Raw genomic sequence first — 135,981 nt, 5'->3', positions numbered from 1 at the left:
CAAATGCCAAAGTATAAGAAGGATGGTACAGACATAAAAAATGCTGCAGTCAGTTGAGTGTGGATAAATTTAGACGACTTGGAAATTGTTGAAACGTGTTTGCAGAGGTGACGCTGCATCTTTGCTGCTTTGTTGTTTCCTTTTGGCAAACCTCAGTTATTTATCTTTTATTAGAGACTGGTCTTAAATCTTAATTCCAAACTGCTGGTTTATTTTTCATCCTTTAGTCCAGAACTGAAATGTATTTCGTTTACTGTTGTTCAGGAACAAAAAAAAGCTGAAAATCTTCATTTTTTTTTAGAGCTAAAACCAGCAAATGTTTTTTTATATATATACTGCAATGAAGCACTGAAAAAATATGATGTAATAATAATTAAACTAAGTCTTAAATTTAACTTGCAGAAACTCTTATTTTGTAACAATGGCTACACAGCTCTGCTCCTATCAAATTCCAGACCAGCTGAAGATGTAAAATCTAATAAACTCGGCTAACGTTAAAAAAAAAAGTCTTTGTGTTACTGTGACGTGTTTAGTCACGACATCTCTGCTCCGAACAGTCAAAGCTGCAATCTGTCCAATAAATAAAAAAATAAATAAAAACACCACGCAGGTCCGTATCTTCCAGCCTCCAAATGGGAATCACATGTTAAAGCTGCAGTCTGAACAGCATGACTGCATCTCTCATCGCTCAGTCTCAGTCAGCAAATCTGTTAGACTCATACATTAACTGCAATAATTCATCGGCTGTTGCAGTTTTCTGGTGATCAGTATCTTCATGTGTTTTCATGCCCTCAAAAAACAGCAGTTATACCCATGAGACGCATGATACTTTAATTCAAAGTGGAGGAATTCTTATCACAACACACTAGTACATTAAATGAACATAGTTTAACATATTTCCCATGCTTTTCCACATTCGCTCTGCTATTCCCAAACTTCTCATCAGCAGGAAATGACAGAAATTCATCCGCTTCACAGACCTGCAGAGGAGCCCTGTGTGAGAATTAACTTTGTTTCCTTTAACGGAGTTCGAGCTGCTTAAGAAAGAGCTGTGAAATACTCGGAAGCTAATCGCCTGTAGTAAACACACAAACAGCGAGCGAACTGTTCTCTGCTCCATTTGCAAACAGATCTGGCTCCCATATGGTCCGACTGCCGCTGTTCTCATGGAAAACTGCACCTACGACCTCAAAAATATTTTCAAGCTTTCATTGCCAGCCAGACAGAAGGCAAAAAAGCTGGAATATAACACGTTACACTCTCAGTTTTCATATTTGAAAAACGTGGTTCAAGTACAAAGTGAACAGGCTGGAGGGAAAGAAACAGCCACATCCACCTGGGAAAGGTTGTTGGAAATGGCATGTTAAACACTGGAAAGCAGCATTGTTTTACATTTTTACAAATCTAAAAGTAATTAGACTTGTGATTCCAGATGTGTGACGTGTGCACAGGCTAATGGCAAATAAAGCTCAGAGATTTTCTTTGCATTTCAAATCTGCTCCACTCGACATCATTTATGAGTTTCTGCTTCTTTCTCTTTTTTTTTTTTCACCCAACAAACAAGTGAGTGCTGTTCTGCCAGCTATATTTAAACTCCACTAACCGGTCCAACCCTTCATACACCCACTTCCAACCGTCCAACTCCCATCGCCCTCTCCTCATCACCCACCCACCCCACCCCACCCCACCCCCTCCCCTCTGCTGCCACAACTCCAGTCCAACTTTCCTTCTTACTACAGACCCTCTTTGATTTATTTATGATCATGAAGTCACAGTTTCCTCACACTGATGGATGTTTTACCTCATGAGCGTTTACCCTGCACTAACTCCTACAGTAATAATCCAAGTAACAAGCAACAAAATGATGTTAAAAAAAAAAATAAAAGCCACAATGAGAGCAGATTAATCCCCTAAGTAAAATCCATAATGCTCTTTTTAAATATTTTTTTGCTTCGCTGACATTTCAGTGCTTCACATCGTGTGGGAAGGTCTGAGAGACTGGAAATGTTTCGCATGTTTACGACTTGTGAGCGCTCAGGTTTATCTCGAGAGAATCGTAGGTTGGTCATGATGTGAAGGGTTAAAATATACTGTACACTGACAGTACGGCTCGAAAACCCATTACATTTGGATCTGTTACTTTCGACTTGAGCTTTTGGAAAAATCTCAGATTCCCAGTTGTAACTAACTCCGATACGTCATGAGCATAGACTGAACCGTTGCTGCTGATATTCTGCTCTTTCACTCTCCAGATGTTACCTGTCAATCACAGTTTTGGCTCTTGTGGCTGCACTCTTTGTCTGTCGTTCTCTTATTGCTGCTCGCCTCATTTGTCATTTCTCATTACTGGCTCTGGCAACAGATGGACATGACTTCCTGAGGACATACCTTAAATCAGTGGCGTGCCGCCACGACAGGGGGGCAGCATTTTGTTGGACATTAGCACATGTGTGTGCATTGACGATAATCCTGAGATCTTTGACGGGTCGCTAGCTATACCTAGCAACAAGTCTGCTTGTAGAGCTGCCACTGACTAAGCTTCAACTGCTCTGAGATCAGTTCTTGTTACACGCATGCAGAGATGTGTGTGGGAACTAAACTTAAACAGTCTTTTCTTGCCAAGTGTTAATGGGTAGCAGGAGCAAGTAAACCAGCTTATTCCTGTGATTTATCATCTCAAATCGCTATAAATTGGAATTTGCAACTGCTACTGTCATGAAAAGGATTTAATCCGGCCCATTCTTCTCACTGGTGTATTAAACAGCTGGTTTGGTGGTTTGGGAGGTGGGAAATTGAGTCACTGGAGGTCAGCAGTGTTAAATTCTTCTAACACACCCTGAAATAATAATAATAATAATTAATTAATGGTTTTTAGATAATAAATGGTTCGCTATTTATAGCACAAGTTAATATATTGATGAAGTCATGACATTTTATATTCAAATGGTCAAAGGTCAACTTCACTGTGACATCATAATGTTCTGCAAAAACACTTCAGGCCATCAGTCAATGCTGCAACTGAGGAACAAAAGGGGAGGTTGTGACCATAATTCCTGTGTGTCTGTGATACTTAACATGTCAGAAATCAAAAATGTTAATAGCAGTTCCATGATGGGGACAGCACACATTTTGAAACAGTCTTTCCTAGAAGACATTCATAGTGTTGCACTTTTCTGTCTGAAAAGTGACAAATAGTTGCGTGACGAATGAAAAAAGAAAGAGGGAGAAGTTTAAACCCAGCGTACTTTCTCACCTCCGCGCAGCCGACCAATCAGTGTATGATGAAGTCAAGTCACTGAGGCCAAACACCAGAAACGGAGGAGTTGGCACCAGGTTTTTTTTTATTATAATGTGTATAAATGGCTGCAAATGGAAAAGCTTTCATAAATTGAATAGCAAAAGTGACATTTATTCCTATATAAATGTCATATATTATTCATCACGAGCAGCAGCAGACATGTATGAGTGGTTTATTTATGTTTCACACGGAGTAATGAAAAGCAAACAGGAAAAAAAACGGTTGATTTTACAGCCGTTAAGACGTTTGACGGTGTTGAAAGCAGCAGCAGGGCGGACCTGCGTTCATCACTGACTCCTTCATGCAGTTTGTTCAGTTTTGAGTTGAGCCAGCCGTTAGAAGATAAGGCCCCCGCCCCTTCCCTCCACCCCGCCTCCCCCTCCACATCTTCCTTTCTGAAATCAAAACGAATTGCTAGACACATACGCAGCTCCGGCCTCGTGCTCTCTGAGGTTATCTGCCTGTGATACGCCGCTCTGCCGTCTGTGGGGGTTTCTTTGGGAGGGTAGACTTGGCTTTGCTCAAAAGCAGTTTCTGTGTCCGTCCTGTAAGCAAACAATGGGGTATTGTTGCACCAGATATACTTCAGATAGTCTCAGGCCGCAGTCAAAATAGAGAGAGGACTTCTTTTTGTAGTCGGTGAGGGAAAATATTTGAGTCTGAGGCCAGATAAGGACCTCGTGCCTTGTTTTTATGCCTGTGGTTCTCCTACTAAGAGTATAAGAAGCAGATGGTTTACTCAGATGTGGTTTCTTGTTTTGTCCATATCCTTTTTCAGGAGGTGTATTTGATAGAGTTCATTACTTGTGGTTCAACCCCAGAAGCTTCCATAAGCACAAACAAAAGCCCGGTTTCACAACACCTGTCCGTGAAAGCGGCGTTAATGTTTTCATCTCTCATCTCCCTTTTTTTTTTCCGCCGCGCCCGCTTTGTGATGAACAAACACCGTTGTTTGTTCAGCTTTCCTGCAGCTTTGACGCAGCAACACACCAGCCCTCTGTCCCAGCTGACCGTCCCGTCCCTCCAACCTCCTGATCAGGCTCCTCAGCTGCCAGGAGGAAGAAGAGGAGAAACCCGGCTGAGTTTATTTTGATGAGCATTCCTCCTCAGACGGCCCCGAGTCCTCAACTTGAACCACATGCAGAACGACTTCAGAGAGAGAACAACTGCTGCGGCGCCATTGGTGGAGGCCTCAAGACACACACAAGACCCCAGCAGAGTGTTGAAACGTTCATCCTGTGGGGCTCAACTAAAGGGACTTTAAATCATGAGATGAGCTAATGACTTACAGATCACATCTTAATGTTCTTACTGGAGTTTGAAGCTTTCGTCCTGACAGCAATTTCAACAATAATTGAATAACTTCAGTCATTTATCGTGGTGGACTGCCAACCATTTGCTGGCACAAATTTTCTGTTTTATATAATTCAGTTTAGTTTTTGAACTGACGTCTGGTCAAAACCAGCAATTGTGAATGGTGCATTTTTAATTTTTTTGTTTCAGGAAGTGATTCACTTCAGTTCATTCGCCCAAAACATTTGCTCTTTTGAACGAATCCTTTGCAAACAACACAAAACTGAACTAAAGGTTGTTTTCTCAACTTCAACATCTGAGCAGGCTTAAGATGCTCAGTTTTCCCCGAATACGGTGAAACACCAAGCCTGCGTTTTCAAGGTTTGTCAACTCTTCATATTGTTCTGGGAAAAGCTCAGTTTTTGCTACTCTGAGAAATATTTCATTGAGTTTGTAAAACAGAGGATTTACTGCTTTTTAAAGCTGCGTCAGTGGACAAATCGCTGGCTTTACTGTTTTGTTTTCGGAGTTTAGTGGACTGAGAGTAACTCTTTCACAGCTCCGTTAATACCGCTCCATAAAAAGGGGGCACTTCTTCAGGCTGTTGTATTTGGCCTGCAGCACCAACTGTTGGGTTTCAGACTCAACCCCTTCCCGAGAGCCGTTACCTACTGAGGGCCTCCACTGTTTGACGTGGAATGTATAAATCCACCCTGTTACGTAAGAGATCCTGCTTTTATGCTGCTCAGGGTACAGCTCCTCAAAACTCTCTGCTTCCTCTGTATTGGTTGGATCCCCTTACTGACTCAGGAAGTTGTTTCCTGCTGTCAAGTCTTGGCTTCCCTTCTCTGACTCTTTGAAACGTCTTCAGCACTTCCCCTATGAAGGCCTGCCCGAGTAACAAAGAAGAACAAATGGAAAATATCCTGAGAGAAATCTCTCTGTCGCCATCCATGTTTCCACGTGGGCTCAACATGGCACTTACACCACTGTGGTGCAGGATTCCCATCCCAGTGGGGATAACCATGCTAAAAATATATCCACACATGGTGTTGAAATCCAGAATGGATTAGAAAACAGATTGCATTAGTTGTACAAACATTTAGAGTGCGGCTTCTCCGGAGACACTTGAGCCAGCGAGTTACATCTTCTCTGGCTTTACTGAAGATTTAAAGACAATCAGTGATTTAAACAGACTCTTAAATTGTGTCCCAATCCGGGGGGTTTCGAAGGTGTGGTCGTCGTAGACCGCGAAGGCTGAACCGAAGTGAGACAGTCTGGTCTACAGAACACATGTCGTTACATAACTTTTTTCACAAAAATCTTGAGGCTTTAAGACCCGTGGTTTCAACAGTTGTACCGTTAGCTGAAACCCAATACTGACACTTAGAAGTGTAATCCTCGGGTTCTCCGCTGGTGTTGTTTGCTTTCATTACCAGCGGAGCAATGAATCTTGTGATAGGTTGGGCCGCATTTGACGGACAGCCTAGTCACACCACTGTGATGCAATCGGTCTTCAAACCCAGCCTCAGAATGATGTGGCCCCTGATTTGGGACACACCGTTAGTCTTGCTAGCTACCCTGGCAGCGTTGCTCCAGGTACGGGGATTTTGATGCTAATCAGGTAATCAACTCACCGTGAAATATCAAAAATGTTGTGCGCATGGCGTGCAACTTTCTGGAAAACTGTGGTATAGATTTTAATCTGCCAATAAGGTTGTTTTGATCCCAAAAATGTGCAATTTATAGTAAAAAAAAAAAAAGGAAACCTAGTGTCTGTCACCAGCCGTTCATTGTTTACACTCAGTAAGACAGCAGCCATGTTTCCACCTCTCTCAGGTCAATGTGAATTAGATTCTCCATTCCCAGATGTCTTTGTTTGATGAGGGGGCGAGTGAGTGGGTGAGCGGGCGGGTGGGTAGCTGCGAGCCGAGACTTATGTAAGGGCCATGTGCCGACCATGACTCTCAGCCAACATAATGAACTCCCTCCTCCAGGCATCGGTCCTGACTCGCAGCCGCTCTTTAATGAAAACAAGGCTATGTGAATTACGAGGGTTAAACGATGAAGACAGAAGACACGGCTGGTGAGACTACCAGAGCTCTGTTTTCCCTGTTTCCCACAGGAGCCAGAGATTTATTAATAGTAACCTACTGTACATATTTGATTCTCCACGGATTTACTGTCTCACGAGGAGGATGAGGCTCCTTTTCTGAACACAAACCTCAGTGTTTGTCTTGGATTATTTTCCCTTTTTCCTGTTCTTCAGGTCCCTGGTTAAACAGTCTCTTGCCTTTTGTTGTATATTTTCTTAACAAGGAGCGCAATGTATTTATGAAATTCTGAAGTTTACCATTCCTATTTCATGTCAAAACATTTTCAAAGCAAATTAGTTTTAGACGTTCTGTAGCCCTGTAACCTTGTGTGACCCCACTTGGTAATGGAAAATGTCACTGTCAACGACTAACAGTATTGGCTGGACCTAGGTATTAATTCATGTTCACTGAATAAACAGAGGGGTGACAGATTAAAGGAAAAAACAACATAAAGTGTCTAAGTAAGGTGTTGGGCCACCATGTGCCGCAAGAGCAGCTTCAGTGCTCCTCGGCATTGTTTCTAGTCTCTGAGCTCTGAAGATATTCCCTCATTTGGTGTTTTGGTGATGGCGGTGGCGAGCGCTGTCTAACGCTGTCTAAGTCTGGACTGTTGGTCAGACAAAACAAGCAATTTAACATGAATCGATCATGTATTCGTGAAGTTTTATGGTATTTTTAACATGTCGCGCTGATGATTTATGCGCCTGTGTGTTTAAAGGCCGGTGTGCTGCAGTAATTGCTTAAATGTTGTGTATCTTGTCTGGCTGAGGTGGAAAACCACACACACCTTCAGGAGTCACCTCTCTCTTAGAGTTGGAGGGTGTGTGATTCTTCTGGTCACTGATGCTCGGCTAACTGCTTGATGGTTAGTAAACCATAGTGTACGACTGTCTGCTCGTTAAACTGCGGTGTCTCTCGTTTTCTGTTCCTACATGTGTTAAATACAAAAGATGCAATGCAGAGGTGTGGAGTTGTTCTAAGGCTCCTTACAGCTGACGGCTAAGTAACAAAGGAAAATCAGGAATTATTATTATATTGTAATGTAACTACTTTTTCAATGAGAAATGAGTAGTTAATTACAGTTTTCAAGTAACTTACCCAGCACTGGTAAAGGCCCATCTAAAATCATGCGTTACAGTTTAGTTTAGGCTATAAATGCTGTTGTCCTTAAAAAATCGACAATTAAATTGATCTAAAAATAATACACAGATAAATCTATAATAAAAAAAATCATCAGCACAAATTTATTCAGCTTTTTAGATGTAAATCTTCATCAGATGAATCTCTTTTTGTCTTGTGGAAACACTGACGGGTAGATTATTCTGACTTCTGCCATCCTGCAGAATCACTCTGCTGACATCATGACATCAGCCTCTGACTGTGACAGTAAACAGCTGTGAGCCCGGCCGAGCATCTGTATACGAGGTCGCCCTGACGCTGAGAAATCACAAGGACTTTTGACTCTTGCGCCTGTAGTTAAGCGTAAAAACAACACTTTACAACATGCCTGCACAGGATGGTGCAATCAGCCGTCTCACCTACAGACTGCGAGGAGATGATCCCATGTCTCGCTGCAGGAACGCCACATGGGATAACTATGATTCACGCTTTGTCACGAGTGTGATTACCTCAGGGGTGTTTTATTCTCTCAATAAAAATCACATCCTGAGGGATTGTGAAGGCGGCTCTGTCCCAGATAAAACTGAGAGTGAAGTCTTTATGATAAATTAATGTTGTCCAGATTTGAACATAGTGTGAACCTGATAAAAGATGTTTCCAGTTTTCATTTCCATGTGCAATTGAGCAACATTTAAGGTCTATTACAAAATTACAGTAGCAAAAATCCCAGATGACATGCAGTGTCAGAAAATTTAATAACGATATTTATGCGGAACCCATTAGCCGATGCAGAGTATACTGTATATTAAACTTAGTGAAGAAAGTTAACATGTGCCCTTCTGAATGTCATTAACAAGGTCACTTTAGTCGTATGCAGATAAAAATAAAAGATGAGACAATCCTAAGTTTTATATAATGCTTATCCAACCCAGCAATTATAGAGCACTTTATTATATACAATGAAAATCAATCATAAGTGACACAAGTAAAACAAAGTGTCAATAATATAAATATAATTACAAATAATGATCCACAACAAACAGACTTCAAGTTCAACATCATGTTCTCTTGGCATGTCCCAAACTCATACAGACTTATTCTGTACAATGTGTACAACATACTTGTCATTGAAACTATGAGAAAGCGAAAGGTTTTGCATTTATTGTTTTGCATTTTGTTGATGTTTCACCACTGACAACAGCAATTTATTTATTTAATTTTTCCCAGCTGTGAGCAGCGCCCGGATTTCCCTAATGCATTGTACTGTGGAAGAGTGACAGCACGCTCATCTGTGCAGTCCAGCATACTAAATACTATATATACTATATTGCCAAATTTAAACTGTTGAAATTAAAAGATTTTTTCTTCACAAACCAATAATAAATGACGGTTGAACAGTGATTAATGCGGCTCGCGGCTGAGGACAAGGTGCGTTGCTTGTAAGGTGTTGACATACTGAACGTGTCTTCTGAACAAAGTAGAAGATAAAGATAAACAGAACGAAAGAGACTAAACCTATGGAGCGTTTCTTATCCTCTTCCATGTTGATGAGTGAAATGAGTGTTTCAGTCTTATCTGGAAAAGTTAAGGAGACGACACACTGATAATTCTGCCACGGAGAAACGGGCTGAGCTGGAAAGACAGCAGCAGATGTTAATAGTGACTCGTCCTGTAAGTAGAATAGCGAAGAATTAGATCACTGGTGTAACACACAGGCTGGACGAGCACATTTTCACCCCAACACTATCATTAGTGTGAAGATGGAGTCAGAGCTGCCTGCTCCACTTTGAACTCATGTCAGTTTTAAAGGTCGTAGAAAATAACAGTCTCTGTGAATGTTTTTCTTTCTGTCTTATTTTGATGATCACTTGAGATTCAAATCTTGAATCAACACTTTAATCGGCTGCTTTGTATGATCGTTTGTCTTGTGTTTCACAGTTTTCTTAGTCTGTTTATGTCATCTATAAAAGAAAAGGATGTGATCTTATTTTAGGTATGGACTAATAATCCACAATAAAACGGGAGATGGCCCATCTCGCATTCATTTTAATAAAATAATATCCTTAGTAATTATTGTTATATACAACTGGGAAGTGATGAAAAATGTGACTTTATTATAAATAATGCAAGGCCTCATTGCCCCTAAGGTTTTTCCATAATAATTTCATGTTCCTGATTTCAAATTTGTGTCTCGTTTTAATGTATTAAGGAGGTTTGTACCATTTGCAAGTCTCATCTAAACATTTGCTGATTATAATCCGGTTCATGTCTGACGGGGCTCAGTCGCGTCTCAGGTGGATATTTTACCAGACTTTAATCTTGTAGTCATATCTGAGCTCATGAGATGATGTTTAGTTTCTTATTTTTGAGCAGAAATAAAATGTAACTCGCCAACTTTTGTAGAAGTTTCAAAAAGCAGATGTTTATTGTATAGTTTCAAAAGTTTAAAAATTTGGTGCTGACTTCCATGATGAGGGAGGGATCATGACTCATTAATGATATATCGACAATCACAAGCCTGTTTCTGTGACATTCAGGTCACCATGAGGTCGCTGACACATAAATATTTGCTCATGAATGACTTCACTATCTCCTACACTGCCTGGAAATAAAGGGTCGTGACCTGTGATATTTTTACCCTGACCGGTCACATAGTATCTGTCGTGGACTCTCAGCCACTCACTGTTATCATGGTGTTTCTCTATTTCAGGCTCTTATAAATATATATATATATAAATCCTGTTATCCCACACATAGCAGGCAGAAAACCACCTCCTCTCAGCAGTCTGACACTTATCTATCAGATGATTCAGGGTTTTCACACACAAACACTTCGCTCAGTAACTGGAGGATGTTTGTTTACTGCCAAAATAAACTCCTCCTGTGTGATTCAACAACAAAAGATTTGCTTCTCTCTCATTATTAGTCAAGAGAATATTATGTAACATGATGAATGGAAAGACCAGAAGTTTATCTAAAGGTCCCCTTCCTAACATAAATCTATTTTTATAAGATTATTAATTATAATGGTAGTTTTTTTTTTTTATAAAATCACTGACACTTATAAAAAATATATTGCACCTATTAGTCTTTGTCACTTTCACCTCAAGTCTGATTTCCTTTCTCTTATTTTAAACAAGTTTTGGACATTTTCAGTAAGTTGTGATGCATATGATCTGAGATTCACATTGTTTGCTTCACTGGGATTAAATCAGTAACAAAGAACAGAGGATACATTTAGTGAAATAAAAGAAAATACTCGTCTACCTGGTGTCATGTACAGAAACATTTACAGTACTCAGGGTGAACTTTGGAACGTTCAGATAGGATTTACTTTTCTTATCAATAAATACGACCTGGACGATCTGCAGCAGCCAATCAGCTCTGACAGCAGCGGTTTTATGTAGCAGACAGGACCTTTTCCACTGAATCACACAGAACTGTATATTATGTTTGTCCATCATAAACTGACATCTTGTTATCAGCAGAATCACCATATGCCGTGTTGTCAGACGGGGATAATATTCAATCATTCATCGTCCTCTCTTTGTGAAGGACAAGTGCCTCTTCTCTCTGGTTTGAAATGGTTGTCCAAAAAGTTATTAAAGAAGTCAATAGTTTGATTGTGGTGATAATGTAATCTGCTTTTATTGCTGTGTTTATGTGTAACTAGAAGGTCTGACGCCTACAGCTTTGTTTTAACCCCTTTCTCCTGTTTCCACCTGATTTTACAAACCTCTATTTTATGCTTAATAACTTCTCATCTAATCATCACAGAACCAGAGTCCATGGCTTAAAGACAAGACATTTGTACCATTAAATGTATGAACATCGATTACTTGATTCATTAATGTCAATGAACACATAGGACATTGAATACACAATTTGCTTTGAAAAAAATTACACTTTTTTGTTTGTTTTAAAGTGAACCTACTAAAATATGAATTATAAAACTCTTCAATTTTAAATTTTTTGGTTCCCAAACTTCTTGGCCACAAGTGTACAAAATTTCAGGTTGATATTTAAAAGTACTAATGTTTCACATGGCAATTAATCAGTGGGATTCTTTTGTGTGTCTGAAACCTGTCCAAAATGGCTGAAATCTGCTTTCCAATATTTCAAGAAATATTTTTTTTCTTATAATTAATAATAATCTAATTTTTTTTTTCTCTCCTGGAGCTAATGACAAACATATTTCACATATTTCTTAGGTTTAAAACACCAACCATGATCTGGGACATTCCCAGGTTTCATGTAGCTGGGGACCTTTGTTGCATGTCGTTTCTCTCTTGCTATACATATACTGAGATACTGAGTGGGCTCTCAGGACACATAAGGTCAATCAAACTTCCAAGAGATTCAAAATGACAACAAGAAACTAAATGACAACAAAGAGACAAAAAAAAAGAAAGATTTAGAATTATGCTAAATGACTATATGGATGCAAAATGCACAACACAAAGCTGGCGCTCATATATTAAATCCCACCTCCTCACCCCCATAAAATCTTGCTTTTTGAGGTAATTTCCTCCAAGTGTGTTGGATTACGTTTTCACAATAAACAAACCACACCACAGTCCTGCTGAACAGAGAACAGAGTCTTGCATTTTGAGGCGTTTTTTGTTTTTGAGTGGTTGTTAGGTGTCAGAGGAATTTGAACAGGATAACTCTCAGTCGGCAAAATGAACCAAACTAAAGGAGAAAAGCCTGTGGAGTGGAAATAAACAGCTAAACATGCTTCTAGACACCCAAAAAGCCTGAGATTACACATCCGATAGACTGTACAAAACATTGCTGCAAATATGGCTGCATTAAATAATAAATGGTGAATATATGTTTATTAGTCATAACCTGCTGTCTGTATCACAGGTGAGATTTTTGTATGGATTTGTGCGGGTGTTTTATTATTTGGCAGGCAAGAGAAAATCACCCAGAAAGCTTTGCAGTCGCTTAAGTCAAGCTTTCAGTGAGAGTACCGCCATAATTATGGGTCTAATCAAAATCCAAAGATAGCATCAAAGGGAACTCTGTGGTGTGTGTGTGTGTGTGTGTGTGTGTGTGTGTGTGTGTGTGTGTGTGTGTGTGTGTGTGTGTGGAGGATATGACCGCATTATCAGGCCAGTATTTACAGTTTCTACCATGTGAAATTCAACATGCTCGGTCAGTATGTTTCCTTTGCCTCAAAATCACCATAACAGTCCGTGTTTATCTGATTAAAGTGAGTCCTGTAAATATTCCACTAATTTCAGTTGCAGTTAAAATTGCGTAATAAGATTCACTGGAGAGAAAAGCGTTTTTAGGGTGTGTGCGTTATAGTGTGTGTGTGTGTGTGTGTGCGTGTGTGTGGGGAGAATCTTATCTTTGTCGTCATGCTTGAACAGGAGACTCCCAAAGCATTGTGCCCTCCTCAAGTCAGGCAACATGTTCTGTAATGAGAGTGAATAAGACTTATGAACATAAACAGAGTCAGATTAAGCTGAAAGCAAAGACGCAAAAGTGGGAACCGTCAGATTTCAGAAAAGAAGATTGGTACCACTCTCATATTTGTATGTTAGGTATGGAGCTAGAGCTACCAGGTGATCAGCTTAGCTTAGCATAAATTGAAAGCTAAGGGGATACAACTAGCCTGACTCTATCCCAGTTTTAAAAAATCAGCCTACCAGTTCCTCTAAAGCTCACTTATTAACACATTTTATCTTGTTTGTTTAACCTGTTCACTAACAGGCATGTAAAAATGATCACTTTGATGTTTTGAAGGTGTTATTGACTGTTAGCTTGGGTAATCTTAGCTTAGCAAAAAGTCACCGAGATGTTTTCAACCAAGCAGCAAATATTAGCTTAATTAGCTAGCTAACTAACTAGCTAGCTAGTGACAGTTATCCTTTCAGGCAAGAAAATGATGAACTTGCTTTTTTCCATCACTGTCTAAAACCAAGGACTTATGCAATTGTTTGAAAAATAACTGATGATTTCAAGTAGTAGTTGCCACCATTATTGTTGTAACGGAATGCTAGACAAACATAGCAACAGTAACCAAAGGGGAGGGACTTCTGTACCACCGGTTGCCTGGCAACTCACTATGACAAGACTCAATATCAGTATGGTCAAGAGACCGTGTCGTAATTCCACAGTATAAACAAGTTGTTGTTTGTTTTTTTAATAATTTAATTTCACGATTAACTGAACTGATCTTTCGAATCCAAACAAACAGTGCAAGCTAATTTGAGCAGAAAAAGCCGTTTTTACACACAGTACACTGTGTTTAGTTGAAAAATTTCCAGTATTAACAACATTCAGGCTGTCAGCAAGGATCTTAGTGAGTGTGCAGCACAAAATAAAACATATATAATTTAGTGCATAGTTCCTGTTTTTAAAAAATCTTTTTTTGGCGCCTCCCAGTGGTAACATAAAAAACAGCAGATGAAAGGGTTGAAAAATATTCAACAGGATAAATTTTTACTTAAAAGTCATGACATTTTTAAATTAACATTTTTCCTATAGGGGCTTTATTTTTTACTGTCTTTACTGACTGTTTTTATCTTAATCAACCCTTTATCTCAATTACCCTACCAATACAATAGTTATTGCTATGATCTCATAAAATATTCCTCTAAGCCGTTTTGTGATCCTTCCCTCCAGTTGTGTTTGGGGGTGGGTCCTGCTGGTGGGACTGGCCTCATGACGTGACTCTGTTGACAGTAGTAAAGGCTCCACACACACACACACACACTCCCACAGACATCAGCTATACCGCCTCACACACTCTCGCACTCCCCGCCGAGCTGTCAGTGAACCACCGCCGCTCCACGCTTCTCTATCTGCGCGTCCTCTGCGCACCGCGGTGCCACCTTCTGCTCTGCTCTGCGCACATCTCACCCGCTCCGGAGCTGCGACCAGGGCTGAAGCTGAACTTTTGTTTTGAAACAAGGAAATAGCAATATGGCTTCTAAATCGATGGAGTTTCTGAAGCTGTCGGAGGAACAGATCAAAGTGCTGGAGGACAGTTTCAAAGGCTGCAAGTATCCGGACGGGACGACGCTCATGTTGGTCGCTGCGGAGTGCGGACTGTCAGAGGAGGACACACTAGTGAGTGGAAACCTCATATTTTAATTCTCCCTCCCTCCCTCTCCCTCCCTCCCACTCTCTAAAGATTGTGTGTGATCAGGAATTGGGTGATAATGTGAGGAATGAAGTTTTCCTGATGTGTGCAGGTCCTGGTTGTTGTTTATTTGCCCTGAACAAACAGGATATTCAGAGTTTCTAGAAATAATGAAATAATTTAATTGAACATCCTAGTCTAATGTAGATCACTAGCTATAATATATGGAGAGTGATGCTCAAAAGTAGGATTATTTAATGATAAATTGTGATTTAAGCATGTGAGTGATAATTTTATATTTGTTCAAGATTCTCTGAGGTATTTCCTAAATAGCCCAATAGAGACTTATAGTTTTCCCATGATATTTGTACAATATCAGTTATTTCCATAAGAGCAGTGAGGCTCCAGTCTGTCCGCAGGGACACGTTTCCTATAGAAAAATGTATTGATTGGTTTTCCCAGTGCTGGAAGATGTTTTTAGTAATAAGACATGATAGCACAATGTAACAAAACACCCAGTAAAAGTCCAGTGTTCAAACTTATTGCATATGTAAGTATTCCAATTACACTTTACTATGATGATTAAAGGCAGGGTAACCAACCAGTGTAATTTTTCTTGCATTTCCATTTTGTGGCTGATCCGGTTGATAATAACAGTAAATATTATACATGCATGGGGAGTTTGATCTTAAGCAATACATAATATTTTGTGTCTTTACAGTGGAGCATAAATATTGCCCAAAACACTTGAGAAAAGTACCTAAAAACTGCACTTAACTACAGCAGCTTAGTAAATGTACTTAGTTACTTTACTTCTGTGCAGTTTTCACAGGTTTTACTTCAGTTTCCAGCCATGACTTTAAAAGAACACAAGAGCTAGACTCAGAAAACTTCACTTTATGCTGTCACAGCTTAGTGTAAAGAGAGTTAACAAGTCATGAGGGTTATCGGTGTCACTATTGGTGTCTCTGTCAGGTGACTTCTGAGGAAAGAACCTGAGACTGAACACGAGTATTTGTCTGCAGGAAAAAGGATTTTCTAAAAGCAAAAAAAGGACTTTTAATCTGAAATGTCAAACCTGGAGCCGCCCCACTGACAGTGAATGGAGCAGGTTTGTGGACAGTGACAGGAGCTCAGGGTAATTCTGGTCAGTGTTTCTGTCACAGTGTGATGAAATAATCCTCATATGAGTGCAAACAAACTCTGATCACAAGGCAGCGCCTCATTGATCGTCAGTGGAGCAGCTCCAGGTTTTTTTTTTCTTGATGAAGTCACATCAGAGTCAGGTTTCCTTCTGCTGCTTTTTCAGCTCTGAAAACGACTCTTGTTCATTCTAACAAACAGTGATTCATCTGTTCAGGGTGACTTCAAGTTTAAAGAAGTCATATGTTTGGATGTGGGAAACTCATATGCAACACAAATTTTTATTTAGCCTGTAGTTCAAACGATTAGTTGATATGATACAATAAAAAATATATATAAACTCAGGTTTTAGAAATTGTATTGAACAATCGATTGAATGAGAAAATAAAAAACAGATTAATGAGCAATGAAAATAAATAGTTGCAGCATTTTATGTGACAGATATTGATACGGAAACAGATATAAAAATCATGCTAAACAGCCAAACTCTGAAGTTTGAGTGTGAAAGTTCATTCTTGACCTTGGGAACAGGATTTTAACAAAATAACCTTAACTCAACTAAAGTCGACTGATCAACCACGTCTTCATCAGCGGACAAAGTTATTTAGCATAAAGTTTTATTGTGAGTTTTGACCTGGCATTTGTCCCTGGTATTTATACAGTACAGTAACTTTTATCAAACTGTAGACAGACATTCAATGTCTGACATTAAGAAATATTAGAAAACAAATAATAAATAATATGAACAAACACTCAGTATTTTGTTTTTCAGGAACAGACAAGGTGTCTCATACACCCAAAAAGAAATCCCATCACACAAGACACCAGTTCAGGATGTAAATATCAATGAAAACAAATAAACATACTAAGAATGTCCATATTCTATTAGGCAGTGCTATCTACCAGCTTATTGCGATTTTTCTCAGTGGTGATGACCTGACAGAAAATAGCCAGACTAAGCGGAAGAAGATATAAGGATGTTGTTACAGTCAGTGATTGAATTAGAAAAACTGTCACTGTCAATTATAAAAAAAAAAGCATCACATTATAACTTAGTTATTCAGTCTCTACCACCCCCCTCTCCCACATGTCAGCACTCCCACCATCCGTCTAGCTGAGGAATGTCTTTGGCCTACTGTAAAGGCTGTGCAACTGTCACATCAGGAGCCAGATGTGAAGCTTCAGAGCACCGATAACAACAAGTGAAGTTATGCAGGCACCTCCAGTAGCATTCCTCTGATAGATAGGTCATTGTAAATGCACTCTAAAAATGAGTTTAAGTTTGCAAAAGCAAAGGATGGATGTCTTATTTTAGAATAAAAACAGTCAGATGTTATTCCTGTTTGCCTGTTGGATTTGCCAGGCAAACAACATGACTATGTTACGCACTATATACTTAGCTGTACACACTGGGAGGTAAAGGCCTACATGTAAATTCTGTCCTTTGAGGCGACGTAACATTGGGTTCATTTCATAGGCAAATTTCTGCTGGTCTTTGTGTTATTGAGCAGACAGACACGTTGAGGCTGGTGGAGAGAGACAGAGCTCTCACATGGCATGGAACATGTGTCCTTTTCATAATTAGCTCTCCCAGTACAAATATTTCACCAATCAATGACTTTGTGCGTCACACACATGTTTTGTGTCACTGGTTTTTCCACTTTGACTCCACAAACCGGTTCCTCTGGATTTCTCAGGGCACAAAAAAATCTGCAACACATTTCGTCCTGATTTGTAAACAGCTGCTTCAAGGAGTTTCTACTTATTTAGAAAGAAAAGTCACATGAATAATTATATAATACAAGAGTTATACAGTTATAGCATCTTCTACACTTGTGTTGCAATAGCACCACAGCAGCAGCAGCTTCAGTCAAGCAGTCACATAATTAATCTGCAACTATTTTGATAATTAAGTAAAGGTTTAAATCTGTTTTCAAGCAGTAGTGCCAAACATACAGTCGCTCCAACTTCTTAATTGTGAAAGATTTCTGGATTTTCTTCGTAAAATTGAATATCTTTGTGTTGACAAAACAAGATATTACATAATGCACCTTGAGCTGAAGGAAATTGCAAAAAGACGTTTCTTGATGCTTCATAGACCAAAGCAATTAATAGATTACTCAAGAAAATATTCTGAAAATTAATCGGTAAAAATAATCTGTTGCAATCCTGCTGTAGTTACATATGTTGGAAGAATATACATGAATCCTAAAAATATTCTTTAGGTTGGCCGACTTATACAGCTGCACTGATTTAAATCAGTTACGTTGGATGTATGTAAGGATGACGACTCCCGTGTAGGGACCTACATGAATTTATGCAGAAAAGGAGGTTATGGGTAACTATAGGTCGCAGAGGCTTGTGGATTCGCTGTCACACATAGATCCCAAATCTCAATGAATGCATTGTGCAGATGCGCATGTGAAACAAGCTTATTATTAAAGTTAGCCGACTAGTGGGTATCTTTATTCTGGTAGTTGTGTGCAGATTTACGGCCTGTGTTTTGTCCCGGCAACAAGCCTCCCAGCGACTGTCAGGATGTATCCCTCAGTGGAAATGCAAACAACAAGAAAAGATTGTAACTTTGAAGGATACCCACTTGATTTAGATAACTGCTACTAACTACTATTACTGCCAAGCAGCATCTTCAGCCTGTCATTACTATGACAGCAGAAGTGTTTTATTATTTAGCTCTGCCCACCGAGGTTTATATTCAGCTTTTTCTGCCTCAAGAGAGAAAATGTTTGTTTTTTTAAACTAAAACTGCAGCAACCGCTTCGCAGTTCCTCCTCTGGTGTTAGTGACTGTTACTATTCTTTTTGCACACAATGAATGGGAGGTGGGAGAAACCAGGGCCAACGTGACAGGGAAACCTGGTCCAGCCAGAGTGAGGTAAAGGTCTGGCCCCTCATCAAAGGACCTCACTTCATTCCCAGCTGATGTTTTTTTCAGGTTTTCTTTTTTCTCTCTGCCGCTCACCTCCGGTTTTTGAATTTGTTAACAAAGCTCTCATTGGAGAACGTTTAGCTGAAGAAACACACCCCTGCTACCACTCCCTGTTTCACATTAACAGCATTTACAATGTACTTCAGCTTCTGTGCAGCATGTTTAAGCTCCTTTCACACATTTTATTTGTTTTCATTGCAGCAGAGTCGGTGCTTAAAAAGGTAGAGTCAAGTTTGAAAGACCATGTTATGTAATGCAGTGTTAGTCAGTGGGAAAACATGACACAAGCACTATTGTATGGGTCAGCAGGATTATAAATCCTGACATTATTGTTCAGAAATGGCATGTGTGTAATGCTTTTACAAGACATTTAAAGATCTTTTGAACTTTGAGAGAGGGCCAGGAACAATACAAAGTACAAAACCATTCACTTCCATTCAAAACCTGGAAGAGAAAATGACATTTTTAAAGGCTAAACCTCTAAAGACCGGATCTTTAGTTGAGTTGACAATAGTACTTTTTCCCTAAAATTGATGTCCGTGTGAAATCCTGAAAAACAGAAAGCAGCATGAACAATGAAGTTCCGAGACTAGTTCTTAAACTGATTTAGTTTCAGCATTTTTTAAGAGCAAACCCAGACAACTCCAAATGGGAATCTCATATGTTGTAAGTACAGAATGTGGAAACCGTTCCTCCTGCCAGGCGCATGCCTCACACGTCCAGTCAGACTCGTGGGTCTTGAAGCTGGAGAGCCGAATCCCTCCCTTTCCACTTATCGCGATGATGTCAGCGTTGTTGTGGATCCCTTGGCAACGTGAACAGTAAAAACAGCGATGCGGCGAGTCACGGGTGTGTGTCATAGCACTCGGTGCAGTCGTCATCTGGTCAGAGTTTGAGTGTGGCAGTCATTAGCTGAGTGGTCGGAGTGCAGACAGGGAAATGGATCCAGAGAAACAGCATTTTCTGTTAACATTGGATGGAAACGTTCGTTTTCTGTGGTTGTCCTGACACAGCTTAACCTCAGGGTCACTGCTGTGTCTACATGAGTCAGCCACCACATTTACATGCACCAAGAAATGTGACTGTAATGTGATTATGAAGATAATGAGAGTCAGAAAGGAAAATAGCTGCAATTTGTTTCTCTCAGTGAATCACCGTACCCATATTTAGGGTGTCTGTACTGATGATTGTACTCTGGTGACAGAAATAACACAAAAAAGTTCAAACTTAGAACAGATGGGGATATCCATCTGCAACACAAACTTTAGAATTTAATCCCTACGAAAACTTTAATTCTGCATTAAGTTACTGTTTTCGATGACCAAACTTAAACCTCAGCCGTCCTGTAAATCTTTTTTGTCACATTCTGTCACGTGTGTTTGGGTCACACTCAGATAGTGTAATGTTACATGCTAAGCATTAGCGTGTTAACGTGTAGACACATTAGTGCCAATGCTGTTGACAACATTACATTTACTGTGCTGTGATGTAGCATGGTAAAATGCTAACGGTTAATGTCAGTGTATGTTAAATTGAATAGCTTTGAACATGGATGTTTACATGCTAATGTTAGCAAGCTAAAAAGTAAAATGTTAATTGCCAGATGTCAGCGAATTCAAAAGCTGTAACATATCAACATTAGCATGCTAAAAGGCTAAATGTATTTATCTATCTATCAAGCAGACGTCATGGCAGCTTTATACTCTAGAAGTGATATTATGAACAAGACTACACCAACATGTTCTGTGCAGTGACAACTCCAATTGACACCAGTCAAAATATGATGCATGCACTTTATCCCATGTTGTTTCTTGCTTGAATGCTCACAATAACCACAGCACATGTAAACAGCGCCGTTAGGTTTCCTATTTAAGAGTCATATAGAGAGAGCTAAGTTGCTACAGGCGGTTGTGCTAATCTATTGTCTACATGTAAATGTAGCCAGTGGCCTGGGGATGAGAAAAGTACAACAATGCATTTGGAGAACTCAGTATTTTGTTCAAATCATTCTTGACAATACCAGAACTCCACCTGTATAATTTCTCAGGAATATTCATTTCATGACTGCATTTTGTCAACCGGACCAGTTAGCTGATCGCTCTCGTGTTTCAGGCACTGCAGCAGTTTGTGCCAAATGTGCATATGTGCCTTGTTCCTGCACAAAAAAACAACTTTCACTTGATTTTAACCCCTCCCTCTGGTGTTTGTCCTTTTTTCTTTTTGTTTATTTGTTTCCTCCAGAAATGGTTCAAGCTACGTAACGCACAGTGGCGGCAGGCGGAGGGTCTTCCAGCTGAACTGGGCTCGGTGCTGGACTGAGACTTTGCGACCACCTCCTGGATGCCCGGAGCTCTGTGCTGACCTTGTTTTCCCTGAACGAGCAGACCTCCCCACCTCTTCCTCGTACACTTCCCTCTCTGTGTGTCCATCTCTCTTTTTGTATCTATGAAGCTATTTTAACTTACAGAATGTGAAGGTGTTTGTGTTGTTGTTGCCAATTATAACCGCCATGTTTACAGAAATAAACATATTGTTATTATAAGTTAAACTGACTCGAGTGTGCTTTGCTTTGAGGCTACTGTACATCTGGGATCCAAATACACTGAGGAAGCCGAGTTATACAATGGTGGGATGTTCAAAAAATGGTGGGGGCGGTGATTTGGGGGGTTGTGCTTTTGTTTTCATGCTTTGTTTACATGCATGTCCATCAGCAGGGAGCATGGCTGGACGCCAAGCTTTTCACAGGGCATGAAAGATGTAAGGAAGCGCTGGGATTACAATAGATGCTGCTGGAATCTGCTGCCGCTACCCAGGAACGTCCAGAGACAAATCTGGAACATGTCCAGCAGTAGAGGGAGTGGGGGTGGGAGGGTGGGGGGGCATGTGAGCTGACTGAACTGAACTGAGTGGCATCATGGGCTAAACAAATGGCAGGTGATGTCATTTCATTGTCCCTTTTTCCCTGTGACTGAGTTGTGTAAAAAGGATGTGATCTCACCAGCGAGTTAGAGAGCGTTCACTTCAAAGGATAAGGCCGGTAACAATTCTACATCTTTCTTTTTTCATCATCAACTTGTCCGCAGATCCACAAAAAGACTAATGAATTCTGCTAACAAGTATTGGGTGTGTGTTAAAACCCCAATATATCTTGTGTCACAGAGCTGCACTGTTGTCCAGAAACTATTAAAAACACAAATTACTCAGCCTTATTTAAAATGAAACAATAAAATGAAACATTTCTGACTCAGAGAGCGCCAACAGACAAACTAATGACAACAACAAAAATATTACCAGCCTTATCATTAAAAAAGAAAAAAGGAGAAAAGATCTAAACACTTTATGGCCTTAAACAGCTGTTTGTCATGCAGTTTTTTTTTATTATTTGGGTTGTTACCTCTGCCAGGGAGACTTTTTTTAATTGTCAACATCACACTTAGGAAGTTTATAAAGGAGGTTTCCAAAGGGCATTCTTGAATATTTTTTCTATTTCCTTATAAATACTTCCTTGTAATACTGTTCCTACTTGAATTGAGAAAAAGGCGATATGTAAATATCACTTGGGTGTTTTGACACAGATCAGGAAACTGATTCATAAGATAATCAGATATTTTATTATATTAAAAATTATTAAATTTATAGGATTGTGTTGCATCGGCCGAGATGTGTCGTTTTGAGAAGATATCCTGAAATCCGAAGTTCATTCTTGACCTTGGAAACAGCAGAGTCAACCTGAAGTGAATAAACTGTCTTGTGTCATGGTGACAGTAATGCACAGCGTTTATATGACTAAATTTAAATTGTGAAAAATGTCACCAAAATCTGGAGTGTGTCGTCCAGGTTCTGGTCCTAATGAGTTTATTTAGGTCAATATAATCTCTTAAAAATATCAAAAGGGTAATTAGAGTAGTGGGGTAAGTTAAGATGTTTGTTGCTGCACATGTTGCTGTAGAGGAATGAAAATATGTCCTGAAATCAGACAACCAGGTTGAAAAGATGGAGCAAGAAGAAGAGAGCGAGGAGGGATACAGTTGCTCACTTTCAGTATCCTGATCTCCCCGTTTGTGTGTGAAGAGACTGAAGAAGGTGGGAGAGAGAGAGAGGGGGAGAGAGAGGATGAGGTTTCATGCCAAAGAGACAGGAGTGAAAACGCTGTGATCGTGGGAACTGTCTGCACAACGAGCTCAACAGAAACCAACACCCACCCAACAGGTAGTTCAACTGCTCAGAAAAACACACTGCTGCGTTTTACAGGCTGCTGTCACACAGAGTTTACACTGGCATCAGCTGCACACACACATTCATAAAGCGTGAACACATCACCACTAATATTCATGTTTACTGACATTTTCTTAGTTTACTCCTAACTCTAATTTTAACAGTCAAACCTCCCTCGCTCACTCCCCCCTCCCCTCAGAGGATTTAAGCTTTTTCTCTCTATTTGTTTGTGAGGATATTTGATCCTCGTCAGTATAGAAATATAAAACAAACATATGCACACACATTGTGGTGGTGTCGGTTTCCTGTGCCTGGGGTGTTACCCTCTCTTCATCCGAGTGTGAAAAAGACTGACACCCACTAAAGAAACACATACACACACACACACACACACACACACACACACACACACACACACACACACACACACACACACACACACACTGAAAACATACACTATTTTCCAGACCCTGCCCCTCTCCTGTTCGCTCATAAATCACCATTTAATGCAGTTTGAATTGCTTAACACTTTAAACTGGTTAACTGTCATTTTATGGGCGATGTTGGAAGATGTTATTGCTTCATATAATAGAAAAATGATCATGATGCTGTATATCTGCTGCAGCTGAAAGGGTGGTGGAATAAAATCATCAATACCACATGATGAGCTTGTGAAACTTTATGACCTTCAGAACAGAAATTTCAACACAGTCCTATTTGTAGTTTTGGCCCTGGAGTGAAAAGACTCAGCAGAACTGTAGCTGTTGTTTTGTATAGTGATGTGTTTGCATGGTCTTGTCTCTGCACACACACAAACTCAGCACCAAGACGGCAGAAAAATAAAACTAACTGGTAACTAGCTGGTGAACGAGCTGGAGCGTGCAGCAGCTAAAGAGCCAGATATTTTCCTCAAGATTTGATGGGGACCAAAACAGAGGCTAAAAGAGGGTGAATACTGGAGGATCAGTCACATGACTTCACATCAGAGATAATGTTGCTCCATAACTGCTTAAGGGTCACGTTCACCATATCAACTTTATAACATGTCAGTGTTATTTTACAGCTTGTTTATTGTTATATTACTAAGCTCTATATTCTAATATGTCAAGTTTTAATCTGATCCTTGGACAATAAAAAAGAAAAAGAAGACCGTCCATGCTCACCCACACAGCTTTCATTTTTATATTAATTATTAGAGCTACAGTGTATATGGGCGGGTGATAATAAAACTTTGACAGAAGTATTATAATTTTAGTTATCAGTATTCAGACCTGACACTTTGCAGTTCGCTTGTGAAGACTTAAAATTACTCTAGTGTCTCAGTTCAATATCAGTTTCGATTATGAGCCAATAAAAATCATGGATTACTTCAATTTTTTAACAGGTAAAATAATAAGATGTAAATAAAAACATTGATTTAGTTTGTGGAAAGGCCAGAAAGATTAATATTTTATGTTTCAGCTGGTAACTTAACCAAAGTGACTTTACAGTGGAGGTAAGGGTGGAATAAAAGCATTTAAAAGTGATCCAGTAAAGGGTCAGAGGTCACAGTGTCCTGGTGGTGTCACAGTGCACTGGTCACGTATGACAAACTGTGCCTCGGCTCTCTCTGGCTGTTTCTACCCGTCTCAGAGTCACTGCAGTGAACGGATGATCTGAGCGTCTGATGCTTCGCCATAAGAGCTGATGAGCGTGTGTGCAGAATTTGAATGGACTCTGGTTTTGTCTGTTGCTAAGAAAACTGTGCAGAGCTGCGAGGAATCTGTCATTTAGATGCTGCCAGGCTGCAGCCTGCGTCATTCTCTGCAACCTGACTTTTTGTTCCACTTGATGTGACACCGACCTGATCGTTTCCTCACTGCCTTTATAACCAGCAGGGCAGAAATCTTCCGCTGGGGTTTCAGTTTCTGCACCTGTGACTGTTTATGTTTGTCTTTATAATATATATTTTTTTACCATTTTTGAAACGATTCTTTAATGCTGATTTTCAGTTTTGAGCTCTATAGCTTGTTCCTAAAATTTCAGCAGTATGTGCATGTCAGAGCTGAGGTGATAAGTTGATCGACTAAAACATTAATGCTTGGTAATTTTGATAATTTATCGATTGATTGATTGGGTGGACAAGACAAGTTGTAGTAAAGATTCCTATTTTCTTTTCTTTTGACACCACTTTTCTCCTTTCTTCTCCTTTCCTCAGCACTGATTGGCTCTATTCACCCTTTGTTCACTCCTCATTTACTTGATTGAGTTCACCTGTTCACTTCCTATTTAAACCCTGCGCACCCTTTAGCTCACTCTTTTTGCTGATCAACACAGGGGATGGCAGTGCTGATGAAAACCCATGTGTGTTTTGGACACATTTGAGAAGTGATCATTGATAAGGGATCTTTATGAGCATCAATCTCAACTGTTTTAGCAACCATCAAGTATCTAACCTGCACTTATCTGATTTAAAGTTTTCATTTCCTTTTCACTTAAAGTAAAGGCCCAAACTCCTCTGTATGATGAATGAAACCCGTTAAAACACCTTTCAATAAACTCCGGGCTGTTTGCAGAGGTTTTCAGAGTGATGCTGCAGCCAGTGTCTCACTGCTCAGGGACTATTTACCAAAGAGGTTTTTGTTTGGAGAGAGTTCCTGTGACTCCACCCTGACACGGTTGTTTGTAGAGTTGCACCATGCAAATGAAAAACTGAAACCAGAGATAACTTTACTAATTTAACTAAGAGATGGATCATAACTGGGTTCTCTTTCTCGACTGCAGTCACTTTATAAGAGCAGGTTTCAGGTTCTTAATCACTGCACTGTCAAATATTAGTTATATACTGTAAATTAGGTGTAAAACAGGAAGTTATGAAATTAAAAACAACTACATATAAACCTTTACATTGAACTAAATACCCTAAGTGAAGACTGGCAGAGCGCTGACTGTCTGCCAGCGCAGGACGATGACATGAGAATGTCTTGCTTTAACTACATGACTGCACACAACATCCTGCGCGAGGCTGTGTGAACAATGTGACAATGAGGGAAAAAAAACACACAACACACAGTCACACTGAACTTAAGATAAGCACTGAACGTACAAACAGACATTGTCATGATGCTCCGTACTGTAACTTATCTATTAACAATCTTTTATATACAGGGGTGTGAACACAGTAAAAGCAACTTCCGGAAAATGCTATAAAACAGTCCTGCAAGAAACACTTGCCGGGGCTGCACGTAATTATATTCTTGATCAGTGTATCCATTATATTTTCAGTTGATCACCTCTCAGTGTCAAATTTGCCAGAGCCCAAGACGACATGTTAAAGCTGTTTATTTGGTTCAAACCAAGAGACGTTCAATTTACATTCACATAAAACACACAGAAGCAGCAACTCTGAGCATGTGAGGAGCTGGAGCTACAGAATATTTCACTTTTTTTCTTGATAATTGACTTAAAATATTAAAATGTTGTTGATTCATTTGCTAATGAACAAATCATTTCAGCACAACAGCAGCAGCGACGCCAAGGCCATAAACTGGAGCAACGTTTTTACTATAGGAACCAGCTTTTATTGTGTGTGTGTGTGTGTGTGTGTGTGTGTGTGTGTGTGTGTGTGTGTGTGTGTGTGTATGGTGCATAAGCAAGCAGCTGTCAAGATACACATTCCTATTGATAGTTTTACACTATTACCACTGATCAACAGTCGGAGACGGTAATTAACAAAATGTTGAGCAACATCTGAGAAGAAGAAAAAAGCCTGAGCTGATGTGAAACTGGATGTAAACAGTGCAGGTTTTCAAGATACGCAGAAGAATGTCTTTACAAATGTTTTATGAGAAAGGAAATGTTTTAAACACATTTGTTTGGCCTCAAAGAAACACGGACTGTGAATATAAAGCTTAGGTTGAACTCAATAAAATGTCCTCCTCTGAGAAAGTGCTCTGTTAAAACTCTATTTTGTCTGTCTCCATATCCCCCCTCCACCTCCTCTTCATTACGTTGCGGTCCCAGGTCACGATCGCAGAAGGCTAATCCCAGATTAGACTCCCAGCGGGACACGGGTTCAATCTCCTTTGATGTCTGTCCGGCCTCGGCCTCGAGCCGGGGCCACAGGCCTGCACTGATCTACAGCCCACGCTGGCTGCCGCTGCCTGCTGCAGAGCTCCGCTCTGAATTACTTTACGGGCCTAACATCAACTGTGGCCATGTTTTATGTAAGGGAGGTGTCAGTGGGATTACAGTGGATTTCCAAATTGAAGCGCAGGCAACTGTGGGCAGATTTGTGGTATATTCAACAAGTCATGACCTCAGAAAGGAGAATGGCTTTATCTAAAATACAAACTGAAGAGAAATCAGTGCACTGACAAGGATTCATGCGCACATGGTTGTGATATAAACACTAAATCCAGCTTGAGTGCAAAGGAAAAACCATGTGGATCAGTATATCACGCCGAGGCTCAGACACGGGCTTCAGGTCTCAGACAGAGAGAGAGGCAGAGACGTTTTTTATTCCTAACCATCACTCACTCTCTCTGCTTTCGATTTTGCCAAAAGATCAGAGATTTAAACCAGAAATCTTTCATAAGTCATAATATCACAATCCAACAATAACTTCTTTAAGGTTTCATGCACATGGTGATGATATCAACGGAGAAACAGACGAACCAGTTTGGATTGTTCTCAGACACATTTCTCTTCCACATCTCTCAAACAGAGTTAGGAATTTAAACACAGGAGTGATTTTATTATTTTCAAATATTTTTTTAATAAGTCATGACTTTCTTCTTTTTTAAAATTCAAGTTGTCATGTAGATCCTGTTACAAAAATCTGGTGTCTCTGCTTATCTTGATTTTTCTTCCATTTGTTTGGAGGTTGCAGTTAAAGCAGTTTGGTGTCAGGCTTCTTTTGTTTTTGTGGTTTTATCACATTTTCTTGAATTACTGCAAATTATATAAAAAACAACTCAACAAACTATTAGCTTTATTGCGATTATTAGCTAAAAATAGAGGCTCAGAGCCTCCTCTCTTCTGATTGGCTCACCAACCTGTTGTTACTATAGCTCCAGAGAGAAGCCTGAGAGAGGAGATGTAACTGAGATGGTTTTTGGTTCTTAAAATGACAAATATACCTTCTTATGGATCAACACTTCAAAATAAAACACTGGAAAAGTATAAACTATGGGACCTTTAAAGCTTAAATCTTAATTCTAATTTTTACTTTTCCATGACGAATCATTCCCAAAGTTTCACAGAGGCCGCAGACTAGACCAGCAGTGACTCGGTTGTGGTTCTGAAGCTCAGGTGGACACGGCGTTTCTCCGGCTCCACTCTGGTTCTCGTGGAGGGACGTAGTCCACGTGAAGCTGCTTCGGTGTTGCCAGCATCTCAACTCGGGTGCTTGCAGTGGCTCTCTTCGCCGCCCCTGAAACCTGTTTGTAGAGATAACGACTGATACGAGAGGGTTTTCGACAGATGTATGGTACATAATGTAAATTATAATGCCAGTGACTTCAACGAATGTTAAAGGGAGTTTAAGGGGAAAATGCCAGAGAAAACTCAGAAAGTAATGAACCAAAACTCATGTCTTAAAAGCCGTTAATCAGAACCAGACTGCAAAACAATGGAGGGCCAATAAAAATCTGGAAACTGCGTGCAAGCAGAGAATGCATCATTTGGCTGATAATAATGATTCGAAAGTTCCACAATTAATTTAATGTATTATAAATCATGGTAATCTCCACAATTGATGACAGAAATTTGGTTCAAACTGTTGGAAAAATATCTTCTAAAATGTATTTTGTGATGTTGAGCTTTCAGGCCGGCTATAACTGTTTAAAACTGTTTCTGCTCTTGTGTTTGTTGCTGTGTTTTGTTGACAGTTTTAAAGGAATGTTCTGCTCAATGTAAGAGCTTGATATTAGTGTATTAAGAGTCTTCTAATGGTTTTTAATTGGCGTTCATGTGAGGTCAAAATGAACACAGATGCTTCTGAAGGGAAGATCTGTGTCAGTGAGCGCCCTTACAGTCCAGATCGATTCCTCCGGACGTCCAAGTTCGCAGCAGATGTTGCTGTGCTTCAGTCTGGGCAGTGACAGCCGGACCAGTCGCTGAGAGAGTCGGGTTCTTCTGGATGCCAAGGACACGATGGAGGCAGCGCTCTGCGGAGCAAACAGACGAAAGAATGTCAGATTTAGTAGAAAGTTAAATGGTCTCTGGAGGCTTTCAACCATCAGTTATTAGAAAAATGAAGAATCCCAGCAGTAACTGAGGAGGGTCTCAATTTATTTCTTATAAGAAGTGTTCCAACAACAGTCCCATTCGAAATGATGAGGTGTGTGAAAGTGATAAAATCTGTCCACAAGTGTCTATTTTCAGTGAAACATGTATATTAATACCTAATAATAAAGGTGCTTAATTACATTAAATCTTTCACAAAATAGCTTGCAGTGGTCTGATATAATCAGAGACATGAAAGGAAGAGGTACCTCGGCATAGTAAACTCTCTGATGGCCAACATTTCTAATGTCTCAACCTATATCGTCACTTTGCCCTCTCCTTATACAACCACCACCACGGTCAGTCAGTGCAACGACGCTGATGCAACTTGTCAGCCGATGTTACCAATTATCTGTCTGTGGGTTTTTCCAGTGCTTCAGGATCTCACCTCTCTGTTGCTCTGGAAGTCTAGATGGATCAGTTTGGGCCGTGAGAGCTGCAGCAGTCGAGGTGTGATCGCAGCAGTTTTCACTCTGGGATCGATGTGCCAGATCGGACAGTTATTCTCACAGTGGGGTGTGTGAGGAGGCCTGCGGGACCAACAGAGACACCTTCAAACATGCTGCATGGCAACAACTGAAGACTTTATTCTTCTTTATCTTTATTTTATATCTTATGACAGTACATATTATATACAGTACAATACATACAGTTTCTAGGTTTAAATGTGTTATTAAAGTAAATTTATGAAACACATCTGTGTTAGATATTCTAAAGTTAAGGTCCACTTACTTGGCCGTTCCTGGAGCTTTCAACCAAACTACCGTTCTACAAAAGGCCTGAATAAGAAGTCCACTGGACACAGTTGAAAGCCTGGAGTAAGTAAGTGAACCTTGGCTGAATGTTTTCTGAGTGATCCAGTAAAAATGTAGCAGATTTCAAGTCAACCAAATCCTGCAAGGTTGGATGGTGGGTCCAGGTGGGCGGGGCTTGGGGCGTGGCTGAGAGTAGTGACTGCTTTGTTGTGACATCACAAAGTTACAGAATGGCTTGCACTTTAGTATTTGAAAATACACATATTCTTCCATCTCAAAAACAGATAAGAGACCCAAAGAGCAGTTACACTAACTTTCACTACAGTAATGCTTTTGTCGAGTTAGGTGCTTTTATTCTCAAAAGGTAGATTTATAATGTGTTTAATTTTAGAAGGGAAAGTTTTAGATTTTTATCTGCCTCGTGGTTCTGCCTTGTGCTTTGCCTGATTTGCCTGTTTTCTGTTTCTTTGGAGCAACGACATGTGAGGTTTACGTTTCGACTGCTGGTGATTATTATTTTTTGTGCGGTTAATGTAATGTCAACTATTAAAATTATAAAAGCAAACATTAATTTTGTGTATTGAGCTCAGAATATAAACCCTGGATGAATCTCCGTCCGTGCCCAACAGCACCATGTTTCTGCGGCTGCTGCGTTCAGGATTTATAAAAAGACTTCCGCGGCTGTCTGCGAGCGTCCCAGGGGTCCTGAACTCTGGACAATAAGCTCTATTGTCTCGGCTCCTCACTCTCCCACAGTCTGACACTGAAATAACAGATGTCCAAACGTTGGCTTCCTCATAGAGCGGGGACGTTAGTGTTGGACAGGAGCCTCTGCTTGGCCTTCTCGTGTTTTACTTTATGATATGTTTTATTCTGCAGCGATTAAATCCTAGACTTTGGTTCGTATGTGGGCTCCCTGAGGGGAGAATGAAAAGCTTTTGGAGTTTGGAGTCACAAATCTGCCAAAAACTGGTGACATGGAGGTCTACTGCAGAGCTGGATGTGGAAATAATCTCTAAAACAGTTTCCTCCAAGAGTTTGTCGTGGAGCTGCTCCACTTATTATACACATTTCTTCACATTAAAGCAGCAGTTTGATGAGGTAAATATGTTTTCTAAACTGTTGCTGTCAGTGGAGAAAAGATAATAATCGAAATACAGTAATAACAAATTTAATTGATTCAGCTTCTGCAGGAAAAACTCTGGTTTCTAGTTGGCAAAGTTACATTTAAGGCTGCGACTAAACGACTTGTTTAGTCAATAAAATATCAAACACTTTGGAAAAAAAAGCTTATTTCAGGTCACAACTTACTTCAAACCCCAAAGATGTTCAATTTACAATAATCTTTTAATCTTAATGTTTAAGCACCAATTTAGGCTGATACCAATATTGATATTTAAGATCTAAGAATACAATATCAGTGACAACTGTTTTTTTTTAAAACTTAAACCCATAACATAAACATTTTGATGAAGTAATTAGAGGATGGTTACAAATATACACTTAGTTGTCAGTTAAGTGTGTTGAATCAACTGTGTGACTGTTTGGGTGGCTGTAGTTTGTGTTGTTGTTGACACGTGTCTCTACTATATCCCATTCACTTCTATCCCATTCAAATCAATGAGGGTGGGCTGAACACCCACTGACAGACACACTCAACAGCAGCACACACTACATCCACCAAAATGATTGTACAAGTTGAACTGACTGAAGGAGGATTTATTAGAGCTGTTGTACTAGACCACTTTAGCTTTAGCTTGGTGTTGCTAACAAACTGAGTGTAGGTAGCGTGCAGGATATTTTACATTGTAAAAATAAATCTGTCGGAGACCTCTGGTGGGCAAATATTATGAATCATCTATGATGAATTTAAGTCAGACGACGTGTTAGTTTGGTTTTAGTTACATTAGCTGGTGAAAGGTCACTGTGACTGTACTGACACTCGTGAGTTACAGACACTGAATCATTTGTAGTTATGACAATGATTATTAGTTATTATCTCAGTGATCTCCTGACTTTTCATCCAGCATCGTCACCAGGTGAAGTTTCTACTTTGTTGTTTATGACCAACAGATCTACCATATGGTGCCAGACGGTGCATGTAATGTAAAAAATCTTCCTAGAAAGCATCGTTTCAGTGATTTGCAACACATGGATAGACATCCAGGTTAAAACTAAATGAAATTTGGTTAAAAAGTGGAAGTTTGTTTAGATGTTTAAGTTGCATGTAACTGTTGATTTATGAGAATTTCAATGACTTTATCACTGCGTATATGCTATTTTGAATGTCTAAAATTTTTCACTTCTCAACCAGATTTAGCTCAGTTTAAATTTATATGTCAGTTTCTACATCTTATAGCCTGAAAATCACCAAGTTAGTTCTTCAGTAACACACTCGTTTGACTTTGGTTCGGTTGGTTTGTCTCAGTTTAACTGAACTTCACTGGTTGAGTGCTGATGACTAACGGGGCGTTTACCCTGCTTCCTGGGAGCTGCGGCTCCTGGTTTTGGGTGTCGACAGGCGGACAATGTCCTCATACTGGGACGTCTTGGAGGAAGGACGCTGGGTCTTCCTGAAGAAGCTCGCCTCCTGCTTCCTGCAGGAAAATGGAAGCTATTACCATGTCCATTATGGTGTGTTCTGTTGTGAGTCTGGGACAAAACAATGTCTCCAGTCAGAAGGGAGGAGGAGGAGGAGTGGGGTACAGAACAATGGATAAGTGTCAGAGCTCAGCTGATGACGGAGGTATGAGTGGAACATCCTCTGCACCAGCGAAAACGTTAAAATTTAGTTAAACACTTAATTGAGATTGTGGGTTGTTTCCTGCTGACAAACTCATTCTGATTCAGTTTTTTGTCCTTAAAGCAAAAATGTAAGTAGTGATGAGTCATCTCTGCAAAATCCTCGTACAAAGTGTAGAATGATGAGTTTGGTTTTGTCCATAAAAACTCATTAAAAGCTGAATTGATCCTATGAACAGGTACTGTGTGTATCTAAAGCCTGATATGTCTTACTCCTCTGAGCCACAGAGGTCCAGTGACTCACACTGTTGCACTGTTGACATGTTCCTCCATCAACATGAACACACACACTGTAGTTTATTTTGACTCAGTCCCACACGCACGTCGCTGCTGCCAGAAATACTCACCACTACAGCAAATGTGGATTAATCCGCCGCTGAAAATAGTCCCCAATAAATGCACTGCTTCCTCTTGTTTAAGGGAAAGTTTGCTAAAAACTACAGTGGCTGTTTTAGGAAGTTAGTGACATTTAAAAAAAAAAAAAAAAAAAAACTTTGTGAGCTGTTTGAAAGATATTTCCTCTGACGTCTTCAGTAAGGAAGTTAAAAAATTATTTAGAGACGGACTAACACAAAGAATTGACCAAGAATTTAGTGGAAAGTTCTGATTTCAGTTTAGAGCGGAGTGATGTCACAATATAATATTGATGCCAATTCACATGAGACATGTTCTAGATTTGAGCTTTTTTAACATCTTTTTATATCATAAACGCCTTTTTCTGAGCTTATCTGACTGTTTATGCTGAGTGAAACTAACTTCTTACTTACTGGAAAATAATCATTATTTGCATGCATCTCTATTATTCTTTTAACTAATTAATCACTAATTTAGTTCACAAAGACAATGGTGACCTCTTTAAAGGTCTTGTTTTGTCCAAACAACCGTGGAAACCCAGAGATTCAATTTAACAAGAGAAAAACAGAAAATAATCTTTTTGCATCTTTTCTCATCTTTGATTAATGAATGACTTTAATGGCTTATCAATTCCCAAATTGTTTAGTATTTTCCATCAATTAGCCTAACACAGAAAATTAATCTGCAAATATTTAAATAATTGATTAATTGTCAATCAAGTGAAACCATTTCCAGCTTCTTAATTGGGAGGATTTTTTTTTTTATACCAAAGACAATTGAGAATCTTTGGGGTTTCAACTGCTGCTCAGGCAAAGAAAACTTTGTGAAGCCATTCACTTGAGCTTTTTAATGATCATTTTCTCCATTTGGGTGCTGTAGACCATGTGATTAATCAAAAAAAGGAAGAAAAAAAAGCAGATTAACTGATAATGAAAATAAGTCCTATAGTGAATAAAGGCACCAGCCGTCACCCCTATTGATATTGAGGTATTCCACCAATAACATTATGATATTTGATTCCTTGTTCTTTTGGTCTTTTAGTGAAATGTTTTTCTAAATAAGTCGATTAGAAACGAACGAGATGGACGCGACCTCTGGCCTGCAGACTGATGTGATTAGACGTGGAGCAGCAGACATAACAGAACCTGCAACCACATTCATCACAGTCTAAATTTAGTCAGTCCATCTGTACACACTGTCTTCATCAGCCCGGATCAGTATCTCCTCACAGCTTCTCCACACTGCGAACAACCAGCAGGTGATCGCTGTCATCGTCAATTAATGTAAATTATCATTATTTCTCTGGGAGCTGCACTTCCTGCGTGGGCTTCTGATGCAATTACACTGCATGTCAATGTGCTTTTAATGTGACGGCTGAGTCAGGAAGCAACAAGCAATATCAAAATAAAAGCCTGGGGGGCTGTAACTGGCATCAGGTCTTTCCCTTCTGTTAATTGAGCCTGACAGCTCTCGGGTGGGGGGGGGGGGGGGGGGGGGGCTCTGACCAGGATGCATCTGGAACCACTCCTCAACATCACTTTACAGTTTCCTGAATCATCACAGGGACTTTGGAAGTTATTACCCTTCAGCTTTGCAAACATTTCCACAAATAATGTCGATGCAGCACAACAGTAAAAGCTTGTGTACACTGCATCCGAGTGTGAACACAAACAGCCCTCTCAAGCCTCATGCCTTTTTGATAGAGTCATCAATAATGTTCGGGGTGCAGACGAGGCTACAGTTACCTCCGGTGGTCCCCCCTTGCTGAGAAGTCTCTTTTGTGCTCGGCCAGGTATTGGATTCTTGCGCTTGGACTGACTCCGAGCGCTGATGCGGACAGGGGCCATATCGGCTCCTGGTTGCCCCAGATCAGCTTCTCACTGATCAATGACAAAGAGGGAAAGTTTCCAGTGAGGCAGCTGCGATTATGAAGATGTTGATGCAGAAGCAGGATAAATATTTTTTCCAAGTGGGCAATTACCAAATGAAACAATGATACTTTCAATCACATGTGACCTCTGTTCATTCTGATCGTGCCAAACATCTGTCTCTAATTACATTGTTTTATAGAAAGGAAACATTGACCACACAGGCTATTGGATTCTTGGAGTCTCTTTCACACTGGATCAATGAACAAACATGCAAACTCATATGATGTAACAGCTGGAAGTGAAGTTGTCCTGCAACGCTGAAAAACTGTAAAACCAAACACGCACTGAACAAAGGCCGTTGTGATACTTCTTGTGGTGTCAGAAGTTTATATGACTCAGCTCCTCACCACGGAATCTTAGCCCAAAAAGTTTTTGAGGTTTTGTGCTGCGCCAGCTCCAAGATTCTGCCAAAAAAAAAAAAGAAAAACACAACATTCACCCCAAACAAAACACAAATCAGCACAATACAAGTGTATTTCAGGCACTTTGCGCCTGGGGGGGGGGCATGCAATCACTCTGACTACTCTTTCTGGCAGAGCTGAAACGTCGAAAAACCTGATCCTGCTCTTAAGTTTAAACAGTTGGTTTTGAGTTTTAAACCTCACCGTTGACCACTAATCAAACTGAAAGATGAAACTGTCACAGTTTATCTGCGAGTCATTCATTTTTCTTTACAATGGTTTTTACAATTTGCAGCTTTGCCTGAAAGAGACCAGACTTCTCCTTTAACTTCAAGCAGGTATGTGGACATATAGAAAAACAGAAATATAATAAGTGGACAGTGACACTTTCCCAGTTATGGCCAAATGCAATACATTAATGATTAATGTTTATTAAGATGAGAGCAGATCAGAGGTGAATAAGCAACTATGCTATATGAAATAAATAAAAAACTATAATAAAACTATGGGGAATATGACAGTTCAAGTACCACCTGTCATGGATACTTCCTGTTATGAACATTTATAAACTGGATGCTATTTAAGAGCATTGATTATATAAATGTGGATACTGTTACAATATTTGTTTGATACAATTCAGTTTTCAACATTTAGGCTTCTTTGGTGTCAGGTTTGCATTCACAATATCCCTGATCAATGATCTGTCGGAAGAAGCTATATCAGATATATCATCCATTTACTTATATTGTTTTTAGTCAATTAACTATTTCAGCTGTTTATCCATTTAAACCTGAGATTTCAGCTCTTGTCAGATGAAAAATATCTATGTGAAATACAAATGAGCAAAAAAAAAAAAAAAAGAAGCAGCAGACTCTGGCACTCTTAAAAACCATCATCAGCTTCAGTCAAGTCATTGATGCATCTGAAAAAGTAAGAAACTGATTAAAAAACTGATGTTACTTCACCTGTCCGATGGACCAAATCTGGGCCGGACTCCTGCAAGAACCACCAACAGAAACACACGAGGCTGAAAACATCAGTCCAGAAATACCTGTAGACTCTGGTGCATGTACGACTTGTTAACTTTACCTTGTTTTTCAGACACCATCTCACCTCGCAGCAGTGCTGTTGGGCTGAATGTGTCGACCTGTTGCCTGTTGATGGTGTCACACACTAATCTCCTGCTGTTGCTATGGAGCCAGGAGCCCCTTAGCAACCGGCTCCACACATCCGAGGACTCCTTGAAACCGGAGTCTGCACGGTTAAACCGTCCATCTCGCCGCCTCAAGATTTCCAGTGCAGGCTGTTAAGAGGAAAGTGATACATTGAGGTCAAGCGGCGAGAGAGCCCGTGTGCATTTCTAGCGGATTCTGGATATAAATGTGCTCTGACAGCGTGACGACAGAGTGAACACCAGGAGCTATGTTAGGATGAGATTTTTGGGTTTCTCCTCACCTTAAAGGTCAATCTGCATTCTCAGATAAACTGTTATTATTATTAGTTTATCCCCATGAATATAACACTGCAAGGTGTCCTGTATGTGGACGTGTTCAGTACCTTCAATTACAATAAAAACACCACAGCAGTTTACTGGAAACATTTTATTTAAATGTGAAAAAACACTTTATAAGACAATATCAAACTGGGAGGCATCTTTTCACACAATACTTTAAATTGGATGTGTTTTGGTACTGGAAAAAGCTATGAAATTAAAAAAAAGGGTGTGTTTTGAAACATTTACATTCCTCAAAAATGTTACATATGAAGGTTTTGCACAATTTGACAATGAAGTTCAGTGAATTTCCTCAAATAAAACAGAAATAAGATAAAAAATAATGAGTAAAAATCTGTGGGGTAACGTCTCTCTGAGCAGCAAAAACACATTAAGCTTATTCAAATGATAGTAATTAAAAAAACATGTGCTTCATATTCTCTTTTCCTCCTCAAAATAAAGTCAATTCCTTTTTTAAGATTAAAACAAAAACACGCATCAATGAACTTCTATCATAAAATTGACTGTTTTTGAAGCTGTAATCCAACACTAATACTCCAGTGAGAAAAGACGTCATGTAGTGTTAAGGTTTGGTAACAACATTGATAAAATTGTAATAAAACGACTGATTATTGGAGCAAGCTGCCCTCAGCTTCAGCTCCACCTGCTTCAATAAACAGCTGTTTTATTTAGACAAGCTGCACTCGGCAAGTTTGCATGGTGGCGGCCCCAAATGGCAGAAAGGAGTCACTGTTTGAAAAATCATGTCACACGCCATCACTGACCTGCGTACAGCAGAGTCCTCCTCCGCTCTGTGTTTCGGTGACTGCACAGCTTAAATGTGGACAAATAGTAAAATACTGTAGCAGTCAGTTGGGTTTGATCTCGCCCAGCGCAGCTTTAAGTCTTGATGCTGAGGTATTAAATATTCTGTGGATTATGACACATGAATAACAATATGATAAAGTCCAAATTAGAAAAATAACGGTTTTGTTACAATGGTGCTGTCACGACAAAAAAAAAAAAAAAAAAAAAGAAAAAGCTATGACGCTAACAAACTGTTAGATCATTGTTGGTGATAAAGCTGCAACCACAGATGGCCTGGAGTAAATCCACTGTGACTCAGTGCCATCTGACTGTCCGCATTAAAACCTGAAGCCAGCACCTGAACTGGTTTTAATCGCTAATGTGTCATCACCTACAGCGCATTAATTAACAGCACTCAGTAACAATGTTGGAAAGTGTAGCATTTACGGCTCTACCATCACCTGCCTTTCGGTGAGTGTAACATGTGAAAACGCTTAAATAAATAATAAGAAAAAAAGAGTAATTTTGTCATTCAGATGTGGTCATTTGGTAACGGTGAAACAAAAAAGCATGTTCTGTAATCCCAACTGTAACATACCAAAACACCAAGTTTTAATTTTCTCACAAATAAATAAAAGAGTTTCAGCCAACCTGCTTTAGTGAAAACAGTAAAGTGCGAAGAAACTATTCAATTTTATCAAAAGCACAGGATGAAGTGACAACCACCGACGGACCGTGACCAGAGTGAGGGTTTTTATTTGCCCTCACAAACCATCTCCATGACCAGGTCCCGGGCGTCCTGAACACCTGAGCTCAGCTCCGCCTCTCCCTTCTTCACGTAGGTACCGATGAGGAACAACCTGCGGTCTCCGACCTCGGACAGGGACAGAGCTTCGTGGAGGTCAGTGATGCTGCAGGCGTCCGGAAGATCCTGGAGACATGAGGAAAACATGAGGTGACATCAAAAAATACAGACAGTGTTGACTGCAGTTCAAATTAAGAACAAACAGCAATATGATCAAATATTTCTCACTGACAAAATTAATTTCTAATGAACCAAACAGATATAAATATGTTTCATACTTAATACTTTATTTTGATTTGAGAGGATTGCAACACTACACATGATCCTGCACAGTCGACCTCGGACTGAAAACCTCCAACTGTCAGATTTGGGGAACATTTTTTAGCAGAACAAATCACACAAAAAAAAACAATCTGCTGCACAGCTCTGCACAAGGAATCATATACTTAAGGGAAATATACACTGAGAGATTTTGGGCAAAGACAACCAGTATTTTTTTATTTTTTTACACAAAAATTCACATCAAACTGAATATATTTGGGTTCTGGAAGTTTTGGACAATAGACTCTGGGAGACTGATGAACATTTATCATAAATCTATCATTGATGATTAATCGAGAACATTATCGGTACACTAATCCATAATAATAATAGTTGCAGCCCATCTGAACACAAACTGCAGCTGCATTAAAAGTCTCTAATTATAAACTGAACCAGGTTATTTGAGGACGAGGGTCCCACAGGCTTTTGTTGCAAACAGTTTGGAGTGTGTTTCTGTCATGCTCACCTGTTTGTTGGCCAGCACCATTAGAGGCAGGCTGGGGTCAGAGGACAGCAGCTCATGTAGATGCTTCTTAGCGACTGGGAAGAGCTGTGGGTCGGAGGAGTCGACCACGAACACCAGCAGAAGAGCCTTGGACATGTATCTCTGCCAGTATGGCCGCAGCTCCTCTTTACCTCCAACTGACAGGCAGAAAACAGACAACAGACAGACGACCGTCACATTCACCATCATCTCTGTTTTCTTTACTGTGGTCGGGCTCGGGGGTTGAATAGAAGAGACTAAGACTCACTTTCTAGGAACTCGATGTGCAGGTCCTCTTTGTTGACGGAGACGGCGTTGAAGCCCTGTGTCGGCTCCATGTCCTGCTCCAGGCTGCCTGTGGCCAAGCAGTGCAGCAAACTGGTTTTACCGGCTCCATCCAGACCCAGAACCAGAACCTGTGTCCCCCCTGACTCCACATGCCTGGACTGCTGCAGACACACACACACACACACACGCGCGCACACACACACACGCGCGCGCACACACGCGCGCGCGCACACACACACACACACACACACACACACACACACAGAAACAGCACACATCAGATAAGAGTTGGGTATGGTTTGAAAGAAAGAAGTGTATTTTTTTTTAACTGCTCAATACAAAGCTTGTTCACAATTGTCTAATAACCAAATATAGGGGTTGTTTCTGTTATGTGAAATCATTAAAACATCACATTAAAGTGAATGGAGGAGTGGTCTCAGACTTTTGGACCCCATAATAGTTATCTGTCTATTAATTGAAATACTTTTATAAATCACACAGTAATGTCCTGCATTTCCCAGAACAACACGGACAAAAAGCAAAAAGACACAAAAATACAAATTACTAAAAGTACTAAATAGTGATGCAAAAATAAAAATAGACACAAAACAAGTATGGCGATTGAAACAAAATGGCTACAAAGACGTGCACAGTGGCCACATGGATAAAAACAAAACAAGTAAAAGGACACACAAGATCCACAAACAGATGGAAAACATCAAGAATAAGCAGAAACAAGACAGGGAGTGTGTTTCAGTGTGGGGGTCTTGCTCCCTATGTGGGAAGGGTGGGGGCCCAGAGGTCCGCTGTGTCACCATCCGTCCATGGTTGGTGGTCTTAATAAATAGCTTGATAATAACACACATTCTCCACCTGCAGGAGTGTCCAGTTAAGGTGCGTTTTTACCTCTTTTGGGGCTGTGGCAGCAACAACAGGCGCAGATGCAGCGGCCACAACAGTTTGTTCGGTTGTAGCTTCCTCTTTCCTCTCCTCCTTCTTTCCTTCTCCCCCCTCCCTGGGACTTGTACCGTCCTGTCCAGGCCGAGGTTCAGGCTTCTTCTCCCCGGAGGAGTACGCGTAGTTCCAGATAAGATAAGCGACTCCCCCGGCTACAACGACGGAGGCGCCGAGGACACCGGCTTCTCTTAAACCGAACATAGTGCTCGACTGCCGGGTTTCCCTGTTCCTGTTAGACGGGCATTATGTGCGTTTTTTGGTGAAGCTTTAATTTTAAGTCCACCTCTTCTTTCTGCCCTTCTCTTCAACAAGTGGATTAACATACAGGAAGCTCAGGAACTTCTTCAAACGATATTTCCGGGCTGAAGTGTGCGGCTCTTTGTTGATGCAGTGTTGCAGTCTGGCCACCAGGGGGCGCCATTATTCCTAACATACTCATATTACCTCAGAAGTCTGGTTTTCTCTGTGATACAATATTTCATCTTTCATATCAAGTTTAAGTCAAAGACTGAAGTAAAAACGTACAAGCAACATGGTGCCGCAATAACAACGTAGTTCAGGAAGTGACAAAAAGAAAAACTTTCAAACCCAGTCTTCTTCTTTAATCTCTTTCTACACTTGACAAAAGACGAAGTTACCCTCCTATTACAACATTCACTGGTGTAACCTTTATATTTCCACACTGACTTACATTGTAGTTTGGTTTATATTTCACAACGTTTAAAAGTCAAAACTCATCTTTTCAAATCAAACTTTAGATTTGAACCCTTAACTATATTCTAACAATCCCATACTAAAAATTTCCTTTTTTTTTTATTGCTTTGTTTTTAATGTCCTATATCTTGCATGTCTTATGTGAAATTTCATCATTTGTGATTACAATGTGTTGCATCTTTTTTTTGTATAAAATGTGTTATATCAACATACATTTGGGGACTTGTTTAAAGAAAATGGCAAAACAAGAAAAGAGTATTAACTACTTTTCTTTGTTTATATCTCTGTAAATTGGTTATTGGTGAATATTTGGACTAAAAAAACAAAACAAAAACAAACAAACAAAAAAAAGTAATTTGAGGATGTCACCTTTGTGAATAACCAATAAATAAAATGATTGTTTTTGCAGCTCTACTTGCATGCAAAGCTACATTTTTTTTGTGATTCTCCAGTTATCAGTTTCGCTTTATTGGATTCTTTAATTTAGATCTGTGTCTGTGTAATCCAAAGAAAAGAATAACATGTAAGTTTACCACAAGCAGTGGAGCTGCTCTTTTCAGTGCAGACAACAGATCCATCTTTTGGTTTGAAATTGTGAGTAATCAGTGGTAAATAAGAATGAGAGACAGTTTATGAGCAGATCAGTACATTTATTTACAAATGAAAGGGTTCCAGTTAAATTGTATTAATTAACTTGACTTTACTAAACAGAGACATAATGAGTAGAGTTCAGCTCAAATCTAACTGTTCATCAAATTAAAATGTCTTTTCCCAAATGAAGTGAACTATGTTGAACCTGAAAGTCCTCCTCCCTTCCCATCATGGTCTGAAAGGTGCTACCTGGTTGTTCCTCTTCACAGGGACCCTCTCCTGCTTCTCAGGAACACTCAGGAGCCAGGCCTGGAGCTTGCTCTCCTCCTCCGTCACCCTGAGGCTCTTCCAGGTCCGGGCTCTCAGTGATGGAGGCCTCTTCTTTTTCCGAACAGTCACAGTCTCCTGGACCAGCTCTGCTCCCGAGCTGGTCGCGTCCACCGTCTCAGCCTTGCGGTGCCTCCGGGACTTGGACGCCTCTTGGAAGTTGCTGTAGCTCTTGTCCTTGATGGAGGACAGAAGCTTGGCCCTGGTGCTGCTGCTGTGCTGATCTTCAGCCGGCTTCTCCTCATCATCTCCAGCGTTCTTGTCTTTATTACCTTGTGAGAAAGCCCTCTGCTGCCACGTAATGAACTCCGACATGCAGCCTCTTATGCGGGAGACAAAGTCTCGGTGGGTCATGGTGACCTTGCAGCTGACCTCACCCGTGGCCTCCTTCAGCTTCTCGTACTGGCTCTGCATATTGGTCACTTCCTCCATGATGTTTGAAGAGATGAAATCCTGCACAGCTGTAGTCCTCCCTAGAAACTCTGCGCAGACAGATTCCTTCTTGGGTTTCCTCTGCTTTTGGAAGGTGAGGAAATGTGGCATGGCGGTGTAGTCCATGGCTTTGGTTGCAACAAGCTTATGATAGATATAAAGCACATCGTGATGCCCGGCTTGCACAGAATCTTTTATAAACTTCTGAACTTGATTCCAGTCCTTCAGAGCGAGTCTAATCTTCACAGGTGAAATGGCAAGTTGTGTGTTGTAAAAACCAAACATCAAATACAAGCCTCCTACTCTAATTTGGTAGCTGTATGGCGGCAGGAAGTACTTCATGGCCGTGGCTATTGTTATCCTGCAGAATCTCTTCATCTCACCCACATGTGGAATCCCTAGAAAGACATCTGAGAAGCCCATCTCCCTCCAAATAGCAGAAAACACAGCGTATCTCACTGATTCAGTCTGCTGGAAACGAGCCAGCAGTTCCTCCACATCTTCTGTCAGAGGATGGTAGTAGAAATCCGAGTAAATGGGCGGCTGACGAGGCATCCTGTCCACAAAACACAACTTCAGAGTTCTGAGACAAAAGCCGACAAAACTGCTTGTCAGGAGTCTGAATCAAGGCAGGTGAGGCTCGGTGGGGTTAATTATGGCAATTAACTCATCAATGCAGCTGCCAATGATTTTTTTTTCACCTACATGCTACTACAGGTCCCCACAGGGTCAAGTTAGAAAAAAAAAAATAGTGCACATGATTAATAATATCCTGTAAATGGAAAACAGGGATTCACCCTCAGTCAAAATGACTCCATAAAACCTGTCTGGCATTGGAGTTAAATTGCTTTAAAATGATTTATGTAAACGTTAAACCATTTAATGAAAGCAGATTAATTTGTCAGAAAAATAATGAAGACTGTTTCACCTGCTGCAGAAAACTGAAAATCAGCTGATGAGGGCAGAGCACAACTTCAACACTATCCTATTAGATTTAGTCATAACTTACAGGTATAGCTCATATTATCTTTATACAGCAGAAAACTACAATGGATAAGCACCCTGCTTATTGTAGTATGGGCAGCCTGTAAGGTTTAACCTAAAATTCAGCTTAGTTGGTGATATGATGAATACAGAAATGCATTACTTCATTTTTCTTTTCAGAATTATAATTTAATTTAATAATTATATTTTATTTTGAAAGCCAGATCCATATTGAGAGAGGTTTAAAAATCCTAGGGCTTCACAGAGGAATATAGTCTTATCAGACTGTAATTCAGACAACAATGGTAAGACTCATATGTAAAAACCTACAGTATCCTGCAGATTGGGCTTGATACTAAACAAGTGCAACATCAACATTATTGAGCATCAAATATTGTTCCAAGTAACACAGGAGTCTTGAGTCGCTGTTGATAAGAGTTTTATTAAGACTTAACAAAATGGGACACCTGTTTGGCCAAAATAGTCTCTTTCTTTCTCATTTCCTAAAACATGCATCTGACAGAATTAAACTCAGGAATTAAAATCCTCTTTTGCTTGAATTTAGACCAACACAGGGATTCAAAAATAAATATACTTTAACGTTGCATCCAATGCCCAGTGGTTGATGATCAGCTTACTGATAGTAAAGGGACAATTTAAAGAAAACATGATGCAGACATCCAAATACTCAAGACCCAGGAAATATTAAAGGCAATTCTCAAAAAAAACAAAACAAAAACTTTAAGTTACTTTGCAAAAGCAGCTGTTTTCCCAAAATGTCCTTAACTGATGATTTTTTTTTTTTTTTTTTTTTTTAAATTACTGACTCAACAGTATCAAGATAAATTCAGTCCAAAGATGACATTAAATTCGCTTTCTTTATTACTAAATAAAAAATGTAAAAGTTCAGCAAAGTGGCTCATTGCATACACTATACTAACATATACAAGACGACACTTTAAAAAAAGGGGAGAGCGGTGTGTGATTCTGATACAAAAATATGCAAAAATGCATTCTCCAATATACATGTAGCTATTGATGATTAAAAAACACAGACTGTGCAATCTCCAAAAAAAGAAGAGCTGAATGTTGTGTTCGATGAGAACGCCAAGCTCAAGACGGCGAGACGACAAAGCCCCAGGAAATCTGATGGAGTGGGTGGAACAGTGGGCAATCTGAATAAAGACCTGACAGCAGAAACAGAAACAGCGAAACAGAGGGAGCTCGTTTCAGACTCTTCCAGATAAGGTGGTGAAGCAGCTTGAGGAGAGTGCAGAGAGGGAGGATGAGAGAGGATCAGCAGTTGGAGGCTGTAGAAACATCCAAACAGGATGGTACTCTTATGGAGATTAGTGCACAGCTGGGGGTGTTTCAGCAGTATTCTCAATATCTATATAATTCGAGCTCCCTAACAGCTATTAGTCACAGGTAGAAAAACTGAATGAGATGCAGCAGCTGATGCAGGATCTGGAGGAGAAGCTGGCTGACAGTTAAGTTTCCAGAACTTCAAGAGCAACTGATCCAGACGAGTGAAGATCTTCACCGTGTACGAGCTGAGAAAGAAACTCCTCAGAGTTTTTCTCGATGCATCAGGAAAACTGGGCGAGTTTCTCCTCGTCTGATTTGACTGTTTAAAGACAGAGGGTGTTGCAATGCTGTGCACATGGCTAACCCTCTTGAGGCAAATGAGTGATTAGTGATACTGGGCTATACAGTACGAGTAAAATTTAATTTGATCTCTGAACACTAAGTGATTACACATAAAAAGCTAATTTCCTGCCTGTGGAAGCAGTTAAGTGACTTTAGTAAAGTTTTCTTCTGTCCATTTAACTTGAACCAAAAATAAAAAACATCTGCTTTTGAAGAGCAACAAAAAGGTTAATTTCAGTGGAACTGCCTTTTAAAAATTGTAGCACAAAGGGGAGATTTTGGTTTCACATGTTTAAATGAATGGCCACAACAAAATTAAAATTAACCTTGAAACATAAAAAAAACAAAAAACAAAAAAAAAAAAAAAAAAAAAAAAAAAAGAGTTTATGATTTCCTGGTGATTTCTCAGCCACACAAGTCGGTGGATCCTGTGGCCAGACTACCAGCCTCCTTTCCCGCCTTTCTTCTTCTTCTGTGGCGCCTTCTTGCGAGTAGCCCCCGAGGCTGCGGGTTTCTGCTGTCGCGGGGGGACCACGTTGCTGCTGGGGGCTGCAGATGAGCCGGATGCAGACCCTGGTCTTGGGGAGGTAGGGGGGCTACTGGCTGTCTTACTGGCATCCCTGGAACAGAGGGAGAACCAAAACCCTGTCAAAGATTGTTCTCAAAGCACCAAGGTAGTAGTTTACAGGAGTCTCTGATGGCTCATGTTACATGTTTACTGCTGCAGAGGAAAAGTGTGAAGAGTGTTCTCCTTAGATTTATATTTCTCTATGTTCAATTTATAATAATATATGATAAAATCTTCACAACCAAGAAGCTTAATCCGTCATTTTTGTTATTTTTGCAGTTTAATTTAGTTTTTAATGTACATTTTACCTGTTTCATCAGTATTGTCATTATGTCTATAGTTAGAGGCGGCCTAGTAGCTAATGTATCTAGCCAAAAAATACGATTCCCTTGTGTGATTCTGTTGAAAGTCTAAAAGGCACATTTTGAAAACTGATATTTTATATTTTAAACAGCAAAGGTGACATTGACTGGTGGTGAAGTAATCCAGAGAGTGTTAGCAGATTTCTCCTTCGGGTGAGACTGAGAATAATTTTGACTTTGGCCACACCACAACATAGGCTGTGATCTCCACTGAGGATTCATTGGCAAGGAAACTAAGAGGACAATCTCAGGTGCTTTTCCTCTATTAGAGGTGCTGATTACTAAGCTTCTATTATAGGAAATTGCACCCAGACAGCTCTCCTCGCAGGTGACGTGCACATGTACACAGTATTGTGACTGGACTTTACTCACAGCTCAGCTGAAGCTCCTGCCGTCGCTCCCTGTGTGCCTTTTCCTATCTGCTCCTTCTTCTTCCCCTTCTTCTTGCCTCTGTAGTAGGTACGCTCCCTCATGGGCAGCCACCTCTCGGGGTCAGGAGTCGCTTTGGGGTCATAGTTCTTGGGTAATTTGCCTAAAATGAAGATGAAGCGGCATCAGTGAAAAGCAGCACTCAGCTCAGCTGGTAGACAACTACCTCCTAAATTCTCTTTAAGAGTAAACATGAAAGATTTTATCACCTCAAAGGATAAAACATTTATCTAAAAAGGGACCTGGTGCATGTGACATACCTTTCTTTTTCTTCTTCTTCTTCTTGATCTCTCCTTGGCTGTAAAAGAAACGCAGACACAAGTAAATATGAAGGAGTCGTGCACCCACTTAGGCTCATTCTTCCAGAGCTGATCAGTAAATCTTCCAACTAAAGATGTTTTTATTGAAAATCAGAAAAAGCTCAGAGCATCATGAAGCCGGTGTGTAAGGCTGAGAGTAATGGAGGTTTTACCCTTGTTCTTTGGGCAGATTTTCTCCCGTGACTTTAGCAGCTTTTTTCCTGACGTATGTGGCTCCGTGGGAGTTCTCCAGCTCGTCCACGTCCACGTTGAAAGACATGGTGTCTGCGGACGGGAGGTGCTTGCTGAGGCTGGAGAGGAAATGCTAAGGAACCATTTCAGCAGTGGCATTTTACACGCGGTCCCTTTTCCAGTTGTCCCAGCCATGCTCACCTTTCTTGGCTCTTTTGCATTAATATAATTAGGAATGTTTATTTTCATTATCAATTAATCCACCAGTTGTCTCAATCAATCATTCTGATGATGATCATTTTGTCTATTCAATGTAAAAAAATGGCAGAATATATATATATATATATATATATTTATATATATTCTCAGAGCCCAAAGTAGTGTCTTAAAATTCCTTGTTTCATCTGTTCGTCAATTCAAAACAACAAAGACGTTCATAAATAACAGAGAAAAGGCAGGAAATCCTCACACTTGAGAAGCTACAGTCGGAGAATCTTTGGCATTAAACACCTGATCGAGAATAAAAAAAGGGTTGCCTGTTCATTTTCTGGTGAGCAGCTCATTGATTAGTCAGCTAATGTCTCGGCCCTCGTGTCTCCCATTTCAGCCTTTTCAGTAGGAAAGGATACGATTTGGCTTTATCTGTGTCCACCAGAGAGTACGCCGAGATGAGTTGTGCCAGTGTGTGGATGTCGTTAGTGTTTTGCCTGTTTTCAAGAAAAAATAAAATTGAAAAAGAAGCTTCATTGCTGTAAAGGAAGAAAGGAGATAATATCAAGCTGTTTGAGAATGGAATAAATATTTGAGCTACTCGACATCGTCCTGGCAAGAGGAGTGAACAAAAAGCAGAATCAGCAGCTCAGAGATAAACATTATGTTTTTTTTTCACCCCAGATACTCCCCACACATGTTGAACTGTGGAGGACTGTAACTCACTTCCACAGCTGCTCCAGATCACTAATGGCTTCTTTTTTCCGTCCATACTTCAGTTTGAAATTAGCAGCTTCTCGTACCAGAGCCAAGTGTGCTGCAGATCCGGGCTGTGGAGGAGAAAAAGAACAGGAACATTACACAGTGTGAAACATGTTCAGGTTATCAGAGACTAATTTATGTGTTGCTTGTCTTTTGTCAAAACCACATTATTACCCACAGCTTTAACTAAACATGGTGATCTGCAGGATTCATTTAAAAAAAAATAATATCTTGTCATCTTTGCTCTGCTCTGCATTATCATAGCTCGTCAATAAAATAAAAAGTCGCACCGTTTCCTCCCTGGATGTTTTGTGAATCATTTTTGAGATTCTACCCAGTTGTTTTTCAGTTCATTCAAAACATCCCTGAAATATAAAATTCACCACTCAGGCTGGTGCAGGGTTCACCAAGTTAAATTTAAGATCACGTTGGAAGCAATTTTATTCCAGTTTCACAGCCAAAGTATGATGGAAAACCAGTGCAACAGTATGGGCTAGAATAACTCCTTATTATAATCAAATATTGTTCAGAAATAATTCTTTATGATATAATTATTCAAACAAACGTGATTCCTACCCTGTGTTGTTCAGCTGCACGTTAAATCTGCTATAAAAATAAATAAATAAAAACACTGGACACAAACCTGTTCAGACTGGTAGTGCCCAATAGCTTGTTTGAAAATATCAATGGCGCTGTCGATGTCTTCTTCGTGGGAGTACATCGTTACCAGAGCTGAAACCTGAGGAGTCAAAGCCACAGCAAAGTTATTAGAGTACGACATTAACACGAGCTGCTGAGGTCAGGTGACACAACTTAAGCAAGAAATAACCAAACATCATGGAAAGAGACAACACTGTCGTAACCAAACGGGTCAAAAATCAGTTGTGGACAACTCCAGTAAGTTTTCTTTTCAGACTCACCATCCCCGATTTGTGCTTGAACTCTTCAATGGACCTCAGGACATCACAGGCTTTTGTTACGTGACCTGAGGATCAAGAGAACGAAACTCTTCATCCTTTAAGTCCCCACACACAATAACAAAAAGGCCCACGATCCAATTGATGATAGATGATTAAAATTAAAATCACAACACACTAAGAAGTTGTACTTTATTCTTGTTTATGGGTTTTAGGCTCAAAGATGATAATGTGAAAACATTTTAACAACAGCTGAATAAACCGCACAGTTAAAAGGTAAAATATGTCTTCATTTGACTGAGACAGTCATGTGTTTACTACAGGGAGCTGGAACATTTTCTGTGCTAAGAGAGGATGGGGCTGTCTGAACAATCCATGTAAAAAAAAAACAAAAAAAACAAGCCAGTACCTTGTATTAAATAGAGTTGTGCCATTGTCAGTTTGATGCCAGACGCACTCTCTGGATGTTGATCTGAGAATTGCTGGAAAACACAGGGCCAGATAGTTATAGCATGGTCCTTGAAAATATAAATTACTGAATGCACACACTGAATGCATCATTATCTGCATCACTTTTCATTAAAAAACACTTTTTATAGAATCGTGCTTAAAAAGACCAAACACAGGCAGCGTCTGTCATCTGTACCTGGAGCAGCTCTATGGCTCTGCTGTGCTGCTTCTCCCTGCACAGCTGAGCGACCTGGATGAGGACCGGCCGTGGGTGACCCGGGTTCTGAGACTGAAGACTGGATGACAGTTTCCTGCACTGGTCAGCCTGTTAATCACAAACAGCAATGTAAAAATAACTCAAGTGATTCTGGGGAAAATCCGCCATTTCTGCACCTTCTTCCTCTGAATCACAACCGTTTGTTTTTTTTTTTTGTTATAGCTTTTACCTGATTTGTGTACATGGCCAGGAGAGCTTTGTTGAAGTCGATGGCCTGCAGCTGTTTCTTGGCCAGCTTGTATTCAACACCTTCAGCATTCGTGAGTTTCACCTTTTTCTTGGAGTCAAACACGTTTTGGTCCTGAAGGAACAGACACAGCGTTAATGAAATCATCGTTTGCTCCAGCTGGAGTTAAGTTTTATTTGGCTCGTTGGTACTTGGCAAAGACTAAATTCAATAAGGTTTGTTGTTCATTCACACTGCTAATTAAATAATTAAACACTAAAGTTGGTCAGCTTGCCTTCCACCCACCTTGTTTATTGTGATGATATTGTTGGCAGTCACAGCAAGCAGCCCCACATCTGACGGCCTGAAAATAAAACAATTACTTACAAATTACAGATAAACAAACTTGTGTATGGCCTTTGGAACGCTTGTCGAAACAATTTCCTTTATATCTTGCAGAAATGTACTTAAGTGCCGTCACAACACAAATTCAAACTGTAATATGACAACATCCTTTCAACCTGCGTCATGTTCCCTTCATCTATATTTCCATCAGCAGCTTTGGGACTAAATTTGATGTTTGTGGACCCTGGACTTACTTGAGCTTGATGACCTGGTTATAGAGCTGCAGCGCCTCATCTGTCCGACCTTGTAACTGCATGACGTACGCCATCTGAGAATGGATGACAGCCAGCTCCGACTCGATGTCTTCTTCAGTTACATCCTGCAAAGAAACAAAAGCAGCAGTGACAGTGATTATCCCAGGAAAAGTTTAGAGCCAGGGACTAGAGAGAATACATTGGGAAGTAAAGGATGCAAACTCATTATTCTATATCTACAATTAAATACTTTCTGAAAAAATGGATGCGACTTGCTTCATGATGCTTCAGTGTTTTGGAAAAACAAAATGAACACTTACAGAATCATCCACCAGTGAGACTCTGCAAAGCTCTGAAAAAGAAAACAACCAGTTAATACCAAATCAAGAAAAGGACAAAAAAAAAAATTACTTGAAAGGAAAGGGAGAAGGACAGACACTGACCCTCTGCTTGTTGTAGTTTATTAAAGGCCTCTGTCAGCTGTCCTTGGCCAATCAGAGCGCAGGCAGCATTGTAACACAGCTCATACGTTGACTCGGGAAGACCAAGATCTTCCTGCAGTGGGGAAGGAAAACATAAGTGTAAAGGATTTTTAATTCTTCTGCAGTCAGCTTAAGTTTGCGTCAGAAGAGCATCAGTTTAAAAGACAGACGTAACTATATGTCACCCAAAAAGCCTTAAACTGTGAATTTTGGAGAAGAGTGTTTACCAACGGGGCCTTCTCCCACTGACTCATTGCAGCCACCACAGCAGCCAGGTTGGTCTTCCTCTCCTCCTCGTACTCATCCTGAGAGTTCCTGATCAGGTCTGTGTAGACGGACTTGCAGTCATCGTAGCGCTCCAGTCTGTACAACTAGAAAATAACAAATCTAAGTCAGCAGAGGTCTCTGCTCTGTCAGAAGAATGGGAGCTAAACACGACAGGGTGATTAGAAAGGGTCTTGTTGAGAGTGTAGAGATTTTGTATTTTCTATATCTTCATGCTTCTAAACCAACACTGAGGTGGGCAGGAACACTGTCCGTCCATCCAATCGGTCTCAAACATATACAGTCTACCAAACCAATGCATCCAGTAATATTATAATTTGGTTAATGGTTGAAAAGCCTCACCACTTGACCATAAAGCTCCTTCAGCTTGTCCGTCTGCTCAGGAGCACCTTCAATGGTCTTCAGGGCACTTTCCACTCTGTTCAGCCGATACTCGCAGTACGCCTTCTCAAACACAACCTCACTGAGAGAGAGAAAATAAAAATCATTTCAATGTGGAAATACTGTCAACCACAAGCCATATCGCAAATAATATGAGTTTAATGTGCAAAGCATGAAACAAGCATCGCAAAAGTTGTATATGAAACAGTTTAAGTGTCGATAACAGCGTCAAATGTCATTTATCATATCACTGATTTTCAAACATTTCTACTAACTACCTGCTCATCACAACATTGACTTTATGATTTTACTTCTAGTCTATAAAGCACTTCATCGTCACTTATATTTAACATGTTCCCAGTTTAATTTCATGTTTGCAACAATTATTAACAGTTATTTTAATAGTAAAATTCAATACAGTTTTGTTCAGCTCTGTTATCACAGCTGTATCTCTGCTTCTGTACAAGATTGTCAATCATCATCAATGAATTGTCAAAAAGAAGTTTCCCAGCTGTTTGCTTCAGCTTACCAGACAGTACAGGTAGAAGTTAAAGGCAGTGTGTCGTTTACCTGCCGAGCACTTTTGAATGGGTGTTCATGACATTCAGAGCCTCTTTGAAGCTGCCGTTCTGAACAAGGCAAACTATTTTACAGTGAAGGGCCGTCACATCGTCTCTGTTTTCATGCAAAACTGTGACAGAAGAGAAAACACACACATTGCAAAGCCATCAGTATCAAAACACACAATTTGGAAACACACAACACTGAGGTTAGCTTCCGATTCCACAGTTAAGTACTAACTAAAGTTACCTATATTGTTTTTTGCACCACTTATTGTTGTGAAAGGGTGTTAGACATCCAATTTAAAGCCTTAATACTTTCATTTGTAATTTGTAAAACCTTTATTTTAATTATGAAAGCAAAAAAGACATTTGCACTGCTTTTAGTTTTGCCACAACAGTCTTGACAAGGTAGTACGTGAACAGAATTAAAAACTTTTTGACTTTGAGAAATCACCACTTTTCTGTTTTCACAAAAGGTTTCACAAACCTGAGACTGCGTTTTCATTGGTCTTTACACTCCATGTGTTAATCTAGTCCAGATTTCCCAAAGTCTATGCATAGCAGTTGTTTATCTAGACCTGGTCTTAAGTGATCTAGACGGTGGGAAATCTGAAAGTGCTCTTTATTGTGTAGAATCTGAAACTAAGTTTTAAACCATCTTTAGCCTCTCTGGAGAAATGTGGACAAAATATACTGGTTTTGGATCTAGTGCTGGTCTGATGTGGTCTGCATGGGAAAAAAAGCAATAAAAAGTGCACTTTTTTGTGTTGTCAGAGGCAGAATAAAGAATTCATATATCTTAAAGTGGCTATTAAACAGTGTTGAAGCTTTAACTACCTGTTAGCGTTATGTTTAACACCCCTTCAGTAAGCGGTGCAAAAAAAAACGAGTGAATCGGTCAATCAGTATTGACATGGAGATTTCCTTTTACTGTCGTATCTGTAATAAACTACAGCGTCGTCTAATTAACGGAAACATAAAAACCACACGTCTAACTGTCTAAAAAAGATAATTATGAGCCGTATAAGCGTTTCTACTGATGTGTGAACACCTGGTTGAAAGCCGATCAGCTGCCAACCATGAGAAGTTAGCTGTCAGGCTAGGGACACGTCAGTGGTCGGAGGAGGACGGCACATTTCTGGGGCAAATGTAATTTCTTAATAATCACATAAAACAATCAGACACCAGCTTGATTTGTAGCTACATCCCTTGTGTACACTGTTATAAGCAGTAGTTTAGTATAAAAAGCTTGGTCGACGTTTGGGACATCTGACAAGCAGCTGTCTAACGGCCGCTAGCTTAGTCACAGGCTAACAGCTGGCCCTGTGGACCCCGCTAAGCGGAGCCCCGAGAAAAGCACCGTCCATCTGCTGTTTGACCGCAGCTCTGGCTCTATTTGAGAGTACCATTAACAAACACAGTTTCCTACTTTTTGTCAGAGCTTTCAGGGCTCTTGTGTAGTCTCCATTCTGTCCGCAGCGGTTCACTTCGGTCCACAGCGAAGCCACGGACAGCCCTCCGCTCGCCATCTTGGCTGAATGGATTCTCTCAGATCGGCGGAATAAGAAGGTACACATCCGGGTTAACAAGATTACATTTTTAACATAATCAAAATACAAACTGAAGATCTGTGATGATCTACGAGGTTGTTCAAATGTTAATAAAACGTTAATATTTTTGAAAATATGTGTTGTTTTTAATTCAGCAGTGACGCAGACAAATGATGCCTTCACAGTCCAATTAAAAAAAGCGTAGCAGGCAACTTCGTTGAGCTGGAGCAATTAATGAGTGCCAGTGGCTGAGCACAGAAATCTGGGCCTCGTACAATGCAGCCTCAGTGATAATTATTTATCCAGACCATTTACCTTAATCTGTTAATGAAAGCGTAACAAGTTAATGAAGTTCTGAGTAATTAAGTAGAAAGATTTAGTAGAAGAGTAAAGTAGAAAGGTGCCCAAACTTTTGTATATGCCACTATTACTGTTTTTTTTTTCATTTCATGAAATAAAAAGTGCATTAATATTTTAATTTCTGCTTGCTGCAAGAGTTGCATTTAGTTCTTTTCACTCCAAAAATCCACAAAAGGCAATTGAATTTAATTGGGTTTTTTAATTTTTATTATTTATTTATTTATTTGACACGTATGCTCAACTATATTTTAGATAGAAATATTGTACTTGATCCTCTGTCCCTATTATATTTTGCAATTACGATTTTACATTAAAAAACTGAACTAAACAAATTAATAGTTTTGAATAAAAGTTTTGAATGACTTTTTTACCACAGACCACCAAATGAACACAATGGTATTGATAATGACAATGATATTAGGCAATACCCCTTAAGTTGGCATTTTTCATTATACAACGCGAACAACTGGAGAAGAATTATACTTCACGCACGGATCTAATTCACATTAACCAATTTTTTTATTTGGTTCTGCCTGTATGAAGATCTCGTAATTCCTGTTTTCGTCGTAGCACGTGAAGGCAGCGGGGCTGTTGGTGGTTTCAGAGTCGGACTCTGAGCCGGGGAGGGGGCACTGTTGTCATTCACCAAGGCTGTGTGTCAAGCTTTTGTCCAGGAGAAATGGCTGGGATTAAAGGTTAGCAATTTCCACCTTTTGTGTCCTTGAGAAAAGGTCTCTAAAACCGGACTTAGTTCGTGTAACTGCGTTAAAATATCCCGAATGTACATGGACGCGTTTTCCATGTCCAGCGAGCTAATGGTAGAAGTAGACAGCCGCAGGGCCAATACAGTCGTTAGCATTAGCTAGCTGATTAACCTGCACTCTTTTGACCAGCCTGCTTTAACAACACAATTTAATACATGTGTTTGCTAGGCAACATGTAACGTTACATTATTAAACCGTGTTTAACGTCATTCCTTTTTAATAGTATAACAACGTAGTAGTTACCGTTACAATGCTAACGCTAGCTGCACATTAACTTCAGTTGCTGATTGAGATGCTGTGCTTGTTGCAAGTGGATTAAATTGCTGTTAACAAACAACCACATGGACTGTATTGCTTCCAGAGTTTAACGCGAAGCCCTAATAACGCGGCTTACACTGCTGATAAAGCTGTTATACGTGAAATCAGCTGATTCATCACATGATAGTCACGGTAGCCAGGGGCCCTGCTGCTGCGATGAGACTGTTGAGGGTCTTGGGGCCACACATGCACAGTATCACACGGAGGGTATGTGGCTTTGTCCATGCTGATCCTCCCCTCTGTCTGTCCTGCAGCTCTCATCAGCTTGTCCTTTGGAGGGGCCATTGGCCTCATGTTCCTCATGCTAGGATGTGCCCTCCCTGTGTATGAGTAAGTACCACCATCACACACCTAGGAGCCTGTCTGTCTGTGTGTGTGCCTCTGTGAAGGACATTATTAACGCTTGGCACTGAGGTGAACTTTGGGTGATCCCATCACAGGTTTAGAGCTTTAAAAGCACGGCTGGACTTGCGGACAGTCTACTTTAAAATATCCTCTTGAAAATATAAAAACACTCAGCCTCAAATCACATTTTATGTGTGGTATGGGTTTTCCACATTGTTCTCCCTCATTCAACAATCCAGTATCTATGAATATGGAAATATGTTGGACACAAGATATCTCCTACTCCTCTGAAAAGTCAATTCTTAGTGTATATGCAGTGAAGGATTCAAGTTTCAAGTTAAGGTGAGCACAGAGAGACCTTCCCTCTTGTACCTGTGAATCTCAAACATCACAGTGAAGTAAGAGTAAAACCAAATCTTTTTTTCTTCTACTGTTGAGGGACTTAAACAAAAAACTCAGACCCTCCAACAGCATCAGGGATTTGGAGGGAGAAAGAGATAGGAAGAGAAAAAGAGTGAGCATGAACTTAAGTTTATTTGGATATCACATAAAATGAACTAAATGAACACGTCTTAACATTAGAATAAAAAGAAGCATCATTAACTTTGCATTTGTGTATTTGCAGCATGCAACGCCATTCAAGCATAGTTAGATACGGCTGACTTGCTTATTCAAATCAGCTGTGACAAGGTTTTTCAGTCCCTGCATGTGGGGAACGAGCTCGGCCAAAAGATCTGGTTCTTGTAATCTAATATCATTTTCCTCTCAGCCATTATCAGGATACTAAATGACAGCCTCAGACCAGCAGAGTGTAGAAAAGGAAGGCATTTAGAAAATCAATACGTGATTATTAGTACAGCCTGACTGATATTATCAGCCAGTTTTAGCTTTTTGTAGATAAGCTGGTATCTGTATAAGTGTCAGCCAAAAACTAACATGTGTATAACGCATGCTTGTCCACATGAAATGAACAGTGTTTGTTCCTTCATCCTTAAGTAGACTTCATCATCACAACATCTGGGTATTTATCTTTTTCTCTTTTTCCATCTCTGCAGCAAATACTGGCCTTTGTTCCTCCTCTTCTTCTACATCCTCTCTCCCATCCCTTACTGCATCTCGCGGAGGGTGGTCGACGACACAGACTCGGCCAGTAACGCCTGCAAAGAGCTGGCCATCTTCCTCACGACGGGCATAGTCATTTCAGCCTTCGGCCTGCCCATTGTCTTCGCAAGAGCTGAAGTTGTGAGTTATAGTAGCTTAGTTTTGTGCTGATGTAGAGTAGTTGTCCCAAACTGAGGGACAGGACCCTCAAACATGTCGCTAGATAGCCGTGTGCTGTGTTCGCAGTAATGTAAATAGACCATAAGTCACAATGAAAACAAATAAGACTTTTAGTAAGTAAAGGTACTTGATGGAATATTAAAATAAGTACTGACCATTATTATTATTATCATCACACATCTTAAAAGAATTCAACTTTCATAACATAAAGAACATGGAACGTCACATTTTAATCTGTCACTTTTCATAACGCTGTGAGTATAAAGTGTTGGCTGGATTTGTGAAACTTCAAAAGTGAGTTTCACTTTCAGTATTCTGTTCATACACAACCGTTATTTAACTGTCTCCACTCATATTCTGACTCACTTGAACATTATGTTTTTTTTGCCAGAAATTTCGTAAATTGCAGTATCAATCCAAATTAAAACTCTCTTCCAGATGTCTTAGGCTGTCGTTTTTCCCTCATTAGGCCGGAGTCTGAGCTTGTTTCTGTTTCCCCTCTTTTACAGTATGATCATCATGCATAGTAAGGACAGGAAACAAAATTAACATAATTTTTAAAATACTTTTTTGACTTCTCGCCACAACAGCATCATTTACCTCTAGTGCGCAATGAAGTTAGATAACAAGATTTTTTTTTTTACATTCTCATATATATAAATGATATATGAGAATGTAAAAAAACAAAGTATAGTTAATAAAGCTTTTCTGAGCCATAGCCTTAACACAGCTTCCCCAGCAGGTTTAGTTCTGGATGTAAAGACAGTCAAAAGTCCAGCAGCAGATTAATGGACTGTGGCTGTTTGTAATGGAGCAAGCAGATGTGGTAATTTGTAATGGTCCACCATTTAGAGGAAGAAAAAAAAATACAGCAATTGTAAAAATGATGTCTTGTTACCGTGTAGAGGGGCTGACAGACAAGACAGATCTCCAGCTGCAGCCCAGGACACAATGAGTATATCACCTGTGGCTGCTGTTAACGTCCCGTCCTGTTATCCTCCCCTCAATATATAAGTGTAGAGTGGCGTGTAGACTGTGATTCTCTAAACCGTTGTTGTCGACACCACTAGAGCTTGGCCTAATTATTATTAATGAACAAATTATTTATTAATGTGTTGGTTTACAGATCGCCTGGGGGGCGTGTGCGCTCGTGCTAACGGGTAATGTAGTCATCTTCGGGACCATTCTGGGCTTCTTCCTCGTCTTCGGATCCAACGACGACTTCAGTTGGCAGCAGTGGTAAAACAGCAGAGGTGGGAGTGGGAGACCTTAGTCTGAACTGTTTTTATTAGCATTATTATTATGGTATTATTGTTTGGTTCTTGTTGTTGTTATTTATATGATGACCGCCCATCAATAGACTCACACCAAACCCGTGCAATACTTTGTTTTTCTTTTCTTTTTTTACCGCCTGCATCGTACTGAACTGACACTAGTGGGATGGAAAATGCTGACTTTCAGTTGGATTTTTTCCTCATTTGAAGTTTTGCTCTCTGACTTCTGTGTTTGTGAGTTTTCTCCATCCGTTTGTCCGCTTTCATTTCAAGCGTTGTAACCCAGGCGATGGTGAACAACTGCTTGTGTTATCTGTGAAAATATGTTGAACAAAAAAAAATCCAATTGAATGTCTAAGAAGATTTAATCTGACCAAAAGGACACGGTCAAGGTTGATCGGCCTCCTTTTTTTCCAGTTACTCTGAGAATTCTGTGAAGAAGCTTTTTCTATACGAGCGAGTTGAGAGTAAATCAACAGAAAGCTGATGGAAGATCTGCACAGTATGAGCTCAGATTTCACCGCCTCTTATGAAAGGCTCCATTTTAATTTCAATTGATTTGAAACTGTTCTCACATTAAAGGGTAAGAAATTCAGCTGATAGAGTGCAGATGTTGTTGTCAGCTTTTTGCTAATGTAAAACTAAACTAAAAATGTAATCACTAAGCTGTGAAACAAATCTAGATGATCAGTGTGTTTGTGAAAGAACTGGGCTGTTACTGCCACCATCCTTACACACCTTTCAAACCCTTTTAATGTGTAAATGTGATTTAAATCAGCTGTCTCTCCAGCTATGGGATCTGTCTTTCTGTTTCTCATCACACAAAATAAGGAGGTAGTTTTCAGAAGTGTTTGTTTCCTCCCTCAACTCATGAGGATTCATTCGAACACCTTGACCACCACCGCAGAGATCAAATTAACCTGACTCTGTGATTTCCCAGGTGCCAACTGGATGCAGGCTGCTTATTCACCATTTTGTTTAGCAACTGATAGCTCTTACCTCACTGTACGTATGGGTTAGGCTCGCCTCGTCAGGTCAAGAAAGCATGAAAAGCCTGTAGTAGCCGGCAGCTAGCGTAGGATTAGCTTGAGGACAGCAGCCAAGCTACAGTAAGACCTGGGCTACTTATAAACAACGCCTGGTCAGTCACTAACAGCCGTTAAGCTTTTAAATGTGACTGCTTTGTTCTGACTCCTTCAATGTAAAAGAATCCAGACACTATGCTTGGTGTTAATTAAGCACATTGGGTCCAGATTTGGTACACACACACACACACACACACACACACACACACACACATGCTGTTGCATTTCCTCACACCAGCATTTCCAGGATACAAACACAAGTTATGTTTTATGATTTCTTTTTCTTTTAATGTTGACGTTTTTCTTTGTTCTCCAGCCTGTGTGAAGGAAATGTTTATGTTGGTCATTGTAATCTGTTACAGCTCTGGGATCAGCAGTCGGTTTGCTGTTATGTTTAACTGCATTAGCCGTAGCTAAACAAGGAGTTAAGCATCTGCTGCCTCGTTTAAGCACTGGTGTGTTGGATGGAGAGTGGAGTGTCGAACATTTCCTGTTACATGTTGATTTTGTTGTCTTTTTTTCCCTGTGGATGGCGCTGTTTGAAAATGTGCTCTCTGGAAGATAAAAGTTAGCATTTCTTTTTTCTTGAATGATGTTTTTACATTTAATTTTGTCCCATCATTCCAAGAGTAAAAGGTTTTAGTCATTTGATTATTACGTTCATCATTGACTAATCTGCCAGTTATTTCTTTTTTGATTTATTGATTGATCATGTGGTCCATACAACATCAGAAACATCAGTCCAGCCCCCAAAATATTTAAGTTAGGACAAAGAAAAGCAGCCAATTGTCCCATGGAAAATGGAAGAGTCAAATTTTTGAAAATGTTGCTTGAAAAAAGTCTTAAATTATTCATTTTTTAAATCAATTCAGTGACTAATTATTGTAGCTTTATAGTCATTATGTATTTGCCTTGAAGGTATTTTCTACCATGGATTTCCATACACAGCAGATTTCCAATGGAAGTTATGTATTGTGAAAAAGGCAAAGTCTGAAGCTCATAGTATTCACACATTTTGTCCCACACTAACAGTAACATTTTTATTTTCAGCCCCTTTTTTATTGATCTTAAAACCAAACATGCGTTTAATAAATCTTGCTTGAAAGGAATATTTCACAAGTTTAGTAGAGAGGTAGATGTCTACACATTACATATGGAGCTAGAGCGAGGAGGCGATTAGCTTACATTAGCATAAACACACAAACAGGGGGAAACATCTGGCTCTGTCAGTTTGTCAGTATTCCTACCAACACCTCTAAAGTTCACTAATTAACAATATTTATCTCATTTGTTGAATACGGACACAGACAGAAGTGTAAAAACAGCATTTTGTGGTTTAACGGGAGTTAAATGCTTTAACTATAAAGTTCTGGATAAACTGTTGTTTTTCAAGAAGTTAAAACACATAACTCCTTCTAAAACAAGAAACTCTATATTTCTGTTTGTGTATGTTTTAAATGAAGTTACTTGTTAAATGGTGGCGTTTAGAGATGTTGGTAGATGTTTTTTTTTTTAACTTTGAAGTGAGTAAGACTTTTAGTTTTTCCCTGCTACCAGTCTTTATGCTAAGCTAATCGCCTCCTGGCTCCAGCACCAACATCTGTCTTCTCATGTAACTCTCAGAAAAAGGCAAAAACAAATTAACGTTTTTGCCAAAATCTCATACTATTCCTTTCAAGTGAACTTTAACAAAAAGGTGCACGTCTAATGTCCAACACAAATGTTACAGTATTTCCTGCATAAATTAGAAAGGCTTTCAAAAGGAGAAAAGCTATAGAAATCTGATGAAGGAACCCGTGGTTCAGAATATGAACGGACAACGCTACAAACTGGATCCAACACTCCACCTGTACCTGACTCTTCCAGAGATCACAACCTCAGTGAAGGCACTGATTGTATTAAAAGCACCACAGTGATGGCTGCTTTTCACTTTCTGTTGAAAACATATGTAAAAAGAAAACAAAAAAATACCTAATGTTGAAAACTACTGACATGATCTGTGCATGTTATTATGTGACACCACTTTGAATCTAAAGAAAATGCTTTTAACAGTAGATTTGCCCTCTGGTGGTCGTCGGAAAGCCTGACTGTGGTTTGACGAGCAGGGTGACTCCACATTGTGTTCCTGAGGCTTGAACGTCTGTATGAATTTTAAGCTAAATTTGTCAAAAGTTCTGTTGACTTTCTGTTTTCTGCTGTTAACTCCCTGATGTGACAGAGCCTGGTGTGTAGCTGTGGGATGGGTACCTCTCTGTTTCTGTTTTAAGACGGATGTTACATTTTGTTTTTTGGAGGAGGAGGAGGATGAGGAGGAGGGGGGTGATATTGTATTTATTTATTTTATGGGACGGTTTGTGTCAATGTCCAACGCCATTTTCTATCTACAACTTTGTGTTAACGAGGCAGAAGTCAGCATGGTGGGTTTTCTTTTTTTAAATAAACGCCATTTTTGAACATCCTCTCCTTTGTCTGTTCACTACAAATGCATTCACTCTGCTGGGGAGCCCGCATCAGATACACTTCGGTCCCCAACTCATTTTACAAGGCTTCACAGGAAATAAGATTCACCGATATCATCTGCCTTGGCCTAGTTAGTTTGTGTTGTTGTCGAGCAGCACTCAGTGCCCTCGGGTGAATCTTTTCTAGACAGAAAAACAGAGTCAAAATATCTCTTTGTGTCGAGGAGGGAGACGGCATTTTAAACAATCGGAAGTCTTTTACTGAAGGGAAGTCAGCTTAAAGTGAATGAACTGACACTTCAGTTATAGCGGAGGTTTTAGTCTAATTTAAAATAATATTTTTAAAGTCATAATCCTTGTGGTTTCTATTATATAAAACCCTATTTTTCTAGTTTTCACTTTTACTGGCAGGAAGTTACTGATATTTGTTTCTTTGGGCAAAGTCCCTGGATACCAGCCTCATGTGTTAATATCGATGGTAATATTTCAGTAGCCAGTATCCTGTATTTTTTTTTGCCATGTACTCACTGTTGTTAGCAGTTTAAAAAATAAAAATAAATGTGACTTTCATTTCCTGTAAATAAACGCCACAAATCCGCTGTTTAATCACCTCTGAATTTCATCCCTGAAAGAAAAAGAACAAACTGTTAGAACTGTTTTATGGCAGTATGTATTGTAGGAGTTATATACTTTACAGTAGATATTAAATGATGGGGATGTAAACAACACAAATGAAAGAAAAAAAACATCTGGTAGGTAAATTAATTTACAGAAAAACATTAATGAACTGACACATTTGATGAAACCTCTACAACCTAAAGTAAGAAAGGAGCAGGAGAGTAGAAGAACACCTTTGCTTGTCTCCCTCTGCTGGCAGGAAATATGACAGCTGCAGATAAAGTGCAATCCACAGCTGAAATACAGACTCCAACACCTTTCCTTAACTTTGCAGTTTTGAGCTCTAAAAATAAAGTATGAGAAGACAAAAGAAGAAGATACATGTGAGAGGACGGTGTCGTCTTCATAAACATATTCGTCACCAACTTCACACAATTCTTTTCACACAAGTAACATCCTCCACCCTCTGTGTGGCTTCTTCTTCACCATAACTGGTATTCAGTATCACTTCATCTTGAATAAGTACTTACAGTAGCCTTCAGTGCATTTCTTTTTAAGTTTGTTATTTGTTTCTATTATTAAGCTGCACTGATGAACTTCAGAAGTGTCTGGAAGTCTTTAAATCGGATTGACCTATCACACATTCTAAATAATGATAATGATAAAGAAAAATCGGAATAAATGATTAAGTGTAAAGACTAGAAAACATTTGTATCACCACCAAGCCTGCACAGTCCTCTTGGTTTGTTATTTGCAAGTTATAGAAAATGTTCAAATTGGTTTAATCTGCATCACTACAGGGTTTTATCCTTAGAAGAAGAATTCCTCAACAAACTCAACAATACTGATTTATTAAAAAAGTAAAAGACTAGTAAACACTCAACAAACACTTATCCTCCACTGAAGCTGTCTTTTTGAGTTGGCACTTTCTGGTCATTGAGCATTTTCAAAAGGTTTTGATCAGGATCTGGATCACAACACACATGATGACAGACAGTCACAGGGTCCATGTTTCAGAGTTAGTTTTCTGCAAACACATTCAGACTATAATCAACACGTGAACTACTAAAGCACAAACACCTGAGACATTCAATTCAAGATTCATTACATGCCAGTGGTTGTTTTCCTCTGTGAAATGTCTTATGCAATCCTACTGTATATAATAAAAGCACCAACCTGAGACTGCTGCTATAAATCCGCCTGCCTGCTAGACACAACATGCCCGACTTGCCTCTGCTCTCTCCTGCAGCACTCGCTGCCCTTTAGCACAGATGTAATGTCAGATCAAGCCGTCAAATAGTGCATGAAACAAATCATAATTTTCCTATTTATTCAAGCAGCGGGCCAGATGGCAACACACACACACACACACACACACACACACAGAAGCAGCTCACCTCGCCTCTTTGTTATGAAAACAGCAGCTTGGATTAATGCTTAAACTTGTCCCCTGACTTCTTTGCACGGGGGGGGGGTCAATATTGCAGGAAGTGTGCATGCCATGTCTTATCGGACCATATGGGACACACCCACCCTGCCCTTAGGATCTAAGGTTCAAGGGAAGGGGGAAGAAGTTTTAGAAAGGAGAGAGCAGCTAAGAAAGAGATGAGCATGAGGCGGTTTTTCCGAACGCACCGGGACGAGGACTACAGTCAGATCCAGTATCTGACGGCCAAGTGCACCCGCATGGCTCATGACAAAGGTAAGTGATAAAGGTCAAGACTTTAACCTCTGAGAATAAAGTTACACATTTACAATTTAGGGAAGAGCAAGTGCTGCAGTGTACTGCTTCAACTGCCACTATTCTTGCTGTCTACACTCAGGTGTGAGTTTATTAGGAACACCTGACTAAAACTGATACAACAGGATGTAGTTTGTGGTGCTGTTGATTTGTGATGTGTATTAACACAATTCATTGGCACCACAAACTGCATCCTCCATAATTATCGTAAAGGTAAATCAACACCTTTAACAAAATGTGAACATGAAGGGAGGATTTACTGCAGAACTGTTGGATTACACTACATTAGTTTTAGACATGTATCCCTCTAATTCACTATTTTATTTATTGCACTTGAGGCACCAATAATTAACATAGTTTAATGTTTAATTAGGAAAATCCCAGACCCAGTTACACTTTCATAAAGATGATTATCAAAAGTGACAGGGTTAGAAAACCCCCAGCTTTTGTAATATGCAGTACAAGTTTAACGTAATCTACTGTGTAATTAAACACATGTAGTACTGTCGTATATAAAAGTATATTTACTAGATTTTTGACTTTGTTAGTTTAATGTTTAAAACTAGTTTTGTGCCCTAAAATGATCCGCTTGGAGAAAATACCATAACTGCCTGAAGAGGTTGAGGCTTTAGGCTTCAGTAGTACCATTAAAGTGTTTGTGCACATGGTCAGGAGTAAACAGTTTACCTGGTTCAAAGGTCATTACTTCAAAGGGAAAATGTGCCTCATAGACAGTAAAACCAAGTAACACAGAATAATCTCATAAAAACTACAGTACACCACGGTGACAATGACCTTAGCAAATGTTGTTGTTTTTATTTTTGTGATGACAGCTGTAACATGATGTCCGGGACAGAAGTACAGTCACAATTATTTCCTTTATTTAATCTTAAGAAATGATCAAGTCTGAGGTTGATTCTTCTTCCCTTAGCATCAGATAAAATATCTATGACAGATGTTCCCCCTGGACACTGATCTGTTTCATAAATATTTCAGCTTTGGCTTTAAAAAAAAGAAGCTTGTATTAGTTTGTCCAAAGTGATCAGTGTTTTTCTCTTTTTCTGGACTTCTAATTGTGTTATATGTACAGTAGTTTGCAGAATATGTCGGCTGAATCAACCCTTTAATTACTTTTTATAATTAATTTTTCCCTGTAAATCCAGTGTGATAGTTCAGTGATATGTACCTCTGAAACATGTTTTAACAAATATAACCTCAAATGTGTTAATATGTTTCACATTGACTTTTAGCCAAACCCTGATTCCATATATCCTCAGGGTAAGTGAGCCTTCTGTAATTTATTATTCAAACATAAGTTGTAATGGCTGCAGTGGATTTAATTTGATGATGGCAATTTGTAACAACCACACAGACTCATCTCATCAGCTGAATGCAACAGTCATGATACAACTGTTATTAGTCATCAGGGCTCTTTGAAGAGCTGCAAATTAAACCTGTATTTATCATGAATGTCTTTTTAATGAACACCTTTGCAGGATAACATTGTATTTAGTGATATAATGAGAGGGTTGGAACAAATTAGAAATCTGTGACCTTTGTCGACCTCTGTTAATGAACAGTGGGAGTTGAAACCATACTGACAGACTCAATCTACTGTATGTGCTTGACGTGGATGATGAATGATACCTGCAGGGAAGAGGTCTAACAGAAATGAGAGGCTAGTTTTCCAGATGGTATATAAACCTATATTTACAGACTCAATGAAATACAAAATGTTTTCTAAGTCCCAATCCTGTTTTCCTGTGTCAGCTGTTAGATTTCTATTATAACAAAATCCCTCTCCCTCTTTACTCTGGCAAGTAACTAGCACTGCCCATCTACTGAACCACACTTTAATTTTAGCTTTTTGGTAGCCTGTAGTAGATAAAGGAATGATACTGTGGTAATAGCTTAGTTTCAGCAGTAAATAAAGGTTACTTTATACCATTGATTGTAAATTTGGAGAGAGGAGAAAGGAAAGGTCTGCACACTTGGTTCCATAAGGTCAAGCTCTGTTTTTTTGACGTTCATATTCAAAAGGATGAAGGTCTGGGAAAAAAAGCTGTAAACAGTAAAAATCTTGCTTTACATTAACATGTCACCCACAGCTGTGGTTTAGCTGCCCGACCTGACTTTGGTGTGATGTCTTGTGTGGCTGCAGCAGTGCTTGATAGGGAGTTCCTGATGTCCAGAGAGAGGGAGAGGAAGCTGCAGAACGACCTGGACGCTGCGAGCACTCGACTCCTCCACCAGGAGCAGGTGAACATGGAGCTGAGGATGAAGCAGGACCAGCTCTTTGGCAGGATCCACCAGCAACAGGTGAGCTGTCCGAAGAGGAGCTGCTCCGTGGGCAGAGAGGGAAAGAAAAGAAAGAATCTCAGTGGTTGAGTTATTGGACAACATAGTATAGTAAGGAAAAAAAACATAATATTATGGTAAGGCATAAAAAGTCATGGTATAGGAAGGCATAAAAACGTAAAAAAAACTTCATAGTATATTATGGCATGAAATCTGAACAGAAATATACCCAAGTCTGAGGAGAAAGTTCCAACCATTGTAGTACCATTTAGTAGTTTGGTTTATAGTACGGTTATCCATAAAAACGTTGGAGTATAGTAGGACCAAAAAAAAAATCAATTTTATATTAAGGCGTAAAAACGTCATGATATGGTAAGGCATAAAACATCATAGTATAATAAGGCATGAAAATGTCAAAGAACGTCATAGTACAGTAAGGCATAAAATGTCATATTATAGTAAGGCATAAAATGTCATTAGATTAGATTAGATTAACTTTATTTATCCCACAACTGGGAAATTCATTTACCACAGTAGAAAAATAAACATCTATAGAATAAACATCTATGGAAATATATATCAAAAATACACCAAATATACACTAATAAATACAATATACACAATACACATGATATTTACATGAAAAAGTGCAAGTTTGCACATGGTCAGGAAGAGCAGGAGTTGTGGAGTCTGACACCTGCTGGAATAAAGGACCTGCGGAACCTCTCCTTCTTACAGCGAGGATGTAAAAGTCTGCTGCTGAAGAAGCTACTGAGAGACCCTACAGTGTCATGCAGAGGGTGAGAGTTATTGTTCATGATGGATGTCAGCTTAGCTAACATCCTCCTGTCACCTACTTCCTCAATGGAGTCTAGGGGGCAGCCCAGGACAGAGCTCGCTTTCCAGATCAGTTTGTTGAGCCTCTGCCTATCCCTGTCAGTGCTGCCCCCTCTCCAGCAGACCACAGCGAAGTAGATGGCTGAGGCCACCACAGAGTCATAGAAGGTCCTGAGGAGAGCCCCACACACGCCAAAGGACCTCAGTCTCCTCAGCAGGTTAAGGCGACTCTGACCCTTCTTGTAGAGAGCGTGGGTGTTGGTGGACCAGTCCAGTTTGTTGTTTAGGCGAACCCCCAGGAACTTGTAGTTCTCCACCACCTCGATGTCCAGTCCCTGGATGTTCACTGGTGTGAAGTGGGATGTCTTCCGCCTGGGGTTCACAATCATCTCCTTTGTTTTGCTGGCATTAAGCTGAAGCTGGTTGATCTTGCTCCAGCTGACAAAGTCCCTGATGACTGTCCTGTATTCCAGTTAATTTCCCTCTGAAACACACCCAACAATGGCTGTGTCGTCAGAGAACTTCTGGACGTGGCAGTGTGTGGTGTTGTGTGGGAAGTCTGAGGTGTACAGGGTGAAGAGAAAAGGGGAGAGCACCGTACCCTGGGGGGCACCTGTACTGCAGAGCACAACATCAGACACACTGTGACGAAGCCTCACGTACTGTGGTCTGTTGGTGAGGTAGTCTATCATCCATGCAGCCAGGTAATGGTCCACTCCCACACTTTCCAGCTTCACTCTGAGCAGTGGTGGCAGGATCGTGTTGAAAGCACTCGAAAAGTCAAAAAACATGACCCTCACAGTGCTTCCACTGTCCTGTGATCTATGCAGTAGGTAGATCACTGCATCGTCCACCCCAACACTAGGCCGGTAAGCAAACTGCAGGGGGTCCAGCTGTGTGCTCACCAGTGGTCTCACGTGACTCAGGATGATCCTCTCCAAAGTCTTCATCAGGTGAGAGGTCAAGACAACAGGCCTGAAATGTATAGCAAGGCATAAATTTGTCAAAAAATGTCATAGTATAGTAAGGCATGAAAATGTCAAAAAAAAGTCATAGTAGAGTAAGGCATAAAATGTAATTTTATAGTAACGCATAAAATTGTCAAAAAACGTCATAGTATTGTAAGGCATAAAGTGTCATAGTATAGTAAGGCATAAAATTGTCAAAAAACGTCATAGTATAGTAAGGCATAAAATTGTGAAAAAATGTCATAGAAAAGCAAGGCATAAATTTGTCAAAAAATTTCATAGTATAGTAAGGCATAAAATGTCATATTATAGTAAGGCATAAATTTGTCAAAAAACGTCATAGTATAGTTAGGCATAAATTTGTCAAAAAACGTCATAGTATAGTAAGGCATAAAATTGTGAAAAAACATCATAGTATTGTAAGGAATAAAATGTCATAGTATAGTAAGGCATAAAATTGTGAAAAAACATCATAGTATTGTAAGGAATAAAATGTCATAGTATAGTAAGGCAAAAAAATGTCATAGAAAAGCAAGGCATAAATTTGTCAAAAAATGTCATATAAAAGCAAGGCATAAATTTGTCAAAAAATTTCATAGTATAGTAAGGCATAAAATGTCATATTATAGTAAGGCATAAATTTGTCAAAAAACGTCATAGTATAGTTAGGCATAAATTTGTCAAAAAACGTCATTGTATAGTAAGGCATAAAATGTCATAGAAAAGCAAGGCATAAATTTGTCAAAAGATGTCATAGTATAGTAAGGCATAAAATGTCATATTATAGTAAGGCATAAATTTGTCAAAAAATGTCATAGAAAAGCAAGGCATAAATTTGTCAAAAAATTTCATAGTATAGTAAGGCATAAAATGTCATATTATAGTAAGGCATAAATTTGTCAAAAAACATCATAGTATAGTTAGGCATAAATTTGTCAAAAAACGTCATAGTATACTAAAGTATAAAAAGGTCAAAAAATGTCATAGTATAGTAATCCATAAATTTGTCAAAAAACGTCATTGTATAGTAAGGCATAAAATGTCATAGAAAAGCAAGGCATAAATTTGTCAAAAGATGTCATAGTATAGTAAGGCATAAAATGTCATATTATAGTAAGGCATAAATTTGTCAAAAAATGTCATAGAAAAGCAAGGCATAAATTTGTCAAAAAATTTCATAGTATAGTAAGGCATAAAATGTCATATTATAGTAAGGCATAAATTTGTCAAAAAATGTCATAGAAAAGTAAGGCATAAATTTGTCAAAAAACGTCATAGTATACTAAAGTATAAAAAGGTCAAAAAATGTCATAGTATAGTAATCCATAAATTTGTCAAAAAACGTCATAGTACAATAAAACATAAAAATGTCAAAAAATGTCATAGTATAGTAAGGCATAAAATGTCATATTATAGTATGGCATAAAATTGTCAAAAAACGTCATAGTATACTAAAGCATAAAAATGTCAAAAAATGTCATAGTATATTAAGGCATAAATTGTCATAGAATAGTAAAGCATAAAAATGTCAAAAAATGTCACAGTATATTAAGGCATAAAATGTCATAGTATAGTAAGGCATAAAAATGCCAAAAAACATCATAGTATAGTAAGGCATAAAAATGTCAAAAAATGTAATTTTATAGTAATGCATAAAATGTCATATTATAGTAAGGCATAAAATGTCATAGTATAGTAAGGCATAAATTTGTCAAAAAACGTCATAGTATAGTTAGGCATAAATTTGTCAAAAAACGTCATAGTATACTAAAGTATAAAAAGGTCAAAAAACGTCATAGTACAATAAAACATAAATTTGTCAAAAAACGTCATAGTATAGTAAGGCATAAATTTGTAAAAAAACGTCAAAGTATAGTAAGGCATAAAATGTCATAGAATAGTGAAGCATAAAATGTGAAAAAATGTCATAGTATAGTAAGGCATAAAATGTCAAAAAAAAGTCATAGTATAGTAAGGCATAAAAATGTCAAAAAATGTCATAGTAGAGTAAGGCATAAAATGTAATTTTATAATAATGCATAAAAACGTCAAAACATGTCATAGTATTGTTAGGCATAAATTTGTCAAAAAACGTCATAGTATACTAAGGTATAAAAAGGTCAAAAAATGTCATAGTATAGTAAGGCATAAAATGTCATATTATAGTAAGGCATAAAATTGTCAAAAAACGTCATAGTATACTAAGGCATAAAAATGTCAAAAAATGTAAAAGTATAGTAGGGAATAAATTGTCATAGAATAGTAAAGCATAAAAATGTGAAAAAATGTCACAGTATATTAAGGCACAAAATGTCATAGTATAGTAAGGCATAAAAATGTCAAAAAACATCATAGTATAGTAAGGCATAAAAATGTCAAAAAATGTAATTTTATAGTAACGCATTAAATGTCATATTATAGTAAGGCATAAAATGTCATAGAATACTGAAGCATAAATTTGTCAAAAAACGTCATAGCATAGTAAGGCATAAAACGTCATAGTATAGTAAGGCATAAATTTGTCAAAAAACGTCATAGTATACTAAGGCATAAAAATGTCAAAAAACGTCAAAGTATAGTAAGGCATAAAATGTAAGAGAATAGTGAAGCATAAAATGTGAAAAAATGTCATAGTATAGTAAGGCATAAAATGTCATATTATAGTAAGGCATAAAAATGTCAAAAAAAGTCATAGTATAGTAAGGCATAAAAATGTCAAAAAATGTCATAGTAGAGTAAGGCATAAAATGTAATTTTATAGTAACGCATAAAAATGTCAAAAAATGTCATAGTATAGTTAGGCATAAATTTGTCAAAAAAACGTCATAGTATACTAAGGTATAAAAAGGTCAAAAAATGTCATAGTATAGTAATCCATAAATTTGTCAAAAAACGACATAGTACAATAAAACATAAAAATGTCAAAAAATGTAAAAGTATAGTAAGGCATAAATTGTCATAGAATAGTAAAGCATAAATATGTGAAAAAATGTCACAGTATATTAAGGCATAAAATGTCATAGTATAGTAAGGCATAAAATGTCATATTATAGTAAGGCATAAAAATGTCAAAAAACGTCATAGTATAGTAAGGCATAAAACGTCATAGTATAGTAAGGCATAAATTTGTCAAAAAACGCCATAGTACAATAAGACATAAAAATGTCAAAAAACGTCATAATATAGTAAGGCATAAAATGTCATATTATAGTAAGGCATAAAACGTCAAAAAACGTCATAGTATAGTAAGGCATAAATTTGTCAAAAAACGTCATAGTATACTAAGGCATAAAAATGTCAAAAAACGTCAAAGTATAGTAAGGCATAAAATGTCATAGAATAGTGAAGCATAAAATGTGAAAAAATGTCATAGTATAGTAAGGCATAAAATGTCATATTATAGTAAGGAATAAAATGTGAAAAAAAGTCATAGTATAGTTAGGCATAAATTTGTCAAAAAACGTCATAGTATACTAAAGTATAAAAAGGTCAAAAAATGTCATAGTATAGTAAGGCATAAATTTGTCAAAAAACGTCATAGTATACTAAGGCATAAAAAGTCAAAAAAACGTCAAAGTATAGTAAGGCATAAAATGTCATAGAATAGTGAAGTATAAAATCTGAAAAAATGTCATAGTATAGTAAGGCATAAAATGTCATATTATAGTAAGGCATAAAAATGTAAAAAAATGTCATAGTATAGTTAGGCATAAATTTGTCAAAAAACGTCATAGTATACTAAGGTATAAAAAGGTCAAAAAATGTCATAGTATAGTAAGGCATAAATTTGTCAAAAAACGTCATAGTATACTAAGGCATAAAAATGTCAAAAAACGTCAAAGTACAGTAAGGCATAAAATGTCATATTATAGTAAGGCATAAAACGTCAAAAAATGTCATAGTATAGTAAGGCATAAATTTGTCAAAAAACGTCATAGTATACTAAGGCATAAAATGTCAAAAAACGTCAAAGTATAGTAAGGCATAAAATGTCATAGAATAGTGAAGTATAAAATGTGAAAAAATGTCATAGTATAGTAAGGCATAAAATGTCATATTATAGTAAGGCATAAAAATGTAAAAAAATGTCATAGTATAGTTAGGCATAAATTTGTCAAAAAACGTCATAGTATACTAAGGCATAAAATGTCAAAAAACGTCAAGTATAGTAAGGCATAAAATGTCATAGAATAGTGAAGTATAAAATGTGAAAAAATGTCATAGTATAGTAAGGCATAAAATGTCATATTATAGTAAGGAATAAAAATGTAAAAAAATGTCATAGTATAGTTAGGCATAAATTTGTCAAAAAACGTCATAGTATACTAAGGTATAAAAAGGTCAAAAAATGTCATAGTATAGTAAGGCATAAATTTGTCAAAAAACGTCATAGGATACTAAGGCATAAAACGTCAAAAAAACGTCAAAGTATAGTAAGGCATAAAATGTCATAGAATAGTGAAGGATAAAATCTGAAAAAATGTCATAGTATAGTAAGGCATAAAATGTCATATTATAGTAAGGCATAAAAATGTAAAAAAATGTCATAGTATAGTTAGGCATAAATTTGTCAAAAAAACGTCATAGTATACTAAGGTATAAAAAGGTCAAAAAATTTCATAAATTAAGTAAGGCATAAAATGTCATAGTAATAGTAAGGCATAATTTGTCAAAAAATTTCATAGTATAGTAAGGCATAAAATGTCATATTATAGTAAGGCATAAATTTGTCAAAAAACATCATAGTATAGTTAGGCATAAATTTGTCAAAAAACGTCATAGTATACTAAAGTATAAAAAGGTCAAAAAATGTCATAGTATAGTAATCCATAAATTTGTCAAAAAACGTCATAGTACAATAAGACATAAAAATGTCAAAAAACGTCATAATATAGTAAGGCATAAAATGTCATATTATAGTAAGGCATAAATTTGTCAAAAAACGTCATAGTATACTAAGGCATAAAAATGTCAAAAAACGTCAAAGTATAGTAAGGCATAAAATGTCATAGAATAGTGAAGTATAAAATGTGAAAAAATGTCATAGTATAGTAAGGCATAAAATGTCATAGTATACTAAGGTATAAAAAGGTCAAAAAATGTCATAGTATAGTAAGGCATAAATTTGTCAAAAAACGTCATAGTATACTAAGGCATAAAAATGTCAAAAAATGTCATAGTATAGTAAGGCATAAATTTGTCAAAAAACGTCATAGTATAGTAAGGCATAAAATGTCAAAAAACGTCATAGTATAGTAAGGCATAAAATGTCATAAAACGTCATAGTGTAGTAAGGCATAAATTGTCAAAAAACGTCATAGTATAGTAAGGCATAAAATGTCATATTATAGTAAGGCATAAAAATGTAAAAAAATGTCATAGTATAGTTAGGCATAAATTTGTCAAAAAACGTCATAGTATACTAAGGCATAAAAATGTCAAAAAACGTCAAAGTATAGTAAGGCATAAAATGTCATATTATAGTAAGGCATAAATTTGTCAAAAAACGTCATAGTATAGTTAGGCATAAATTTGTCAAAAAACGTCATAGTATACTAAAATATAAAAAGGTCAAAAAATGTCATAGTATAGTAATCCATAAATTTGTCAAAAAACGTCATAGTACAATAAAACATAAAAATGTCAAAAAATGTCATAGTATAGTAAGGCATAAAATGTCATATTATAGTAAGGCATAAAAATGTCAAAAAAAGTCATAGTATAGTAAGGCATAAAAATGTCAAAAAATGTCATAGTAGAGTAAGGCATAAAATGTAATTTTATAGTAACGCATAAAAATGTCAAAAAATGTCATAGTATAGTTAGGCATAAATTTGTCAAAAAAACGTCATAGTATACTAAGGCATAAAAATGTCAAAAAACGTCATAGTATAGTAATCCATAAATTTGTCAAAAAACGACATAGTACAATAAAACATAAAAATGTCAAAAAATGTAAAAGTATAGTAAGGCATAAATTGTCATAGAATAGTAAAGCATAAATTTGTCAAAAAATGTCACAGTATATTAAGGCATAAAATGTCATAGTATAGTAAGGCATAAAATGTCATATTATAGTAAGGCATAAATTTGTCAAAAAACGTCATAGTATAGTTAGGCATAAATTTGTCAAAAAACGTCATAGTATACTAAAATATAAAAAGGTCAAAAAATGTCATAGTATAGTAATCCATAAATTTGTCAAAAAACGTCATAGTACAATAAAACATAAAAATGTCAAAAAATGTCATAGTATAGTAAGGCATAAAATGTCATATTATAGTAAGGCATAAAAATGTCAAAAAAAGTCATAGTATAGTAAGGCATAAAAATGTCAAAAAATGTCATAGTATAGTAAGGCATAAAATGTAATTTTATAGTAACGCATAAAAATGTCAAAAAATGTCATAGTATAGTAGGCATAAATTTGTCAAAAAACGTCATAGTATACTAAGGCATAAAAATGTCAAAAAACGTCATAGTATAGTAATCCATAAATTTGTCAAAAAACGACATAGTACAATAAAACGTAAAAATGTCAAAAAATGTAAAAGTATAGTAAGGCATAAATTGTCATAGAATAGTAAAGCATAAATATGTGAAAAAATGTCACAGTATATTAAGGCATAAAATGTCATAGTATAGTAAGGCATAAAATGTCATATTATAGTAAGGCATAAAAATGTCAAAAAACGTCATAGTATAGTAAGGCATAAATTTGTCAAAAAATGTCATAGTATAATAAGGCATAAAAATGTCAAAAAAAGTCATAGTATAGTAAGGCATAAAATGTCATATTATAGTAAGGCATAAAATGTCATAGAATACTGAAGCATAAATTTGTCAAAAAACGTCATAGTATAGTAAGGCATAAATTTGTCAAAAACGTCATAGTATACTAAGGCATAAAAATGTCAAAAAACGTCAAAGTATAGTAAGGCATAAAATGTCATAGTATAGTAAGGCATAAAAATGTCAAAAAACGTCATAGTATAGTAGGACACAAAATTGTCAAAAAAACGTCATAGTATAGTAAGGCACAAAACGTCATAGTATAGTAATCCATAGATTTGTCAAAAAACGCAATAGTACAATAAGACATAAAAATGTCAAAAAACGTCATAGTATAGTAAGGCATAATATGTCATATTATAGTAAGGCATAAAATGTCATAAAACGTCATAGTGTAGTAAGGCATAAATTTGTCAAAAAACGTCATAGTATACTAAGGCATAAAAATGTCAAAAAACGTCAAAGTATAGTAAGGCATAAAATGTCATAGAATAGTGAAGCATAAATTTGTCAAAAAACGTCATAGTACAATAAGACATAAAAATGTCAAAAAACGTCATAATATAGTAAGGCATAAAATGTCATATTATAGTAAGGCATAAAACGTCAAAAAACGTCATAGTATAGTAAGGCATAAATTCGTCAAAAAACGTCATAGTATACTAAGGCATAAAAATGTCAAAAAACGTCAAAGTATAGTAAGGCATAAAATGTCATAGAATAGTGAAGTATAAAATGTGAAAAAATGTCATAGTATAGTAAGGCATAAAATGTCATATTATAGTAAGGAATAAAAATGTAAAAAAATGTCATAGTATAGTTAGGCATAAATTTGTCAAAAAACGTCATAGTATACTAAGGTATAAAAAGGTCAAAAAATGTCATAGTATAGTAAGGCATAAATTTTTGCCAAAAAACGTCATAGTATACTAAGGCATAAAAATGTCAAAAAACGTCAAAGTATAGTAAGGCATAAAATGTCATAGAATAGTGAAGTATAAAATCTGAAAAAATGTCATAGTATAGTAAGGCATAAAATGTCATATTATAGTAAGGCATAAAAATGTAAAAAAATGTCATAGTATAGTTAGGCATAAATTTGTCAAAAAACGTCATAGTATACTAAGGTATAAAAAGGTCAAAAAATTTCATAGTATAGTAAGGCATAAATTTGTCAAAAAACGTCATAGTATACTAAGGCATAAAAATGTCAAAAAACGTCAAAGTACAGTAAGGCATAAAATGTCATATTATAGTAAGGCATAAAACGTCAAAAAAACGTCATAGTATAGTAAGGCATAAATTCGTCAAAAAAACGTCAAAAAATGTCATAGTATAGTAAGCATAAAAATGTCAAAAAATGTCATAGTATATTAAGGCATAAAACGTCATAGAATAGTAAGGCATAAAATTGTGAAAAAACATCATTGTATTGTAAGGCATAAAATGTCATAGTATAGTAAGGAATAAAAATGTAAAAAAATGTCATAGTATAGTTAGGCATAAATTTGTCAAAAAACGTCATAGTATACTAAGGTATAAAAAGGTCAAAAAATGTCATAGTATAGTAAGGCATAAATTTGTCAAAAAACGTCATAGTATACTAAGGCATAAAAATGTCAAAAAACGTCAAAGTATAGTAAGGCATAAAATGTCATAGAATAGTGAAGGATAAAATCTGAAAAAATGTCATAGTATAGTAAGGCATAAAATGTCATATTATAGTAAGGCATAAAAATGTAAAAAAATGTCATAGTATAGTTAGGCATAAATTTGTCAAAAAACGTCATAGTATACTAAGGTATAAAAAGGTCAAAAAATTTCATAATATAGTAAGGCATAAAATGTCATATTATAGTAAGGCATAAATTTGTCAAAAAATTTCATAGTATAGTAAGGCATAAAATGTCATATTATAGTAAGGCATAAATTTGTCAAAAAACATCATAGTATAGTTAGGCATAAATTTGTCAAAAAACGTCATAGTATACTAAAGTATAAAAAGGTCAAAAAATGTCATAGTATAGTAAGGCATAAATTTGTCAAAAAACGTCATAGTACAATAAGACATAAAAATGTCAAAAAACGTCATAATATAGTAAGGCATAAAATGTCATATTATAGTAAGGCATAAATTTGTCAAAAAACGTCATAGTATACTAAGGCATAAAAATGTCAAAAAACGTCAAAGTATAGTAAGGCATAAAATGTCATAGAATAGTGAAGTATAAAATGTGAAAAAATGTCATAGTATAGTAAGGCATAAAATGTCATATTATAGTAAGGCATAAAAATGTAAAAAAATGTCATAGTATAGTTAGGCATAAATTTGTCAAAAAACGTCATAGTATACTAAGGTATAAAAAGGTCAAAAAATGTCATAGTATAGTAAGGCATAAATTTGTCAAAAAACGTCATAGTATACTAAGGCATAAAAATGTCAAAAAACGTCAAAGTATAGTAAGGCATAAAATGTCATAGAATAGTGAAGTATAAAATCTGAAAAAATGTCATAGTATAGTAAGGCATAAAATGTCATATTATAGTAAGGCATAAAAATGTAAAAAAATGTCATAGTATAGTTAGGCATAAATTTGTCAAAAAACGTCATAGTATACTAAGGTATAAAAAGGTCAAAAAATTTCATAATATAGTAAGGCATAAAATGTCATATTATAGTAAGGCATAAATTTGTCAAAAAACGTCATAGTATAGTTAGGCATAAATTTGTCAAAAAACGTCATAGTATACTAAAGTATAAAAAGGTCAAAAAATGTCATAGTATAGTAATCCATAAATTTGTCAAAAAACGTCATAGTACAATAAAACATAAAAATGTCAAAAAATGTCATAGTATAGTAAGGCATAAAATGTCATATTATAGTAAGGCATAAAATTGTCAAAAAACGTCATAGTATACTAAGGCATAAAAATTTGAAAAAATGTCACAGTATATTAAGGCATAAAATGTCATAGTATAGTAAGGCATAAAAATGCCAAAAAACATCATAGTATAGTAAGGCATAAAAATGTCAAAAAACGTCAAAGTACAGTAAGGCATAAAATGTCATATTATAGTAAGGCATAAAACGTCAAAAAATGTCATAGTATAGTAAGGCATAAATTTGTCAAAAAACGTCATAGTATACTAAGGCATAAAAATGTCAAAAAACGTCAAAGTATAGTAAGGCATAAAATGTCATAGAATAGTGAAGTATAAAATGTGAAAAAATGTCATAGTATAGTAAGGCATAAAATGTCATATTATAGTAAGGCATAAAAATGTAAAAAAATGTCATAGTATAGTTAGGCATAAATTTGTCAAAAAACGTCATAGTATACTAAGGCATAAAAATGTCAAAAAACGTCAAAGTATAGTAAGGCATAAAATGTCATAGAATAGTGAAGTATAAAATGTGAAAAAATGTCATAGTATAGTAAGGCATAAAATGTCATATTATAGTAAGGAATAAAAATGTAAAAAAATGTCATAGTATAGTTAGGCATAAATTTGTCAAAAAACGTCATAGTATACTAAGGTATAAAAAGGTCAAAAAATGTCATAGTATAGTAAGGCATAAATTTGTCAAAAAACGTCATAGTATACTAAGGCATAAAAATGTCAAAAAACGTCAAAGTATAGTAAGGCATAAAATGTCATAGAATAGTGAAGTATAAAATCTGAAAAAATGTCATAGTATAGTAAGGCATAAAATGTCATATTATAGTAAGGCATAAAAATGTAAAAAAATGTCATAGTATAGTTAGGCATAAATTTGTCAAAAAAACGTCATAGTATACTAAGGTATAAAAAGGTCAAAAAATTTCATAAATTAAGTAAGGCATAAAATGTCATATTATAGTAAGGCATAAATTTGTCAAAAAATTTCATAGTATAGTAAGGCATAAAATGTCATATTATAGTAAGGCATAAATTTGTCAAAAAACATCATAGTATAGTTAGGCATAAATTTGTCAAAAAACGTCATAGTATACTAAAGTATAAAAAGGTCAAAAAATGTCATAGTATAGTAATCCATAAATTTGTCAAAAAACGTCATAGTACAATAAGACATAAAAATGTCAAAAAACGTCATAATATAGTAAGGCATAAAATGTCATATTATAGTAAGGCATAAATTGTCAAAAAACGTCATAGTATAGTAAGGCATAAAATGTCAAAAAACGTCAAAGTATAGTAAGGCATAAAATGTCATAGAATAGTGAAGTATAAAATGTGAAAAAATGTCATAGTATAGTAAGGCATAAAATGTCATATTTTAGTAAGGCATAAAAATGTCAAAAAATGTCATAGTATAGTTAGGCATAAATTTGTCAAAAAACGTCATAGTATACTAAGGTATAAAAAGTTCAAAAAATGTCATAGTATAGTAAGGCATAAATTTGTCAAAAAACGTCATAGTATACTAAGGCATTAAAATGTCAAAAAACGTCAAAGTATAGTAAGGCATAAAATGTCATAGAATAGTGAAGTATAAAATGTGAAAAAATGTCATAGTATAGTAAGGCATAAAATGTCATATTATAGTAAGGCATAAAAATGTAAAAAAATGTCATAGTATAGTTAGGCATAAATTTGTCAAAAAACGTCATAGTATACTAAGGTATAAAAAGGTCAAAAAATTTCATAATATAGTAAGGCATAAAATGTCATATTATAGTAAGGCATAAATTTGTCAAAAAACGTCATAGTATAGTTAGGCATAAATTTGTCAAAAAACGTCATAGTATACTAAGGCATAAAAATGTCAAAAAACGTCATAGTATAGTAATCCATAAATTTGTCAAAAAACGTCATAGTACAATAAAACATAAAAATGTCAAAAAATGTCATAGTATAGTAAGGCATAAAATGTCATATTATAGTAAGGCATAAAAATGTCAAAAAAAGTCATAGTATAGTAAGGCATAAAAATGTCAAAAAATGTCATAGTAGAGTAAGGCATAAAATGTAATTTTATAGTAACGCATAAAAATGTCAAAAAATGTCATAGTATAGTTAGGCATAAATTTGTCAAAAAACGTCATAGTATACTAAGGTATAAAAAGGTCAAAAAATGTCATAGTATAGTAAGGCATAAAATGTCAAATTATAGTAAGACATAAAATTGTCAAAAAACGTCATAGTATACTAAGGCATAAAAATGTCAAAAAACATCAAAGTATAGTAAAGCATAAAATGTCAAAAAATGTCATAGTATAGTAGGACACAAAATTGTCAAAAAAACGTCATAGTATAGTAAGGCACAAAACGTCATAGTATAGTAATCCATAAATTTGTCAAAAAAAGCCATAGTACAATAAGACATAAAAATGTCAAAAAACGTCATAGTATAGTAAGGCATAATATGTCATATTATAGTAAGGCATAAAATGTCAAAAAACGTCATAGTATACTAAGGCATAAAAATGTCAAAAAACGTCAAAGTATAGTAAGGCATAAAATGTCATATTATAGTAAGGCATAAAATGTCATAGAATAGTGAAGCATAAAAACGTGAAAAAATGTCATAGTATATTAAGGCACAAAATGTCATAGTATAGTAAGGCATAAAAATGTCAAAAAACGTCATAGTATAGTAAGACACAAAATTGTCAAAAAAACGTCATAGTATAGTAAGGCACAAAACGTCATACTATAGTAATCCATAAATTTGTCAAAAAATGTCATAGTATAATAAGGCATAAAAATGTCAAAAAAAGTCATAGTATAGTAAGGCATAAAATGTCATATTATAGTAAGGCATAAAATGTCATAGAATACTGAAGCATAAATTTGTCAAAAAACGTCATAGTATAGTAAGGCATAAATTTATCAAAAATGTCATAGTATACTAAGGCATAAAAATGTCAAAAAACGTCAAAGTATAGTAAGGCATAAAATGTCATAGAATAGTGAAGCATAAAAACGTGAAAAAATGTCATAGTATATTAAGGCACAAAATGTCATAGTATAGTAAGGCATAAAAATGTCAAAAAACGTCATAGTATAGTAGGACACAAAATTGTCAAAAAAACGTCATAGTATAGTAAGGCACAAAACGTCATAGTATAGTAATCCATAGATTTGTCAAAAAACGCCATAGTATAGTAATCCATAGATTTGTCAAAAAACGCCATAGTACAATAAGACATAAAAATGTCAAAAAACGTCATAGTATAGTAAGGCATAATATGTCATATTATAGTAAGGCATAAAATGTCATAAAACGTCATAGTATAGTAAGGCATAAATTTGTCAAAAAACGTCATAGTATACTAAGGCATAAAAATGTCAAAAAACGTCAAAGTATAGTAAGGCATAAAATGTCATAGAATAGTGAAGCATAAAATGTGAAAAAAAGTCATAGTATAGTAAGCCATAAATTTATCAAAAAATGTCATAGTATAATAAGGCATAAAAATGTCAAAAAAAGTCATAGTATAGTAAGGCATAAAATGTCATATTATAGTAAGGCATAAAATGTCATAGAATACTGAAGCATAAATTTGTCAAAAAAACGTCATAGTATAGTAAGGCATAAATTTGTCAAAAACGTCATAGTATACTAAGGCATAAAAATGTCAAAAAACGTCAAAGTATAGTAAGGCATAAAATGTCATAGAATAGTGAAGCATAAAAACGTGAAAAAATGTCATAGTATATTAAGGCACAAAATGTCATAGTATAGTAAGGCATAAAAATGTCAAAAAACGTCATAGTATAGTAGGACACAAAATTGTCAAAAAACGTCAAGTATAGTAAGGCACAAAACGTCATAGTATAGTAATCCATAGATTTGTCAAAAAACGCCATAGTACAATAAGACATAAAAATGTCAAAAAACGTCATAGTATAGTAAGGCATAATATGTCATATTATAGTAAGGCATGAAATGTCATAAAACGTCATAGTGTAGTAAGGCATAAATTTGTCAAAAAACGTCATAGTATACTAAGGCATAAAAATGTCAAAAAACGTCAAAGTATAGTAAGGCATAAAATGTCATAGAATAGTGAAGCATAAAATGTGAAAAAAAGTCATAGTATATTAAGCCATAAATTTATCAAAAAATGTCATAGTATAATAAGGCATAAAAATGTCAAAAAAAGTCATAGTATAGTAAGGCATAAAATGTCATATTATAGTAAGGCATAAAATGTCATAGAATACTGAAGCATAAATTTGTCAAAAACGTCATAGTATACTAAGGCATAAAAATGTCAAAAAACGTCAAAGTATAGTTAGGCATAAAATGTCATAGAATAGTGAAGCATAAAAACGTGAAAAAATGTCATAGTATATTAAGGCATAAAACGTCATAGAATAGTAAGGCATAAAATTGTGAAAAAACATCATTGTATTGTAAGGCATAAAATGTCATAGTATAGCAAGGCATAAAAATGTCATAGTATAGTAAGGCATAAAAATGTCATAGTATAGTAAGGCAAAAATTTGTCAAACAATGTCATAGTATTTTGAGGCGTAAAATTGTCAGAAAACGTCATATTATACTAAGGTATAAAAAGGTCAAAAAACGTCATAGTATAGCAAGGCATAAAATGTCATAGTATAGTAAGGCATGAAAATGTCAAAAAACGTCATAATATAGTAATCCATAAATTTGTCAAAAAATGTCATAGTACAATAAAACATACAAATGTCAAAAAAACATCATAGTATTGTAAGGCATAAAATTGTCAAAAAACGTCATAGTATAGTAAGCCATAAATTTGTCAAAAAACGTCATAGTATAGTAAGCCCTAAATGTGTCAAAAAACGTCATAGTATACTGAGGCACAAAATTGTCAAAAAACGTCATAGTATAGTAAGGCATAAAATGTCATATTATAGTAAGGCATAAAAATGTAAAAAAAAACGTCATAGTATAGTAAGGCACAAAACGTCATAGTATAGAAATGAATAAATTTGTCAAAAATGTCATTGTACAATAAGACATAAAAATGTCAAAAAACGTCATAGTATAGTAAGGCATAAAATGTGATATTATAATAAGGGATAAAATGTCAAAAAACGTCAAAGTATAGTAAGCCATAAATTTGTCAAAAAACGTCATACTATAGTAAGGCATAAATTTGTCAAAAAACGTATAGTATAATAAAGCATAAAAATGTCAATAAACGTCAAATTATAGTAAGGCATAATATGTCATAGAATAGTGAAGCATAAAATGTGAAAAAAAGTCATAGTATAGTAAACCATAAATTTGTCAAAAAACGTCATAGTATATTAAGACATAAAATGTCATATTATAGTAAGGCATAACATGTCATGGTATAGTAATGCATAAAAATGTCAAAAAAAGTCATAGTATAGTAAGGCATAAAATGTCATAGTATAGCAAGGCATAAAAATGTAAAAAAAACGTTATAGTATAGTAAGGCATAAAAATGTGAAAAAACGTCCTAGTATAGTAAGGCATAAAAGGTCAAAAAACACAGAATTATAGTAATGCATAAAATGCCAAAAAACATCAAAGTATAGTAAGGCATAAAATGTCATAGTATAGTAAGGCATAAAAATATCAAAAAAACGTCACAATATAGTAAGTCATAAAATGTCATAATATAGTAAGGCATAAAAATGTAAAAAAAAGTCATAGTATAATAAGGCATGAAATGTAAAAAAAAAGTCATAGTATAGTAAGGCATAAAATGTCATAGTATAGCAAGGCATAAAAATGTCAAAAAACATTATAGTATAGTAAGGCCTAAAAATGTTAATAAACGTCATAGTATAGTAAGGCATAACATGTCATAGTATAGCAAGGCATAAAAATATCAAAAAATGTCATAGTATAGTAAGGCATAAATTTGTCAAAACACGTCATAGTATAGTAAGGCATAGAAATATCAAAAAACGTAATAATATAGTAAGGCATAAAATTGTCAAAAAAGGTCATAGTATCGTAAGGCATAAAAATATCATAGTATATTAAGGCATAAATTAGTCCAAAAATGTCATAGTATAGTAACGCATAAAAATATTAAAAAACGTCACAGTATAGTAAGGCATAAATTTGTCAAGAAACGTCATAGTATAGTAACGCATGAAAATATCAAAAAACGTCATAGTATAGTAAGCCATACATTTGTCAAAAACGTCATAGTATAGTAAGGCATAAAAATGTCAAAAAAATGTCATAGTATAATAAGGCATAAAATGTCATTGTATAGCAAGGCATAAGAATATCAAAAAACGTCATAGTACAGTAAGGCACAAAACATCATAGTACAGTAAGGCACAAAACATCATAGTATAGTAATGCATAAATTTGTCATAAAAATGTCATAGTATAGTAAGGCATAAATTTGCCAAAAAACGGCATGTTATAGTAATGCATAAAATGTCATAGGCATAAAAATGTCAAAAAACGTCATAGTATACCAAGGCATAAATTTGTCATAAAAATGTCATAGTATAGTAAGGCATATATTTTTCAAAAAATGTCACAGTATAGTAAGGCATAAACATATCAAAAAACGTCATTGTATATAGTAAGGCATAAAAATGTCAAAAAATGTCATAGTATAGTAAGGCATATATTTTTCAAAAAATGTCATAGTATAGTAAACCATAAATTTGTCAAAAATGTCATAGTATACTAAGGCATAAAAATGTCAAAAAACGTCAACCTATAGTAAAGCATAAAAGATCATAGTAAAGTAAATCAAAAAATTGTCAAAAATGTCATAGTATCGTAAGCCATAAAAATCTCATTACAGTAAGGTGTAAATTTGTCAAAAAACGTCATAGTATAATAACGCATAAAAATGTCAAAAAATGTCATAGTATAGTAACGCACAAAAATGTCAAAAAACGTCATAGTATAGTAAGGCATAAAAATGTTAAAAAACGTCATAGTATACTAAGGCACAAAACGTCATAGTATAGTAAACCATAAATTTGTCCAAAACGTCATAGTATAGTAACGCACAAAAATGTCAAATTATAATAAGGCATGAAATTTAGACACAGAAGCAGTCCAGGGTAGGGTTTGAACCCACAGCCTTCCATGTCTGAAGCGACAGGTCAAACCATTGTACTACCGTGCTGCCCTGTTAAGAGTATGGGAATCCATAATAACGTCATGGTATAGCAAGACTAGAAAAAACTCATTTTATATTAAGGCATAAAAACGTGGAAATATTGTTGGGCATAAACCATCATAGTATAGTAACATATCAAATCATCAAAAATTGTCATAGTATAGTAAGACACTAAATTGGACAAAGAAATAACCCAGGGTAGGGTTCAAACCGAGAACCTTCCAAGTCTTAGGCGACAGTTGGAACCACTGTACTACCACGCGTCTCCTTCACATGTTTAGAGTATGGGAACCCATAAAAAAGTCATCGTATAGTAAGACCAGAAAAAAATCATTTTATATTGAGGCTTAAAAAAATCATAATATTTTTAGGTATGAAACACCATAGTATATCAACATATTAAAATGTCAAAAAATGTCATAATATAGTAAAGTATAAAAATGCAATAAAACAGTGGCCTGGAGTGGCGCAGTTGGTTGAGCGGGCGCCCCATACATAGAGACAGTCCTCGCTGCAGTCAACCCTGGTTCGAATCCCGCATCGGACGGCCCTTTACTGCATGTCATTCCCCCTCTCTCTACCTACCCATTTCCTGTCTCTCTCTACTGTGCTATCAATAAAGGCATAAAAAGCCCCAAAAATGATTCTTTAAGAAAAAAATGTGATAAAACATCATAGTATAATAAGGAATAAAAATGTGATAAAACATCATCGTATAAGAAGGAATAAAAATGTCAAAGAATGTCATAGTATAGTAAGTCATTAAAATGTCAAAAAGCGTCATAGTGTAGTAAGGCAAAAAAAATGTGCAAAAACGTCATAGTAGAGTATGGTATAAAAATGTCAGAGTATACTAAGGCATAAAAATGTCAAAAAACATCATAGTATAGCAAGGCATAAAAATGTCAAAAAAACATCATACTAAAGTAAGGCATAAAAATGTAAAAAAATGTCATAGTATAGTAAGGCATGAAAATGTCAAAAAACGTCAAAGTAGAGTATGGTAAAAAAATGTCATAGTATAGCAAGGCATAAAAATGTCAAAAAAACATCATACTAAAGTAAGGCATAAAAATGTAAAAAAATGTCATAGTATACTAAGGCATAAAAATGTCAAAAAACATCATAGTATAGTAAGGCAAAAAAATGTAAAAAAATGTCATAGTATAGTTAGGCATAAAAATGTCAAAAAACATCATAGTATAGCAAGGCATAAAAATATCAAAAAATGTCATACTATAGTAAGGCCTAAAAATTTCAAAAAATGTCATAGTATACTAAGGCATAAAAATATCAAAAAATGTCATAGTATAGTAATGCATAAAAATGTCAAAAAACGTCATAGTAGAGTATTGCATAAAAATTTCATACTATAGTAAGGCATAAAAATGTGATAAAACATCATAGTATAGTATGGTATAAAAACGACAAAAAACGTCATAGTAGAGTATGGTATAAAAATGTCATAGTATAGTTAGGCATAAAAATGTCAAAAAACATCATAGTATAGCAAGCCATAAAAATGTCAAAAAACGTCATAGCATAGCAAGGCATGAAAATGTCAAAAAACATCATAGTTCATCAAGGAATGAAAATGTGATAAAACGTCATAGTATAGTAAGGCATGAAAATGTCAAAAAACGCCACAGTATAGTAAGGCAAAAACATCTCAAAAAACATCATCGTATAGTAAGGCATAAAAATGTCATAGTATAGTAAGGCATAAAAATATCAAAAAATGTCATAGTATAGTAATGCATAAAAATGTCAAAAAACGTCATAGTAGAGTATTGCATAAAAATGTCATACTATAGTAAGGCATAAAAATGTGATAAAACATCATACTATAGTAAGGTATAAAAACATCAAAAAATGTCATAGTAGAGTATGGTATAAAAATGTCATAGTATATTTAGGCATAAAAATGTCAAAAAACATCATAGTATAGTTAGGCATAAAAATGTCAAAGAACGTCATAGTATAGTAAGGCATAAAACGTCATAGTATAGCAAGGCATAAAAATGTCAAAAAACATCACAGTATAGCAATGCATAAAAATGTCAAAAAACATCATAGTATACTAAGGCATAAAAATATCAAAAAATGTCATAGTATAGTAATGCATAAAAATGTCAAAAAACGTCATAGTAGAGTATTGCATAAAAATTTCATACTATAGTAAGGCATAAAAATGTGATAAAACATCATACTATAGTATGGTATAAAAACGACAAAAAACGTCATAGTAGAGTATGGTATAAAAATGTCATAGTATAGTTAGGCATAAAAATGTCAAAAAACATCATAGTATAGCAAGCCATAAAAATGTCAAAAAACGTCATAGTATAGCAAGGCATGAAAATGTCAAAAAACATCATAGTTCATCAAGGAATGAAAATGTGATAAAACGTCATAGTATAGTAAGGCATGAAAATGTCAAAAAAACGCCACAGTATAGTAAGGCAAAAACATCTCAAAAAACATCATCGTATAGTAAGGCATAAAAATGTCATAGTATACTAAGGCATAAAAATATCAAAAAATGTCATAGTATACTAAGGCATAAAAATATCACAAAATGTTATAGTATAGTAATGCATAAAAATGTCAAAAAACGTCATAGTAGAGTATTGCATAAAAATTTCATACTATAGTAAGGCATAAAAATGTGATAAAACATCATACTATAGTAAGGTATAAAAACATCAAAAAATGTCATAGTAGAGTATGGTATAAAAATGTCATAGTATAGTTAGGCATAAAAATGTCAAAAAACATCATAGTATAGCAAGCCATAAAAATGTCAAAAAACGTCATAGCATAGCAAGGCATGAAAATGTCAAAAAACATCATAGTATAGTAATGCATAAAAATGTCAAAAAACGTCATAGTAGAGTATTGCATAAAAATGTCATACTATAGTAAGGCATAAAAATGTGATAAAACATCATACTATAGTAAGGTATAAAAACGTCAAAAAATGTCATAGTAGAGTATGGTATAAAAATGTCATAGTATATTTAGGCATAAAAATGTCAAAAAACATCATAGTATAGCAAGGCATAAATATATCAAAAAATGTCATAGTACAGTAAGGCCTAAAAATGTCAAAAAATGTCATAGTATAGTTAGGCATAAAAATGTCAAAGAACGTCATAGTATAGTAAGGCATAAAACGTCATAGTATAGCAAGGCATAAAAATGTCAAAAAACATCACAGTATAGCAAGGCATAAAAATGTCAAAAAACATCATAGTATACTAAGGCATAAAAATATCAAAAAATGTCATAGTATAGTAATGCATAAAAATGTCAAAAAACGTCATAGTAGAGTATTGCATTAAAATTTCATACTATAGTAAGGCATAAAAATATGATAAAACATCATACTATAGTATGGTATAAAAACAACAAAAAACGTCATAGTAGAGTATGGTATAAAAATGTCATAGTATAGTTAGGCATAAAAATGTCAAAAAACATCATAGTATAGCAAGCCATAAAAATGTCAAAAAACGTCATAGTATAGCAAGGCATGAAAATGTCAAAAAATGTCATAGTATAGTTAGGCATAAAAATGTCAAAAAACATCATAGTATAGCAAGCCATAAAAATGTCAAAAAACGTCATAGTATAGCAAGGCATGAAAATGTCAAAAAACGTCATAGTATAGTAATGCATAAAAATGTCAAAAAAACGTCATAGTATAGTAAGGCAAAAACATCTCAAAAAACATCATAGTATAGTAAGGCATAAAAATGTCATAGTATACTAAGGCATAAAAATATCAAAAAATGTCATAGTATACTAAGGCATAAAAATATCAAAAAAATGTCATAGTATAGTAATGCATAAAAATGTCAAAAAAACGTCATAGTAGAGTATTGCATAAAAATGTCATAGTATAGTTAGGCATAAAAATGTCAAAAAACATCATAGTATAGCAAGCCATAAAAATGTCAAAAAATGTCATAGTATAGTAAGGCATAAAAATATCAAAAAATGTCATAGTATAGTTAGGCATAAAAATGTCAAAAAACATCATAGTATAGCAAGCCATAAAAATGTCAAAAAACGTCATAGTATAGCAAGGCATGAAAATGTCAAAAAACGTCATAGTATAGTAATGCATAAAAATGTCAAAAAACGTCATAAGAGAGTATTGCATAAAAATTTCATACTATAGTAAGGCATAAAAATGTCAAAAAATGTCATAGTATAGTAAGGCATGAAAATGTCAAAAAAACGTCATAGTAGAGTATGGTATAAAAATGTCAAAAAACGTCATAGTAGAGTATGGTATAAAAATGTTAAAAAACATCATAGTAGAGTATGGTATAAAAATGTAATAGCATAGTAAGGCATAAAAATGTAAAAAAAAACGTCATAGTATAGTTAGGCATGAAAATGTCAAAAAACATCATAGTTCATCAAGAAATGAAAATGTGATAAAACGTCATAGTATAGTAAGGCATAAAAATGTAAAAAAGAAACGTGATAGTATAGCAAGGCATAAAATGTCAAAAAATTTCAAATTATACTAAGTCCTAAAATCTGGTCGCAGAAATACCGCAGGGCAGGGTTCAAACCCACAACCTTCCAAGTCTGAGGTGACAGTCCAAACCAATGTACTACCGTATTGCTCCATCACAAGTTTAGAGTATGTGAATCCATAAAAAAGTCATAGTATAGGAAGACCAAAAAAATAAATTTCACGTTAAAGCATAAAAGTGTCATGATATGGTTAGGAATAAAACATCATAGTATATAAGGTATAAAAATGTAAAAAAAATAATATAGTAAGGCATAAAAACGTCAAAAAAACGTCAAAAAAACATCATAGTATAGTAAGGTATAAAAATGTGATAAAACGTCATAATATAGTAAAGTATAAAAATGTGATAAAACGTCATAGCTTAGTAAGGCTTAAAAGTCAAAAAAACATCGTAGTATTGTAAGGCATAAAAGTGTAAAAAAATCATCATCATATAGTAAGGCATAAAACGTCATAGTATAGTAATGCGCCTAAAAAGTTATTGTATAGTAAGGCATAAAAAGTCCATACAAAAACCTACGCCCTTGGATTTTCAGCAGAATGTAACTTTATTTCAATCTCAAACGCTGTTATAGCAATTACACTTGTTAGGAAACATCAACAGAGTAATTTTTTCTTTTTAAACTTATTGTTTGTTTTTTTATAACAGCAAAACAGACCAAAACAAAACACAGAAAAAACACAGAAAAAAGCGAAACAGACAGGGTCATCATAGGTTAGGCAAAGTGTTTCACATTCATATAAGACAATATATATAGTAATTAAAAATAAAAAAGGTGGAGTGGTGCTATATTACAATGCATTAACAAGATGCATGTACTTTGGAGTCCTTTATTTCTTTTTGTGTCCTTTAAACACATTGTGGGTCCTCATGATCCATGACTTTAGTGGTATAGTAAAGGGGGGTGCATCTCAGCACAAAGGTAAGAAAACAAAGCCCATCTAACTTTGCAAATACACAATATAGACATATAACATTTTCATTTCTTCCAGTATTTTTCACATTTGTCAGTGGCATGTCTCAGGGAAAAAGTCAATCGCTGCATGATATAAATTTCCTGAACTATTCAGAGTGATTTTTTTAATTTGTGTCATTTAACCTTGTAGTGTTTAACCTCATTACAGCCCCATAATTTGAACGAACAGAGCCATGACCATACCAACAGGCCACCTATGCTGCAATTACAGTAATTACACTTTGAATAGGGCTACCAGTAAGTGCCAGTGTGAACATACGGTAAATGCAGAGAGTTTTGGCAGCAGTTACCAACCTCTTTGGGTTTTTGGCTGCTCGACACAGGCTGCATACAGTAGGTGTGAGCAGTTTAACTAAAGAGCGATTAGTTTTGCTTTCTCACACTCTTTGATTTCGATGCTTTTTAGAGGCCTGGATCCAGTTCTTCATGGGACAGAAGAAATACAAGAGAAAAATGTTGCTGTATTTTGGCTTCTTTCTTTCTGGATTGGGAACATTTTGATTATGGGACTTAAAGAGGATTTTATCAGCTGTTCTAGAAAACTTCAATGGTATTTGTTTGACATTTTGAGTGTGTTACTCACCCACTCTGTTCACATAGATTTGATATAGTTTCAGGTTTGAACTTGCCACAAACTCTTTGACTTGCATGTATACTGCAGGTGTGTTTGGTATCAATTGTGCAGATAATAATGTCTCCAGGGAGATCTGAAAAGGTCTATGGTGTATGCTATAAAATAGATGGTGGAAACAGTGGAGACAGAGTAATAAAAACACAATGATAAAAAAGGAATGTTTATGTGTAAATATGCATGTACATTTGCAGAGATTACCTAAATGTTAACAATTAATGCCGTGCATGTGTGTATAAGAGGAACTGTGTATCAGTAAGTCCATGTGTCTCTCCTGCAGGACCTGGTGGACTCGCTGCAGCAGCGTGTGGTCCTGCTGGTGGAGGAAAGCTCCCGGGACGCCGAGCTGCTGCAGCAGGTTGGCTCAGAGCTGCTGTTTCTGCAGAGTTCCGAGGTGAAGCTGGAGGGCCTGGTGGAGGAGCTGCACGCTGAGGCACAGTACAGAGCTGAGGTAGCAAAGAGCCTCCAGGCGGAGCTGCATGCTGAAACCCAGTGCAGGGCTGAACTGGCAGAGAGACTCCAGGAGGAGCTGCGCAGGTGGGCCCACAGAAGCTGTCATCTCATTCCTAACAAGGCACAGGAAATTTAGCCAGAGACAGTCAAGGATAAAAAACTCAAACTGAATTAATCCATCACTTTTATTTGACACGAAATTCTAAATGAATTAGCCACATGCTGCAGCTCTATACACTATTCTTCTGTTTTGCTGTTAGCAGTCAACAAATCAATGACACTTTGCACTAACAAACAGGAGAACAGGAAAACTACCAAGAGGGAGCAGAATGTTTTTTTTCTAGACATTCATTTTGTGTTCATTGTGTAACTTATATAATCAAACCTAGGTGTACCCTGCAGAGCACGCCCTAATAAACATTAGGACTACAGTATACATGACTGCATGCTACAACAAATCACCCCGCATCTCTAACCCTGAGGAGTTTGACAATAATGCACAAGATCTTTATCACAGGTTCCTGAATATAAAGAAATGAAATAAATGAAAATATGATTTAAACCACATTAAGCGAAAATAAAAGGGAAAAACTGGATGTTTTAACCTCCTTGTGTGGTCACCTCAGATTCACAGTTTAGTGTACATTAATAGTAATAACTGCACCTCAGCAGACAAGAAGCTATGGAGGAAATACCTGAAGAAAACGACTGTGGAAACCTGTCACTCTCCATGTTGTTCTTAGCCGTGTTGAACTGTTTCTGAGTCGATTTAAACACATTCCTCCATGTTTCACCCAGCTGTTAAAACTGAAGCAAATATAAAAACAAAACAGTAACGTTAAAGATAAGGCCGCAGACGTAGAAAAGAAACATTCAAATGAATAAAAGAGTCTGATTACCATCTGCAGCAAACCGGAGCCAAGTGAAGCTCTCACCCTCAGCTCAAACTGTTGTCTCAAGACTGAACAAAAACAGTTTGAACGTGTGATTTTTAAGTTGTCCGATCTGCTGACTTTAAATCCCTGCGGAGAGTCCAGAGAGTTGGCTTAGTGTCAGAATATGTTATCACGTTATAATTCAGGGAAACAGCAGCCGTACAGGAGGAGAAGATGAAAGAAAATTATTATCGAGGCCAACATAAAATACATTAATGCAACTGTGAAAATAAATCTCACTCACTCGTCTGTGAGGGCTGAACACAGAAATCCAGATTCATAGATACATCAGATGAAGAAACACCTGTAAAAACAATAAGAATGAGAAAAAGTACTTTGGTTAAGAGCAATCCAGGCACCAAACAGGCATTTATTACAGACTTATAAGACCTTAAATGAATTTTTCTTCTAATTTATTTTTACCATTGACTGTTTTTTACTTGTGAAAAATGAAATAGTACAGAAGCAGATTTTTTTTGTTTCGTTTTTGTGTTATTGTAAGGTGCTCATGTGGAAAACAGTGTGTGCCAAACAGTAAATCAAAGGTAAATTTTAATTACTTTTTGTGTGTATAGCAGCTTGTAAACCTGATGCTGACAACTCCATCTATATGTTAAGCTTATCTTTGTGTATCTGTCCTCAACAGTAAGACAGTGGAGGTGGAGGAGCTTCGAGACCTCAACAAAACTCTGACAGAGGATCTGAAGGATTCAAGCAGAGCTCATCAGAAGGAGGTGAGGGAAATAGACTCAGCTCTGCCTCAGTTTTTTTTATGTGGGTACCAAGACAACCTGAGGCCTCTCTGAAGTATTAAGAAACTCGAGAGGTTCTCTTTGTGTTTCAGCTTTCAGACAGGTAAGTCTCAGGCCTTTAGAGAGGCTGCAGCAGGACCCAACTGTGGGTTAGTTGAAGTCACCCTTGTTGTGATGCGCCAACAACTCTACTTAGCCAATCACGATGCACAGCACTGGCTGCACTTGTATTTAATATCAATATACATTAGTATAGTGTATCATGTATAGTGTATAGTGTAAAGTGTATCACTGAGTAGTATATTTAAAAATGCAGTAGATAAAAACTTGTAACTATGAACATTTTGATAAGGTTCCCACTAGACAGTAGAAAGAAAGTCTCATAAAAGAGTTTAAAAAAAGATAAAACTTTATTATCCATCAGAACACGACACAAGTGTGTTATCAGTATGACTTGAATGAAAACACATGGTAGATTTCTTTAGACAGAGGATCTATAGATAATTTTTTTTTCTGTACTTGTGTAATATTGGCTGATGACAGACAAATATACTATAAATCTTAATTCTGTAGCAGAATCTTTCAGTGTTTAATGTGACATAATAAATAAAAACACACAGTAGATTCCTTTTTACCAAATGATAGAAGACCTACAAAATAAAAGCATGCCAGAGTTGCTGTAAAATTTCAATGTCCATGTTCAGTGTGATGTGAAATGTAAACATTGAGAGATTCTGTAGTCATTGCTTTGACATTGTGAGCTGAGTTTGTGACATGAAGCTTCAAAGCCATCTGTTACTTGTGGCTGCAATCCCACTTTAGTCCAGCAGGTGTCAGGACCGGACACTTTATTCAGCAGCCTTTGCTCTTCTCTGAGTGAATGTTAAATAAATAGATAAGTAATGGAGTTTTAATGGTTTTACAATGAATCCCGAGTATTTCTCTTTGTCAAGCTTGAAGCCAAAACTCCTTCAGAAATAATGCAGCGCAGCATCAGCCGGCTGCCAGCTCCTACAATCTGAAGTGATGGATTAATGCCGCTCATGCTGTCTCAGGCTAATTTTGGTCAATGCGGCAGCGTGCCAGTTAAAAACAGTGAATTACAGCCCCACCGCTGGACTTTGAATAATTAATTTTATGAAACATAAAACCTCAAGGTTCAAATTTATGTACCGTGGCCAAATTTTAAAAACTACCACCACCCCAGAGAGAGCACACTAATTCAGATTTTGCTGGCATTAGGTTTGCATTAGTGTGTGTGCGGTCCGGGCATTAGTGAAACATTCTTCCACACTGTCAGGAATTTCTTTTTTATTTACACTTGGCCTCAAAGACTCCCTCCCTCACTGGCCTCTGCTTTAACTAGTCCATCACACGGTAAACAATCCAGGTCTACAATTATCTTTCCTGTGAGATCTGCACAAGTCCAGGAGAACAAAACAACAGACTGCAATGTCAGAGACAAACTTAATGAGAACATTTATTTGTGGTGGATCAAGCCTGTGAATTATTGTGAAAGTCATGGGAGTCAAAGATTAAGTCTGACTCCACTGCGTTTGCTCATCTTTCCAGATGACAGCAGTGAATCGTTTTTCTGATTTATATTTAAGCCCAGACAGACATCCACACCACAAATACCCTCATTATTTCCTGCTTTCTTGTTGTTGTCTCAATCACATCCTGGATTAAGACATAATAAAATTATGTTCTGTTGTTTTTTTGTTTTTTTTTTTAAAGGTGAGAGAACTGCAACAGGAGAATGAGGGAAGTCTGAGGAAACTACAGGAGACAGCAGAACAGTTTGAGTGGCTGTGTCAGCAGCAGCGCTACTGGATATGTTGTGTGAAGAGGTGGGTGTTTTCTCCCAGAACAAGGAAGCACATTACCTGATCAAAGGACATTAAACGCCTCTTTCTCAATCAGCCTCTTACTGTAGAAGATGGTATCCTGCATGAACACACTATAAATTTGTCTCTGATCTTTTCTCACTGGCTTGAAATGTGTGGAACGGAGTTGGAAAATGGTGCTGACGGGTATTTCCGTGCACCAATTAAACTTTACAAGTATAAAAAATAACAATCAGAGTCTGATGACAGCCGTTGAGTTGTTTGCTTATGTAGCCGCTGTCAGTCAAAGCTGATTAAACCACAACCACACAGTCCCTGATGACGTAGCCATGCTCAGCTCAGCTAGAGTTAGTTAAACACAAATACTATTTGAAACCAAGCTTTTAAGGTAAGTAGTGTTCAACTTCATCTGAAAGTGTTTATAGCTGTTCCAAATGGCCACATTACAAGACTGCCATTATAGAGAGGTGCGAGATGCAGTGAAGCACACAAACGGGACCTTTGGACAGTCTCTCAAAAAGTTACTTCATTGTTGAATCCAGCCAAAATGAAATGGGGTGACGGGGTTTCAGATGCTGTTTGATGATTATTATAAGCATTTCATTTCAAGCACACGGATGCCTTAAGTCCTAAAACCAAGACGCTAGCTCTAATCAGACTTTCAGCTGAAATGAATTGTGAACTGTTGTTCCATGTTGTTATGGGCCACGAATTGGGTTCACCTCTGTGGATAAATATTAGGTATCCCAGCTGCTAATCATCCATATCTGAGCTCTTTTGTACATGGTGCATTAAGACCATCTGAGTTTAACCTGCTGCATTATCAGAAATTATAGGGATGTAAATCCATGGCGCTGTTAAAACCTATTTCTGTAGATTCAAAGACTGTCTGTTGGAGGAGAGAGAAGCTCTGCTGCAGCAGGTCACCAGACTGCAAAAGAAAGCTGAGAAACTGAAGACGAGCTCCCATGATGACAATCCCACACAGAGCCTCCTCTGCCCTCTACAGGACACTGAGCACTGTGACAGGTAAGAAATAATGAACAAACAGGAAACAGCTATTGTCTGAATCCTAACAACAGGTGTCACGCCCAGACAATAGCACCAAATCTGTTTACATTATTTTGTAAATTCCGTCTTTTTTTAGACTACAACCCTGCAACATACTGTACCTGTGCAGTACACTTATCACATGAAATAAAGAAGAAAACCTTCTACTACATGTCCCATCACCTTGCTTGTTCCACTTCCTACACTTTCCAGTACAACATGAACCTACACAGCGTTTACATGTTTAACCTGCCTGTCTTTTTCAGCAGTATAACATCGTGGGATGCAGATGCAGTGGCTGACTTGGAGTGTGAGGTGGAGAAGTCAGACACGTTGTATGAGGAGCTCTTTAACCAGGTATTACCTTTACTTCTCAAAATGTCTTTACATTTCAGAGTGCACCAGTTCAGGCTGTTCAAATCTTGGGGTTCGGAAACACATGCAAACCTCAGGGGTGAAATATTAGAGATTCATTAGGAAGGTTTAATATTCATCTTGTTATGTTTACCAATCCCCAGAGGAGTTGTCGTGCTGGCAGGTCTTCCAGAAATTAGAGGTACGTCTTGGGCGTTCTCTGTCTGATGCAGACTGTTAAAAGTAAAGAAGATTTGAGGTTGTGATATTTTTCATTTTCCAATAATCTGCCTGTTGTTTTGTTGATTGTTTTATCTATAATATGTCAGGATGTTATACATCCCCACAGCTCAAGAAGATGTTTTCAAACTGATTGTTTTATTGGGAGAACAGTGCATAACCAATATATTCAGTGACAAAGAAAAGCATTAATTCATCTTGTTTGAGGAGTTAGAACCAGAAAATGGTTGTCACTTTTGCTAGGAAAATTACTTAAATTATTAGTTAATCATCAAAATAGTTGTTGATTAATTATCCATCAATCATAATAACTCATAATCAAATATCTATTGCATTTCTAACGTGAAAGTTCAAATGCTCACCAGCTCCCTGAATGAATGAACTTTAACAGGACCATTGCAGAAACCCGTATTTTAAGAGTGACCATGTCTGTATTAAAACATTTCTGGACTAGAGACAAGGACTGATCTCAGGATTGAAATAGAAGACATCCAAAAAACAGAGCTAATATTCATCTGGGCGCGACTGCCAGTCCCTACGGGAGTTGACATACAGCCAGAAACTCTGAAACTTCATGGGCACTGGAGTATCATCATTGTTTTTGTCTTTTAAAGGTTGCTTGAATGCAATGCTTTATGCAATCAATGGGTAACCGCAGAATGTTTTTGTAAAGAACCCCTTAAAAACTTCTTACAATGTGAACATTCACAGTATGTCCAAGACAGGACGCACAGGCCGGTCTTTGTTGGTGAAATTCAGATGCTTTATACACTCGTTCCTCCCACCTGACTTTTTGAAGAAGTATGGGAATGTCACACAAATTGCTACTGATCATGAACTTAGGTTTTTCCCTTGGTTGAATGCTGCTTGTTGAGAAAACTTAAACTTAGGTCAATTTTAGCCATTTGAACAAGAAACCAAAGCAGCTGTTTCTCTGGTACAGGGCTATTTTATCATCTTATCAGAAACAGGTACATATTGACTACAGTTGTCTTCAGTTCTTATTAGATTTTATAAGGAGTAACTTTCTTTACAGTGATTGACTCAGTGTTTTAAAACCTCTGGAGCAGAGACAACTGCAGCTCTCAAGGGTGAAATTTTAGAAATCCAAAACACAGAGCTAATATTCATGTGGGCACAGCTGCCAGCCCACTGTGGGCCTGTTCTGGTGCCAGGGTTGTCAAAACTGATCCTGCATGGGTACTGAAGTCTCATCAGTGTTTTTATTTTGTCTGTCTGCTGTGTATTATCACGAGGACATGCAAATCTATGAAGTATTCAGCCGAGTATGCAGAGAGGAGGAGCATGGACGATCAACTGTGCCACTGGAAGACATTGCAGTACCATCAAACGGCCACAAGAGGGCACAGGGGAAACCCATGGATTGGGGTCATAATTCATGGTTTTTAGTCATAACATTTTGAACAGACATTCATGGTTCACATTGACTTAAGTGATGCCCTGATCGATCAAAATAAGTTAGTTTGTCCGATTGTTTGGTTTATGATCAAATACCAGGAAAACTAATTAAACTCCCATCAGTCTAGGCTGTACTATGTGCTTATTAACAAATGGTTAATACACATGAAACAAAAGCACTGGTGAACATAAATATTATCTTTTAAATATCAGCACTGTCCACCTGTTTTATGTGCATTTTTCAATTTGAAAAAAATTTGAAACGTTGGGAATTTGAAAAAAGAAAAATTGCCTGAGGTGGAAAAATTGTTGTATTGACAAAAACAAAATGCAACACAGTGCAATAGACACAGACTTAGTGAATAAATCATTGCGCATGTGACCTAATTGTAATTGAAGAGACTGAAAATAGCAGCAGAAGAAAACATCTAATCTCCGAGGAGCAATAATGAGACTGTTAAATTCCTTGAATTGATACATGAAACAAAAACAAATGCCATATTTCCATCATGTTTTCTTCATTGTTTTTCACCATCTGGGGTTTGACTGTCGTTCTTTTAATTGCATCCTCTTGTTGCATCCACTTCTTCTGCAGTGGTTTTAATGGCAGCTGATGGTACAATAAGCACCAACAGCTGCTTATCTTGATGAAACCAACCCCTAATATTTGAATAACAGCAGTAGATGGAAATGTACATCAATTTGCATTTTGTTTTGCCAAATTTCTTAAAATTCTGTTATAGTTTGTGCCACATTTGGATGGAAACCTGTAAATATTATTGTGACCGTGTGTGTCACACTGAAAAAAAAAGAAAATCAAGGTATTTATCTGTGGAAATAGTGAAAAGCTAAAAATGTTGAATGAATATGTATGAATATGTGAATTATTTCCTGGCTATAACAAGAGCTTGTATATACTCGTATATTCTCTTTGTCCAGTCAAGTTGAAACATCATCTTTTCCAGCCTTACTTTTTTGGGAGCTATAATCCAGTGTGCAGACTCATACTTTTTTCTACACAAAGAACTTCTCATCTTATATAAACAGGCACTTTAAAGGAATACTCAAAGTCTTTAGGTAAACATAGAGGGACCCCAAAACGTGCCATGTGGAACTTCATACATATATTATTATTCTAAAGCTGAGGTTCATACTTACCAGCCTTTTCTTGTCTTTTAGAAAAGATCCTCTACCTTTTAGAGTAACAGTCTTTCAAATTCTTTGGACCAGAGACAAGTGAAAATCTCAGGGGTGAAATTCAAATTCAAAACACATAGATATTCATCTGAGGATGACTGCCAGCCCCCTGTGGACTTGTAGTGCTGCCAGAACATTCATAAAACTGATACTTCATGGGCACTGGAGCCTCATCAGTGTTTTATTTTTTCTGTCTGTCTGCTTTAAAAAAGTTAAAGGGCTTTGAGGAACTTTTGATTGCAAAGCCATTTTGCAATCAAACAGGAACCCCGCAATGCTCCACAAAAAACTCCTTTAGGAAGTGTTCACAAATCCTGACAGGACCTCAAACGCTTCATCCTCCTGGAGTATTTTTTTTAGTGAAGAACCCAAAAGGTGTTTGCTGGCTGCTGTGGGATTTTTTAAAAGCTCCCACATCGTCAGAGTGACAAGTTCAGTGTTTTTAAAATCTGTGGATAAGAGGAGATCTGACAGACAGAACATAAGGCTAATACTCGTGTGCGGATGACTGCCAGTCCCCAGTGGAGCTGTTGTGCTGCCAGAGCCTTCAGAGATTGCTGATACTTTCTGTGCACTGGAGTCACATCAGGCCTTTTCTCTGTCTGTCGGCTGCACATGGCTTCCTCCCAAACCGTCCAGGTCCTCTTCCAAAGCAGCAGAGCAATGACTAATAATGACTGGAGGGAGGTGATTGCCAATAGCCTCTGTGCTTCATTCCCCTCACCTCTCACGGGCTCTGCAGTGCATTTCTTGGGATAATTATTGTGATTGAGTGCAGATGATGCAGGGAGTTTTTTTTCTTTTTTTTTTTCAGTCGCTGCTGAGCTGAGAGAAGGGAGGAAAGTTAGCTGGAGGAGCAGGGACTGCCGGAGACATAAAGGAAACAGCCATGATAAAACACATTACTAGCTCTGACATGATTTATATAAATGGCAGATTCTCCGTGTGTAGACAGAAGATATGTTCTTAGATGACACGGAGCTAGAACGACGTTCAAAACTTTCAAGTTGTATATCAGTGAACTTCAGTTCAAATAACATTTGTGCAACTTCAATCAAAACTGTGCTGAATCTGGTGGGCAAATCTAAATGTTTGTAGGTTACATAAAAGTTTCAGCAGAATTTTCAATGAGTAGTATGGGTTGAAATCAATGACTGTATGGACTGATTTGAAAATTATCCCGGATATGAGCACCGCTATCTGCATAGTAGTGATCAGGTAGTGGAGCCACGGTATCGAGTTCCCGCTCATTAATCCACTCGACCTGATCGCCAGGATTAACAGCTGTCAATCATGATGTTACACTCTGTTTTTTAGCATCAAATATCTAATTAAAACCAAACTCATCAGAAAAATGAACACGAACATACGTCAGACTGATAATAACTAGATAAAATGACAGAAACCGTCTTTGGGAAAAATTTATTTCACATGTTCTTTGATTTGTTGGTTTGGCTCACCACTAATATGGAGAGGGCGGGGTTTATGACCAACACTGCAGCCAGCAGCCACCAGGGGGCGAATGAGATGTTTTGATTTCACGTTTAGGGAGCTGTCACGTCGTCCATCTTCACATACAGTCATTGGTTGAAATATGCAAGTGTGTATACGTATATAAAGTGGCATCAGTCAAGCCAACAATGGCTAATGTAGAAATAGATAATTATGTCCCGCAAAGCCACCATACTATAGCTAGATGTAAGGGACAGCCTCCACTGTGTACGAGGTCTTGATTGGTTAAGCAGCCAATCGCACATGAATCTGTTTTTTGGGCACAGGATTAGGAAGAACTAGTGTTGAATTAGTGTGTATTGCACAGCTGAGACAGCGTCAATTAGGACAGAAAATACAAAATAGACTCATTTTGCAGTTAATTTGATTCTGTTTAACTTCACTTTAATTAGCCCTCTCCTGACCGACCGCCGCGGGTTTGCAGGACAGAGAACAACGTGTTTTCTTTGTGTTAGAAACTGTGACGTCAACTGAAGGACCTTAATATGTGACCTCGATGTCCCCAAACACTTCTCCTCCAAATTTAGCTGAATTTTATCCCTGATATCTCAACATGCTCTGACCTTCAGATACTTACTGGGACATTTTTTCCTGAAGGCATTTTCTCACCCTGAGTTCCCCTTCTTGCACACACATTATGTTTATTGTCTTTGGTCATCTTCACTTACAGTTTATTTTTCTGTCCTCAGGCAGGGAGTCCTATCAACGGACACCAAAAACCTCCTTGAGGACAGAAGCCTGGAGCCTGGACTCATCCTTGTTTTCTCTTCCCACCTTCTGCAAACCAGAAGATAATGACTAGATGTTTATGTGTGTTGTTAGCTATGTGGAGTACTTCCCAGTCATTGTGTAAAAAACCTAACAATCCTGGAAAAACATACCTGTGAAACCAAAAATTCACTCTTTGTCTCCCATAATTGTTCACCTGTCTTGAAAAGAATCTGCGTTATGATATATGACTTCACTCACTATCACTGTACTATGTTCTCCTATATCCTCCTTTTACTGTGACACATGCACATCACATGTGCTGGATGTAGTCTGCTCACATTTTGCTGTAATTGTCCATTATTCAGACCTTGTAATAAACACCACTACCAAGAGCAAAAGCACCTGAGAATGTTCTTTTTTTGTTGTTCTGCCAGTGAGTCCTCGCCGGGGAACCAGCAGCTGGTGCACAGAGGAAACAACAAACGTGTTGTTAAGAGCAAAATGAAACTCTACATGTTGCTCCCACAATGAGAGTTTGCTGCATCTTGTCTCTGAAGATCAGAATGTTTCACTAATCACTTGGCTTTTCCTTGTCAGCAAACAATCTGAAAAGTACGTGAGGTAATATTAGCTCACACTAATGATGACGACTCTGAATATGTGAACCATATGATACGGACACGGTGTGAAGGCAAAAACAGGTTACACACAATGCAGATGTTTGATGCGTTTGACACTAAGTATTCAACAGTCAGCAAAAAGCAGCTCCTTTTTTTCAATACGTTATAGGAGCTATTTGTAAGTTTTTGCTATTGCTGCTTAGCCAATGTTAGCATTAACAGCTGTATACTTTCCAGTCTTGGCAAGAGCTTTGATGGGACGACCCAGTGGAAGAAGAGAAGTGACAGCAAAACAAGGAGACCTGATCTTGGCGAGTAAACGAAAGAAGTTTGATGCTGAACTCGCAACATTTTTTCTAGACTGGTAAACAGCTGTTAATACAAAACAAACCAAACAGCTCTTTTAACCAATAATTAACCAAAGTTTTCATGGCCTGTGCCTAATAACATGTGGTATGCAGAATACAAACGCCAGTCAGGTGTGCATTAGATCATTATGGGATGCATGAGATACATGAAATGAATTCAGCTTCTTTCTTTTTTTTTTTGAGTAAAACTTTTAAAGCAAATACTTTCCACTGACTCCTGTAAACAGTTTCCAGCCTGGGGATTAGTTGAGCATCTTAGTCATCTACCAAAAGACTGCATTTGATTATAACCTCTCCCCATGTGATAAATAGGGTGAACACCTAAATTAATCCTGGATATTAAGGTCAGAGTACGATGAAGCTGGATGAAGACTTTGCAGTAAACAGAAACGCAGTCTCTCTGCGTTCATTTACACTCCATGTCAGCTAGGTCGCATTTAATGAAAAACTGAGGATGAGGATTTAGAAATTTTATGGATCATAAACGTGCAAATAACTTCAAACAAGCTCAACAATAAAGATCCAGTGTTCAACGCTGTCAAAAGATTTAAACAAAGGAAACACATCCAATCCAGAATAATGAGATTTAGGACACATTTAGAGCAACACTTATTTCTGTTGGGTGTGAAACATGTGAGTAGTTCAGCGATTAAAAGTTAAACACTGGACAGGCTCTGGTGTGTATTGTTAGTGGCTTCACACACTTGCTTGGAATTAAGTTCAAGGACCAGAACCAGTAGACAATATTAGTTTGTTCTTTTTTTGGCGAGCACTAGTTCAAACAACTCAGCTCCAAAAGTAAAACATCCTTGATAAAACTGTTGGAGCATGAACACTTCCTGACATTTGCGCCAGTCCACGAAAACACAAATACAGGCAAGAACGCACATAGAGAACGACCTAGAGAGTTGGCAATATGTTGCATTAGCCTGGCGAGCTAAAAGGTCAGTAACGAAAGAAATGAAGCAATAATTTGGGTTGCTCCTTAAAAGACTCAAGTATTATCTGGGTCGTGGCCCAGCTCTGGGAAGTCTGTGCGGCCTTCGCCCCTGAAAGAGCACGAACGCCGCGGGAAAAAAATGTGTGCACGTACACGACGATTGCGTAAAAAGTCTGGGAAGGAGGTTGCAGGGTCAGAGGTAACCGAGGCGAGGTGCTGCTGTTCTCGGTCAGACGTGTCAGGCTGCAGGAAACCCGCCGTTACGTCTCGTCAGAAAGGTGTGGCCCCCAGATCTGCGGCAGCGTCCCTTGACCATGAGGGACATCGGTGGCAGCAGCGGCAGCAGTCTGCCCTCTGACTGCCAAGCGCCAAAAAAGGAGTCTGACCTAAATGGGCTGTGAATGGCAGAGGTGTAGCCAGAGATTAACAACGTGCGGCAGCTGGAAACAGGTCGCGTTTGCACACAATAAATACTGTTGCACCCTTCCATGCAGAACGAGACTCAGACGTTATAGGTGTTATTAATAGAACAATTATAGGCAGAGCAAGAATAGCATGTTTATGTCCGAACGTCGTCACAGCCAGGGAAAACACATTACAGATATTTAACACCAGGATATACCCATTAAAAAAAAAAGTGAGACTTGTTAAAATGGAGACCGGGAGACTCGTATTTCCACGTGTGACTTTTGTCTGTGTACTTGCTTGTACAAACACGGATTATCTGGTAAAAGCATGCACTGTACATAGCTTAAATGGATTATAAATAGCACCACATGGCTTTGGAAAAGGTTCAATTATCGTGCATAGAAAGCATTTTTTAAACATTTATGAGAGCTGGGTTCCGTTTCGAGAAATATCCCTCTGTCCTAAGCTCACAAAACAAACTCTGACCTGTTCAACAGACAGTTGTTTGCGGTTCGGGGCTTAAACTAAAGGACAAAACGTTAAGAGAATCATGGAGTCACGTCCTTTTCTCTCCTCGTGGAGACGAGTCTTCAATCTGACTGAGTTAAAAGCTGTTTACTCTGCTGTGTCCTCTGTGTATTCTGCTGTTTGGTTTCATCAGATTGATTACTATGGATGTTTTGGGACTTTTTTCTGGCGCTCGAGGGAAGCGGCGAACTGCTCAGCCGCATGCTAATGTAAAACAGAGCGGGATGATGCGGTTTTCCCTCTGACACTGTTTGGATGGGTATGTAAATGTTTAACAGTGGCGTGAGTAAACACACACAGGGGTTAGGTGTCGGGGGTTTTGAGGGGGGCCTTGTTTGGCCGCTGAGGATCTTAGCTGTTAACGCCCGCGCCGTGCACGGCGAGCGAGATCACGACACACAACTGCATGTAAACACAAAGCTACTCTTACCTTAAAGAAACACTGACATCACATATAGAGGAATCTTTGCCATAAACAAAACAAGGGAACAAGTGAAAATGCAAACCTGGCAGTGTGCTGAAGAGGGTGTTGTGCTTCTTTAGCACAGCACGGATTAGACATTTGCAGATGTGTTTGCTTTATTTCATTGGGGTTGTCTTTGCAGGAGCCCAGGTTCCCCACACATTACGACCACAAAGTTGTCACAAGGATACAGTGATATCTTACAGCTCAATTAAACCAGCAAAACATGATTAAAGTTTGAGTGAGTTTTCTGTGTCCTGCAGTGTTTTTCGGATTAGAAATGGGGATTAATGACAAGTCATTCACTGTCACTCAAGTTCGTGCTGGTAGTTACTTTCTGTTTTCTTTGTGGTGCATCTTTTAAAAGTCACTGCTAGTTCTTCAAGCTTAAACTTTGTAAGCTTGGTTTTAGTTTATTGCATTTATTTATTGTTTATGTACAACAACGCAGAGATGCATTGCACCTACTAAACTTTTTAAAAACATTGAGCAGTGGGTTAGTCACATTATTAATAATAAAAAAAAGGACTTGTAATAATCTTGGCCCCTCCCCTGTCAGATATGTTTAATATTTGGTTATGTCCTGGAGAAATGGATGAAGACATGATTTAAAAGAACATCTTTTAGGTTTGTTTGCAGAAAAGCAGCAGGATCTTCACAACACGATGCATGAACAAAAAGATTATGTCAGTTACCCAAATGTCAAGAATGCGTGACGTCAACTTCACGTTACCTTTAGCTAATTTTCATCTGCAGCCTCTGGACAGTTAGACACAATACAGCAGTACAATACATTCAAATCACAAAACACCAAATACCAAGTAAAGTTATATACTCAGTAAGACAATATTCATTTATTGAGGGGTCTAAAGTATTTTGTTGGTAGACAATCAGAGAGTTACACAGACTCAGAGTAGCCTGAAACTTGTGGGTTTGCTTAGAGTTCAGCACATAACACAGTTATTTTCTCCCGTTGCCACTATACACGACACACTTCTCCATGCTGCGCTGCTGGGAGACTTCTGAGTTTTGAATCACAGGAGGATGTTTGACGGGCTCAGCGTGGTCCCTGCGCTAAACCACACAATATCATCACCCCCAGCTGTGAGTGTGCGTGTACATTGACTGAGTATGTATATATTACTCGCGTTCTTACTGGAGATGCCATCGGTATCAAACGCTTTCAAATCCACTGGATGAAAACAGGTGAGCTGCTTGTGATGTCTTTGTTAAAACTTTGTGAATACTTGTCACCATTGTACAGAATGCGTCAAATTGTTTTCATCCACCGGCTTCTTCCTTCTTCTTCTTGGTTTCTATCTAGTTGCTGGCGTGTTTTTTGACACAGGGAGTGGAGGAGGAAGTGACTGGTCGATCACGAGACAATCATCGACAAGGACCTGAATGTAGGTGGTGCGGCTGCAAACTGCAAGGTTTTCTGGACTCTGCTGTTGACATGAGATTTGTTGGTAGGTGATTTTACAGAATTGGTTCAATGCTCTTAACCAGGAGGACCGAACACTCGGCTCCCGTAAGGCTCCTCCTCCAGAAGACGATGGTTATGTTGTCAGTATGAATATGCTGAACCATGCATCGCTTTCCTGGCTCATAGCTTCCCTCTGTATGGATTCAATAGGCTTTCTGCAGACAAAAAGAATGATTGATGTCAGTGGTAACACCATCTGAGTGGCTGTGTCTTTGTTTAGCTATCCAAACGAGGAGCCAGTGTGAGTTTCAGTGAGGTCCGTTTTGGCCGGACTTCACTTCTTCAAGGAGCGTTTATGGGCTTGGGCTCGGGTTTAGTTTAAGGTAAAAGTTGTGGTTTTAGCCTGTAGAGCTGGAGGGAAAACGGTTTGAGGATAGGGAATGAATGTAGACAATAAAGGCCCTCCCAACTGTAGTTATGCAAACGTGTGTATAGCTCCATGTGTACGCCCCGTGCATGTGCGTCTTTCTTGCGTGACAGAGACAAGATGTTGACACACCATTGACCCCTGGTTGGCATGTGGCGGCAGCTTATTTTACAGCCCACGGGGTGACTGAAGGGTGACTGTGTGTGTGAGTGTGTGCGTGTGTGCGTGCGTGTGTGTGTGTGTGTGTGGCAGCAGCGCTGAGCCCCAGACGGTTGCCGAAGCCGTCCGGACCATTGAGTGCACAGGTGAAGCACAGCGACAAGGTTGTTCCAGCGTTGGCCAGCTGAGAGGAAAAGCCTCCCTTTACTGTCGTATGAAGCCTAATATCAATGGTCTGGAAGACAGATGTGTTTTATGTTGAGAAATATACTTTCCACTCTATGGAGTGTTTACACTGGCAAGGCATTTTGACTGATATTATGGTGGCTGTATTTCATTGTTATTACGCTGTCAATATTGCCAGTGTTCCTGCTAAATTTTTTGATAAATTGCTCTAGAGGAGATTTCCAGGATGACCTGCTGACCAGATGGATGGAGGTGAAAGTCGTAACCTTAATTTGATTTTCAGCTATTAAATCGACTTCTCATGAGCTCATTTGTGAACCGATGATGACGTAGATGAAGGCACGAGGACAGAAAGTTTTTCTTTAAACCTTCAGGCACATAAATGGCGACAAAGAGGGCGTTAAGGTATATACTTTTTTGTACGACCCTGATATCTCTCAAGCCTTTACAAAGAAAAGTCAGAAAGGCCCACCAGCATCAATGAAGCACCAACCACCTACAACACCTCCACTCGAAAACCACAACTTGTTATTTTTACATTTTGGTTTTTCTATTAATTAAAAAAACAAGATATAAAATCCTAATTAAGCCCCTTTTCCACTGATCTAAAACCCGCTAACATTCGGCTATTGTCAGCAATGGAAAAGGGTACAATTGGCATTCACACCCGGATCAAATGACTGCAGTAGGTGCGAGTATTTACGGGCTTCCCTCTTTCCATCTCAAAGCACAAACACTGTAAACTCACCCGTCAACCTGCTTGTACTTGTCAATTTTGGTATAAAAAGAGTAAATCTGAGCTTTAAAGGTGAATAAAAATCTTTAGTACACTACAATGAAGTAAATAAATGTGCATTTTTTCCCTCTGTGCTCATATTTGACAGTTCAAACTAAATAAAAGTTAATACATCATTGATGTGTGTGTGTGTGAGAGAGAGAACCCTTCTTGTGCTTTTCTCACTTGTCTTGCCCATGAAATCCTAAAAAATATCATGTTTTAGTTTTTCTGCAATTTGCATGAAAAATAAAAGATTAAAATATGAATTGTTCCCAGGCTTAGGGGGGGAAAAAACAATAAAACTAAATTTCATTTTTTGGCCATATCACTCAGCCCTAGTTTGGACAGAGCCAGACTTGCTGTTTTCCCTGTTTCCAGTCTTTATACTAAGCTGTCAGTTGGTCTGGTGTGTGCAGTGGTATTATCTCATCTAACTCGGCAAGAAATCAAATACAACATAGCATTCAGTAATATTGTAATATATAGTCATATACATATGATATATATGAGACTATATATTCTTTCAAGTGTTGACTTGAATCTGAAAAAATGATGCCAAGTCTTCCTGCAGACTTTGCTTAAGATGGAATAAGTTTGTCACCTTAATGTCCCTCTCCCGACTCTTGAATTTCTCCTTCGATGTGAAACCAGAAAGAAATGAGGTCGAGCTGCTGGCACCAATTTGGTATACAAGGTGCACCAGGTTGTAAACATTTCCTCCTCAGGTTTTTGGCAGAAACATCTGTGATCTATTTTCTCTCAGACCTGAAATGCCTTGTGTGTGCCAGGGCAGGATTGTTTTGGAAGTTTTCTTTCTTGGTTCCCTCTTCCCTCTTTTTTTTCTTCTTTTTTTTTCTTTCATTTTCAACACTTCAACATCCAGCTATTCCTTTGGCACCTCAGAAGACAAGAAGACAGAGGCCTGCAAAGGATCCTGGGAAGAAAGTCAAAGGTTTTTTGTCAGACATCAGTAGAGAGGGAGGGATGTCTTTCTTTGCTTTTTCTCTCTGGCCATTAAAGCAACAGTTGAGCTACTGCTGCCTGGTTCCTGGTGGGCGTATATCATGTTGTGTGTAGATGTGTGGAAGTGTGTAGAAGTATTGTCAGTACTCTTTAAATCAGGACAATCTTCCTCAGCATGCGAAGCCACGATGAAAGCTGTGGTAAAGCCAGGCATTAAAAAGCTCAGTCAACTCACTCCCAGACTCACATTTTCAAATAAGACATAAACCAGAAGAAAGAGTTTGGGCAGGAACAGATTATTCAGCTGTCTCACAAAAAAATTGATTCTCACGTTTATTCTCATAATACCAGACAGGCTGACCATCTTCACCTTGATTTTATTATACGAAACAGCCAGTTTTCAATCACATATCACTGTGTAGCCACAGATATGAAACCCCAAAGAAGACGTTGTTAAGAGCTTGCTATGTATTCATTTTTAAAAAAAGAAATGACATGTAATTGAGTGTTGCATTATTGGTTGTTTGTAGCCTTAATGTTGCAGACAAGCAAGGGTTTTCAAGTCTGTTTACAGTGTTTTTATTGATTAGTACTGAAAGTATTTCATTTAAGGCTGCAATGATAATAGATTCATCTGCAACTATTTTCATAATCATAAATTACTTTTAAAAAAAATGGCCAAATCATCTGGTTCCAGCTTCTCAGATGTGAGTATTTCCTGTTTTTTTGTGACAGTAAACTGAACATCTTTGAGTTTTAGACTAATAAGTCCTTTGAAGATGTCGCCTTGGGCTTTGGGAAATCGATAATGAACATAATCATGAGTTCCATCCAGAGTTTATTTAGCCCAGTTTAACCTAAAGGCTGGAAAAAGTATGTTTTTCTGCCACAGTTTCTGATGGTTAAAAGTGAGTCCAAAGCGTCTCCTGATGTCTTTACTGCAGAAATAAACTGGGGAACGAATAATCTGTGTCAAGCAGCAGAGAATTACCATCATCAGAGATGATGACAAGCTAAAGAAGAAGGTCTGAAAATGAAACCCACTGCTGGATGAAATTATTCTGACCAAGTCCAAGAGACTGACGGTGTGATTGACCTACTCAATTGTCGGATTAATATTTAGGCCCATACGGGAGATTTTGTCTCCGGGTGATTATTCGATCTGGGACTGGGTAAATTACATGATTACTCGATTTGTGAAAAGCCTCTGGTTTCTCAACCTCTCCTGTCACATTTTATTTGCAGTTTTCTCCAAAACTTCCTTCAATAAATTGAATTTACGCAACATAAAAAAGTTTTTACCAACTCAACTCCAGAGTTAATGCAATGCTGTAGTCACTTCGTAATCCAGATGTCAAATTCTCACAAACTGTCAATGACCTTTAACCTCCCTGGCACACTCTAAATGTTCACTTTTAACAGCAATCAAGGCAACTGATGTAGGTACATGTCTGTCTTTGATATCTAGGGAAGTCCGCTCAGTCTTAAGTGTATGTTCTTCATCATATTTGACATGTAAAAAGCATGGCGTGTGTTTTCTTCATGACTGAACCGGCCACTGGAGGTCCCTCTTGCACCAGGATTGCCCGGTCAGTCAAGGCCCATTTGGCAAACGGTGAGACATCTCTCAAATGTGTCTTCAATTAGTGGGCTGCAGTCAACACCATCCTCCGACTTGGAATGTCAGCTGAGTTGGAGATAACCTCCTTGGTTTTCTTTTATCTCACCATAAAAACCCCAGTGAGGGACAAGCTCTGTTCGGGTGTCCTGCACACATTTGTAAAGCAGATTCAGAGTTGCAGATAACAAAAAAAAAAAAAAAGAAAAAGATCCACTTCTGAGGGATAGTTTTTACTTTTCACTTCAATGTTGAAGTGACTCATATTGGCGCAGTTTTCTCTCCAGTGTGCAGGCTGGTGCAGTGCTCGTGTCCAGGCAACCTTGTAAGGAAAGGGGTTAGATGACAAGATGAACTCGGTGCACAGGTGAAGATTCTTCAGCAGCAGGGTGCGTGGATGAAACACATGCATGTGTTACGCTTCCACAGGCAGCGGCTTTGAAAGTTGTTACGGTTGTTATGTCCCCGATATTCAATATCCATAAATTTGACAAAGTGTTCTGCACAAAAATTGAATTCAATGTTTCCCCGGGAATTTTATTCACATCGCTGTGGGAAATCCCGCACAGCTTTAAGACCATCGTGGGACACTATAACTCTCCACTGAAATGCAGACTAATAAAATTATTTTAGGGTTCAGCAACGTTTTTTTTTTTTTAGAGCAGGATAACCCACCACACCTACTGAGTGGTGGGGTGGGACTGAGAGTCATTACTGTTATATAAATGAACTTATTCAAAGAAGCTCTTATTGTTGTTTGAACAGCTCATTTAAAGTGAAACTGAAATTTGAATTCCTCTCACTTTTGTGTGTGAGAAAGTGCAAACTATGATTCTGTAGTTATCATGCATATGCAGTTTTCCAAAGAGAATAAAACGATTTTTGGACATGTTTGTGGAAACAGCGTATAAACTTCAAGACTCTCAGTAGATGTTTCCAGTGAAATGCTGTAAATCTCTGTGGTGAAATGTGGACTGCAGCATGTCTGACTGTTCAACCTACAAACGCTGATACAAGGTGGTTTTTTTCAACTTTCTAAACAAGTTCACATTGTGCTGGTCATCGCCCATGAGTAATTCAAGTTGTCTCTCCCTTTACAACATTCACGCATCATATTGTTAAATTTGTATTCTACTTAGAAAGTGGAAGCTAACAAGCTAGGCTAACTAAATATCACTTTTCGCAATTTCATACTTTTTCAACTGATATGGAAAACAGCTACGTATTCTTTAACAATTTTCTTAATTTAATAGCAACTACTCTTCTAGCTAATCTTCTGGAAGAATATTATACTGCATATATTTATATGAATATTATCTATTTAGATGTATGTGCAAAAGTGTATTTGCCATTTCCCTGTTCTCAAGATAAGGAAAAAGCTAAGTCACTAGCTTGCTCTCAGAAAATGGAAGCCAGTAGCTTAATTTGCTAATGTGAGCACTGATTCCCACTAGACGTTACTTTTTCTTCATGTTAGTTTGACACAAGTTGATCTGTGATCAGTGTTCTTGTATGATATATTGTTCGATATACAAAGCTAACGTTAGCTGTCCTCCTTTCATGGAACAAGTTGTTGCAGAAGATGCTGACAAATTATATCATTCAGACTCTGACTTCAAGTTCAAGTTCATTAAACCGTCATTCCAACCGTATCCATATAACGCCAAGATCTCAGTGTTAACAAACAGCTGGCAACATAACTGCGAAGCCATCACCACTGTCAGCTAAAGTAAAATGCATTATTTGCACTAAACCAAAACTTTATCAATTTTAAAGGAGCTATACACACTTTTTTTGTATCTGATTTTACGTGTTATGAATGAACCATTACAAATATGTAAAACAATAAGCTAATTTAGGATATTTATGTGTTGTGACTATAATTCAGCATAGGTCTATCCCTGACATTCAAAATGACTGGGCGCCCGACAGCAGAATAAACACATGCTTTAAAAAAACTGATGGATAGTTTACTATAGCTACAAAAAGTTATCCATTAAATCTTGTTGTAGTCACCAAACAGGCTATGTAGGACTATGCTAGCTAGGGTGTAACCATGTTAGAATAACATGTGAATGCTCCAAAGTAGTAAAAATGGGAGGTTTTCCCGTTCTTCTGACGACACGGTGTGACTGCTTACACAACTGCCTCTGTGAATATGAAATATTTTAAGTGCCTGCCCACGCAGATATTGCACAAATCAGATTACTATGTCAACATTGTCAATAGTACCAAATATTTAAAACACATCAAAGACACACATTCCAAGTACTTCTGCAGTCATACCAATGGTGTAACTGAGAGACAAGTATGTTGGTCAACTGATATGATTTTACACATCAGCTGATATATGAATACATGCCTGCAGTCTGACACAGATACATACATACACATGTATATAGAGCATGTACATGCTCAATCACACACACACACACACACACACACACACACACCCATTCCCTTAACTGCAGTGTAATATTATTGTAAGATTTCCCACCTGTCTGCAGCTGTCAGCAGGGTCTTCTTGCTATGGATACCTCCCACCTACTGTGTGTGCAATGTTAACACACACACATACATATACACACACACACACATACACACAAACAGTAGTCTCCTCCCCAGCAGGAGAGGGGCCTCGACGAGCACAATGACCGAGTCGTGCACTGCAGGAATGCAGCCTGCCCTTCTGCCAAAATTAGGTATGACAACAAACCTTAAAACATTCAGCAAACAATTATTGGAACGGAGCTACCCGAGAATTGTAACGTGGCCCATTCTGTGAAAACAAACTAAAAAAAAAAAAAAAGAAAGAAAAGAAAAAAGCCTTTGAGTGCAACAAGGGGGACACCCAAAACTGTTTTTCTATCCAAAGTAATTTTAGGGCTTTTCCAAAATCTCACCCCCATGGAGTCGGTCAGTCAGTGCTTTGGAGTCAAAGTATGTTTTGAATAAAGTGCAAATGTGGTGTGTGGCACGGTCACTTGTTGTAATGTGAAAAATATGGTTACAATTAGGTAAATATTAATAGGTTTGGGGGTGTACGATGTGTGTTTGTTTTTCTTTTCTTTTCTTTTCTTTTCTTTTCTTTTCTACAACACCGTGTGGACCTCCTGTTGAGCGATGTGGGAAGGTTTATGGTGCTGATATTACTTCAAGGAGCTTTGAAAGAGTGATAAGATAAATCGATGATTAATCAAATGGTCAGTCGATAGAAAATTAACTGATAACAATTTCAAGAATCATTGAAGTCATTTATCTTGCAAAAATGCATAACATTTGCTCGTTCCAGTTTTTCATATTTGTGGACTTGTTGTTTTTCTCTGGTTTAAATTATTATAAATTGAATAATTTGGGGTTTTGAACAGCTGGACAAAACATGCAACCCTTCAACTCTGGGAAAATGTGATGGGTATTTTTTTGTTCAGTCTTTGTTTTTTATTGTTAAATGATTAATCCAATTATCAAAAACATAGTCTATGGATTCTCTGACAATAAAAATAATCATTAGCTTCAGCCCTACTGTGAACACATATTAAAGTATTTTGGTAGTTTTTTTTTTTGCTTTTTGTATTTGTTAGGGTGACCTTTTCTGAGCTGACCTAAACATGAAGCTGCATCCATCTGATCTCCTTCATGTGCAAACATGTAAATTTGTGATTATTATTCGTGATTATTGGTGCATAGTTCGATCAACACTGTTTAAAGGTCCCATACTGTATAATGGTAGATTTCTAGGTCTAGGTTCTATATTAATACTATGAAAGCATCAAAGTGCTCAGTCCACAGAGAAATGGACACTGTATTCAGACACTGAGCCTTATAACGAGCCATCAGGACTTCTGTAACTTTGTGATGTCACAACAAAGCAGTCACCAATCTCAGCCATGCCCTAAGCCCCGCCCACCCACCATCCAACCTTGCAGGATTTGGTTTCTCAGAGTGTTTACCCGAAAGCTGCTATATTTTTATTCAATCACTCACAAAACAGTCAGCCAATCAGAAGAGAAGCTCAGAGCCTCCTCTCTTCTGATTGGCTCACCGAGCTGTTGTTACTAGAGCTCCAGAGAAATGCCTGACAGAAGAGATGTAAAACTACATTTATTTGGTTTTTGTCACTTGAAAACCACAAATATATCTTTTTATAGATTTCAACACTTCAAATAAAACACAGAAGAAGAGTAGAATATGGGACCTTTGATACTCAGTACAGATCTAATCATTATGACAATACTGGTCAGAGAAATGATAAGTCTAAATGTTGTTTTTGTGGTCTTTCCACCTTGACCAAAATAGATTTTTTAGTGGAAACACTTGCAAATTGTTTATATCTTTTTTTGTTTGTGATACATGACCCCCACGATATCTTGTTCCCCTATTTGTTGGGGCTGAGGCCTTTTGTATTCCTTGTTTTTGTGGCTTGAACTGAGGCTTATTCTGCTTCTGCACTCTGTTTAAGTGTCTCTGGACAAGAGTGTCAAGTAAAAGCCTACAATGTAAATGGAAAAAATGTGTGTGAAAGCTCCCCACACATACATGCGTGACTGTGTATCCACTGGATCGTATTTGTGTATGTGTGTGTGTGTTATGTATATGTACGTATATGTTCTGTGTGTGTATGTGTGTGTGAATGTGTGTGTGTGAGTAAATCCTTCTCCACTTGCTCCGCGACGTCTCTGCCAAGCAGACAGGGTGACATGAGAATTGAACCATCTGCGTCTCTCTCCCCCCGCCGGCCCGATCGCCAGGCAGCCAGTAACTCGCTCCAGCTGTCTGGGAATGGAAAAGACGATCCTGAGACGTTCCAAACGAATGGCAACCGCGATACAAAGGAATGAGGGATGGAGAAAAAAACAAGAGCGACGTGAGACGAGGCAGATGTAAGATGGTACTTTCTTTAAGCTACTCGTCTTAACGTCTTCTCAGTGACTCACCGCTGGAGCTGCACCGTTTTTTTTTAACTCCTGAGGCCTCACCAGAGCAGACACAAGACAGGACAGCAGGTTTAACCCCTGTTCTGATGATGCCTCCATGTCAGCACTGTCAGAAACACAACAGCCTCACTATACTGTATGCAGGGAGGAGAAAATAAATGAAGAGTGAGACGAGCTAAAAGCCATAAAATTGAAGATACACATGTCACTGTCACGGCAGCTGTATTTTTTACCACTGCAAATCTTGGCTCTGCAGCTCTGTGCTGGACAACCATGATTTGGAAAATTAAAAACATTCTTCTTCTCTTCAACTGCAAGTACCATTTAATCATAATAGCTACAACATTACAACAGCAAAAAAAAAAAATAAAAGTCTTATTAGCCTAAATTACTGCCATAAAGAAAAGTGTCCCCTCTCCTGTAATTTAAACCCAACAGGCTGGCGCTGTGAAACACCATTGAAACTTTGGCACTTTTCCACCTACAGGAAGTGAAAATCCGAGAGAAGCATTCCTGTAATTTTGCTCATTTGAGCTCATTTACTACAACTCACGTGCACTTTAAATTACAGCCATCGTGCAAAACATGTTTGCGTTTAAGATTTAGATGATTCAATAAATTTTTAGGTGACACTGTATTTAAAAGGTGCGTAAAATCCAATTTATTTCCAAATAGTGTCCTTAGAAGTTTCCTGGAAAGAATCATGTAATTTGGTGCTAATGACAGGTAAAATAGAGAGTGGTCACTTGGTACACTTCCTGTTATTAAATAAGCTGAATGCTGAGTGAGACTTTAATTCAGAGGAGACCAGGTGAGCTAAAAATGCAAAATGTGAAACATGTACTTCAGCATAAAGTTTTGAAGAGACAGAAGTGATTCATATTCATTGGGGTTTAAATAGAAATTTTCTTTCCTGGGAATTCATCTGGAAGTCAATAATAAACTCAAGACAACTAAGTGAACTAAAAACAACAGTCTCAGAGCTTTGTCTCTATTTTTCCTGTGATTAAGACCAAACTACATGATTCTTTTCAGGGAACTTTATAGAAATGATCAGAAAATGACGGACCTGTAAAATACAGCGTACAAATTCTAATTTGATTAGGACATGTGATCATCAAAGAAAACCTTAAATCTGCATTATATTTAATCAAAAATTAAATAATCATTGAAATGCAAAGCAGCTGCACTGTGCTGAAAATAAGGTTTTCAAATCGACCTGAACTTACAGTAAAACCACGTTTTATTACAACTTTTATTATTGCAGCCCTGGCCATCGGTTTACTCAGTTAATATTAACTCTGCATTACTACCATGTCAGCTGCAGATGTGCACACTTACAGTTTGGTTTGTGACATTAATGTTTAAGCTAATTTTAACTTTTTGTTGTTTACTCCCAGCATGGATTTCAGAGTAGACGACCTACTTTAGTGATGCCACCATTTTCTGAGATATCAGCATTTTCTTTGGTGAGCACAATGGACAGGTGCAGAAGTCATTTTATAGTCACATGTTCCACATATCCTCCAAACATGTACAGTACTGTGCCAGAGTTTTAGATGTTAGATGTTTAGATTCTTATCCATATAGTCATAAAGAACTATCTTGAGAGATAAGACGAACGAGGAGTCCTGCAGCAGATGGTCTGGCCCCCGCAGAGTCGTGATCTCAACATCATGGAGTCAGTCTGGGATCACATGAGGACACAGAAGACACTGAGACAGACTAAATCCACAGAAGAACTGTGGCAGGTTCTCAAAGATGCTTGGAACAACTTACCTGCCAAGTACCTTGAAAAAAATGAGGAGAACTGGTGCTGATTTAAAGGCAACAGGTGGTTACAGAAAATACTGATATGATTTAGGTTGTTTCTGTTTTACTGCAGTTACCTGATAAATAAAACTTTTACTTTTAGAGCCTAAAACTTTTGCACAGCAGTGTCCACGACCGGTCTGTCACAGTAGGTTGTACCTATAAACACTGGGTGATCGCTCAGTCTGCATACAACGCTGAGCTCTGCATCCTTGTTGCTACACTGCTGCCTGCTGTTAGGAATTGAGCTCCCCCCATCTGCACTGCTGTATTAGCATTTAGCTGTACATGGATTAATGAGGTCATGTTCATTAAGTGAGATCAGGTTTGTTTCAGAACAAACTGAACTCTCCATCTTTACAGTTTTCTCTCCTCTCTTCCTTTTTGTTGGTGTAAACTATCACAGACAGCAGTTAGCGACATTAAACATGCCGTGTGCACTTTTAGCTTTTGGAGCCGCACATTGAGCCGAGTTGATCCGTTGAACATCAAGTAACAATGGAGATTTTGGCACCGCTGCAGTTTGATGAGCAGATGATTCTGAACGCATAAATTAGAAAGTGGAAAAAAGGGCAGAATGGTTTGAAAAGTTTAGCTGCTGTCAAAACAGTTGACGCAACGCTGTCAAAACAAGCAGCTGTGAGTAAACCCTTGATTACAGAGAGGGATGTGTATCTGCGGCATTGTCATGGAAACAAAGACCTGCACGATGCTGTGTGGGTTCTTTTAGAAACCCTTCATACTTAACTCCTTTGGTGATGTTTAACAGTGATAGTATCTGGGAACGAGCTCAGTAGCCTTGAGTAGTGATGCTATCGCAAAGTTATTCACCCTGACTGCTTTTGCAGAGGAAAAAGTCAAAATGCTGAATAACATCACGTCAGGCTCAAAGAAATATGGAATACATGTTTAGATTTTGTTTATCCATCATCCACAAATAAGTGGTTTGGATGAGGATCTGTAGCTAGTGAATGAGCGTGCGTTCCGCTGTCTTCCTCCATCATATCTATGTATGTGTGTGTGTGTGTCAGTTGTGTGTTTGGTTAGTTAATTCAATCCATAAGCCGAATCTTAACAGTGGTAATGCACAAGACAAAATTATAGTCAGTGCAAAAGAACAACATTTTCAGCATCAGGCAGCAAAACGGAGCCACAGGGTCATAAATCTGCTGCAGTGTTTCCTGGCTACAAACTGCTCCTCAGTGATTGTTAGAGAGCTGCTGCTGCTGAGGCGAACGCTTGGACGCCATTTCTCCTCGCAGTGGCCAAGAAAACTGCCCCGCGTGTCACTGCAGCGGGCGAGTTTTAACGCCACTGATGCACACTGACTGCGCGCTAGCCCCAAGCCTGAATTTGGTATCAAAACATAAGGAACATATTTTAATACTATTTTCTGCACAGTGCGGCTGCTGTACATCCATTAAATTGCCTCAGAGCTGAGGTCCAAAGCACTTCAAGACCACAAGCTCCCCAAAGAAAAACAACACATTCGAGAAGAAGAAAGAATACCTATTCATCTGCAGGCCGAGGTATTTTCTTTGCGGCGTGCCCATGACTCTTTTTAATAATCCTATATGGCCGGGTTTAAATCTTGATTTTATAAACGTCTGTTTTCCCTCCAGGTATTTTCATTGTCAATTAACCTGCATGGATTGGTGTCAAGGGGTGGTGGTTGACTCCTGGACCCCAGACAGGTTGGAGAATGTCTGGCTGTAAAAGAGAGAAAGAGGCGTCTGGGTGTGGAGCTGGGAGTTGTGGGTTTTGGAGTCTGGGGGTAAGCGTACTGTGGACTATCCATAGTGCTGGTTTTTACAGCATCTGCAAAGGCAAAAAATAAAAAAAGGATTTTTTTTTTAACTTTAATGGAGTCATGGGTGTATTTTTGGAAACCATGTAAACTATTATTTTGGCGAAGACAAACATCAAAATTTGTAGTTACATTGTTTTCCCAGGGAGGCCATGATTGGTTCCACTTTGTCTGTGCATGTACACAACGAGGAAGATCAAAGTTTATGAGCTGCACTTCTCCCTGAGTTCCTCTGAGAAGTCACTGGCATGGACAGATTTTGAGGCAACGGGCCCCTGAACACAGACAAGGGCCCCGCTTCCTACATAGGAGCAAGACCCCTAGATTGAAAGAGATGTCATATGTGGTTATTCTGCATCTCTTTGTTGTTTTGTGTCTCTTTGTGGCCATTTTTGTCCCTTTTTGGTTAGGGTTCATACTTTTGAGGCTGTTTTGTGTCCCTTTGTAGTTGTTTTATGTCCCTTTTTGGTAATTTTGGTTTGATTTGTGGTTATCTTTCAGTGGCATTTTTAGGTGAAGCCCAGGAGCCCCCTGACCCCTCCGACCCCTGTCCTTATCATATGTTATTCTCCTTTCAATAATTAACTCCAATTGTACTGTACTTGGACTCTTTCCAAAACTTTCCAAGGAACAATTTTGCCAAAAACAAACAAACTAAACTGAATTCAAATCTGATTATAAACCACATGAGCCTGAGCATAGAATGTAATTTGCACAATCTCATCTACAATCTGTAATCTACAGTTGTACATCTATCAGGGAGTTCTGCGTTTATTTTAGCACAACATACACGGCTTAGCCAGTTACCAAAGAAACAAGTGTTTTCAAACAACAGACCATCCCCACTAAGCTTTGGAGGTAATTAGTGGGGGTTTGAATAAAGGCCAGCGCATACTGTAGCATGTAGTACGCTGGTGAGCGGCAGAGGACTCGCCGCTTTGATGTAACATGGATCAGAGAGGACTGAAGGGTGGCTGCATTCCCAAAATACAATGTGACCTCTAAAGAGCCGGTTCAGAACCTGTCTTCAATCTGCTCTGGGATCAGAGCTTGGGTCACAAGCCTACACCATGCTGATTATGGCACCACAAGCCAAAAGAATGATCTTAGATCACAATTTTCTTTTCCTCAGAACTGGTGTTAAAACCCGGAGAGAGAGCTGGTTGGGCTTCAAAGTCCAAATTCACTGTGCTTCAGTTGAAGGATGAAGCTAATGTAAATGTCAAGGTTAGCAAATAGGGTATGTGGCTGGATGGTCACAGGTTTAAATCTACAGGCCAACTGGAGAATTCAATCATCTACTCTCTCACCTTTTAGCTAGACACAAAGCCTCAAGTGGAGTGACCCAGTGGCCAACACCAAGACCAGGAGTGAAAACCCTCCTGCTCTTCTTTAACAGGTCAAGTTTACTGCTGAGCACTTTCAAACTATCAATAAACTCGACTACAACTTCAAAAATGACAACATGACATACAAGCGTGACCTTTCTGACACAGCTTTTAACACAAACTCACAAAGGTAGCATCTGTGCACTGATGTTGTTTAAGCTTCATACAACTGTTCATACATTACATCCAGAGTTTTGGACGAATTAAAATTTTGACTCGATGATGGCTCTAGATGAAAGGTGAAGTATAAATTCTTCCTGAGGGGGATGTGAATGTCTGGACCAAATTTCATGGCAATCCATCCAATAGCTGTTGAGATATTTCCCCCAAAACCACAAATGTGAACCTCATGGCGGCACAAGAGGAAAAGTCTGAAGATCACAAAGTCATTAGATTCATTGTCTATGAACCGTGAATGTCTGCAGCTAGTGAGACTAAAAAAACCTACTTTATCACCTTCTTCACCTTCATGCCTTTTTGTACCCCAAACCCATAAATACATGCTCTGTTGGTGATGAACTGTAGAGCAAATGTTTCAGGCACTTGAGATGTTTAGATTCTCATCTATCACGTAGTTCCATCAGGAGGCGTCTGATCAGTCACAAATTCATTCTGCAGCACAACAACAACAACAACCCCACACCAACAGTCAGTCACTGAGAACTATGTTCAGAGACAAGAAAACAAGGAGTCCAGTATCAGATGGTCTAGCTACCACAGAGTCAGTGAGTCACTATCGGAAAGTGAAAAGACTGGCTGAGGCTAGCTGGTTAGCATGCTAACTTCAGTCCAAGAAAGGACGTGTTAGAAACAAGAGTTAACATCAGCGTTGCTTTCCACCTCTGGAGACAGCTGTTGGTGAGTAAAGATATGAAGTCTGATGCTGAACTCACAACGTTTCTTCCAGACTGGTAAGTAAACAGCTGTTAATGCTAATGCTAGCTATGTAGCAATAGCAGAATTTACAAATAGCTCCTTTAAAGGCAAAAGGTGGTCACAGCAAACACTGATTTGATATAGATTCAATTGATAAATGAAATCTATTCATGGCATTCTTACTTTACAGCACTTTTTTCAGCGCATGAAACTTTTGCACAAGTCTGTATGTAGATGCTAAATTTTACTTATTGACACTGCAAGTTATAATAAACTTTGTAACTTGACATTTCATGTAGCCAGTGCTGCATTGTAGGTAGTTTAACATTTTCTTGCAGCTATAAATGTGATTATTATATATATTTCGGGATCTTATTCCCATGGTCTGCCAAGAAGACATGTGCAAGGTGATAATGGAATATAGACATAACGACAAAATGATATGTTGCGTTACATTCATTTGGCAGAGCAACTTACTAAATTATGTATTGTTCAAAAAAGAACCAGAACATATGAGAGAAGGTTTTGCAGAGATTTGCAGAAGGGCTGTTTCTGCAGAAAATAACTTCAGTACAAACTCGAGACAGGACCGGAGATGCGTGTGTGTGTGTGTGTGAGACGATGTGAATACTGGGCAACACCAGGTCAGGTTACAGGAGGAATAAGTGAATGATTGCAGCTGAATGTTATATAATGTGACATTTTCAAATAAACAGATCTGCATTTTGCTACTCTCTATCGCTGATTGCTATAACACAATTGTGATTCAAAATACGAGCAGCTCAGGGAAGCTTTTACATTTGCTGTTCCAAACACACAATGTTTGATTGGCCTCTCTCAGGAAAAAATTTATTGGCGGACGGACAGTGATTTTTCCAGACTGTACTGAACAGAAAAATGAACTGTATAGTCTGAGGAGAAACTCCTCATTAACAGAAAATGAATGAGAAGGCTTACCTCACAGCTTGATTGACAAGTGAACTTTGGGAAGTGCAGTGTAGAAACAGCCCGTCAGTGAGCTTGCAGATTATGTTGTAGGGGCTCAAAATCTGAAATAGTCTTTATACTGAATTTAAAACTGACACCGTGTTCAGACTCCTTCACAAATACAGTCGGATTTCTCTTCCAGCTGTTCCCCTATTGGAAGCCAAAGAGGAGTTAATGTGAAAGCAGTGAAGATTTAGCAGTGATGTTTATCTGAGAAAAGTATTGTTGCTGCACAAGTGCATGTATATTATACCGCAGTATTGTAGCATTTACAGAACGGTTAGCATTTTTGTCTGTATCAAACCCAACTTGGTGTCATGAGTCATGATATTCAGACTATATGGTTAATACTCTGTGGGGGAAGGTTTTTTGTTTCACTATGTTATATATATGACCACAGATATGACTGTGGTGGCGTCGCAGCCATCACTGTTTTTCGACACTTATTTAGTTCATTCTTTAATCAGTTATCGTAGCAACAGTTGTCCAATTTAGCGTGACGTGATTGCAGCTGGATGAATATTCTTTCCCAGGACACGAATTGTCCTGGTTTTTGTGAAAATGCACTAATAATTTAAACCTCATTGTTTTCTTCTGCTGCTATTCCATTTTCTTCCATCCTTACGTCCAAGCCCGTGTCTGTGAACGTGTGAAAATAGGTACAACTGTGACGATTGGTCATTGGCCATGCTTATACTTTGATTTGATTGGTAGCACAAATACGAAAGTTGACCTTATTACCTGGCAACTGCCACGCCCACCCACGTCCACGACCCCACCGTGAATTCAGGCAGAGAGGATTGAGGCGGGTTCTAGAAAAAGTGTCAGTAAAAAGAAAGCCAGAGAACCTGGAGGAAACCCAAAATACACAATTAACTAAAAATGGCTGACAAATACCATTTTAAAACATCACTATAAATTCTTTGAAGCCCCTTTTTCGCCCCATGTCTCTTTCACCTTATCACACATGAAGTTACTACAAGAAGGCTGACAATGCTTCCCAGAACCCTTATGCACATTTCATATGCTGAACATGTCTGAATAAGTGCGTAATTCAAAAAAAAATTCCTCCTTAGGTGACGTAATTTCAAAACCAGTTATATAGAATCCTCCGTGGACAAAGGCTGGAGTCCGGAAACAATGAAATGAGCAGAGCCAACAGGCCGTAATGAGAAAAGCAGTGCTACACCTAATCCAAAGACTAATTCAGCTGCATTGTAAACCTGATGGTGAGGTATGATTGCCATGATGGTGAACATGCCTCCTTTGTTTTCCGGGCAAAAAATGTCGACTCGCGTGCCGGGTAGAGCAAGCTGATGTGTGCATTTAAGAGAGAGAGAGAGAGAGAGAGAGAGAGAGAGAGAGAGAGAGAGAGAGAGAGAGAGAGAGAGGGAGGGAGAAAGAAGGAAAGAGAGAGTGAGAATTCATGCAGGGTGGCCTTTCCCTTCCCTCTTAAACTTTTTTCCATCAGAGACAATGTGTGAAACCAGTAGAAAACTTTCCAAATCTTTTATAACTCTTGGAACGGCGCAGGAGAGCCGATGAATTTCACCGTTATTATCGAATAAATTGCAGTCTGGAAGGTTCCAACATAAAGAGCTCATGTAGTGCACTCTAACAAAAAAAAAAAAAAAAAAGAAGAAGTTAAACAATACCCCATCTTTCAGCAGGTTCCATTTGAAAAATAGAAGCAGGAACTTTTGAAGCTGGACCAGATGACAGCTTATGGATTTCCCATCTCTTTTTCCCCTTGAATGCAAATAACTTTACCTCGCTAAAAGACTTGATGGATGTTGCAAATCAAATTTTGGTTCTTGGGGTTTCTGGCACGCAGAAACACGTGTGATGTCTTTGTAACACCCGGGAAGGGCACTGTGGGGTGACCCTCGAAGTGAGAACAAAAACTATTGGCGGAGGTTAACACACTGATGTAGACATTGTATAACTTCCACTTTTAACTGCGTTTTGTTGAGCTTCTGCTTCTTCCTTCTCCGAGAGGACAGTTCATTTACAGAATAAATACTTGGTTACACGAGCATTTAAAGGAAAAATCAGTTGCAAAATAGGGGGTTAGTGACTTTGCTCACCAGGGTGAAGTAATCGAACAGTCTTCCCTCAGTCAGCAATGACAAGACTGTTGAGTCCAAAATGAAGGAAGCTGCTGTACAAAAACACTAAAAGAACTTGTGACAAGGCCTTGAGGATTTCAATATTTTATATTTATATTCCCATGGAAATCGAAAAGAACAACAAAAAGACATGAGTCTCAATTCTTTCTGGCCTTCCTAACCTGTCTACACCTACTGGACTGGATCCATTTGCTCCTGCTTAAAATGGAAATCTGTAAAAACAAGTTGTAAATATGTCGTTTTATTGTTTTTTTTATTTAAGTTTAGCTTCGTCATTTCCTAAAACAGCTGGACACATTATACAGTTGCTACTCAAACAGGGGTAAACAGTCCATTTGTTGAGGACTGTTTTCAGATGCGGATTAACACACATTTGGTGGACTGTAGTGAGTGTTTCCAGCAGCAGGTTGGTGTGTGTGTGTGTGCATAGGACTGACTTAAAACAGGGCCTGAGTTCATGTTAATGAAAGAACATTTCACCCAGTACAACAGTGTGGCTCGTTTATATGTTTTAATGGAGCTCCTGCTCTTATCTCCGGTCTTCACGTATCTCTCTGCATGTCGTTTAACGTGGCTTTGCTTTTATGCTGCCTCAGTGATTTATGTATTTTATGAACTGCATGTTGTTTTTATGTCTGTGCCTCTGCTATAATAATAATGCAGCACAATGTTGTCTTGGTTAATCCATAATCCTTTTAACATTAAAATTCCCCCTTTCATTGCTTTGAAATGTCTTTTAGTGTTTGCTTCTAACATTAATATTCTCTTTTTCTTTATTGCTCCGCATGATTGCAAATGATCTTAATAACGTTCTCATTTTAATCTTGTATTCTGTTTTAGGACTACAGATGAAAAACTGCCGCTTGGCTAACTCTCTAACTCATTGGCTAAAACCAATGTTTATTAATGTGCACTGTCCCTGTTGATTAAACCAATAAAACGACGGCAGAGAGGAATAAGGTGTATCAGGCTTTGCCTACACAGGAAGTGTTGTTGGGGGGATCACAATACACGTGGAATATCATTAAGACTTATCCTATAAAACAGTCTGTAGGATGCATATAAAATGTATTTTTAGGGGTTTAATGCAGCTGTGATGTGATGAAAAAAGCAGCATAGTACAGTGAGCAAATATTGTCCAACATGAAACCTGCAATGAAAAATAAAGCAGATTGTTCATACAGAGCAACAGCTGCTTCTTTCCTCAGCGGGAATTAATGTTCAATAATATTCTCTGCTGCCTCTAATGCCTGCAATAAACAGCACGACAGCCGAGAGTGGGAACAATTGATTCAAGAAAACAGACAAGAATAGGACTTACATGTATCTTGTGTTTTAATTCTTAACTGTTCAAACTGCCAGTAATGTGTAAAACAGTGAGTCTGGCCCTTGCGCTGCTGAAAACCAGTCAGTGCTCTTGTAAGGAAGAAGTGCCAGAGTTTTTTGGTTTTTTTAGCAGTAACTACTTTCTTTTTTAGAGATAGTTATTTTTCCTCTTGATGCAAATCCCACACAGGCAATTCACAGCTTCAATACAATTTCCATTAACTTTCACACCTCACTTTCTACACCCTTTGTCTGTTCATCATCACGCCATGTTAGTCAATAGCTCATAACCTATAGGCTCATAACAGGACACCGAATGCATCATGGAAGGAGAAAAAAAGTCCTAATGAAGGAAAATATGAGCTGCTACTCTCATTTCGTAGAGAGGCTTTAGAGAGAAGCAAAATCAACCTCACTGTCCAAAAAGTCATTTCAAATGAGGCAGAACATTCATAAAAAGTGTATTACTGCCCATTAGTTTCAAAATGCAACAGTTCTCGTGTTCTGAGGTTTTATTAATGCATGCCAGTATATACCAATTTATCCTGAAATGTCCAAGATCTCGTGGACTATTTTTACTCTCCCTCTCTGGGAGTGGAGACCTCCAGACCAACGTAATTGGGCAATTTTTTTTCTCAGTTGAGGAAATTATTCACCATCAGTCTTTCTTCTCTCTCTTAAGAATTGCCACCCCCCACCCTTTTTTCTTTTTGCATTTATTTGGTTAAACTGACCCCTGTGGTTGTGAATCAAGGCCCTGTGATCCCTCCATTTCTATCTGAACTTCCTGCAAAAATACACAGCACAGAGGGTCTTCCTGTATTTCCCCTTCACTGTGCCGAGGAAAAGTTAAACAGAGAGAAGCCGGAGTTCACCGCAAGCGTCGACCCGAACGCATTGACAGAATTCTCGCAGATTGCACAGTGGGACAGGTTTGACAGCTGTGTGGTCTAAGCCGAGCGTTGCCTCGCGCCTCTCGCTGGCCCTCTGACCAGTGGCGTTTGTGTATTCTGGGCCGCAGCGCGGTCCCCGAGTCCAGCCGGTGTCAAGCCTTGGCGAGACGAAGCAGACAAAACCAAGTTCAGGCTCGAAAAGGAGGAGCTCGACCAAGATCAACAAACAGACCCAAATACGCGGGAGGAAGGCAAAATAAGCACGACACGGAGCGGGCGCTCGCGGCCCATCGCAGGAAGGGGTTGGATCAGCCTTGGAGGTAATCCCGGGCTGCTGCCTAGGAAATTGATTGGCTAAGAAAAACAGGTCCACGCTGGGTGAAGCATTTGGGTAATAGTTTACCCAAGAAGTGGCAATAAGCTGACATTATGATAATTAGATCAGTGTGTTTTTGATTAGTGAAATGAAACAAGAGACTTCATGTGTAGGCCCCGTAGGCTAGTGACAACAACACCAGATCCTTGTCTTTCTCAAACAGGAGACACGCTGGTTTCTAACCGAGCAACGTTATCATCCCTTTGGACTCATGTTTCTGTCCACTTGATGAAAGTGGACTCTCTTTAAGCTCTTTAGCTGCTAAATGCTTCACTATGTTGACCAGCTAGGCTCTGACTGTGTCTGCCTGCTGTTCGCTGCAGAGCAGGTAGTGGACAAGCAGGTTTTTAGAGCTTTTACTCTGAAATCAGAGCGGTGAGAGAGAACCAGAACAGGAGTCCGGACAGATAAAGCTGTAAAGCTCTGTAAATCCGAGGGGAAGCTGCAGATCATCTGATCAGGTTCATCACTAGAACTGACACCTTTCACACTGTCACATTGTGATTTGATGAACTGTTATAAAAATATAAATTATAGATGCTTTAGGCCTATTTGAGATGAGTCAGAAAACCTCTAAGGACGGCACAGTTTATCAGTCCAGACTCAAACATCTCAACAACTATAGGATGGATTGCCTTGAAATTCTGACTCTTGGTCTGGAGAAGATGGAGCCTTATGACTTTTCAACCAGCGTCACCTTTAGAAGAAGATTATTTAAATTTTTCTACATTTTAATAATTCTACATTGAAATATATTTCAATATCTACTGGATGGATTGGCACAATGTTTTGCTCATATTCATGGTTCCCACATGATGTATCTCCCAGATGAGTTTCCCCTCCACCGTCAACATGATTATTGTGTTTTGAGTAAAGCCATTAATTGTATTGCCGCAAAATTTGGCCAGACATTCACGTCACCTTCAGAATAAATTGATCTAACTTCTAATCTAGTGTCATCATCAGGTCAAAAATGTAATGTGAAACACTCTTTGGATAAGAGATGTAAAGCAGGTCTTGCAGTTTGATTCGCTCTTAGGAGACCTACTGATAAGTTTGATAAGGCCTGGCAGCCACTCAAGTCATACATTTTGATTATGATATAGTCTGACAACAGAATACCAGATTTTTAACACCTCCTTTTTTAAATTCTTATCCCCTGTTATCATTAATATTACATTATTGTCACATTGTTGTTGTTTTTTTACTTCTACAATTATTGATTTATCCTCTTTTAACTTCTTCTGTTCTTGCTGTGGTTCTCAAACTTTGTCACATAAACGACCCCTAAACAAATTACAACACAAATTAGACCACGGACCCCCATCCGATAAGTTCTTTGCTTTTATATGTTTTAGTAGAGAAAGCGTTTGTAACCGATGAGAACCACTGTCGGAAACCCCTTTTTCGGATGTGCTTTTGGCTTCTGTAAATAGTTTATAGTGCGTGTGGTTTCAGGATCTTCATGGTGCAGGAGGCCACCTAGGATAAGCTACATCAAAAACAGCAAACACCGGCGAGGAAAAGGGCTCCTCTGCACTGTAAAGAAATCATGCTCTGTGGTTTTGTAATACATACAGTAGAGCAGCAGATAATTATTCCAAATGCTACCATGACATTTATCAAAACCAGCCAAAAAAATGAGCTCATAATACGATTAACTTTGTGGGGTTTTGAACTGCAGACTGTTCATTCAGTCGTCCCCCCCCCCCCCCCCCTTTCTCTTGATGGCTACAAAAAGAAACTCCTGATCTTCTGCAGCTTTCAAACCACCAGCTTTTCCTCCTCCACTGTTGTGCGGTCTCTACAGCAACACTGACCCTTGACCCCTGCAGGAAGAGGGGCACGGTTGAGCTATGGCTCCAGTAACTTAGTAGGTCCATTTCAGCGCAGTTCAACCCTAAACAAATAACTCAAGGCCTGTATTCTTTGAACCTCGCAGCTCCCCAGATTTCCAAGGTTAACACCACTCGCTGCTTTGGAGAGTGATCTATAGTTTCATGCTTTGTCATTTTTATCGAGCCCTCTGCCCCCGTGGTCACGCCGGGTCATTTCAGTCGACCACATGAAACCTTCAGCGGTAACAACGGTGTAATTTCCCTCACTGAAAACTTAATAGTTACACACACTTAATAAAAACGGATTCTCAAATAGCTCTTTGGCGAGGAGAGGAGACCTGGTGTAAGAATCAAGTCAAACCAGAGTTCATGGTCTGGATTTTCGTGAAAGTGAAAATTTAGCCATCACACATGCTAAATGAACGGGAGCCGCGGGGGCAGCTGTCACACAGCTCGTAACTCTCAGAAACGTCACCGTCAATCAGCATCAAACGACGGGACGTTGCTTTATGGTAAATGATGACGATTTTGAACTAATGTCAGCGTTGCTAATCCAAAGAGCCTCCACGTGTTGCATATGCTGAGATGTCATTTTTGGGGCCGAGCGAGTTCTGGGAGAAAAATATCCTCACAAGAGCCATGAACGTGTGGATGACTGGTGAGGACGACGTACCTTCGCAGTCTGCTCCGTGGCCGCTCTTTCCCAAGGTCATTTATAATTTTCATTGGCTACTTCAATACTTCAGTTTACAAATGAAGGATTTCATTCCAAAGTACAATTCATCCAGTTTGGAAAGTATTTCTGTAGGCGTGTTATTAGATATCTTGTGAATGAGAAGTTTTTGAACCAAGAACTTGAGTTACAGACTGTCTCCTGACGGGCTACAATGCCTCTGATTGGTTTTAATTTCACGCCAACAATGACTCTCCACTGGAATAGGTGTCCATTATTTGAAAGAATGGATTTTTATTTTTAAACAAATATTATCAGTACTTTTCTGAGGTATTTTGAGCCAATGATCAGTTAGCGCATTCATAACTGGCAGTTCCAGCTCTTCCAAGATTTCCAGTATTTTCCATGACCTTCTCAGGTGATGTGATATACAGATGGCTCTTCTTTGTGCACATTTTGCTTCTCATCCATTACATTATTCTCTGAATCGCCGCCCACATCTCAGACTTGTTTATCAAATCAAACAGATCTGGTGTCAGGCCTATTGACGGCTGATTTCCCCTGACTGGGGAAACAGTTTGGGGCTCTATAACGTTATTACACTGTATACAATAAAATAATGTGCGGGGTTGTTATCGATCCTTAACTAAGTGGTTATTATCGTAACCATAATGGTGAAGGTGCCCTAAAGGAGCTTTAATATCAGGGTATCATATGAAAATGTGAAAACGTTAAACGAGCTGCTCAAAGTGATGAACCTGAATTACTTTATTGTGCAGCTCCTCAAAGCTTTACAGAGCTTTGTAGCTCTGTGGGCTCCCAGCTCATCGTTCAGTTGTCGAGCCGGCTACCTTACAGCTGTGGTTCGCTCAGCTATCATAAACTTGTTTTTGGTCGCAGCTGTTTGCAGGATAATGTCGCTGTGTAACTGCTGGATGTGTAAATAATAAAACAGTTTGCTAACAAGTTCAACTTAAAAAGTGATGTCAAAGTAGTAATTTTAACACAAACCGTCACCGCTTCCTTTCCCTAAGCAAAGAGTTTTTGTTGATCAGAGCATCAGAGAAGTGTGGATGAGATCAACATCAGCTGCATTTAGTTCGTCTATATGTTAATTTCCATTTTAGTTATGAAAATAAATCTATTTCTGGTTATGACTAATGTACGGTCTCCCCTAACTTGCCCAGCCTCGAGCTGGGTGGGTTGTGACACAAACTATTACAGTTTTATCACACTTCATTGCATGAAGTAGTCTGTGACTCTTGACTGCCATTTATTTTTCTATAATATATATTAAATTTTCATGTCAAATTGGCCATTAAAACAACAATAAGCAGCCAGACACATGAAGCAGCTGAACAAAGGATGAAAAGCTAAAAGGAGTAAACCAGGCAAACCTTTTCCACAAAACACATTAAGCAAACAATCACAGCACAAGCAGTTAAAACATGATAACATATAGTCACATAACATTATATTAGACATCCTGAAGGGAAACAATCTGACAAACACAGACAGGAACTGAAACTCTAACAGATCTTTTGCACAACTTGTCCCATGCTTGCAAGGGGAAGAGTGGACGCAAAAGACTGAAAAATAAAAAAAATATATTGCTTGGCAATAAAGTGAGTTTCTATGTCTAGAAAATCTGAGCTCATTGCCAAGTCAACACTGCTGATAACTTTGGCAGGTATCTTACAGCCATTTGCTGCTATGCAACAGTGAAAATATTTCTTGTTGCCTCTTAAGATCCAGGGAGGGAAGATAACATTCACATTACATTAAGTCGATCAGGACTTTATCTGTTATCTGCACATCTCCTCCATGTTGTAAAGGAACATCCTCGATGAATGTGGGAGAGCAGTAGCATAGTTTGTCGAAAAAAAGTGAGCTTTCATTTTGTAATAAACATTTCCACACCTCAGTGATGCTTAACTGTCAGCTAATAAATATAAACAAGGAGGCTCCGATTAGAAACTGGTGGAGTCCCCGCTTCACTGCTCTATATCAGCACTGACATGCAACTCTTGGATTGGGTTACAATAAGGCTAATGTCTTTTGGCTCTTCTCGTTGGATATGATATAAGAATGGGAGTGATTTAGGTGGGAAGCGGAGTCTGGGTTATAATAAATAGCCCCAAAACTTCTAAGCTTATCAAAAATCAGAGCAGCTGTGGTCAGTGGACAGAGAAGTAACGCTCTGGGCCCATAGATGGTCACTCAATCTTGCCAACGGTGGTTATGAGGATGAAACGCAGCTGCTTCCTTTACAGTTTGAGACATTGAGGACTTACTGGATGGATGTGAACTGGCTTGTGTGAGGTCCTGGGGGAGGAAAGAGACCCAAACCACAGCTGCAGGGCAACAAGCCATACAAGACCCACATCTCTTCACTTCCTCGCTTGCACCTACGCCCGTTTCCTGTCTGAGCAGGGATATTATACAGCTGATAATGACACGTAAAATAATAGCTGCACAGATGATGAAAACACTTGACCTCCGACCTCAGGGGGATTTACATCCGACCTCAGTAGTGCGGAGAGAGAATCTGCCGCCCAATCAGTGCCTTCCCCTCTTGTTGTGTGGCCTCAAGAAAGCGTGAAAGGAGGCTGATTTCTGCAGCCTTGATTCAGGATGAGAGAGAGGAGCTGTGGTCACAACTCAATCTGTCCCATATGGGGAAGATATGAAGCTCGAGGGATGAGCTGAGCGAGGGGAACTGAATGTGCGGGTGTGTCTGGCCGGACGGGGACAGCACTGTGGCAGCTCAGTCATGCTACAGCTGAGGGGACTGTACTGAGACAGACCAGATGAGCTATGCTGAGCTGGTTTAAGGTTTGTTGTGACCAACATTTAATTTATTCCCCATCAACCCTGATGTGCAGGAGTTTGCCTAAAAGGTTCAGTAGTTTGAGTCTGAAGATGCTGAATCCAGCCATAAAACATATGCCTCACTGGAATCTACACTGCTATACAAAGCCAAAATGCGAAGACTACAGTATTTACTCAACGTTTTGTTTAGACCTGAATCTGACATCTCGGCATCTGTTTTAACATATTCATTTTTTATGTCATAGAAATGTACAGTTTTTAAGAAAAGCGGTTGTTAAATTTGCATTTACAGCAAAGCACAGCTAAAAACGACACCAAACAGTCGAGCCAGATCTAGTTATGTAAGCTAGATGGTGAGGAAGCTAGACGGCTAGCTACTTACTTAGCGACTTACTATGATTAAAATATAGTGTATTCATTTTGATATACAAACATCTTTATATTTATTATTTACACCCAGACTTCGTGTGTTACCAATTTCAAAATCCACAGCACTTTATTACTGGTAATCCCAATTGGGAAACTGTGAAATTCCTTTGTGGTGTTGTAGACATAACCAGAAGTCCATAGTTTCAATCCCTAACAACAGCCAATCCATCAGCTGACATGTTGAAGTGCAAAGCTTTTAGTGAGACAATGAAGCCCTCCCCTCTGACGTCGACACAGTAACACCAGCCAAATGCGTAACATGTATTTATAAAACGTAAACTAAGACTGCTGAGAAATGTGTGTACAGTAAACTTTAGAAGATGACGTTTCCTCCTGGAAAGATACCGGACTTCCACATTACAGGAAGCCTACAGGATGTCTTCCTGCCTGTACTGCTCTATGATTGAGGCCCTGAAGTCCCAGCATACACCTGTATCATCTAAACTCCTCAGGGACAATAAAAAGAGTGAGGGCCCGCTACAAGAAGAGGGGGCTGTTTGCTTTTTTCCCCTCTTTTGCCAATCATTGCACAGCATGGAAAACTATCTATTTCTGTCCTTTGGTGGGATGGTGTTTGTGTGTGTGTGTGTTTGTGTGTGTGTGTGTGTTTGAATAGGTGTATGAGGGGTCTACTCCGACAACTGAGTTGACTGGAAATGGTTTGTAATGAGAGTCAAATGAGCCGTATAGCATTATCATTGTGAATGACAGTGTGTAATTACCTCATTCACACATGGACACCATAACACTTTGAAAAAGGCCAGTGACTGTCTGTGGAGTGTGTGCGGTTGTGTGCGTGCGCATGTAGTGCGAGCATGACTCACTGCCTTTGAACCCAAACACTTACTAATGAATACTCATCGATACGCACAGTATGAAAGTGTGTCTGTGTCTGCCTCTGTATCTGTGCCCATGTTTGCAGCTGCATTTAAAGCACTCCAGATATTTAATAGCAAAAAGAGATCTGGCTCTCCATCAAGTGAAGTGGGTCGAAGACTATGCCGAGGGACCAGCAGAGAAAATTAACGCATGCATATGATCATCCACTGGGTCAGAGTTCACTTTCCGGGCTCTGAGAATGCAATTCATCAGACGGCTGACACTTTTGAGAAACATTTGGAAGCTGTTGGGGTTTTTGGACAGAAAGTGGTGGAAACTGACCAGCAGACAAGGATTCTGCAGAGTGCACCAAGTTAAATTTAAGACTTTTTAGAACCTTTTTAATACCACATAGACTGTAATTTAAAACTGTTTTCAAGGTCATGCTGTCGAAAGTATGAAATAAAACCAGCAGGGATGAGATGGCCTAGACTTATTTCATATTATATCAAAGTTTTTCAGTATTTTCCAGCAGTAAATAACAATAATTCCATATAATATCATTTATTAAAACCAAAGAAAATAGACAGTTGGATTAACCAGTTAATAATAATGAATTTATTTGAATTTTTGCTAAAATCAACACTTTTATGAATTCCATTATGAATGAATAAACTTTCTGGCTCCATACTTGAAAGCTTAGCTACTAGCTAGGTGTACGTCTCCCAACAGCCAACAAACATATTAAAAAATGTCTTATAACTGACATTACTGCTTAAAGCAGGCAAGAGAATATATTTAAGACTTTTGTCAACTAAATTTCAGACTTTTCAAGACCTTTAGAAACCCTGAGCAGAGGCCAGCTGGGCCAGATGTTGTAATAGAGAGCTTTCTTGTGTAACGTGGTGCCCCCAAGTGTTGTCCACAGAGGAGGTCCTTGGACCACATTAGCTGTGACTCCTCCTTTTTAAGTGGACAAATTCACCATAAGTTTTTTTTTAGCCACGCTATAGCAGCATGGTTTATTATGAGCGGCAGTGTCGATTTGTCAGTCTTTCCACCGCTTTTGTCCAGCATTCAAGCATTCACGGTCCCCGGAGGATGAAGATCACAGACTTTGGTGATCCCCTGATGTTTCCTTTAGCACTGCAACTTATATTGTACCAGGATGCACTGTGTGAGAGAGAGAATAAGCTAAAACAACTGGACCCTTGACCTTTCAAAGGTCAATATTCAGACACTTTGCCAAGTCAAAATTCCCCAAAGGTTATTTTGTTGGGTTCGTCCATTTGCTTTTAACTGAAAAATGCTATATTTGGTAAAAGGGTCATTAAACCAAGGAAAATCTCTTAACATCCATCATGAGATATTCATATTTTGGATGGTTCAAGATTAATTTAGTCATGTCTTGTTTTTTATTGAAAAAAGCTAACATGTAGCTTGAGGCAGAAATCCCCTTTCTCAGGAATGTCTGGGGGAATCTATGAGAATGAAGCTGACACCACTGATTTCCTAAAGAAAAACATGGTCCAACTCAGCCTGAACTTATGCATTCACTGAATCCTTTTTTTAATAGGCAACCCCCAGCACAGGGTGGGCCTCACTCTGCAATTATACCCCCCAAAAAAAACCCTTAACCTTGCACCTATGGAACCAAACGCTGAAAACATGTTCGTAATAATGTCCCCGTCTAATGATGGATGGCTCACTGAGCTTGGAGCACTGGCAAAGTGTCTGTTTAATTTGGACGGCTGCTCTAAGCATCTCTCCAGGTTTAGTTTTTCACTACGTCCCGTCTGCTCGTTTTACCTCTTTGTGTGTTAGTTCAGCTCTCTCTTTCTCGCTCTCTGTCTTTGATATTTTAATCCATGGTCACAGTCCTAGCTGGAACAATAAAACGATGTGGGGTTCAAGTGCTAAAACCTGACAAATAGAGCTGGAAGGAGCCTAATCACCAACTTAGTCAAGGTCTGAGCTATAAAATCGAGTTTAAGACATTTGAAAAGCCACAAAAATGGAAGTGCAACATGCAAGGATCCAAGTTGAATTCATCACAGTTTGATACACTCTG

The 135,981-nt window shown here is 37.9% G+C and overlaps 7 protein-coding genes and 1 long non-coding RNA gene across 10 annotated transcripts; 3 read left to right on the top strand and 5 right to left on the bottom strand.

The window, feature by feature from the left end:
* The first annotated feature begins 14,517 nt into the window (after window positions 1-14,517).
* On the top strand, window positions 14,518-21,542 carry hopx (HOP homeobox). Its single transcript, XM_056382108.1, has 2 exons — window positions 14,518-14,892; window positions 21,236-21,542. Exons 1-2 carry the CDS (start codon window positions 14,746-14,748, stop codon window positions 21,311-21,313), a joined length of 225 nt encoding a protein of 74 aa, XP_056238083.1. The 5' UTR covers window positions 14,518-14,745; the 3' UTR covers window positions 21,314-21,542.
* Window positions 21,543-26,322: 4,780 nt separating this feature from the next.
* Window positions 26,323-36,856, bottom strand: LOC130173427 (testicular haploid expressed gene protein-like). Its single transcript, XM_056382702.1, has 8 exons — window positions 36,809-36,856; window positions 36,685-36,715; window positions 35,666-35,722; window positions 35,133-35,267; window positions 32,709-32,828; window positions 29,865-30,006; window positions 29,224-29,358; window positions 26,323-28,629 (listed from the first exon to the last, which is right to left on the bottom strand). Exons 1-8 carry the CDS (start codon window positions 36,825-36,827, stop codon window positions 28,498-28,500), a joined length of 771 nt encoding a protein of 256 aa, XP_056238677.1. The 5' UTR covers window positions 36,828-36,856; the 3' UTR covers window positions 26,323-28,497.
* A 449-nt stretch (window positions 36,857-37,305) lies between these two features.
* On the bottom strand, window positions 37,306-41,220 carry arl9 (ADP-ribosylation factor-like 9). Of its 2 annotated transcripts, none has more exons than XM_056382700.1 (4): window positions 40,823-41,220; window positions 39,897-40,074; window positions 39,611-39,786; window positions 37,306-38,949 (listed from the first exon to the last, which is right to left on the bottom strand). In XM_056382700.1, exons 1-4 carry the CDS (start codon window positions 41,072-41,074, stop codon window positions 38,773-38,775), a joined length of 783 nt encoding a protein of 260 aa, XP_056238675.1. In that variant the 5' UTR covers window positions 41,075-41,220; the 3' UTR covers window positions 37,306-38,772. The 2 variants fall into 2 exon arrangements, with proteins under 2 accessions (XP_056238675.1, XP_056238674.1); XM_056382699.1 differs by having other exon boundaries at window positions 39,897-40,077; window positions 40,823-41,219.
* Window positions 41,221-42,237: 1,017 nt separating this feature from the next.
* On the bottom strand, window positions 42,238-43,492 carry LOC130173425 (snRNA-activating protein complex subunit 1-like). Its single transcript, XM_056382698.1, has one exon. The coding sequence runs from the start codon at window positions 43,490-43,492 to the stop codon at window positions 42,407-42,409; it is 1,086 nt and encodes a 361-aa protein (XP_056238673.1). The 3' UTR covers window positions 42,238-42,406.
* An 851-nt stretch (window positions 43,493-44,343) lies between these two features.
* Window positions 44,344-54,073, bottom strand: srp72 (signal recognition particle 72). The gene is made up of 19 exons (XM_056382697.1): window positions 53,943-54,073; window positions 52,521-52,641; window positions 51,912-52,032; window positions 51,512-51,655; window positions 51,246-51,357; window positions 51,123-51,154; window positions 50,803-50,927; window positions 50,510-50,567; window positions 50,207-50,338; window positions 49,957-50,085; window positions 49,720-49,792; window positions 49,314-49,378; window positions 49,037-49,132; window positions 48,358-48,461; window positions 48,051-48,128; window positions 47,403-47,540; window positions 47,191-47,228; window positions 46,874-47,033; window positions 44,344-46,191 (listed from the first exon to the last, which is right to left on the bottom strand). Exons 1-19 carry the CDS (start codon window positions 54,040-54,042, stop codon window positions 46,011-46,013), a joined length of 2,007 nt encoding a protein of 668 aa, XP_056238672.1. The 5' UTR covers window positions 54,043-54,073; the 3' UTR covers window positions 44,344-46,010.
* A 939-nt stretch (window positions 54,074-55,012) lies between these two features.
* Window positions 55,013-61,951, top strand: leprotl1 (leptin receptor overlapping transcript like 1). The gene is made up of 4 exons (XM_056383420.1): window positions 55,013-55,118; window positions 55,760-55,835; window positions 56,906-57,092; window positions 58,258-61,951. Exons 1-4 carry the CDS (start codon window positions 55,103-55,105, stop codon window positions 58,372-58,374), a joined length of 396 nt encoding a protein of 131 aa, XP_056239395.1. The 5' UTR covers window positions 55,013-55,102; the 3' UTR covers window positions 58,375-61,951.
* A 2,134-nt stretch (window positions 61,952-64,085) lies between these two features.
* On the top strand, window positions 64,086-102,294 carry LOC130173678 (centrosome-associated protein CEP250). Of its 2 annotated transcripts, none has more exons than XM_056383129.1 (8): window positions 64,086-64,269; window positions 66,470-66,627; window positions 91,718-91,974; window positions 93,472-93,559; window positions 95,315-95,427; window positions 96,301-96,453; window positions 96,744-96,831; window positions 101,886-102,294. In XM_056383129.1, exons 1-8 carry the CDS (start codon window positions 64,173-64,175, stop codon window positions 101,922-101,924), a joined length of 993 nt encoding a protein of 330 aa, XP_056239104.1. In that variant the 5' UTR covers window positions 64,086-64,172; the 3' UTR covers window positions 101,925-102,294. The 2 variants fall into 2 exon arrangements, with proteins under 2 accessions (XP_056239104.1, XP_056239103.1); XM_056383128.1 differs by having other exon boundaries at window positions 96,741-96,831.
* Window positions 91,866-92,920, bottom strand: LOC130173212 (uncharacterized). Its single transcript, XR_008828382.1, has 3 exons — window positions 92,790-92,920; window positions 92,586-92,697; window positions 91,866-92,003 (listed from the first exon to the last, which is right to left on the bottom strand). It is a non-coding gene; the product is annotated as an uncharacterized LOC130173212 (long non-coding RNA).
* Window positions 102,295-135,981: the final 33,687 nt, after the last annotated feature.

This window comes from Seriola aureovittata, chromosome 8 (assembly GCF_021018895.1).
Source record: "Seriola aureovittata isolate HTS-2021-v1 ecotype China chromosome 8, ASM2101889v1, whole genome shotgun sequence".
In the NCBI taxonomy this organism is placed as follows: domain Eukaryota; kingdom Metazoa; phylum Chordata; class Actinopteri; order Carangiformes; family Carangidae; genus Seriola; species Seriola aureovittata.
The sequence above is the reverse complement of the archived record's forward strand: the minus strand, read 5'-3'. Positions and strand labels throughout refer to the sequence as shown.

Bases quoted from the DNA above. Each gene is read 5' to 3' on its own strand.
- leprotl1 (XM_056383420.1), top strand. The intron at 55,836-56,905 runs GTAAGTACCACC...CCATCTCTGCAG, and splicing joins TGTGCCCTCCCTGTGTATGA to CAAATACTGGCCTTTGTTCC. The intron at 57,093-58,257 runs GTGAGTTATAGT...GTTGGTTTACAG, and splicing joins TCTTCGCAAGAGCTGAAGTT to ATCGCCTGGGGGGCGTGTGC.
- LOC130173678 (XM_056383128.1), top strand. From the start codon at position 64,173: ATGAGCATGAGGCGGTTTTTCCGAACGCACCGGGACGAGGACTACAGT. The intron at 95,428-96,300 runs GTGGGTGTTTTC...CTATTTCTGTAG, and splicing joins TGGATATGTTGTGTGAAGAG to ATTCAAAGACTGTCTGTTGG. The intron at 96,454-96,740 runs GTAAGAAATAAT...TGTCTTTTTCAG, and splicing joins GACACTGAGCACTGTGACAG to CAGTATAACATCGTGGGATG.
- arl9 (XM_056382699.1), bottom strand. From the start codon at position 41,074: ATGTTCGGTTTAAGAGAAGCCGGTGTCCTCGGCGCCTCCGTCGTTGTA. The intron at 39,787-39,896 runs GTGAGTCTTAGT...TCTGCCTGTCAG, and splicing joins GCACATCGAGTTCCTAGAAA to TTGGAGGTAAAGAGGAGCTG. The intron at 38,950-39,610 runs GTGAGCATGACA...TCATGTCTCCAG, and splicing joins TGGTGCTGGCCAACAAACAG to GATCTTCCGGACGCCTGCAG.
- LOC130173427 (XM_056382702.1), bottom strand. The intron at 32,829-35,132 runs GTAACTGTAGCC...ATTTTCCTGCAG, and splicing joins GCAAGGGGGGACCACCGGAG to GAAGCAGGAGGCGAGCTTCT. The intron at 30,007-32,708 runs GTAAACGCCCCG...TTGGTCCCGCAG, and splicing joins CGCAGCTCCCAGGAAGCAGG to GCCTCCTCACACACCCCACT.
- LOC130173425 (XM_056382698.1), bottom strand. From the start codon at position 43,492: ATGCCTCGTCAGCCGCCCATTTACTCGGATTTCTACTACCATCCTCTG.
- srp72 (XM_056382697.1), bottom strand. From the start codon at position 54,042: ATGGCGAGCGGAGGGCTGTCCGTGGCTTCGCTGTGGACCGAAGTGAAC. The intron at 51,358-51,511 runs GTAAACACTCTT...TCCCCACTGCAG, and splicing joins AGTGGGAGAAGGCCCCGTTG to GAAGATCTTGGTCTTCCCGA. The intron at 46,192-46,873 runs GTGAGTAAAGTC...CCTCTGTTCCAG, and splicing joins GCAGGAGCTTCAGCTGAGCT to GGATGCCAGTAAGACAGCCA.
- hopx (XM_056382108.1), top strand. From the start codon at position 14,746: ATGGCTTCTAAATCGATGGAGTTTCTGAAGCTGTCGGAGGAACAGATC. The intron at 14,893-21,235 runs GTGAGTGGAAAC...TGTTTCCTCCAG, and splicing joins TGTCAGAGGAGGACACACTA to AAATGGTTCAAGCTACGTAA.